The sequence below is a fragment of the Styela clava genome, chromosome 3, assembly GCF_964204865.1.
Source record: "Styela clava chromosome 3, kaStyClav1.hap1.2, whole genome shotgun sequence".
NCBI lineage: Eukaryota > Metazoa > Chordata > Ascidiacea > Stolidobranchia > Styelidae > Styela > Styela clava.
This window is the reverse complement of record NC_135252.1, coordinates 8,389,252-8,526,262: the sequence shown is the minus strand read 5'-3', so window position 1 is coordinate 8,526,262 and position 137,011 is coordinate 8,389,252. Positions and strand designations below refer to the sequence as shown.

General features: G+C 35.3%; 10 protein-coding genes across 14 annotated transcripts; 2 read left to right on the top strand and 8 right to left on the bottom strand.

The window, feature by feature from the left end:
* Positions 1-27,717: 27,717 nt before the first annotated feature.
* On the bottom strand, positions 27,718-35,818 carry LOC120343550 (dedicator of cytokinesis protein 7-like). The gene is made up of 2 exons (XM_039412757.2): positions 29,776-35,818; positions 27,718-29,326 (listed from the first exon to the last, which is right to left on the bottom strand). The coding sequence occupies exons 1-2, from the start codon at positions 35,731-35,733 to the stop codon at positions 29,006-29,008; spliced, it is 6,279 nt and encodes a 2,092-aa protein (XP_039268691.2). The 5' UTR covers positions 35,734-35,818; the 3' UTR covers positions 27,718-29,005.
* A 9,427-nt stretch (positions 35,819-45,245) lies between these two features.
* LOC120342330 (histone deacetylase complex subunit SAP30L-like) lies at positions 45,246-46,819 on the top strand. The gene is made up of 2 exons (XM_039411110.2): positions 45,246-45,398; positions 45,763-46,819. The coding sequence occupies exons 1-2, from the start codon at positions 45,283-45,285 to the stop codon at positions 45,998-46,000; spliced, it is 354 nt and encodes a 117-aa protein (XP_039267044.2). The 5' UTR covers positions 45,246-45,282; the 3' UTR covers positions 46,001-46,819.
* An 8,636-nt stretch (positions 46,820-55,455) lies between these two features.
* Positions 55,456-57,528, bottom strand: LOC120343249 (uncharacterized). The gene is made up of 5 exons (XM_039412384.2): positions 57,393-57,528; positions 57,092-57,151; positions 56,310-56,375; positions 56,095-56,240; positions 55,456-55,757 (listed from the first exon to the last, which is right to left on the bottom strand). The coding sequence occupies exons 2-5, from the start codon at positions 57,131-57,133 to the stop codon at positions 55,643-55,645; spliced, it is 369 nt and encodes a 122-aa protein (XP_039268318.1). The 5' UTR covers positions 57,134-57,151; positions 57,393-57,528; the 3' UTR covers positions 55,456-55,642.
* Positions 57,529-60,204: 2,676 nt separating this feature from the next.
* Positions 60,205-66,557, bottom strand: LOC120342415 (GDP-fucose protein O-fucosyltransferase 4-like). 3 transcript variants are annotated; one of them, XM_039411236.2, is made up of 11 exons: positions 66,448-66,557; positions 65,784-65,898; positions 64,787-64,947; positions 63,872-64,056; positions 63,221-63,323; positions 63,040-63,139; positions 62,424-62,576; positions 61,723-61,817; positions 61,334-61,450; positions 60,772-60,902; positions 60,205-60,594 (listed from the first exon to the last, which is right to left on the bottom strand). In XM_039411236.2, exons 2-11 carry the CDS (start codon positions 65,887-65,889, stop codon positions 60,447-60,449), a joined length of 1,299 nt encoding a protein of 432 aa, XP_039267170.2. In that variant the 5' UTR covers positions 65,890-65,898; positions 66,448-66,557; the 3' UTR covers positions 60,205-60,446. The 3 variants fall into 3 exon arrangements, with proteins under 3 accessions (XP_039267170.2, XP_039267169.2, XP_039267171.2); XM_039411235.2 differs by having other exon boundaries at positions 66,374-66,512; XM_039411237.2 differs by lacking the exons at positions 65,784-65,898; positions 66,448-66,557 and adding an exon at positions 65,618-65,766.
* Positions 66,558-66,720: 163 nt separating this feature from the next.
* On the bottom strand, positions 66,721-68,320 carry LOC120341811 (uncharacterized). Its single transcript, XM_078110854.1, has one exon. The coding sequence runs from the start codon at positions 68,122-68,124 to the stop codon at positions 67,813-67,815; it is 312 nt and encodes a 103-aa protein (XP_077966980.1). The 5' UTR covers positions 68,125-68,320; the 3' UTR covers positions 66,721-67,812.
* Positions 68,321-70,333: 2,013 nt separating this feature from the next.
* Positions 70,334-88,250, bottom strand: LOC120342971 (uncharacterized). 2 transcript variants are annotated; one of them, XM_039412032.2, is made up of 19 exons: positions 86,222-88,250; positions 81,211-84,815; positions 80,846-80,969; positions 78,570-80,003; positions 78,023-78,167; positions 77,809-77,950; positions 77,612-77,716; positions 77,444-77,535; positions 76,593-76,658; positions 76,351-76,498; positions 75,822-75,972; positions 75,107-75,197; positions 74,942-75,019; positions 74,268-74,484; positions 73,537-73,726; positions 72,765-72,882; positions 72,195-72,370; positions 71,478-72,093; positions 70,334-71,292 (listed from the first exon to the last, which is right to left on the bottom strand). In XM_039412032.2, exons 2-19 carry the CDS (start codon positions 81,331-81,333, stop codon positions 71,019-71,021), a joined length of 4,290 nt encoding a protein of 1,429 aa, XP_039267966.2. In that variant the 5' UTR covers positions 81,334-84,815; positions 86,222-88,250; the 3' UTR covers positions 70,334-71,018. The 2 variants fall into 2 exon arrangements, with proteins under 2 accessions (XP_039267966.2, XP_039267965.2); XM_039412031.2 differs by having other exon boundaries at positions 74,942-75,022; positions 86,222-88,248.
* A 287-nt stretch (positions 88,251-88,537) lies between these two features.
* On the bottom strand, positions 88,538-103,228 carry LOC120341812 (fas apoptotic inhibitory molecule 1-like). The gene is made up of 6 exons (XM_078111105.1): positions 103,150-103,228; positions 92,327-92,497; positions 90,943-91,018; positions 90,394-90,546; positions 89,696-89,745; positions 88,538-89,215 (listed from the first exon to the last, which is right to left on the bottom strand). Exons 2-6 carry the CDS (start codon positions 92,453-92,455, stop codon positions 89,075-89,077), a joined length of 549 nt encoding a protein of 182 aa, XP_077967231.1. The 5' UTR covers positions 92,456-92,497; positions 103,150-103,228; the 3' UTR covers positions 88,538-89,074.
* Positions 103,229-104,879: 1,651 nt separating this feature from the next.
* LOC120341814 (uncharacterized) lies at positions 104,880-117,022 on the bottom strand. The gene is made up of 14 exons (XM_039410374.2): positions 116,817-117,022; positions 116,428-116,600; positions 115,141-115,247; positions 114,065-114,180; positions 113,363-113,517; positions 112,132-112,219; positions 111,653-111,697; positions 109,580-109,756; positions 109,164-109,342; positions 108,880-108,983; positions 108,682-108,803; positions 107,486-107,640; positions 107,113-107,200; positions 104,880-106,847 (listed from the first exon to the last, which is right to left on the bottom strand). The coding sequence occupies exons 1-14, from the start codon at positions 116,976-116,978 to the stop codon at positions 106,800-106,802; spliced, it is 1,719 nt and encodes a 572-aa protein (XP_039266308.2). The 5' UTR covers positions 116,979-117,022; the 3' UTR covers positions 104,880-106,799.
* Positions 117,023-118,621: 1,599 nt separating this feature from the next.
* LOC120342216 (beta-1,3-N-acetylglucosaminyltransferase lunatic fringe-like) lies at positions 118,622-124,400 on the bottom strand. Its single transcript, XM_039410959.2, has 7 exons — positions 123,563-124,400; positions 123,068-123,111; positions 122,436-122,552; positions 121,989-122,146; positions 121,572-121,733; positions 120,729-121,040; positions 118,622-120,248 (listed from the first exon to the last, which is right to left on the bottom strand). The coding sequence occupies exons 1-7, from the start codon at positions 123,811-123,813 to the stop codon at positions 119,979-119,981; spliced, it is 1,314 nt and encodes a 437-aa protein (XP_039266893.2). The 5' UTR covers positions 123,814-124,400; the 3' UTR covers positions 118,622-119,978.
* Positions 124,401-127,069: 2,669 nt separating this feature from the next.
* LOC120342217 (uncharacterized) lies at positions 127,070-136,666 on the top strand. Of its 2 annotated transcripts, XM_039410961.2 has the most exons (10): positions 127,070-127,152; positions 127,774-127,909; positions 129,478-129,622; positions 130,989-131,116; positions 132,253-132,328; positions 132,604-132,660; positions 133,186-133,316; positions 133,818-133,971; positions 134,181-134,330; positions 135,911-136,666. In XM_039410961.2, exons 2-10 carry the CDS (start codon positions 127,860-127,862, stop codon positions 136,031-136,033), a joined length of 1,014 nt encoding a protein of 337 aa, XP_039266895.2. In that variant the 5' UTR covers positions 127,070-127,152; positions 127,774-127,859; the 3' UTR covers positions 136,034-136,666. The 2 variants fall into 2 exon arrangements, with proteins under 2 accessions (XP_039266895.2, XP_039266897.2); XM_039410963.2 differs by lacking the exons at positions 127,070-127,152; positions 127,774-127,909 and adding an exon at positions 127,966-128,061.
* Positions 136,667-137,011: the final 345 nt, after the last annotated feature.

Here is a 137,011-nt window from a genome sequence, read left to right as displayed (position 1 = left end):
CTGTATCCATACTTGCCTATCTTATTTGTCATAATTATTATTTTCTCTTCTATTTTTGAGATATTTCAACTGGAAACGAGTGACACCGATAAAAGAAGAAAAGTATTAACAGGGCTCGCCATGGCTTTTTTGTTTCTTTTAATATTTTATTTGTTATAGATAGATTAGTCCCATTCCCACCATTAGGAATAATAGGGTTTTTTAATAGGCTTAGATATTTTTAATGTTTTTGTAGCTTCTCAGGCACACAACTATGAAGACACTGGAAAAATCAGGAAAAGACGGATAGAAGAAAAATCTACAAATTACATGTAAATATTTTTCAAATTTTATGAGGATTAGATATTTTTGAATGTATTCTAGCTTCTCAGGCACAGAATTATGAAGGAGTAAAAAAATACTGATACAAGGAAACAATGAAGAAATTAGGAAAAGACTGGAACAAAGAAAATCTACAAATTGAATGTAAATATTTTTACAAATTTCATTTCTTAGCTTCTCAGGCACAGAATTTTGAAGACACCGAAGAAATTGAAAGAAGACGGAACCAGAGACGAATCTAAAATACCGGTAAATATGTTACATTTGTTTCATTAGGCAGGCTTACTTTTTCCCATTTAGTGTTCATATTGATTTTAATTCGATATATTCTTTTTCTGATTATATTATTACTGATACAATAATGAACCAAGTATTATATTTATTGCTGGCTTTTAATATGTATCCTTGTTTTTTGGGCATTAGTGCGCTTGTGTTTGTTTATTATGTATGCATGTTTGAATATATTTTTTAAAAAAACTGTTTTATTAAAGCTTTTTTTAGTAATATGCTGTATCCATACTTGCCTAACTTATTTGTCATAATCATTATTTTCTTTTCTATTTTTGAGAAATTTTCAACTTGAAACGATATCGTGACACCGACAAAAGAAGAAAAGTATTAACAGGGCTCGCCATGGCTTATTTGTTTTTATTATTTTATTTGTTATAGATAGATTAGTCCCATTCCCGCCATTAGGAATAATAGGGTTTTTAATAGGCTTAGATATTTTTAATGTTTTTGTAGCTTCTCAGGCACACAACTATGGAGACACTGGAAAAATCAAGAAAAGACGGATAGAGGGAAAATCTACAAATTACATGTAAATATTTTTCGAATTTTATGAGGCTAAGATATTTTTAATTGTATTCTAGCTTCTCAGGCACAGAATTATGAGAAAGTGGGGAAAATACTGATACAAGGAAACAATGAAGAAATTAGGAAAAGACTGGAACAAGGAAAATCTACAAATTGAATGTAAATATTTTTACAAATTTTATTAGGCTTAGATATTGGTAATATTAATTTATCTTCTCAGACACAGAATTTTGAAGGCACCGAAGAAATTGAAAGAAAACGGAACCAGAGACGAATCTAAAATACCGGTAAATATGTTACATTTGTTTCATTAGGCAGGCTTACTTTTTCCATTTAGTGTTCATTTTGATTTTAATTCGATATAATCTTTTTCTGCTCATATTATTACTGATACAATAATGCACCAAGTATTATGTTTATTGCTGGCATTTAATATTTATTAATAAAGCTTTTTTTAGTAATATGCTGTATTCATATTTGCCTAACTTATTTGTCCTAATCATTATTTTCTTTTCTATTTTTGAGATATTTTCAACTGGAAACGATATCGTGACACCGACAGAAGAAGAAAAGTATTAACAGGGCTCGCCATGGCTTATTTGTTTTTATTATTTTATTTGTTATAGATAGATTAGTCCCATTCCCGCCATTAGGAATAATAGGGTTTTTAATAGACCTAGATATTTTTAATGTTTTTGTAGCTTCTCAGGCACACAACTATGGAGACACTGGAAAAATCAAGAAAAGACGGATAGAAGTAAAATCTACAAATTACATGTAAATATTTTTCAAATTTTATGAGGCTTAGATATTTTTAATTGTATTTTACCTTCTCAGGCACAGAATTATGAAGAAGTAAGAAAAATACTGATACAAGGAAACAATGAAGAAATTAGGAAAAGACTGGAACAAGGAAAATCTACAAATTGAATGTAAATATTTATACAAATTTCATTAGGCTTAGATATTGTTAATACTATTTTAGCTTCTCAGGCACAGAATTTTGAAGGCGCTGAGGAACGTGAAAAAGGACGGAACCAGAGACAAATCTTAAATACCGGTAAATAGGTTACATTTGTTTCATTGGGCAGGCTTACTTTTCCCATTTAAGGTTCATTTTGATTTTAATTCGATATAATATTTTTCTGATTATAATATTACTGATACAATAATGTACCAAGTATTATGTTTATTGCTGGCATTCAATATTTGTTAATGAAGCTTTTTTTAGTTATATGCTGTATCCATACTTGCCTATCTTATTTGTAATAATTAATATTTTCTTTTCTATTTTTGAGATATTTTCAACTGGAAACGAGTGACACCGACAAAAGAAGAAAAATATTAACAGGGCTCTCCATGGCTTTTTTGTTTCTTTTAATATTTTATTTGTTATAGATAGATTAGTCCCATTCCCGCCATTAGGAATAATAGGGTTTTTAATAGGCTAAGATATTTTTAATGTTTTCGTAGCTTCTCAGGCACACAACTATGGAGACACTGAAAAAATCAAAAAAAGACGGATAGAAGGAAAATCTACAAATTAACTGTAAATATTTTTTGAATTTTATGAGGCTTAGATATTTTTAATTGTATTCTAGCTTCTCAGGCACAGAATTATGAAGAAGTAAGAAAAATACTGATACAAGGAAACAATGAAGAAATTAGGAAAAGACTGGAACAAGGAAAATCTACAAATTGAATGTAAATATTTTTACAAATTTTATTAGGCTTAGATATTGGTTATACTATTTTAGCTTCTCAGGCACAGAGTTTTGAAGGCACCGAAGAAATTGAAAGAAAACGGAACCAGAGACGAATCTAAAATACCGGTAAATACGTTACAATTGTTTCATTAGTCAGGCTTACTTTTTCCATTTAGTGTTCATTTTGATTTTAATTCGATATAATATTTTTTTGATTATATTATTACCGATGCAATAATGCACCAAGTATTATGTTTATTGCTGGCATTTAATATTTATTATTAAAGCTTTTTTTAGTAATATGCTGTATTCCTATTTGCCGAACTTATTTGTCATATTCATTATTTTCTTTTCTATTTTTGAGATATTTTCAACTGGAAACGATATCGTGACACCGACAAAAGAAGAAAAGCATTAACAGGGCTCGCCATGGCTTTTTTTTTGTTATTTCATTTGTTATAGATAGATTTAGATTCATTCCCCCCATTAGAAATACCCGCCATTAGGAACAATAGGGTTTTTATTAGGCTTGGATATTTTTAATGTTATTCTAGCTTCTCAGGCACACAACTATGAAGACACTGGAAAAATCAAGAAAAGACGGATAGAAGGAAAATCTACAAATTACATGTAAATATTTTTCGAATTTTATGAGGCTTAGATATTTTTAATTGTATTCTAGCTTCTCAGACACAGAATTATGAAGAAGTAAGAAAAATACTGATACAAGGAATCAATGAAGAAATTAGGAAAAGACTGGAACAAGCAAAATCTACAAATTGAATGTAAATATTTTTACAAATTTTATTAGGCTTAGATATTGGTAATATTATTTTAGCTTCTCAGGCACAGAATTTTGAAGGCACCGAAGAAATTGAAAGAAAACGGAACCAGAGACGAATCTAAAATACCGGTAATTATGTTACATTTGTTTCATTAGGCAGGCTTATTTTTTCCATTTAGTGTTCATTTTGAATTTAATTCGATATAATCTTTTTCTGATTATATCATTAATGATACAATAATGCACCAAGTATTATGTTTATTGCTGGCATTTAATATTTGTTAATAAAGCTTTTTTTAGTTTTTTTAGTTATATGCTGTATCCATACTTGCCTATCTTATTTGTAATAATTAATATTTTCTCTTCTATATTTGAGATATTTTCAACTGGAAACGAGTGACACCGACAAAAGAAGAAAAATATTAACAGGGCTCTCCATGGCTTTTTTGTTTCTTTTAATATTTTATTTGTTATAGATAGATTAGTCCCATTCCCGCCATTAGGAATAATAGGGTTTTTAATAGGCTAAGATATTTTTAATGTTTTTGTAGCTTCTCAGGCACACAACTATGGAGACACTGAAAAAATCAAAAAAAGACGGATAGAAGGAAAATCTACAAATTAACTGTAAATATTTTTCGAATTTTATGAGGCTTAGATATTTTTAATGATATTCTAGCTTCTCAGGCACAGAATTATGAAGACGTAAGAAAAAGACTGATACAGAAAAACATTGAAGAAATCAGGAAAAAACTGAAACAAGAAAATCTACAAATTGATTGTAAATATTCTTACAAATTTTATTAGGCTTTGATAACGTTAATATTATCTTAGCTTCTCAGGCACAGAACTTTGAAGGCACTGAAGAAATTGAAAGATGACGGAACCAGAGACAAATCTAAATTACCGGTAAATATGTCACATTTGTTTTATTAGTGTTCATTTTGATGTAAATTCGATATAATATTTTTCTGATTATATTAATACTGATACAATAATCCACGAAGTATTATGTTTTTTGCTGATATTGAATATTTATTAATAAAGCTTTTTTTGTAATATGATGTATCCATATTTGCCTATCTTATTTGTCTTAATCATCATTTTCTCTTCTATTTTTGAGATATGTTCAATAGGAAACAGGATATCGTGACACCGACAAAAGAAGAAAAGTATTAACAAAGCTTGCCATAGATAGATTTAGACCCATTCCCGCCATTAGGATTAATACTGTTTTTATTAGGCTCAGATATTTTTAATGTTATTCTAGCTTTTCAGGCACAAAACTTTGAAGGTACCGAAGAAATTAAGAAAAGACGGATACGAGGAAAATCTACGCACATGTAAATAATTTTACGAATTTTATTAGGCTTAGAAATTTTTAATGATAAGAAGTTCAATTAAAAGAATTTCATTAATAAGTTTAATTCTATTGAATATTTTTATTAATAGGTATTTGTTTTCAGAAGATAACTTACCGAGAAATAGAAGAAGCCGAACATTATTTTTGAAGACAATCACGATAAGGTATAATATTATACATTGATGACTATGTTTTTATAATTTTGACAAGCCACTATTTGTGGGAGTCAACGTTTTGAGTGTCCATTGTGGTTTTATTGGTATAGTCCTGTTTCCCAAATGGCCCAAAATAGTTACCTAATTTGTTTGGCATTTAAATATGGGCATAGGGCGTTTCAGATTTTTCTGGAGCGCGATAGGACCCCATCAACAAGTCCTAACGAGTGGGAAAATCGACACCTCTTGGGTCCACATGGAAGCTCGGTTTTATATTTTGCCAATTTATAAAATACTTTTTTAATAAAAAATGCAATGTTACCATATGCAATGAATATAAATTACCTACAAGTCTATTTGGATTATTTAATTAAACATGTGGTTACTCCACTTACTTTGCAATATGTTTTGGTTGTATTTTGCATACATTTAATAAACGTCTGTACGATAAAATAAATTTATTTGCTATGTTCGATTTTGACAGTATTGTTCTATTCCGTATCTAAATGGCATATCTAGTCAGGCTAATAAATTATATAATTCTACCCAGCAGAATCGTCTGTATTATACAGTTATATTTATTAGTTGGACGCTTGAACCATAAGAACCAGATTCAGATATTAATTTTGTCGGCATGAAATATTATAACACAATTAGACAAACAGATAAACAATGCTCGCAATTAATTGACAGGGTTCTAGAAAGACTACCAAAATACTTTTAATAGTTTTACTTTGTAACTTCATGCATGAGTCAGCGTAGTCAGTTTTACTTAGTTTGTAACGTTTTGAGTCTGTTTTACTTCGTAACGTCATGCATGGGTGAGCGTAGTCAGTTTTACCTTGTAACTTCATGCATGGGTGAGCGTAGTCAGTTTTACTTTGTAACCTCGTGCATGGGTGAGCGTAGCCAGTTATATTTTGTAACGTCAGGCGTGAGTGAGCGTAGTCAGATTTATTTTGTAACGTCATGCTTGAGTGAGAGCGTAGTCAATTTTCTTTTGTAAAGTCATGCGTGAGTGAATTTTAGCAGTTTTACTTTGCAACGTCATGCATGAGTGAGCGTAGTCAGTTTTACTTTGTAATTTCATGCAAGAGTCAGCATAGTCAGTCTTACTTTGTAACGTCAGGCGTGAGTGAGTTTGTAACGTCATGTATGAGTGAATTCTAGTCTGTTTTATCCTGTAACGTCATGCATGGGTGAGCGTAGTCAGTTTTACTTTGTAACTTCATGCATGAGTGAGCGTAGTCAGTTTTACTTTGTAACGTCATGCATGTGTGAGCGTAGTCAGTTTTACCTTGTAACTTCATGCATGAGTGAGCGTAGTCAGTTTTACTTTGTAACTTCATGCATGGGTGAGGTTAGTCAGTTTTACTTTGTGTAACGTCATGCATGAGTGAGCGTAGTCAGTTTTACTTTGTAACTTCATGCATGAGTCAGCGTAGTCAGTTTTACTTAGTTTGTAACGTTTTGAGTCTGTTTTACTTTGTAACGTCATGCATTGGTGAGCGTAGTCAGTTTTACCTTGCAACTTCATGTATGGGTGAGCGTAGTCAGTTTTACTTTGTAACTTCGTGCATGGGTGAGCGTAGTCAGTTATATTTTGTAACGTCATGCGTGAGTGAGCATAGTCAGTTTTACTTTATAACGTCAGGCGTGAGTGAGCGTAGTCAGATTTATTTTGTAACGTCATGCTTGAGTGAGCGCGTAGTCAATTTTCTTTTGTAATGTCATGCGTGAGTGAGCGTAGTCAGTTTTACTTTGTAATTTCATGCAAGAGTCAGCGTAGTAAGTTTTACTTTGTAACTTCATGCATGGGTGAGCGTAGTCAGTTTTATCTTGTAACTACATGCATGGGTGAGCGTAGTCAGTTTTACTTTGTAACGTCATGCATGAGTGAACGTAGTCAGTTTTACTTTGTAACTTCATGCATGGGTGAATCGTCAGTTTTACTTCGTAATGTCATGCATGAGTGAGAGTAGTCAGTTTTACTTTGTAACGTCATGCATGAGTGAGCGTAGTCAATTTTACTTCGTAACTTCATGCTAGGGTGAATCGTCAGTTTTACGTTGTAATGTCATGCATGAGTGAGAGTAGTCAGTTTTACTTTGTAACGTCATGCATGGGTGAGCGCAGTCAATTTTACTTTGATGTATAACCTGCCAGGTTTTTCAATAATTAACAACCCCACCACTTTGAATATGCTTGAAATATATTGCAGTCGACGAAATACCAGTCTACATGCACAAGTGCAATATAGACGAGTTATTGTGCTGAATGAAACGACGAAATTGTGTGGTGATAAAAACAAATGATTGATACCAGTATGGTAGAGATAGACGTGTAAATAATTCTTGCAATGTAGAGGTCCAAATAAATTGATATAGTAATATTGAAGGTTGCTTCAGTTTACGACCAACCCAACAGGCAGGGTTAATAACATATTCAATTAAAATATGCAAACAATAGCAACATAAAATTATGCAAAATAAATCAAACCATATCATTTAACTTAAAGACAAGCGAAAGTAAATTAGCACTCCTCAATGGCAAACTCCTATCACTAAATGAATTGTAAACAGCCGACTGGCAATGATTCGAAATAATAAATAAACAAGAAAAAGTAAAGACCGATAAAAGGTTTTGTTCAAGCCGATATGCCTATGCCTGCCCACGAACAGATAGTAAAATTGCTTTAAAAAGGAAGTAATTTATGAGCAGCAATTGCCGATATTTCTTGAAATAAACCCGGTCAAATATATACAAAATAAAACAAAGAAACTTTATCTGTAAGATGTTACGTCGAGAGGTATTTAAATGATATAAGTTTCTGCTTAAGATAGTTATTTAACCAGATGTCAGGCATCCAAAGCTTGCACAAGGTTTTAAAATTAAACGCCAAATCCCATATAGAGGGCTCCAGAAGTGTGTACAAATATGGAGGTAACTAATTTTGTTCGCCCACTTTACATCAAGGACTGAAACTTATGGTAAGGGGTATATTCACCTGGCCAAGACAGGCAGTCCCCAATTTCAAAATATATATAACTAAAATAAGAAAAATCTGAATAAAGTTATGGCTTAACCCTCCTAACCCAGTTCACATACTACGGTAATATATACCCTATAAACTTATGGCATTGTGTAAAAAAAATATGAACCAGCTTGCATTTTTATTCACAATTAACAGAATAATAATGAACGTGAAAGACTTCTAAACATTTTCCACCCATGTTTGTTTTTCGCCTATACATAGGTATTTGTCACAATATTTAAACATTGCCTTGTATAGGTTAAGCAAGTATTTGCCTGAAGCAGCGGGCTAAGATTTTTTGCAATCTTGTAATTTTCATGATATACGACGCATCTGTTATTGAAGCTGACGTTTTCTATCTGTACCCAAATCGTGCGGTACTTTCAGTTGATTAATTTTTTGCTGGCATAGTTTCGGAAGAATCACAAAGTTGCAGAATAATCGCAATAACGTTTGTAAATTAGATTGTAGTCTATTATTTTTAGGGCCAGAGCAGTTGAATAAAACGCAATGAAGACTTGGATGATGCTGTCAGACATGACTAAACATAGATAGTCCAGTACAGACGGGCTGGGGCTGCTAGGTTGGGAACCACTGCATTAAGCAATATAACCAGGTGCTTGTGGCAATAATAAAAATGGGCACCACAGAAGTTTCCGCACTTCAGTAATTCACACAGACGATTTTTCAATGGTCTCAGTGTTTATTAGACTAATTCGCAGATTGAATCGGTCAAACGACATATACCTCGATATTGGCCGGTTAAAATAAAATACTCAAATATTAAGTTAAATCTGTTGGTGAAGTTTGAAAAAGCTGAACGTAAGAAAATTGGTTCGCGGATTCACTTCTACAATTATCTTACGCATCTTATCGCAATTACACATTTTTATTGAAAAAACTAAAATGATCAACAACTAAAAATGAGATATAATTTTATTTTCACGAATAAAGCAAACGCAAACGATAGTTTCAGATGAACGACTTCCATTCAGCTATAAATACACTTGATTCCAAATAATTCAGTATGTGTATTGTAATTTTTGGGAGGTAATTCGCATCGTCGTGGGAACCCGTTCTTCATCAGTTGCGGTAGCGCAGGAGGTACGTAGCAACTTTAGATTGAACCTTATACGGCAGGTATCAAGGAGGGTATCAGGAGTTCGAACCGGGGTACGTAGCGACTTCAGATTAAACATTAGGGCAGGGGTTCTCAAACTTTTGGTGTTGCGGAGCCCCTGAAAAGGTTGACCATTATTCGCGGAGCCCCAAAAGAAATGTTAAAATTGTAGCTTTCCGATAAATATTCCTGAGTAAGTTAAAAGTACTTAACTTAATTTAAAGGCTAAACCTTTTTTTAATGGGGTTAATGCAAGTCATAAATAAATCAAAATTTCAAAGATAAATTATATATACTCTTACTAAAGCTGTAAATTTGACACTTGACAAACATATTAATAAACTAGGGGTCGAATCTTTTCCCTTTTGACATTTTCGGAAGACTTAAAACTAAAAGGCTGCTAATAACGTGAGCGATTGCATTTTGTTACAATCACCGATAGTTTTCGTCAGCATGGCATGTTAAACATCTTTACGCCAGTGTTTATTCTCCCTAAATCAAAAATTTTCTTCGGCTTATACACGTATTGTTCCACAATGACGACGATGATTGCTTTTTTGTTCTCGTGGGGAATTATGAGTTCAATGTGAAAAACATGTTACCATATATAGTCATCGGCGACGAAATGCTAAAAATAATAATTAATAATAAAGAGGTAAATCCGCAACTCAAATTTCTTGATTGAAAAACGGCATTCCAAAATATTAAATTTCAAAATAAAAGATCACACTATAAGTTTGGTTTTAGCAGACTCACGTCAGATTAAAAACGCTTTTATAGGCATTGTAAATCACAAAATTTGGTGTAATGTTAGGTTTTCTTTGGTTATTCGTAGTACAGTAACTGAGATATCGAAACACAGTCAATTGTGTGCGCGATTTACCTTTTTTTTATTCTGAAACTACCGACGGAGCCGCATGCATTAAAATAAATTTCAATCGTATTTTGCCCAGATCTTGTGATTTTTTAACGGCGATATCTTGCTTAATAATAATCTTGAGTGCAAAAGAACAAATCAAGTTTGACAAATTCCAAGATCGCAAAAATACGACTCCAATTTATTCATAGGTGGCAGTTTATCACGTATTTTATGTTATTTTAGAATAGTATTCCTTCATTTTAGTAATCCTAATAGTAATCTCGAATGAAACTTGAGTAACTATGAGTACAATTGAATTATTACGACGAGACACTTTGAATGCTCGCATCGGCCATACATTGAATATTTTACGCAACAGAAATCTCGTGTTGCGCGGAAATTTCCGATTCAAATCCCCACCTCTTGAGAATCCTGGCTGCGCTCCAGCTTATAAATAATGTCATTTTTCGATTCCGCCTCTTTGCCATATTTCGAGGCTATAATGTTGTCAAATTTTATCAAAGCTGTTATTGTTTCTTTGAACAGTTACAAAACTAGTCATTATTTTAAAAAGTAATCGGATAGCTCACGGAGCCCCTAGGTTTCTCTCGCGGAGCCCTGAGGCTCCGTACGGAGCACTTTGAGAACCTATGCATTAGGCCACGTATTAGGAGTTCCAACACCACCGAGTTGTAGGGCAGGATCAGCACACAGTCGTGCTGAAAAGAAAGCCGATGGCAGGACAGCAGGCCCAGGAAAATAAAAATGGTTAAGGTGGCGGTAGAAACACGTGGCAGACAGCTGCAGGCAAGCCGCCAAGGAAAAATGATGGGCTATCGTCTGGACACAATACAGATGGCAGAGACAAAATAGAAGCCGATGACAGGGTAGCAGCCCAGGAAAATTAAAATGATGAAGATGGATGGTAGTGGACAAGTGGGTAGAGACAGCAACAGGCAAGCCGCCAAGAAATGATGATAGGTAGATAGACCAGTGGGGTTCCGAGGAAATAAAAGAGTGTTGAGTGCGAGTACTGTCCCAGGGTGGAAAATAATAAAAACGAGAAAGCAGTCAGTCGATAAATAATATACAATACAAGCAAAATGGAATATAGCAAACTCGGCGACCAGGCGAGTCCAGCTGGCAATCTGCAGAATTGCATCCCCGTAATTTTTAAATCATGTACATTTGCACCCCCGTAATTTTGCAACCTCGTATACATTTGCATCGGCGTAAAATTGTAACCGAGTACATTTATAACCGCGTACATTTGCACCCGTGTACTTTTGCGCTCATGAACATTTGAACCCACGTACATTTGCACTGGACATTTTTATCATATACACCCTCAAACTTTCATGGGTTGAAAACTTACACTTAGGAATCTTCCTACCCATGAATATACCCACTTATAACCATGGCATTCCTAATTATATACAGGCAAGACATAAAACTATTTTAAATATAGTCTGTTGTTGAAGATGAATTGAAGGAAGTAAAGTAATTACATCAGTGTAATATGACGAAGAGAAAAGAAAGTATTTGCGTGGTGCAATATCAAATTATATCAATTAACGCAAAGGGGTAGAATGATGCGAATCACTAGCGTTCGCACAAAAGATATAACTACGTATTTGACTTCGGTACTCCCGAAATATGTGAACCAATATGGCGGACACCGGGACGAAGTTTGTGTACCAGGTTAGCGTTAGGCCATAATTTATTTTACAATTTTTCTCATTTTGTGTTAGTACGAGTTCGGGGACTAGGCAAGTGACTCCCGTAGTATTTGTACCTGAAATTATGGCATAACCTTAACGTGGTAAATATACTAAGGTCCGGTGTCGCCATCTTGGTACGCATACTTAAGGAGCACCGGCCACCATTATCACAGAGTGAAATCAAATCTAAAAACACATTTATTTATAGGAGTTTAACATTCCTCAAATTCTCCTCTTTGTTCATGTGTCGCAATTCGAGAAATATTCTTTTCCTTTGATATGTCTGAATAGCTGATTCAATTACCTGGCCAAGTTTAATTTAAGTCGTCAATCCGAATCAATATTAAAAAGATAGTTCCAAGTTATTCGTTCCTAATGCGAAGACTTGAATAATTAGAATAATTAAGCCATAAGCAACTAGAGCAGTGATTACCAAACTTTTAATATCGTAATGCCCATAGTCTGTATGGAGAAGTATTATTATAGTGTTATGAAGTGTTATGATATCCAAAACCATATTAACCATATTACCAGGCTAATTGACTAGATGCGAGCATTGATTTTCCAGCTTTTTCGCGGAATATTATAACCAAAGGCTTTCTCAATTCATTTCTTACACAATTTAGCCGAATCCTTTGTGCCGAAAACTCCTGTGTTTTTGCTTTTACGAGACGAATAAACATACATACATACATACGTATCGCATGTAAACCAATACTAATTAGTCTAAATTCAAATTATTTGTACCGGTACCGTTAACGTCAATTCCTTTTTATTTTTCGAACTGTACCCGATATTTGTACAGAGAATATGCGCATAAAATTTCGATAACAATATGGTAAATAAAGACAGCCGGGTCAGTTTTAAATGTAGGAATGTAGTAAAATAGGAAAATGTGAAGTTACAAAATCACAGCTAATTGGTAGTTGTCTTTTGAGATGTCCCGGATTGAAGTCACAAAAATATGGTAATCCTAACTATAACAGATATTATTAAAGTTGTAAGAGCAATTTACAAGGTAAGAAAAATATTCCATTTGGGATATTGTCGTTGAATAGCCATTAATTTGACTTGATAAACTCATAAAAAAAAAATTTTTTTGATATTATTTGCTATACAATATCAATCACATCTATTTTGAATCATATTTAGTTTTATTTGAGATTCAATTTGAAAAACAATCAAAAACAAAAAAAAAATGAAAATTTCCCCTTTTTCAGAATATAATCATCTATTACATGCAACGGGTCAGTAAAACAGTTAAAAACTCCGGTCTGTGTTGTATTGTATTCGAGCATTTTCTAGAAAATGGCGAATGCTGCTTAATCTACGTTGTAATTGTTTGCACTAAAAATGTTCAGGAAAGAAATATTGTTGGTGGTGAAAATCTTCCATCAAATTCGTTTTCAATAATTTCCAAAATTATATAAAGCTGTCAGCGTTAATCAACCATTTTAAAGATGCTAATGACGTTATTTTCCAGAATTCGTATGATCCACCCGATGAGGAATATATCATAATTGAATTCCTTCGGCGGTTAAAACTTTCTTGCCGTCCCCGCCCCTACCCATTTTGCATGGGTATTTTTAAAATTATTATTTTTTGTCAACCATTAAGACCTAAATCTTCACTCATAGCTTTTTAAAAGCGTGTGCTAGAGTTCTATTCAGAAATATATCTTTAAAACACACTCCTCTAATAATATTCTTCTTATGCGACAAAATTTCTAATAAAAAATGACCTTGAGAGATTCTGTGTACAGTAGAGGATTAATTATTAATTCTTTATTATTTAATTTTTATTTAAGCGTTTTCTTAAAGTTTTTCTCAACAGAACAATACCAAAACGACTATTATAGCAAGAATGGTTACTCTGTAACCCACAATTGTATTTACAGAATTTTCATGTTCAAGGCTTTCATTGACAATTTTGATGACGTCACAGCTCTAATTATTATATTAATTTTACGTTTTTTTCACGTTTAAAAATCACAACGCCAGGTATGGTATGTATGACTGAAAATACATGCTAAACTAATAATAAGTCATTATAAAGGAGTTAATGTTATTGATTTCCTGTCTGAGTCTTTTCTTATATTCGGATCAGGATGGCATTACCGGATCCAGCCCAATGCCTTCATGCCCAGTAATGCCATCGGAAGTATTAGACTCATTCTCCTTTGATAAAGGGATTTTATTTACCAAACTTACATCATATCAGCAATTTAGGATGGTATTTCTTATTTTTTTTTTTTTAAAAAACCGCCAAATTCCGAAATGGATATAGTCAAACTTCGATACTATGCCACCGAGAGAAAGTGGCATAGTAGCGAGGGTGACATGGTAACAAGGGTTTGTAAAAACAGCTTTGTGACGTAACAATGTAATGCTACGGTGTGTTGTACGATTATAATTGACATGTATTACAGTATGAAGTACAGTAAAGTGCAGTAGTTTCCAATTATAAAGTTTGTTTCAGATTCAGAAATTGGCCCAGAATGTCAATTCAAAAGCGCAAGCGAACCGACTTTACGTTGAAGGAGAAGAAGGAGATCATTGATTCCGCGAAAAAGGAACCGAATCAGTCCAAGCTGGCCAGGGAAATGAGCAAGGAATGGGGCATCGAAGTTAAGAGAACCCCAGTGAAGGGAATCATCAGCAGGAAGGATGCAATTGAGGCAGTTATCAAAGCTGGAGTTCCATCAAAATGCATGAAGCTGGAGCCGTCTCACCACTCAAAGCTTGATGACGGGGTGCTCATGTGGCTAAAACAAGCAAAAGGACAGAACCTGCCTGTCAGCGGCGATCTGATAAAGGAGAAGGCTTTGAAACTGGCCGATCTGATGCTCATTCCAAACTTCATGGCGAGCAACGGTTGGCTGGACAATTTTAAAAAGCGCCACGGAATCACGTTCAAAACAGTGCAGGGCGAAGCTGGAGCGGTGGATTCGCAATCCCTTCTTGAGTGGCAACAACAGGTTCTCCAGCACTTACTCGGTCAGTTCTCCGCAGACGACGTATTCTACCTGGACGAGACTGGACTCTTCTGGCGTTTGCTTCCGAACAAGACCATGAGTTTCATGGGAGAACGGTACACTAGAAGAAAGAAAAGCAAGCAAAGGATCACTCTTCTGGTGGAGGCAAATATGAGCGGCAGTGAGAAGTTCCCTCTTCTGGCGATCGGCAGTTCCCAGAAACCTCGTGCCTTCAAGAACAAGGAGATTCCTGTTAAGTACAAGGCAAACTCGAAAGCATGGATGACGGTGAAGCTTTTCGAAGAGGTGTTGCGTGAGTGGAACAGACGACTTGGCCAGTAGGGAGGCAGAGTGCTGCTCTGCCTTGATAACTTTTCTGGCCATCCAGAGATCCAGCAGGAAAACATTAAACTGGTCTTCTTCCCACCCAACACGACAGAAAATTCTCAACCAATGGATCAGGGAATCATAGAGAACCTCAAGCGCCCCTACAAGAAGATCCTGCTGCGTCGTCGACTCGAGGCCATGGACGAAGGAAAGGAGTTCGAGTTCACATTGCTCGACGCTGAATAACGTTTGGCGTGCTTGGGAGCAGGTCAGCGAGTCGACGATCAGAAACTGCTTCGTGAAGGCCAAGTTTATCGAAGAGGAAATCCAATTTGAGCTTGTTGATGTTGATCTGCTTGAGATCTTCGAAGCGCTGCCTGCCGAGGAAAAGATGCAAGAGAACGAGGAGATCGAGCTGTCTGAATTTCTTGAAGCTGATGAGCGCATCGAGACTGGTGTTTTTTGCAGACTGGATGAGATTGCGGAGGAGATGTTGCGCAGCGAGGAGCCGCTTAAATGCGAAGATGATGAGACACATGTTGAGGAGGAAATCGTTTCGTTCGAGGAAGCCCAGCAGGCATGGGGCACTGTCCGAAAGTTCATGTAGCAGAGGAGCGGGAAGCCCAGTGTGATGCAAGCATACGATCGGCTAGACGACGAGGTGCATGAAATCCGCAGAAAGAACATGTGTCAACTGACTCAGAGACTCTGACACCCTTTCCTCAGAGTTTTGTGCTTAGCTACAGTAGATAACTTGAGAGAACACATTACAAGCACATACATATACTTTTGCCGTTTCACAGCCTTTTAATCGTTTCGTTCGTTGCGTTTATTGTTTCGTTAAAACAGCAGTACTGTACCTCAATGTAGCATATTAGCGAGGGTAAGGAGTGGCATAGTAATTATATTTTATATTGAATTCAGTTGGTGACGATCAAGAGTGGTATACTAGCGAAGGCGGCATAGTAGCGAAGTGGCATGGTATCGAAGTTTGACTGACAAATTTGAATCGTACATTAATAGTTATAGGAACCATTCGATGACCAGAAAGCGATTTGCGCCGGCCAGGCACAAATTTCTTAGACAGTACTAGGTTGATATTCATCTACCATTTGTGGTGAATGATGAGTACGTTTCTTGTCACGCTTTCTGCATTTCGATCATATAATGTCACACAATCTGTATCTCATCCGTCAGCACCTTTTCCCACTGTCTGGATAGATCGTACATATCTGTCGAACCATGTTGATGTTTGACTACATAGATCCAGTTTTTGAATTTCCGGTAGACAGTTCCGATTGTTAAAGATATATCGTTCTGGCTCTCATATATATCTGTTTTCTCTATCCAAGTTATATTTGAGTGTGATGGTTTCCAATTTGAGAACACTGTACATTTTTGGAATTGTCAAATTGTTTTCGCCTGCATAGGAGTTGTCGAAGATTGATTGTGGGGGAACGTTTAGTTTTTTTCCGCAGATTTTTTCCAGAGTAAGCCTAATTCCTTCGTGTATTTCCAGGTATTTTGGGTATTCAAGGAATATGTGTATTGTTGTGTCTTCCTGATTAGCACAGAGTGTACAATTCAGCTTCATTTGACGATTATGTGCATCCCGACGAACATTTCCATATCGCCACTTTCTATGGCTAAACAAAAAGCCATCCACGGCTTCGAGGTAAGCACATTGACGTTCGATATTCGTGAAATGTTTTTTCAGTGTGCGGTGCAAGAGATGTATGGACTGCAAATCACGTGTTAGATGTAATTTTGGTGGTGGGTCACACGTTTTTAATTTGAATCTCTCATATATGGACTTTAAAGTTGTAGTAGTCCATTCATTCGGTGTGAAATCTAATACATGAACAAGATTAATTATATGCTGCCAGTGAAGGTTGACTTTTATTGAGTGGGGCACCGAAGTGAAGTACGGAGATTTGTTTAGTGGAATTATTTTAGATCCCAGAGTATTGAGTGGGGCATCGAATTGAAGTACCGAGATTTGTTTAGTCGAATTATTTTGGATCCCAGAGAAAAAAGAGCCTCAGGGTGCCAGAGTTCAGTCGGGGAAATTAGCGAACATAGCTGATTGATTTTAATTGCGCTTTCAACTTGACGTCGAGCATATTAATGTCCCCGTTTGAAAGATGTTGTTGTAAAGTTTTCCTGGTTCGATTACAGTTGGTGAATAAATGACATTGGGATACTGTGTACTCTAGCGCTGTAGATTATCGGGGAAAGAGCAAGAGAATTTAATACTGTGATTCTGCCTCTCCAGGATAACATTCTTGGTTTAGTTCGATTAAGGATTAGCCTAATTTTTGTGCATTTTTCTGTCCATGTAAATTTGGTAGACTCGCGGCCAAAGTAGACTTCAAGTATTTTTATTCTGTTTCTTCCAAATCTTCTATATGGTGTTGACTGCAATAGGGTTTCGGCTGATTTTGTGGTACATAAAATCTCTGTTTTTTTCTAATTCACTTTCTGTCCCGTAGCTTTTGAGTATCTATCCAGTTCTGTAAAAAATGTGCTCTATTGAGAATGGGGAACGAATTATAAACGTGGCATCATCAGCGTATTGCTCTAATTTCTCCTCCATTTTACCCAGCCTAACACCTTCTATACGTTCATTTGCAAGAAGTCTTGCGAGTGGTTCTGCGTTCAACGTATAGTAAGTAGCATGCTGAGGGAGCAGCCCTGCCTAATCCCACACAAGATTTGAATGTCCTCCGTAAATGCGCCATTCACATCCACTATGTTGACAATGTTGGTATACATGCCTTTGATCAGGTAGTTGTTTTATCGGGCACACCCACCGTTTCCAAGATGGTAAAGAAAAATTGGTGATCGATGTCAAAGGCTTTAAGTTGGTCTACCGTCATGACAAATGTCGAGAGGTTCTTTTCCCGAGAATGACCTATCACACTGTTCAGGTTGTTGTGAATGTCTTGGATAGATTTTCCGTCAGGGTCGATTTTTAGGTCCTTGTGATAACACCATCCAGTACGTTTTTAGGGCGGGTTGATATAATTTTTGCCAAGATCTTGTAGTCATCGTTCTAGTTTGCAATAGGTCGCTAATTTTTCAACATCGTTTTCTCTCCTTTTTTGTGAACAAGAATGACTGTTGCGTGACACCAGCTATCAGGGTGTTATTGAAATATCAAGACGTTGTTTATTAATTGGGTGAACTGTAATTTAATTGAGGGCCAAAATGTAATTTATAATTTTTTTTCAAGACCGTCCATACCTGGTGATTTATGATTTTCCATCTGTTTGATAGTGTTCTATATTACTCCTTCCGTTGAAAAGGGGTCCAAACTTTCAGCTTCATCAGGTAGAATTTTTGGTGAGGTCATAAGGTCAAGTAGATGTCGCTTTTGCTTTATGTCTATCCTTGATTTGGTTCCCCACAGGGCGCTATAAAATTCATGAGTTGTTTTTAAAATTAATTCTTTATCGTTTGTAGTTGAATTGTCCGGAAGGATAAGTTTTTGGATAGTGCACTGATTTTTTCTATAACGGATTCGGTCATAGAAAAAACGGGAGAGGTTTTCTTCTTCCTCAGTGGCCTCACTGTGAGTTATTATTATCATGGAGTCGTTTTTTGTTTCTGTATTACCTGAAGTTTTGATTTTAACTCATGAATTCCATTATCCAAATCATTTTCATTTCTAATTAGTTCCGCTAGTTTCTTTTCAATCTGAATTTGCTGGTCTTTATTCCATTGTGCCTGATTTATCGAGAAGTTGATTGTTTCTTTTTTTATTTATACCTTAAAAAAGTCCCACCATTCGATCATTGGGTTCAGGTTTCTTGAATGGTGAATTCGGTCGATACGCCTAGATTGCTTGTGGATTGTCACGGTGGATACTCTTTTATCCGGGTATTGATATCTGAAGGGGTCAATGATGTCATGCTCAAGTAGGAAGGCTTTGAAGATTTTTTCGGCCTGTGATAAGATAAATACTCTCGCTAATAAAGCATCCTTCTCATCCAAGATTGAATTAAAGTCACCGCATATTACAAGTTGATCGCTATATTGTAGTTTTTAATCCAGTTTATCTACCAAGGCCCGAAAAAGGTGGTGTGAGCGCTTTGTCTTACTGATGGGGCATAAACTTTTACGATGTATAAAGACATGTCATCGAGTAATATAGAGAGTAGATCAACCCTATTCTCGATGATGATTTCGTAGTTAGTGCCCATGTTCGCAATTCTTTCGTGCACAAGAATGCTAGTTCCTGATTTAAAACATTTAATGTCCGACCTTTGGTGAGATAACGTGTTGAAATAAAATTTATATTGGATATTTTTGTCTCAAGACTCTAATTGAAACATGTTAATTTTGTGCATCTCTTGAATGAGGGAAATCGCCGGCTTATATTTGTTGATAAGATTTCCTATTTTAATTCGATGTATACTGACCCCGTTAACGTTTATGGAGCAGATCCGCATTCAAGTTAAGATTTATTCTTTATTTCTTGTCTTGTTTTGTCGTTTTTAGCTGGTTAGGTTTTTTCCTCCCGTAAAAGTCCGGGTTTTTGGGACTGGTGTTCGGTCTTTGGTGATTCTGGCATCACTCTCGGTGCGCTATAACGCTGTGGGCGGTTAAGAGCGCCTACCAAGTATGGATCTGGCCGTTTTAGCGAAACTTTATCTTTGCTTGCAGGAGTTCTGCTACAAGCATCCCTCTGTGGTTTTGGAGCGAATAAGTCTGCCATTGGGCCAAATCCATTCTCTTTGGCTTCGAAAACATTATTGATGTTATGGTAAGACCCCATTGTATAGGGTCAATTAATTCAGTCTTTAGATCGGAATCAGAATATGACATAATCGTGTCATTTGTTAGACTTTTTTTAAAATTCAGCCAGGCACTTCCACATTCATCACTCCTGAGGGAATCAGAATTTTTTTTTGTCAAATCCCTCAGTGACTTCACATGGATAGCTAAATCTTGAGAGATATTGTGCCATGGCTAACAAAGACTTCACTTGTGATCTGTATCTGTAGGTCTCGAAGCTTCTTTGATTTGGTGTTTTCTTTGATTGAACTTTACATACATGTTTCCCTCGTATGACCACAAAGAAAACCGAAAATAAAGCTCCCTTCCTCTCGAACTCAACGGAATGAATAATATTGAGTATAGACACGAATAAAAACACCAGACAGCTTCTAATGTTTAGGTTCGTGAACGAACATGGCATGAACAGGAATAATTCTCACGGCGTAGCAAATGTTGCTTCGACATTTTTGAATTTTTTGAAATGTGAATCGGGAGATTAATGGACTTCGTGATCTTCAGCTCTGATATTTAAGGGTCTAAGAAGTATTATATTCTGTGACCTCATGATTAAACCACTTGAGTAAAAACACGTTCAGCGCTTTTTATCAGCATATATCACAAAATAAGGCCCGAATAACAATGAAAATATATCGCTAACATTACCGTGAAAATATAGCTACAATTATAAGAGTATCACCGACTTGAGCTAATATGAATGTCTTGCAATAAACGGAATTCTGAAATTTCATTTTGATATAAAATTATGTTTTGCTCGATATAATATGTTTAGTGAAGTAAATTATCCTCTGTCTACTTTATTTTAGTAAAATATTTAATCTGCTGTATTGGACATTCCTATTTCAAGCAACGATGACGCAAGGTCAAAGTTTGACAATTTGATATGATGAGATATAAAATCATCGCCTCTGAATTGAGCCTTCAATTTGTGAAGGAATGCATGTTAGGCAGATGGTATTACAAGACGTTAAAGCAAGTTTGAGTCACACGTAAAGATGTGAGTTCAAGAATTTTGAATCAACTTCAATTGGAATCCAATTGAAACAATTTTAAGGTAATGTTCGTTATTTTGATTCAAACGACGTAATTATCTCAATGACAGCAAATCGACACGCCATGCGCACAATGGTGGAATTAACTAATTAATTGATTCAAATCAATCTGTCCTATGGATATGATTTGGTTTAGCAGCGCAAGATTTTTGAACCTCCTTTATCACAATGTATTCAAATTACAATTAATAAAATTTTAAACTCTTTTCAAGCCCCTGAGACATCTCCAGCAAACCCAGGGTACTAATTTTTGTTTTGTTCTTTATTAATTCTGAAAAAAAATCTTGTGTAATGTAAGTAAAAATTCTTGCTTGTACCTACACCAAATTCATGAAATTTTAACAGGAATGTTTATCGGAGATATCAGAGAGACGTTTTGTGCAAGAAAAACCATGAAACATATCTCACGAGCCTACTACAATCCAAAAGTAATTGGATCAAAGAAGCCTTCGACAACGAGTGTGAAAAATATTCTTAGGTCGGCAACCTGCGGATTTAGTTAGACGATAAGACGCACTAGCCTAAGCTATGCTTATTATAATACCTCTCTGATACAATGACGTCACAACTGATCTGTTAAAACGTCATAATAGGGATTTCGAGTTTATTTATTAGCACTTTTTCCATGCAAATTAAGGCATTATTACGGTTAATACTGTTCGGTTAATTTAAATTCCATACTTTGTTTTAAGGGATAGAGTTTTTTAAAGTTATACAAACTCATTTATCTAACCGTATTTCCATTTTCGCCAGGTGATTCACAGGACGGTTTCGTCGCAGGGTGGTTTACAAATGGCTTATCGGTTGCGTCTTTCTGCGCCAACCACGTTTGCGGACGCATTGAACTACAGCCTGAGAAGGCGTATATGGGCAAGCCATCGATATTTGTGGCATTTCGAAGAGTTTATTGCGAATATGAAGTGCTTGGCATGTTTTGAAATCCATTTTTTTTAACATATTTTTTACAAAAAAAAAAAACTCGATTTAAAACATTTCTCTTTGAACAAATCGCCAGTACTAATCAACGAATCGGTATAAATGTATTTAATTCTTCGGAGAAATGAAAATAATAATCTTTCTAACCTAACCCTCTAGTCACATGCAAAATCTTTTTCATAGTCGAGTAGTCGTGTCATATTATTAAGACAATTGTGGCGTGTTGTAAGCTGACTGGTGTAAACATCATAAACTGCGTGAACGACTTGTTGAGTATATTCTTATAAAACAATAGTTTTGTAGTCAACGGCTTGTTGCTGGGCACGGTATGTAGGAACTTGTAATGTTCTTTGTCATGTTAGTCAGCAATGCAGTGTATTTTAATTGAGCCATATTTTTATATAATTTATTTTTGAGCCTTGCTCTCTTGTTACGAAGTCTCTCTTCGATCCATAAAAAGGTGAACTGGATAAAATGAAAAATTATGGGGCGATATCGTTAATAAATACTGATTACAAAATCGTAACGAAGAAACTAGCAAATAGTTTGAAATACCTTTTACGAAATATAATATATATATATATATAAATTGCATATTTGCCATTTTACAACCGACCGTTATAAATATATTCAATGGATGCATTAGCTTTAATATAATTTTGGTAATTTAGAATACTGAGCCACCACGTACTATTTTTGCCAGTCGGTTTTGGCGTGCTCGTTTCAAACTAATTTCATAAGAAGAGAAGGCTGAAGTATTAATTCCAGTGCACATGAATTCTCTCAGGATCGCAATATTAGTAGCATAAGATACTATTTACCTCTGGAAAGAGGAATTCTAATAACAATGATTAACGTATTGCGAACCATGTCGAGTCAATCAGTACATTTGTGATCATGACCATTCCAATATATTGTATTCGAAATTCAAGTAATTTGAAAATTGTGGTAAAGTGTACGAATTATATCAAGAAAGGCTAAAACATCATCAATTTACAACTCTATTCGAAGAATATAAACCAGCACGTAGACATATTTTTTTTATTCAGTTGGTGAACTTGGGGATAATACGGGACTTGGCATTCAGTTTCCGAGATGAATGTAGCGAGGAGTCTATGTTACGTCTGTTAATCGTGAAAGCTCATAAAATTATTAAGGTGCTCACCGCACATGAAGTTTGCGCATTTCTTCCATATGCAGTCAGAGCAAAGAGTGTGTGTTTGTAGAGGCAAATTTACTGAAAGCAAGGTTACGCGCATTACTCAAAAATATAGAACAATAATCTCTGAGCAAAGGTACAGGGGACAAATTAAGTTGAGAGAACTATACTGATACCTTAAATAATCATGGCGTAAAAATAAGAATTGTTATTCGTAGGACTGCAACACGAAATAAAAACTTCATTACAAAACTTAGATTTTGAAATGTTTGTTTGTTGAATACAAAATTTATCACGAATGTAAAATTCGAATTATTCGTTTGCTGAATATGAAAATATTTACAAAACTTCGAATTCTAAAACTTTGTTTACCGAATATGAGATATAATCTTCACAGCTATTTGCAAATTTACAAAATGTTTCGTTTCTGCTTTCGTTTCAGTCCTATACATCAGGGGTGCACGACACGGGGCACGCGTGCCAAATTTGGCACGCCATACGCTCAAATGTGGCACGCGAACGGTGTTGAAAAAAAAAAAATTATTTATGATATACATTAAAATATCACGTTTATATCAAAATCAGCAGTTTTCGGGACATTGATTGTTTCAATAAATAGATATCCGTTATTATGTATTATTATTGAAATTTGTTTGTTTTGCGGGAGGTAATTTACAATACCACAATTGTGCGTGGCACGCGACAAGAATATTTTGAAAAATTTGGCACGTATCCTCATTTGAGTTGTGCAACCCTGCTATACATCGTTCAAAAGAATATGAGACAGAATAACCATATGGTTTGCCTTGGAAGTGGTGGGAGTGACGGTGCCGTAGAAATTGTGTTCATCAGACAGTGGAAAAAAGTTACTAACCGAGTACGCTGTGAAAAATCAAATGAAGATAAACAAGAGATCTATGTTCAAATATGTGGGCACGTAGCGCCACATAGTGGCAAAATGTGATGACGTCATATCACACAAAGAAACGAATCCCATACAGCTCGGGTGGATTTGAAATATATAAACGTAATTGCTTTTTAGCGAAAAATTTAGTCTTTGAGCACAGACAATTTCAAAGCGATTGATCCAGTAATCAAAGAGAAAGACGATTTTTTCTGTTACAAAGAACAAGAACAACAACATAATAACAAAACGATCGTTATGTCCACTAACGTGTCCAATAATACAGAATGCAGCCATGCACAATGGATACGACGGCAAAATGAATGACAAGAAAAAGTAAACACTCAAGTTTGATATCAAGCCCTAACGGTCTAGATCAGTGTTCTTCAATTTTTTACAAATTTGTAAGAACTTTGTATACTTTTCAAATAACAAAGTTGATTTAAAACTTCAATAAACGTTAAGTTTTAAGCACAGATTTAAAAAAAATTAAAACTGCCATACTGCAATGTCACTATGAAATCTAATAGGCTACTGTCCGCAAGTTCTAAACGGTGTACATTAGACTGACGGCCCGAGCATCAACGGGAATACTGTTCAACGTAAATCAATCAAAAAAGAAGTCGGTGATTAAACAACAACTTTGATCTTTAAGTTTACCGCAGACAATACTTTCCACTAAAGTTACATTTGAATTACTCATTGTATTTGTAGATGTGATAACAACTAATTCATTTTATCATTTTCACCCATTTTTTCTGAATGTGTGATAATTATGATAGAAATACATTCGGTTATTATCGTTTGTTTGTGCAAAAATTTATTTCATCTCAAAAGTATTCTAAGATATTGGGAGAAAGTAAAAATCAACCACGAAGGGTTAATTCATACCTTAGAAAGGACATAATATGCACTATTTTTTACGGCGATGAACGAGATCCGTCAAAGATTTTAGGCTAGAGCGAAATGTTATCAGGAAAACATGTTTCTTCCTGGGCCCGAACCAATTTATGGGGACCGTTTGCAAACGCGATGACCACTACACTACGGAAAGACATCAGGGTCGGTTTCAAGCCGATTCGACGAACCACGGATGTATGCGTTTCCCATATGTAGAGGTCATCACGTTCGCCTAACACGCGAAAGATTGTTGTTAAGTCTCCCAAGAGTATTATTGTTCAATATAATATGACCCACCGGGGTATGCGTTTCTGTAGTGGAGTAGTCATCACGTTCGCATTACACGCAAACGATCCGCATCGTTTTAAAATTAGTATTTATCTAGTTAGTGTTAGGAATGATTTGAAAATTGGAATTTTTTCTTTCTTTTCAATCTTTTTTTTTTTAATTTTGAGCGGTAGCGAGGGTGTTTATTTTTTGCCCCTTCTTTAGGAAAGATCCGAAATTTTGGAACGAACGATTTCATGGCATTTAAAGTAAGATACAAAATGATAAGGGCGTCGTTTTCAACACTATTTTGCTCTATTCAAGAGCTATTCACTGATAATTAACCGTTTTGGGGCTTACTATCAATTAATACTCCAAATTAATAATCCGATTTGGAAAAAAGGCGCGTTATATAGCCTGGAGAACTCGGCGGTGAAGTAAGTCTATAAAGGGGATTTTAGCCTAACATTAGATTCAAATGGCTGCTTATATCTTGCCTTGTTCGCAGCGAAATCGGGCTAATAAGCATCCGTAATACGTCATATCAAAAAATAAATAAAAATTGGGTTGCCAAATTTTGAGCTGGCTACGCCCTTACCGATGTAAATAAAGAAGTCGATTATTACGGAAACATCAATTCTTATCGATACTTGGAAATATAAGATTGGGATTTCAAATTTGGGGATAAAAATGGAAAAAGTTCACACATTTATTTATTGTAGAAACTAAGCATAAACAACAGACAGGCTATAAAAGGGATGTTTTGTACAAAGCTTCAACCAACGCTTAAAATGAGAAAATTAGTAATTATCCAGTTAAGAATGCATATTGTGCCGAACATGACAATATTTATTCATTCCGAACCAACTGGATAATTATTAATTTTTTATTTAAAACATGGCAGGATTGTTTCTATCAAATCTTACATTTTGTGTACTAGTGGTGGAGGCTTTGTACAAAAGATCCAATGAGAGTTTCCATAAGATTTGAAAGCACGATCATGAATATTTTGCTAGCTCCGTAAAGTGAGATCTTTTGAACTACGTGAGAAGTGAAACGAAAAAATAGCTTACATACGTTGGTAGAGAAAAATATCAGTCTTCGACATATAAATGCGAAATGTATATTGTATTCCAGGCGGAGAAATTGTTTGCAATCGGTGCCTTTTTATTTATAAAATTGCATTCTTACCAATCCCGGGGATCGGTGAAGAATTTTAATCTGACGGGCACAGCAACAGAGCAACCCGTCTACCCTGAATACAATTTAAGTTGTTAACATGTCCGGACTTTTTTTTAGCAATAAAATTGCATTCTTACTAATTCCGGGGATCGGTGAAGAATCAGCCACAAGGCAAACCTACAATTTAATATTTATATGTTCTGACTTCTTCAATTCACTTATTTTTATACCCTGGTGACTCCCCTCTGTCTTATTTCTGCCACTGACCCCGACTGGATGCCGTCCTTGCAGGTTATAATTACCTGTGGTATCCGACTTCCTTCTTGTGTGTTGCCGGCGCTCTGTCTGATTTGTGCCACTGACCCCGTCCTGCCAACTTCAGTTCAGTAACTTCAGTTACTGGCTTCTTGATTTCCTTATAGTGTTTTGGGGTACTCACTCTGCTTTCTGCCGCTGACCCGAACCTTCCACTTTTGGATTTTCTCCGATTTGAGGACGCTAGACCTTCAACCTAGCAACCTTGAACCACACTGAGGTAGTTCACTAGGTACCGGTAAAATTTCAAACTACAGTTGTGACTTATATCGTTTGGTATTTCGATCCACGTTGAGACTGAAGGCAGCAATTTTTATTTTTACAGTACATCAGGATTAAAGCTCAACCGATATATTGGCCCGTTATTGGGTGTTTGCCAATATATCATATCGGCAGTAAACGGCCGATATTTATATCGGCTATATATAACAGTTAAAAAACCTTAAAATGTTCGTAAAAATCGTTTTATTTACTGTTGGTTGTAATTATTTCTAATGGATAATAAATTATGTGGTTTATTGTTTTTTATAATTAAATTACACATAAGGGGGCACCAAAGTCTTCAGCGCTTAGGGCACCAAAGGGGGCCTTAGGGCCCCTGAACCTTGTTCGTGACTACCTGCCTGTGTTTTGGACACTTGGTGACCCTGGCTTGCTCTACATGGTCTACAACTTCCTTTGTGTGTTTCGGCCACTATGTCTGCGTTCTGCCACTGTCCACCACACTACTTGAACTCTGACTTCCTTCCTGTGTCATGCCCATTCTGTTTGCTTTCGGCCACTAACCCTATCACACTAACACCTACCTGGATTCGAACCGATAGACTTACGCTCACACCAAGTCGCTACGGCTCTGACGAGGACACCACCGTCAAAATATCACTTATCATCTTCTATCTATGGTATCTGGTTCATGCTGACCAGATGGCAGGCATGTCATCTGCACTATTTTTCATTTCACTGGTCCTATATTTTAAACTTGGCACTCACTATACCTATTTTTTCTAATAGATAGAAGCTAAACGAATAAAAAATTCTCTTTATTTCATTGCACAATATATTCCGTTTAACAATTTTCTGATTTATAATAGATCCAGAATAACATGATATCAATGAAAGGCTTTGTCAGACAAACAGCAGGACACAGCCTAGAGCAGTTTACGTGAATATGAAAAAATAAGTAAATAACACATCAAATTTAAAACATACAATAACACAAAAAAATTATCATTCAATATAAATCATGGGCATCTCATTTGTATACAATAGTGTCATGAAGACAACATGGCAACTACAGAGTATACTTGTAGTTGTAATATAATACCACCAATTGATTTAATGTAAATTCTAAATTAATATGTTTGCTCTTATTATTAACATAGAGGTTAGCTAAACTGTGAGTATTGACAAAGCTTGGCAAATGCTAACCCATTGTGGCACAACTCATGGCATTGAAATTTAGTGTACGTTCTAACTGTGTGGTGACTTTGGTGACAGTTCAAAGAAGAAAACAAAATGTTGACATGAAAGCATGATTGTTTTTAGAAAAAAAAAAATAATAAAGCTGGGAACTTAAACGCATACAATGCTCACCTTCAGTCGAGAAATGAATTAAAAATCACACAAGCAGGAAAATGAATGGAACTTGGGAAAGAATAAAAACTTGAGAATAAAAAAAGAATGCGTATGACTATTGTGGCAGGAAAATGTCATCATGTCAACAGAATAAAAAAATACACTTAATTCCTAAAATGTTTAACATTGTGCAAAAACTTTTTCTGCTTGAAATTATTAACATTTATGCTGGATAATTAAATGTGTACACAATAATACAGTTTCTAACCATCAAGAAAAAAAACAATAAAAAAAATGATTGCTTGAATCTAATTACATGACATATAAGCTCCAAATAGTAATAACATGGTATAGAAAGTAGCATAAAACATTATTTAACATGTCAAAGAAACATAATATTCCTATCAACACTGGTTTTCAAGATTTAAATCATCATCAAATATACAGAAATCCAAACTATGAAAAGCTCGCATTGTTTCAAAATTGATAAGCCGATTCCATAAACATTTCAGAATATAAAGAAAACCTTGCATTTCTATTTAAAAAAAAACTGAAATGGTAATAATTTCTAAACATAATAAGATATATAGGGGTGACAGAGATCTGGAGTAATATGTTATCTGGCAAAACATGGCATAAATTCTGTAAAACATGAGACTGATAGTTGGATAGCAGCTTTAACATCGAGACACATTGTTATAACAATTCATCTAGTTAATGAATTATCTTCTTTTTTTACAAGTCAAGTTGCTCCGGAGTAGCATCTCTAATGAGCTGCATAACTCTAAGATTGTTAATCATTGGCTTCAGTTCGTCTGTCATGCGATTGTAATTTCGTTCGAGTTCTCGTTGATATTCTTTTTGATCAGGACCAATCAACTGCTTGTTTTTCTTGAGTGCGACTGAACAAGCATAAAGAAACTTCCTAAATGCAAGCCTGAGTCGGTTATAGGGCACCCACATTTTGGAATCCTCTGGTATGCTGGTTAAGAATGTTTGAGCTACTTCCATCGGTCCTTGATTCACAGTGGTCAACAATGAACCTTGAAGATTTACCTGTAAAATACAAAGAGCTCATGAGAATCAGGGAAACTTGCAGTATTGAACAGTTTAGAATTGAACATTTTACATGCTCAAAAATGAACAATTCCACAACAAGTAGCTCGAATTGAAGTCATAATTTTTTATCAAAAAGGTTAACGAGTGACAAGACATATTTTTTATCATTTGTTCAAGATATTTAATATAAGATAGATTGATTATTACTTGGAATTCAATTAATTAATGTAATGACCTAAGTCTAATATTCTTCTCTAATTTATTTTGATAAATATCTCATCCTTAGTTTAGCACAGGAAGAATCTGCAACAATATAGTAATTAATGTAATCATGGCATTAATTCTGTTGATTAATTAGATTTGAATGAAACCAGCATGATTAAATTTAACAACCACAATTCCCTATTGTAACACTTCAGTATCAACGAATCACATATTTGCGTTACCTGCAACATCCTGACGTCAGTTTCCTGTTGCTCAGCAGCGAGTAGTAATTGTGTGGTTTTTCTTTGTACATCTTCACATGCTGTCTCTAGTGGAGTTAATACAGTCTCCCATTTTTTCACAACGCTCAGTCTTGTCCGCACATATGGAAATGTTTGAGACACTTGCAAAAATACTTTCCTTTTATATTGATCTTTAATAGACCCATGTGCTTTGCCATCCAGAGTGTATGGTGTAGCATAAACGAATGTGTTGATATTAAAATTCCTTTCAAAATATGTCGTTCTTCTGCTCTCCTCCCATTTGTGAAAGAAGGGATCAACATATGTGATTTGTATATATGCTTTACTTGGGTCTAATTTAGAAGTTTCCACCTGATTTGAATCTTTCAAAACTTCCACATTGCTTGGTCCAAAGCATTGGCCATAAAATGTCTCCAATCTATAAGATATTTCTGGCAGCTTTGTGATTGACGGCTCTTTATAAATGAACTGTTCTCCATTAAGATCGCCAAATAACGAACCATAAAATCCTACGCGAAAGTATGTCCCAAACATTCGTTTTCCAACTTGGCTGCTGATTTTTGTAAAACAGTTACTCAATTTTGTGTGTATATCTGACAACTTTTTATATTCGTGGAACTCTTCATAAACAGGGATTAGCAGCTTGTAAAGCTTGTTTGTAACTTCATACAATCCTGCTAGATCAAATGCATATGCTGCTTGCTCTAGCAGCCCAACAAGACCAAGTGTCGAAAAGTATTTTTCAGTGCAGACTTCATCTTCATGGGGTGATACAACATCATCGGAAACAGCACTTTCTTCCAGAATATTAATTGAAATATGTTGAAAATCGACACAGCCAATTGGCAAATACGATGTTTCTTCTATCATGCCAATGTATTCAGCAACAAGGGCAGCACTGTGTAGAATACACATGCCAGATTCAGCATGATTTTTTCTCTCAGAATGCTGCTTCGCCATGTTCTGTAACCATGTCATCCGTAAATCTGGACTATTTTGATATCCCTTAGCAATTCTATACATCAAATCTATTAACATCTCAGGATCCTCTTTATGTTCTTTCATCTTGACTGTATCTGATAAAATCATGTGGAAATTGAAAATCATGTCTTGAACTTGCTCAGGGAAAGATGTTGATTTCATGTCCTTGTCCGTTTTTGCATAAGTTAAAACAGTTTGTAGAGATCGTCGGAGGTATTCTTCATCAAAATTTTCAAGGGCTGACATTCCTACCAGTGAAGAGAGTGACGTGGTGATTTGCATCTTGACACGAGCAAATGAATTACCAATCGAAAAATTATGGCGCATTAGAAGATATAGAGAGGCAGCAGCTTGTGATCGAATAGAAGAAACACTGCTACTACACCTCTGCAATAAGCAAAGACAAAGGTCTGGTAATTGTTCCACCTCTTCTTCAAATACAAGTTCAGGAAACTTTGCAACAATTGATCTCTGTGTGGCAAATATGTTATCATATACTTTTGTACTCTGGTTCGTACCAACGCAGTGCAATAGAGTACGCAGGCATGATGAAAGTATGGCCGGCACACTTCCCATTTCCGATGCAGTTTCTAATATCATTTCAAGAGTATCAAGAACGATTAAAGTGGATTCAGCAGCAAAATTTGCATTCGCAACAGCATTATCTTCACTATTTTTATCGCCTAATCCTTTATCCTGTTTCCACTCAGTGCGGTCCTTGTGCCATCTAAGTCCTCGTTCAAAATCTCTAGGCATTGAAGTCGATCCACCTTTTTCATTGCGACGCCGCATCAACATTTCACGTCTTGCTGAAGCTGCACCCCCAAGAATAGCATCTTCAAGTCGAGACATCTTGTCTTTTTTCCTAGAAACTGAAGAACGAGACGAATCACTGCGAGTTAATCGAGAAGATCTGGGTACTTTATATTCAAAACAAGATATTGATAAATATAACAGATCCAGGAGACTGTTTGTATGCAATGTAGATAGTCCTGAAAACAGATGCCTGATGGTCTGTTTTGATATGTTTTTAATAAGCCAAGAAACACAAAGAAGTAAGTTTCTTGTGCATTCTGCACTCAGTATTCCAGAATTCAAAGGTACATGTTGAGACGTAGTCCTAGAAAGAACCATTGGTGAAGCAGTTGCAATTGCATTTGCCACACTTTGACTGATAATACCAGGATCTCCGGAATCCCCTGATGCATCTGAGCTAAACTGGTACAAATATGGCAAAGCCTTGATTGCAATCAACATCAAAGGCATGTACAATGCTGCTATTTTCTCTTTCACCACTGGGTTTTCCTTAAGCCTGGGATCCATATCATGACTGATCATCAAATTTCTCAAAGTAGTCACAGCATAAAGTTGTGAACCAGTGACTGATGCTGTTTCAATCATATCAATTGTAGTTTGAATATCGGACAGAATGATTCCAGCAAGGTAATGTCGCTGAATAAATGCATCAGATAACTCGTATTGTGAGCTGATATGGGTTGTTCCACTTGAAATTATAGATGATGTTGTAGAAGCGACACTTGGAGTGGGAGAAGATGGACTGGGAGCCATTGCAAAAGGCAAATTCAATGTAATATAATGCTCATGACTTGCAACAACCCGTATCAAAGTAAGGCGAAGGTTCAACAGAGAAGCTGGACTTTGCAAACTGTAGATTCTCATGCCCATTTGCTGAGCGTAAGTTTGAAGCAAGCTGAATACAAAGCCTCTATCCATTATTGATAGCAAATCATTGAAAAAAAATGCAAGGCTCAAATTGAGCCTTTCTGCGAAATCATAATCCTTACTATAGCTATTGATTATCTCCGTTGTGACCATGTGAATAAGTCTGGTTAAATCATCCACATATCTTGCTGGAAATCTCATAGAACGAGTCATTTCAAATCCATCTGTAAGCTTCAAATTTTGGACCATTGATTTTGTCATCAAATCAAAAAAAAACCAAGGATGCTTGAAAGATTTTTCTCTGATATGTGCTGTGGATACAACCCAAAGCAATGCCAGTTCTTCATGAAATACTTTGCGAGTTATAGAGCGCACACCCGTGCTTTCAAGATTTTTAGTAGTTGATGGTTGTTCCATAAGAGATGCACGAGAGCTGGAGAATCTTAAAAATCGAGCAGGATCATCTGGAGGTGGCTCATCTGGTGTTGCCGGTGGAGTTGTGAGATCTGGATTACTGCTGCTTAAATGAAATGTTGCAGGACTCATTGCAGGGCGTGTTCTCTGTACTGGACGAGTCATAGTGGCATAATGACTGCCACCTAATGCTCCCAATGTTTCAGTACCTTCAGATTCTGTTTGAGACAGCAAAGTATTGGGATTGAAAACATAACTGGCATAAGAATGAAGCAAATTGCTTTGGCCATGTTCATTCACATCAAATTCCAGTGATTGATGAAGTCTGACTGATAGCAAAGCTAAAGACTCGAAACATGTTGTTCCAAGGTTTATGACGTGGCCATTGATGACGGGAGGCCTGACCAGTAACTGAACAAACTTATTCAAGATAACATGAAGGAAGTGAACGAGCGGTTCAAGTTTAGCATCCTTAGCAACATCCCGCATGCAATTCGCCAAGCGCTTTTCAACATCCTCTGTTCTACCGATTGCACCTTTGTCTATGACATTGCAAACAGTGAAAAAACTATCCAAATGGCGATCCATGGTATGAACTGTAGAAATGCATTTCACAGATAGACTGAACACTGGTTTTCGTCCATCTACCCATTTGACTCCTGGGATGTTAGACTCTGGTGAAAGAAGAGTATAATTGGAAGGTAACTTGTCCATTGACACTGGCAATGACAAATCTCCAACATGAAGGTGACCATTATGAAGTAATGGCATCCAAGTGTGGCCAACAATTGTCTCAATGGGTGTGAGATCCTGCTTTTTCTGACAACTGATGTGATAAAAAGTAAACAGAAGGTGATGTTTTTCTGTTATTTTTGCAGGGAGTTTAATTTTGATTTCTTCATAATAATCCGGATTTTTGATGTGATAAGTAATGGCAGTATATGCTTCAGTGGTAAAGTCTGCACAGTTGGACTTTCCAAAAATTGCTGGCAATACGCTGTTAGCTTCTTCCCCACACAGTAGTTGAACCTTCACAGCAATATTTCGAACATGACCTTGTCTATTAGTGAAGTTAACATTTAGTGGGTATACATACATAAGATTGCAGTATGTCAGATTGGGAACATAAACCTCTTTTGGAGAAAACTCCTTAATTTCTCTACTGGGACGACCTCGTTGATCAGGGTATGGTTTTAATCTGTGCAAGTCTGGGGTGATACAGTATGGAAAATTTGGTGGGCAAGGAGATACATCTAACTTAAGTAAAGCTGGAATCAGCTTCAATTTTTTTAGCATACTTGAAGGCCTTTTCAAATCAACCAGGAACTTGAACAAATCTTCATCTTTCAGTTTATCACTTTCTTGTTTAAACACACTTGAAACGGTCAAAGTAACTGGTTTGAAAGTTGTGAGCATTTGCTGTTGCGTTTCTGACAAATCTTGCTGTCCAGAAACTGTGTGTTTCAGTGATCTTTTCTGCATATTAGAGTCAAGAGATCCACTAGATTTTCCTTCTTCTGCGTTTTGGCCAGAAAATGCACTCGAAGTTGTTTCTTGCATCGGTTTCAAGTTTGTCGCACTACCCACAATGTTCATAAGATGTATTGCAGTCCACGCAAAAGGCATTCTGTATTTTCCCAAACGTTCGCAAAACCATTTTGATGATTGCTTCGCCTTTTCACGCACTTTATCAGTTGCATCTTTCATATACGGCTCCGCACAGTTCACAATCTCTCCCTGTTGCAAAACTTTTTCAAGACGAATAACAATAAAAACATCCTTGGATGGGCTGGTCAATGAAAATATTGCTGATCGAGCCAATGTAGGGATGGACGGTGGTACGCCATCATTCTTGATCAATTTGTTCATTGCTTCAGAATTTAGATCGAAGTAAAAATTCTCCGAAATCTTTTTCTTGTATTTGGTGTCATATAATGCAACACAAGCAAATATAGGCTCAATCTCCACATCCATTTCAAGATTGAGGCATTTTACAAGCAAACGATATCCTAAATGCTCCTCTGGTGCTGGGGGTACATGTCGTTTTTCAATAGGGAAATCACTGTCATCTCCTGGGCCACCTACTGCTGATTGTTGAATTGATGTGGTTGATTGTGTAGGTGGGTGATACAAAGCAAAAAGACTAGGCAACCGGTCTTTGTTTCTTCTTTCACGATTTAAACTATCTACTTCTTCTTGTGGATTGCCTTCCAAAACAGACTCTAACATTGGATCGGACTGAGAATTTTTCATATCTTGATTACTTGACCAACTACCTCTTGCTCCCCCTTCTGGATCTGCTCCAGGAGATACTTCATTCGTCTCTTCCACAAATTCACCTTCATATAATTGCTTTGGTAATGCCTTGATGCTTACAGAAGATTTTTCTTCATTATATGCTAGAGTACCTGAACCAAGGTGTGCATACTTACGAGTATAAACAGACCAATCGTCAGTAAATGAATTGAAACAATTAATAACATGAGAGTCAACATTTTCCTCTTCTAGTTTGACAGAGTTTACAGTACGGCATTCTCTTTGTACTTCCTTAACTTCTACATCATCAATAGGAAACTCTGATAAGTTTCTTATTAATTCAGGTGCATCTGCAGTAGTATCTTGCTGGCCTACAATCTGGCGTTCAAAATCACTGATTTCCACAGTGTCATACCACATAGTTGGCATAGAAATCGCATTGGTACTGTCAGATAACGAACCAACAGAAGATGCAGGTTCAAAAAACTGAGAAACAATTTGCTTTCGATCATCTTTGAGCAGTCTTCCTGCATGGTGCCTGGGTTGGAACACAAGTTCAGTGTTCTCCACCCACGATTTCGGTCTGCGATCCCCGGCTTGCATTTTTTGCTAATACAGTAATAAATAACAATGTAAAGATCATATATTTTCTAGCATCATTATAGTTCTGTGATAAAGAGAGTATGAAGTCAATTTATATTAAATTTACTTCGATACTCCTTTTTTGTCAGCTCTGTTTTATTTTAAACATCAATACTAGTACTAAATTCCCCAGTCTTGAAAGTTAAAATGTATGCAATGTATTACGTATAAGAGTTTAAATGATATTAATTAGTCTGCTTTGTTATCAAAGAAACGCATCAAAAATCTATATCTCATTCTGTCATTCACACTACAGGAAGTTTGGATTTTTACCTTTCAAAATAGGTATAATATTCGAGAAAGGCAATATTTTGATACATTAGAGTCAATCTATAACTCTGTAACTGTATAATGCCTGAATGTGAAAACATCTGCTTTCGATTTTATCGTTTAAATATATATAGCTTCTCTCGTTTTGCATGTGTATGTATGTGTACATGAATGTGAATTTATTTTATATTTTTAGATGAATGAACACATACGGTACCTACCTTTAGAACATCATCTAATTTAAATTCTGCACATTTCAAACCTTACTCAAGGTTTTTGCTCTCATGATTCTGACTGATAGACTATTAATATATATCAAAGCATAGAATTAGGAGTTTCTCGATAGAATACCACAGATACAATAGCTCTTATATCATTGGTTACCGGTACCACATATATTACCGGTACAGTAGGCATATTTACTGCAACTACAGAACTAGAACCATCTTAACGCAATAGTAATTTTCCTAATGCAACTGGTACCGGTACCGTAATCTGAAATCATGTCTCATAGATACAATGCTCTGATAAGTTTGGGCTCTATAAATTTGTTCATGAATGAGCCTAAATAAAATAATAATGAAAATAATTACACTCGCGAGGCCGGAAGGTGTCTCAGTCAATGTGTCTTCACCATTTGAGGGCACTACCGAGCTGAGTATATCGCCAAATTCTAGAGAAATTAATATCCAAGGACAAAACGGCATCAGCTGAAATAAAGATACTGGATTTAAAATTTCGGAATCGGGATTTTCATTTGCTTTTTTTAATTCATGCGTTCAACGTTCACCCCCCCCCCTCCAAAAAAAAAAAAACCATAGTTCTTATATCGTTAAAATAGCAAAGACTCGCGCGGTGTGGCTCATCGTGCTGAGTGCGGAGGCGTAGCCAGCATATTTTGCGCCCGGGGCAAACTATAAAATTGGCGACCCGACATCCACGTTTAATCATATTTTCTATGGACCTTTCCCCGAGCACGACTTCCTTGTTTACTTCGTGACATTGGCCAATCAGCAAGATGCAAATGGTGACGTAACAATGCTCCTTTTTCACATCCGCTCAGACACTTTTCTCCCTCAGACAGATTTTCAAGCGTGGTCGTAAACATTACCTCGTTCTCGCGTTTTTGAACTCTATCCGTTAGTTTTCAGTTGTGTTTCAGAAACATAAATGTAAATCAGATAATTCAATGAGCACTCTGTCTTCCTAGGAGTTTTAATTTAATTGCAGTAATAAAAATGAGTGTAGAAATAGCTGTGATAGACTAGGCTAAAATTCTTTACCAGTATTTTTAAAAAACAGATTGTTGTATGCGATGAATCATAATGATGGCTTGGAACACATCGCAAAAACACTCTTAAAATAGCCCCGGAAATTTTGCCATGTTAAAGTATAGGAAGAATATTTCAGGGGTCAAAGGTTAAGGAAAGGTCCATTACATTTAATTGTATATGTAAAAACAAATTATATATGTAAATTTATATGTATTTATATATTTTATTAATTAATCAAAAATATATGTATATGTGTATTCAAATTTCAATGGAACATTATATTTAAAAAAAAAAGCAAAGCTATACAAAATACAGCATATGTCCATAATGTTCTACTGAGTTACTGTCAAAGATGATTTACATAGTCTACAATAAATTTATTTGATTTCACTGTCGCAAACTGGTTAACACGTCATCAAAATCTTTTTTTTTTCAATGTTTCTCTTTCAACACTTAGAAGTGCAAGATGACTGAGACGATCCTGTCCCATTGATGCACGAGAATACGACGAAATAAGTTTCAATTGGCTGAAAGACCGTTCACAGCTTGCAATTAAAACTGGTATTGTTAACAAAATTTGTAGAGAAGTTCGCAGATTGGGTAAAACGTCGTCTCCAAAAGACACAATAAAACCAAGAAAAGTCAAAAGAGTTTCTGGTTGACCTTCATTTCTGTTACTGAGCAGCATTCTGCAATCTCCAATTTCGGTGAAAAGTTCGTGGCCATTGATGTCCGTGTCGTAAAAATTTGCGAAATCTGTGCAATCTCGACGAATTGTCGAAAACGTCATTGGGGTCTTTTAGCACAGTATAATATATTTTATGTAACTCTGCCGCACTTTGACAACCACGAAATACAAAACCACGTATTACTCAAAACATGTATTAACATCATTCAACCAAATTCCGTTGTCATTTGTCTCCAGCACAGAACTAATATCAACTTACATCGGAGTGCGCAGGCAAGAACTCAACGATACATAACCACGTAATTAACCCGGTGCATTTTGTTACCTAACGTTACCAAATCAAATTTTGCTTTGTTTCCCGGCCAGATTTTTTGACCATGTAATTGCGATGGAAATCTGACCGTGCGCGAGCTACGTAAGTGGTCTGACCAAGTGTGCAGTTTGCCATGTACTAAGACTAGATGTCTGCCGCCGGTGCGATCTTGCTTGTGACCTTTTTTTACCCTTGTTGTGAAATTTTTGCCATCCCCATTTTAGCGCCTCTGTACTGTGATAACTTGGAAATGCAACTCAATATATCTATTTGTTTATACAGCTGCAGTCAAGCGATGATTGCTGTGGCGTTTTAAATCAGACACCAATCATTGCTCTGCTGTAGATGTAGTGTGTTAATTCTTTCAACTTTATTCATTTAACTATTGAGCCGCTTACTGTTAGCATCAGCAATTCGATACGTATTTGTTTTCTTGTTTAATAACATTTGCTTGTGTTATATTATTTTAGATTCATTCTAAGAGTGCTTTAAATTTAAGTTGAATAAAGCCTTATATCAAGGCACTATATTTCTCATTCATTACAATTTATTCAACTTAAATCATTTCACAAGAGTATTCTGGTACAAGCATGGACAAGGTTCTGAGACCAGAGAGACTGGAGGTAGATCCTAACTCTAGTGAAGCATCCTGTGAGTGGCTGCACTGGAAGAAGACTTTCGATAATTTTCTAAACGCCTTGCCGTCTGAAGGCCTTGATAAACTTGGTGTACTGGTGAATTTCATATCTCCTCGTATATTCCAAAACATTGAGGAGGCAGAATCGTACGATACTGCGATTGAGATTCTGAAAACAATGTTTGTCAAACCTCTCAATGAAGTTTATTCTCGGCATGTTCTGGCAACCAGGAACCAACAAGCATCTGAAAATGTAGACGAATACATGCAAGCATTGAAATCGTTAAGCAAACATTGTAATTTCAAAGCTGTATCTGCTGTTCAAAACCGAGATGCTTATGTCCGAGACGCTTTTATCCGGGGGTTAAACTCCACATGGATACGACAGCGTTTGTTGGAAAACAAACACCTTGATCTTAATACGACATACGATCAAGCCAGAAGCTTAGAAGTAGCAATTAAGAATGCTGAAGCTTATCGAGTATCCGATCCTTCTACTGTGTCTGCGGCTGCTCAAAACAGTGAAACTCAAAACGATGAGACATCGTGTGATATCGAGAAAATATCTGCTACTGCAAATTTCGCGTGCTTTTTCTGTGGCGGAAAGAAACATCCTCGTTCAAAATGTCCAGCGCGAAGTGTGTTTTGTTTCAAGTGTCATAAAAAAGGACATTTCATAAAAGTCTGCAGAGGAACCGTTTTCAACCCACAAAATCCTGACGAAGTCACTGCATGTTCTAACTCGTATATATTAGGAATGGCTTTTGACAATACCCCGAAATCATTGAGAGGGTCGTCGTCTGTGATTCATATTGAAGGACACAAAGTACGCGCACTTTTTGATAGTTGCAGTAGTCAGAGTTTCATACACCCTCGTCTCATAGAAAGGTGTAACCTCCCAATCAAAAGGGACACAGTTAAGGACAAGGTAGCAATGGCTTCTCTGGCGTGTTCCATGCCTATAAAAGGTTGCACAGCAGCTGATATTGAATATCAGGGCCGACACTATCAAAAATTCATATTGAGAGTAATGGATGATCTATGTTGTGACATTTTACTTGGAATAGACTTTCAAGGACAACATCAAAATGTAACTTATAATTACGGCGGCGATCGACCTCCAATGTCTGTATGTGGCTTTTCAACTTTCAAAAGTTTGCCACCAGAACCATTCAAAAATTTGACTACTGACTGCCATCCTATTGCTACAAAGTCTCGTTGGTATTCCAAAGATGACAGAAAGTTTATTGAAATGGAGGTCAACCGTTTGTTACAGGAAGGAATTGTAACGCCTAGCAGATCTCCGTGGAGAGCTCAAGTTGTCGTCGTAAAGGGTGAAAATGGGAACCGAAGGTTTGTAATCGATTATTCACAGACCATCAATAAATTTACTCAGTTAGACGCGTTTCCTTTACCTAATATGAGCGATATAATCAACGAAATTGCTCATTATCGTGTGTATAGCACAGTGGATTTAAAAAGTGCATACCATCAGGTTCCACTTGAAAAGGAGGACCAGAAATATACTGCTTTCGAAGCTGCGGGTGCTCTGTTCCAGTTCACTCGTTTACCGTTTGGAGTCACAAATGGTGTGGCCTGCTTCCAGAGGGCAATGATGAACCTGGTAAAAGAAGAGAACCTTACCGGTGTTTTCGCGTATCTCGATAACATTACCATTTGTGGGCATACTCAACAAGACCATGATATCAACTTGCAGAAGTTTCTAGAAGCCGCTAAACGACGAAATCTAAAATTGAACGAAAACAAAAGCATATTTTCGACCAGAAAACTTCAGATTCTAGGTTACGAGATTGAGGAAGGCCAAATACGTCCGGATCCTGGGAGACTAGAACCTTTACGGCGTTTGCCGATTCCTACCTCAGTTTCCGCTTTAAAGCGTTGTCTTGGGTTTTTCTCGTACTACTCAAAGTGGATACCGAAGTTTTCTGATACTATCAGACCACTAGCATCTGCGAAAACTTTCCCTCTCGACGACCAGGCAATTCATGCGTTTCACGAATTGAAGCGACTCGTAGAATCTGCTGTCGTTATAGCTGTGAATGAAACTTTACCTTTTGAAGTAGAAACAGATGCCTCTAATGTAGCATTGGCTGCAACCCTAAACCAAGGTGGGAGACCAGTGGCTTTTTTCTCTCGCATGCTACAAGGTCCAGAACTCAAACACCCTTCAATAGAAAAGGAAGCAAAGGCCATCATTGAGGCTGTTCGTCATTGGCGTCACTATCTCACTTGTAAACATTTCACTCTTATAACAGATCAGAGATCCGTATCATTTATGTTCAATCGAAATCACAGAACAAAGATTAAAAATGATAAAATCATGCGATGGCGACTAGAACTCTGCTGCTATAGTTTTGACATTCGTTATCGTCCTGGGCAAGAAAATATTTCCTCTGATGCACTTTCAAGAATATCGTGCGCAACTGTACAAGATCCCGAAAATCATCTTTTGTATAAACTTCATGACGCTCTGTGTCATCCAGGGATTACGAGAATGTCTCACTTTATTCGAGTCAGGAATTTGCCATATTCGATGGATGACATTCGAAAAGTTATTTCAACATGTCCTGTTTGTTGTGAATGCAAGCCGCGATTTCATAAACCTGACACCGGGCACCTTATCAAAGCTACACAGGCATTTGAACGTCTCAATATAGACTTTAAAGGACCTCTACCGTCAAACAATAATAATCGATACTTTCTGTGCGTAGTCGATGAATTTTCGAGATTTCCGTTTGCATTCCCATGTCCAGATGTTTCCACAGCAAGTGTCATTAAATGTCTCACGCAACTATTCACTACATTTGGAATGCCTGCTTTTATACATTCAGACAGAGGTTCTGCTTTCATGAGTCGAGAACTTCGCTCTTTTCTCAATGACAAAGGTATTGCAACAAGTCGCACCACACCATATAATCCTGCAGGAAATGGACAGGTTGAACGTTTTAATGGCACGATATGGAATGGGGTGAAGTTGGCGCTGAAATCGAAACGTCTTCCTGTTCAATTGTGGCAAGAGGTTTTGCCTGATGTTTTGCATTCCATACGGTCGTTATTGTGTACAGCCACCAATGAGACTCCTCATGAGCGAGTTTTCAAATTCTCCAGAAGATCTACGTCTGGATGTTCTATTCCATCCTGGATGTCAACGCCGGGACCAGTGCTTTTGAAAAGATATGTGAGGAAGTCGAAAACCGAACCTTTAGTAGATGAAGTCGAGCTTCTGGAAGCAAATCCACAATATGCTCATGTTCGATTTCCAGATGGCAGAGAAACAACTGTAGCCTCAAAACATCTGGCCCCTGTCGGTTACGAAATTTCGATGAATAGGCAAGGGACAGACAATATCAACCATGAAACACCATTGCACGTTAGAGACGAGTCTTCGATTCAACCTATGTCTCCATCTATCAATCAAGGAAACAAAAAAACTCAAACGCAAGAAGATATTGTTGAAAATAATATTGTCTCTAGATCTCCATCGCCTCCAGTTCTAAGGAGATCAACCAGGGAACGCCGAACCGTAGACAGACTAAATCTCTAAAGTGGCGGTGAATGTGATAACTTGGAAATGCAACTCAATATATCTATTTGTTTATACAGCTGCAGTCAAGCGATGATTGCTGTGGCGTTTTAAATCAGACACCAATCATTGCTCTGCTGTAGATGTAGTGTGTTAATTCTTTCAACTTTATTCATTTAACTATTGAGCCGCTTACTGTTAGCATCAGCAATTCGATACGTATTTGTTTTCTTGTTTAATAACATTTGCTTGTGTTATATTATTTTAGATTCATTCTAAGAGTGCTTTAAATTTAAGTTGAATAAAGCCTTATATCAAGGCACTATATTTCTCATTCATTACATGTACCTTGGCGCCCGGGGGCATATGTACCCCCATTGCGAGGGGATTGCTGGACACCACGCCGCCGTAGGGTGGTTTACGTAATCGCTGGTCGGTTACAGCTTCCTCCACCATCAAGTCCATGTTTCCGAAAACAAATACCTAACTCATCCCCTACCCGACATGGAATGGTGACGAGAATGGTGAATGAACCGGGCGAGAGGCCGGGGTTCGCCATATGGTTAAGTCGTCTTATCGACTTTTCTCTCCCCCAGGATAAATATGTAAATCTTATCCTAACCAAAGCAAATAAATGATAGTGGCAGGTAACATCAAAAAATGAAAAATGTGTTATTCTCATTCACTTATTTTGATATTCCAAGCAAATAATAGTCTGTCGAAAACAATGTTGTGTTCGAAAATTTGAAGCCTGGTTTTTGAAATTTTAAATGACTCCAGACAGTACCTTCTTTGCTGATTTTGTTTACTGCCAATCGTTTGTAACTAACCGCTAAACTCTGAAACTTGTATTTGTCGCCGGGTGCCGATGCGTTTTGTGTCGGCTTCGTAATCGACTGTAAAACGCTCGTTCGTTTTGATGTATGGCTGTTTTGGGAACAGTTATCAGTATCTAATGTCGCTTCAGATCAGCATCATTAGATTGGATAATACAAGTAAATGGGAGGCGCAGTTCTTACCACTTCATGGCAGCTCCTGCCACGAACGAACCGCGGCAGCTCTTGCCATGGTTTTATAGCGCTATTCTGTATTCAGTAATCAGTATTAACGGTATATTCACAAACTAATGTACCAAATTCTAATTGATCATGCGGAATTATATCTACTTAAACCCTAACCCCAAATCCATCAAGACTGTATCCATAAGAAAAACGTTCCAACTTACCCAATATTTGTCATCATAAGGGACAGCCCTGTCCTTACGGCCCACCTGCCGCAGTTACGGCAGCAAAATTTTACTTGCCATTGGTTTTCAATTTGCTGCCGCGGTAACGGCAGCCTGATATTGGTTTGTGGCAGCTAAAAAGTCAGTCGCCATAGGTTTGGCCGTAGCGGCCATGGTATGGAAATACCGCCATGGTTTTGCGGCAGCTGCAGACGCCATGGAATACTTAAAACTGCACTTGGTAAATGGAGTGATCTAGCCAACCCTTTTCTCATGCATTCAACTCCAATACAATTTATTTTGGCATTCTGGGAACACAATAACTCTTGTGTCAATTTTTGGTTGGGCTGCCAGCCCACACTCGTGTGACGCTAGCCCACACTCGTGAGACGCTAGCCCACACTCGTTTTTGACAGGCCATACTGGGGGTAACTGGGCCGTGCTTGGTATTGCATTTGCGCTGTGTATATCACATATGGTCTCTATATTGTCATAGCCACCAAGTTTTTATGTATTAACTTTATAAAGTGGTAAAATAGTTGGGTAACCCCTTGACGTCATGCTGAGTGTGGGCTGAGCGAGTGTGGGCTGGGGTAACTTTGGTGGGCAATTCAGCCTCAATAGACCCCAGCATTACTCAGCTTAGTACCATAATACGTGGGGTCTAGTATAGTTTAGTACCACAAGTACTTGCAGTGGGCGTAGCATAACGAATTTTGTATATGTTATTCCTAATCCCCACCTGACTATGCCATCCAAAAATTACGTCACGTCATATGGCTTGCCAAAGTATAATTACGATCGCCCGAAATGGCATCTGCACCGCCGATAACGAACTCGCTAAAGCCGGCGATCTCTCTCCTATCGTGATCTTTGTGACGCGAAAACGAGAGAAATAGCTTGCTCGATTTCGGATGATCGTCTGCGCGTTTTGGACAACCATCCGCATACTTTGGTGGGCCTTATTACGCCACTGTGACGTCGGAATGACGTAATTTTTCGGTGACGTAGTTGGGTGGGGGTTAGGATTGACATATGCAAAAGTTGTTGAGGCAGGCCAACTAGAAGTACATGTGGTACTAAACTATACCAGACCCAATATGTGTTCTTGAGTATATTGTAAAAGGACCTTGTGTCTTTGATTGCCCAGTCTGGGAGGCGCAGTTCTTACCACTTCATGGCAGCTCCTGCCACGAACAAACCGCGGCAGCTCTTGCCATGGTTTTATAGCGCTTTTCAGTAATCAGTATTAGCGGTATATTCACAAATTATTGTACCAGATTTTAATTGATCATGCGGAATCTACTTAAACCCTAAATCCATCAAAACTGTATCCATAAGAAACACCAAAAATCCAAAAAAAAAGTCATTGTTGAAATTTACTTTCTGTGATGGGTCATATTCGAATGTTTCATCACGCTTATACAATGATGAATGTTACAATGAATACAATGTTTATATTTTACTTGAACCTTGGTGAATCGAGTGGATTGCTAAATTGAAACTCTTACTTTCTCTCCAGGCTGTTGTATATTGTCCAGATTCTAAGTTAACTGAGAATGACTCTAGATCACCATCATGGCAGTGGTAAGAAACGAAAAAGACGAGAAAGTGGTGATACTGTCCCTGATACTCCGCAAGTGGGATTGATAAATTTACAAATGAATACATTAAGGTAGATATATTAGCATAAGTATATATTTTTTATCATATTTCGCATTATTTTTCCTCTGGTCTGGTAAAGAGAATAGATAAAGTTGGGATGGCACCAGGTATTGTGATAATATTTGCTGAATTTATAGGTCTTATTTTCAACACTGAACTAAACTTTTTTGAAATCTCCTTGGCCACTGGTTCACAGAGATGATGATGTGTTGAAAGTTTGCAGATGTTATTCTACATTAACTTTTCATGGTCTTTATTCTATAATTTTCATTGTACAAGACGTGTGACAGCTCCTCAGCATAGTTTCATATTATGACAAGAATATAGTTTTTTTTTCATATTTAAATGATCAGAAATTACTTCATTATTTGCAGGAGATACAAACGTCATTTCAAACTTCAGACACGGCCAGGTATGAACAAGGCACAGTTGGCTGAAACAGTTCAAAGACATTTCTCCAGTTTTCCAGTAGTTGAGAAAGAAGCACTTGCATATTTTATATACATGGTCAAGATGAAAAAGAATAGAATTGATCTGAAGGAAAGTGGAAACTCTAATGAAAATAACAATAACAACAGCACTCACACTAGCGAAAAGAAAGAGTCAAAATAATTGAGGGTTTATACCAGTAAATAATGATTGTGATTATTCATTTTTCAAGATATTCGATGCATAATATACAGAGTGTCCAAAAAGCTTCGCCCAATTTCATAGCATTACCAATTGCAAATTTGAATAAATTCGGTGTATGATAAATGGGGACTACAACATTTAACACTTATAACATCCAATTAGAAACAGGTTGACTATAAATCTTTTTTATATAAAAAAAAAATAACATTTGATTGTAGAGACTTTATAATCGGGCAAAACTTTTTGGACACCCCGTATTTGTGTCTGGTTGTCCTATACAAAGTTTGTCATCTATAACTGATGAACAATGTTCCCTCTAATTTTTTGTAGTATGTGTGCGCAGAAATTTTGGTGTGTGCACACTTTTTTGGAAATGTCTAATATTTGCGCAAAACCAATGAAGAAATTTTTGCGTTCTAACCGGGTAATAAGTGGGCCAACAACAAACTTTCTCAACCTGCCAACCGAGCACATTGTTACATTACATCGAAATACGTCTGTGCGCAGTAAATCTATGCGTGTGCGCAGCTGTGTGCGCGCGCACACCTTAGAGGGAACACTGCTGGTGAATACCATTTTAACCATCTTTAAACCAGAAAACAAGATTTGATGATAAACAGATATATATGATATCTCCGAAGCACACATAATGTGATTGATATCTGACAGTTTTTTAGCATGGAGATCATTTTTACTTGAATGCTGCCCATTGCCATAGCCTATATTCTCAATAATCGTAATATATTCCTGTGGTTAACTTGGGCCTAAGAAAAAAAAATATAGCAATGTTTGACACTTTGTCAGTCTGTGTAAACGCGTTTTATGCCGCTCATTTCATTAGTGGTGGTAGCCTAAAAGTCTCATTGCGCGCAGCGCATTACGCACAGTGAGGCCGCATTAGGAGCAGCGCATTGGGCACAGTGAAGCCGCATTAGGCGCAGCGCGTTGGGCACAATGCGAGATCGTATTAGGAGCAGCGCATTGGGCACAGTGAAGCCGCATTAGGCGCAGCGCATTGGGCACAATGCGAGATCGCATTAGGAGCAGCGCATTGGGCACAATGCGAGATCGCTTTAGGAGCAGCGCATTGGGCACAATGCGTGGTGGCATTAGGAGCAGCGCATTGCGCACAGGATTGACAATTCATCCATCCATTTTATCATTGTTTATGGAATCTATAATGACAAGCTAGACACGACTTTTAAAAATTAGCAACAGTAATTCGACTTGAATTGGTACTCGAATTTGCTGGAACTCGGCTGATGATACGTTACTGTAATTTGCTCGTTGCGAGCAGCGCATTGGGCACAGTGAGGCCGCATCAGGAGCAGCGCATTGGGCACAGTGAGGCCGCATTAGGTGCAGCGCATTGGACACAATACGTGGTCGCATTGAGAGCAGCGCATTGGGCACATTGAGGCCGCATTAAGAACAGCGCATTGAGCACAGTGAGGACGTATTAGGAGCAGCGCATTGGACACAATACGTGGTCGCATTAAGAGCAGCGCATTAGGCACAGTGAGGCCGTATTAGCAGCAGCGCATTACGCACAGTCAGGATTTAGCATTATTTATGGAATCTGCAATCGAATTTGCTGGGACTCGGACCGGTGATATCTAGCCCCAATTTTATGGGGTATTCCATACATCCCATTCAACAAGGCTTTGAATAAGAAATTACTAATACATCTGCTATGCATTTCAGAAAAAAGTTATGAGTGTTCCCATAAATATGTGCGATTAATTCACATGATGATATCAACTTTCCTTCATCCTGAATTGAATGCAATTATATCGTTCTTAACCTCGATGTTTATGCGAAATAAAAACAACAGCAGTGGGAAATGATATTATGTTTAATTATACCACACACATAACATAAAGGAAAGAGATTTGAACTGTTATTTATTAATATTTTTTTCTAATCACTTATAGTCATAACATATTTTAATTCTTTGCTTATATTATTGAAGTTTATCCTCAGATGTCTCAGCTCTGGAAGGAGTTTCTTCTGATGATATTTTAATTGTTTGACCATACGGCGGGTTCTTTTTTGAAATTTAGGTCCATGTTCACTTCCACCTTCATGCATCAAAACCCCAGCTGCGTGAACCATTTCGTGTATTATTATTCCCAACCTTTTCTCCCTAGATTTGATAAAAACGATTGAGAAGTCGAAACCTATTTATCCGTTTCCTCTGGCTCATTTTTTGACGACTTCATAAAAATGTTTCGTAAAGTATCCTGTATGTATGTATCCCTGTGGATTCACAGTCGTCGCAAGTTCATTTCGAATCTTCTTCGTGGTTTACTTCAGGAGGTTCTCTTTGACATTTTCTGTGAAACTAAGTTCCGCATGCCACGCATTTATGCATTTTTCACCGTCGTCAGGCATACGGCAACCGCAAAACATGTCACAAAACCATGTAAATGTTGGGTTTTCAAATCCAATCCTCGATTCACAGCAATGTTGAAATAAAGCCTCCATCTAATGATTCTTGAAGCAATTAAGTGGAACATGGTGTATGTTTTGTTGAGTAATCTGCCTTCCAGCGGGGTCTACTTCGTGACTCAAAATTACGGACAATGAATTTATACAATAAAACTGAGAATACATAACAAGTGAAACTGATTGCACAAAGTGATTATATCTGAGATACCTAGCCGACAATCCAACCTGAAGTAGCCATCATAGCCGTTTAGGCATAAACAATCAAAATTGTATAAGGCTTTGGGTACTCGTGAAGTATGTGCACCAAGATGTCGCACAACCTGAACCCTAACCTTGTGCACAACCTGAGTTCAGATTGTGCGCCATCTTGATGCGCATACTTCAGGTCGTCCAGGCTTTGTTTAATAAAAGTTCCATAGATTGCCTTTTACCCCATTGAAACAACTCGAACAATTTAAGCTACATGTTTTGTGTTTCTAGCTATTTTATCGGTGTACATCACCCACACATGAATATGCATTTAATGCTACATACCGTCAATATGATGATAAATATCACTATGATAAATACAGGAAAATCACAAAAACAACATATAAAATGATTTAATTTTAAAATAAACATTGCCGCAATCAGAAAATGGTTTGTTTTTAATTTTCTATAAGATTTGCGCTTGACCTATTGAGTTTAAAAAAGTATTCAGACATAAACTGGTACTTTCATGAACAGTTTACCAGTTACATTTCCTTTATAATTTACATTGAATAATCAAAATCTAATAAATACTGCCTCACTTCTGAAAATATACTCACAAATATGTTGAATCTTGTAGCGCATTATCGCTTTTATATTTCTCTATGTTAATGTTATTTCCACGATTTAAATTAATTTTGAACTCAATCTATATCTTCAATGATTATTCTGAACTGAATTATATGTGATTCGGAATCACGGGGCAAATTTAAGTCATATGTGCTTTTCTAACGTTTCGTTGGAGCATAGCAAGAATTCTTTGAACAAACATACTCCTGATAAAAAAGCAACCGCAAGTAAACATACACAGTGAGAATCGCGCCTGGTATGTTGAAGAATCAATGAAACTTTTGAATGCATCATTAACAGTGGGGAACTTGGATGATAAAGCTGATTGAAAAATATCAAGCGGTTTTATATTGAGTAATTTATGTCAATATGTATGGCATTATCTTTTTTCACGAAATAACAAGTATATATATTTGTAAGCTTTCGTTAGATCATAGTCTAACTCTTTTAGACAAACAAGCTATAACTGCAGATATGAATGTTTTTTGATCCTGATGTCCAAAATAGTTTGCAGTCGTCTATAAATCTTCGGTATGTCATAATAATCATTTTATTCTCATCGAATTTTTCTGGCACAATAAGACAAATATATTTTCCTATTGTTTCGTCTGACCAATTTCAGACATACATGATTCTACTGTCACAACAAAAGGCAAAGCTGTTAAGTTACAGCTGTTAAATTACAGTAACGTGTCACCAACCTAGTTCTATCAAATTCGAGTACCAAGTCAAGTCGAATCACTGTTGCGACTATCTAAAAGTCGGGTCTGGCCTGTCTTTATAGATTCCTCAAACAATGATAAAATGGATGAATGAATAGTCAATCCTGACTGTGCACAATGCGCTGCTCCTAATGCGACCTCGCATTGTGACCAATGCGCTGCTTTAATGCGATCTCGCATTGTGCCCAATGCGCTGCGCCTAATGCGGCTTCACTGTGCCCAATGCGCTGCTCCTAATGTGATCTCGCATTGTGCCCAATGCGCCGCGCCTAATGCGGCTTCACTGTGCCCAATGCGCTGCTCCTAATGCGGCCTCACTGTGCGTAATGCGCTGCTCCTAATGCGCTGCGCGCAATGAGACTTTTAGGCTACCAACCCCTCTCGCTCATTTTGATTAGGTTGTTACTTTTTTGGTGTACATGTACATACTTTAAGAGCATCATTTTTTTGTTGTGGAGGGTTAATTTTGAATATATTCTATATCATTCGTCCATTATAGCTTTATACGCTGCAAATATTCTAGAGACTCGTTGCCTACCTTTTTTAACAACCACATATGAGACAGAGATTTCTCCTAACCCGATCATGAACAGGCTCTTCTTAGTAAGGTTTGCAGAAAATTCTAGGTGTGACCGCCAAATCTGATTATACTGAGTGGCTTTGCAGATTCTTGGTAGTTCCAATTATCCCTGTAAACAGGACTTATTTTTTTCTGCCAACAAATCTTCACCCTCAGCTTTAGCACCCACATGCATAGTCTCGCGGTTGTCTGCATTGCGATAATGTTTTTATGGTGTATGGTGGCGATTTCCCAGGTCGTTGACGGGACTTAATGACTTTTGATTGGATCTGTGAGAAAATTCCTATACATGCGGAATATCGGCTCCACGCGTGAAAGCCACAAAAGCCCGTGTTCTGTGGAATTTCGCGAGAGATGCAAATGACGTTTCTTCGTTTGCAATAGTCCAGACGTTGTCACTAAGGGGCTTAGTGGGTTATATCCGGTGGACGGTTGCTACGCTACCTGCGAGGGAAATCATAAGGAAAAGTATTTGGACATGGTAAAAAGCTGACGCTCGTTTGATGTAGGATGGATGCATGAGGGTCGTTGCGCCGGACGAATTGCGGTAATTCGTCCGGCGCGTTGCCCCGACTACTTTAGTCCTTCAGGAAAATTAAATACCACGTCATAAACTGATCACGCCCAACGGGAGATGATTTTTGGCAATTTTAAAGTCCGTGATGGCAAAGAAATGCTTTGTCAAACTCCAGTGGATTTAGTCCGGCAGAATCGGGCCTTTACATTGTTTTGGGACATAAAGTTTTTTTTATTGTTTAGATATATTGTCGATGACATAAATAATGATACCCAGGTGGGTGTGGAGTATATAATGTTGAGCAATTTTTTTTAAATGGATTTCAAGTATTTGTACTAAGATGACGCACAACCTGAATCCTAACCTGGTACACATGCAATGTTCAGGTTGTGCGCCATCTTGGTACGAATACTTCAGGAGCACCTTTTCGTTAAAAACAATTATTTCATAACTACATGGGTTAGTTTTGAATACATAGTAACGTTGCATCTTCTTACAATGTCAGAAATTCAATTTTAATAGAAAAAATGGTAGTTTATTTCACTAATATAAGCCAAGATCCATCGACGGCATCTAGCCACTTTCTTTTGCGCTCGTCAAACTACATTTGTGTTGCTGCGGGCATTTCGTTTTCCTGCTTAAAGCTTAGAGACTTGGGAAATATTTTATTAGTTGAAATGGATTGGAATATTCGACCTCGTCTTTCACTCCGAACAAGGCCATGTAAAAACTTCCACTGGTATCTAACGATGTGTAACGTGTTTTATTTTGGAAGAACCGGAACCTTTCAGGTGCAGCATTGACTTTGGCCAAATTAATATATCCTTGTGGAGATAGAAGGTATGCCTATGCGAAACCGAAATGTGCACCTGTTATGCCAACATGGTTGAGTCAAACATTTTGATCACTAGTACATCACACACATTTTCCTGCTTGCTTCGGTTGTACGTAGTAACGCGCACATTTTTGCGAACATGCATCAAACTCCACTTGTTTATTGAGCTATAGGTTTTTGACGAGCTTTTGTGTATGATTTCATTTCATAGAATTTGTATGCTGTTTTAAAGAATACTAGTTTCAGCTTTTTTATTCATTCAAACCGCGTGTTGGTTTTCAAATGGTTTATTTATATCCATCACTTGACATCCTTAAATCGGCGATGCCAGTAAATCTTTAATACAAAAAAATCAGTATCATCTGCAATAAAAACAGCAGTACCTACTCAAATGACAGCTGGGGGATGGATACTCATATTATCTGCTCAATCGCTCGCCTCTTACTAGTTTTCATTGAGTGCTAATTGGTATCTAAGATCAGCCAGAGACAAAAAGTTTCGGACTGCGTTTGGCGTGACGAAATGTTTTAAAATATGTAGTCCACAATAAGATTATTTGATGCATATTACTGAAAGTCACGCCTTATATGTCATTTCTCATTGCACTATTTTTTTTACTGATATTCAATAATATGACGCTCATCTGACATAGTTTTTCAAGTGTGTAGATAGGTATAATCTTTTCCACGCTGTTCAGATGGGAATGCGCGAATATATCTGAGAATCGCTAACATTGGTTTGCAATGCAATGAAATCCCATCTTGGCATATCTGCCTCTCGCAATTGCTGCGTATATTTATTGGGGAAGTTCTGTGGCGTGGTTATTAAATGAAGAACACATGGGAGTATTTTTTCCACTTCTCTACTACTCTCAAACCTTGACATTTTGTCAAACCTTTTTTCCATTCAACCTATTTTTTGAAACATCCCCAACAACCACAATTAATTCTGTAATCAAACTTCCGAAACAAACAGATAAAATCATCAACAGATGCATATCACCAAGTCCTAAGTAGATATTGCTAAGTTGATCTTTATTTTACCATTTTCATGTAATGCTTTTTGGTAAACCTGTTATCTATCGTAAATACAGCGCATTTGGCTATGTTGTAGTGTAACTTTTTTGGCCTCACATTTTTGATATTTGTATTCAGATCTCTTGGCCTTGGGGCTCTGTCAAACAAAGTTACATATAAAATATTGGTTGTCAATTGCAAAACATGATCATGTTGTTGGAATAACTCGGCATTTTTACCACCCGTATATATATCATTCATCGTCGAGAATAATAATGAAATCATAAAATCTAAAACCCGTTTTCGTGAATTTTTTGTTGTAGCTGAATTCGAGGGACAGCATGACAACAGGCAAGAGAAGCACGGTGGCCTCTCATAGTTTTTGACAGGGTTTCCTAAAAGGGGACCCCGGCCTCCTTGGAGGCCACTGATCGGTTATCTGGGAGCACGAACAAACAGCTGGAAATGCGAATATATAATAACAATGTATTTTTATAGAAGAGAAGAAGCAAAAGTGTTGAAAGTTTTTGGTAGTTTGAAAAGCATTGGAATGGAACATAAGAATGAACTACATTCTTTCCCAGGGATATACTATAAAATGTAGCAATTTTCTCATTCTTGTTCACGTGATATCATTATCTTTCACTGCATCGTCGTGATCATCCCGCTGCATAAGAATCCTTTCCTTGCTAACAAATAATTGACTGTTCTCCACCGGGTGAATATCCACTTGAACCACTGCCGACTGCATTAGCAGGCTTGTATTGTTAATTGCAACAAAAGCGGGTATTTTGAAATAGTACTCTTTAGTTTACGCGTATTTCAACAGTATTTCCATATATATGGGTCGCGACCCAAAGCTGGGTTCAAAGAATGCCTACAAGTTATTGATTTTTATTTCCTAGTAAATTTGGTGCTTTCGTAGTTTGTGTACCAAGATGGCGCACAACCAGAACATAGTATTGTAACAGGTTAGGTTTCAGGTTGTGCGCCATTATGGTGCACAGATTTGATGAAAAACACTAATACAAATATCTAGCCGTAAAAGTTGCTCAAGGCAGCAAACTCCACACCCATGTAGAAATGATGGGCAATAACCCCAAGATGAATAATCACAAATAAAAAAAACTTTGTCTGAAAACAAGGTTGGGCCCAAAAAGGCCCCTTATCTGCCGGACTAATTCACACGCAAATGGCATCGCCGTATATGAGAAACGCTCGGTTAATATTTTTTATTAAAACTTTTCAAAAAATAAATCATTCGAATTTCTTACGATCTGACATTCACCTTCCGCTATACTTCACAACCTATATTATAAGTATGGTACATTACGTATGGCTAAGAGAATGTGAGTGAACGATTTACCAGTTGTTTCACATCGCTAGATTTTCCAGCGAAAATTAATTTAAATCTATTTTGTAAAACGCACTATAATAATTTTACGTTTTGTTCATTATGCTTTAGTTTGTCTTCGCAATTCGACTGGTTTATCCACATGGTATATATAATGAGTATTTATGGGCACACACACGCAAATACGACTATGTGGAATGCATTGATGCACGTATCTAAATCAAAATATACTTATAGTTAGAATACGTCACAGGCTGTTTCAAAAATCTCCGGTTCTAAATTTTTTTTTGCGACTTTCGGTTGACCTTTGCTGCACGAAGCAAACTCATATCAGAAATGTCACCACTTTATTCGATATTACGTCAACTTGACCGCAGTTTCTACGGCCTGGTCGATAAAAGAGTAAGTCCTGGAAAGTTTAGTTTCGAACGAACGAATTGCGACACGATCGTACATGCACGAATTATTGAAATATAGTCACCAATGTAGAGAGCCACGCATATGCGAATGTTGGCGCGAAAGACCATCGACGGAAAATTAAATGTGTCCAGATTAGTTTTACACCGAAGTCCGATTTGATTTACTACAAATGTCCTTCCAACGAGTAATAATTCCTAGATGACTTTAATCGGTCTTGCACACCGACCCGCACAAAGCAATAATCAATTACTGTGGAATATTTTCGTTATTGTATTATGTTTATATTAGTGTTGATTTTGTTTTTGTGGCAATAAATCTCTCTCTCCCAAAACGCAGGTATTCAAACAAATCAAGAAGTTCTTCAAATTATGGCATATTTTTTTTGCGAGCAGCGGCATTCTTTTCCCACCGACCAGGCACAGTCATGTTTCCCGAAAGCTATTTGGACAGCAGCTGCTAACAGTCTGCAAAGAAATCAGTATTGGATGTGGATAGTTTCTCGCCGATGATTTATTTTCAGCTTCCTTAAACCCCTCTCACGACTGCTAAACGCTTGAGCACAGCTGATTATCTTTCCAAAACCTTACAATAATAAATCTACTACTAAACGAGCAGTCACATCCAACGCGAAACTTAGGGGAAGTCTGACCCTACAACTATGGCTTCAACAAGAGCTGCTATTGATGACAGACACCTACATGAACGCCACGAAAAGGCATGTCGACAATCAACTGATATATTTGCGAACAGACAAAATCATTCACATCTGATAGATCGCTCCATGCCAAGGAAAATGTAGGTTTGGTCTTAAATAGGAAGATTAAAACCGAAGAACTTTAGGAAATGACAGTAAAAGTAATTTTGGATAACATTTAATTCATATATCAACATTAAACTCGGAACGGTCCTAAAGAGCAAACAAAATCAGGAAAGCAATCATAAGACAAAATAGACCCATGGCCTCTGACAAGGCAAATCCTAGAATAGTGTATGAAAACATCTGTTGTTTCAGTGACGGATTCCTGAAAAAGGACAAATGTTAAAGTAATATAAGGAAGAATAGTACACTACTATCCGGTTAAATGATAAATTCGGTGGTTGTGAAGCGAGGAACTACACTAAAGGAAAACTTAAAATCAGCAATAATATTTTTAGAAGCTGCCCTTGTTTGGAAATATGGATTGATACAAAATCACAGATATAGTTTTAAAAATGCTAATATTTAATTAAAGTAATGTGATACATGTCAAAGACAAAAAAATGGCCCTACTTTTATACTACTAATGTGGATCGGGATATTAACCATAGAAATACATGTCACTAATCCTTGACTTCAACACCAATTTTTCAACAAGTTACCTTGCATAACCAATAATGAAACTTCCAAAAACTGTTCCAATTCCAGCTCCCGATCCAGCGACACCGACTGTTGCAGCACCCGCTCCAATGAAACGGGCAGCTGAGTCAATGTCTCTTTGAACCGCTGATGTCTGGAAGTTTCTGGCCTAAATAGAATAATTATTGAACATTGAGACAGAGAATTATTATTTCCATAGCCTAATAAAATAACTTACCACAATGCCATTTTGTGATGTAACTGTGCAGCTAGCTGGCATGAAGTTGCGCAGCGCAGATCGGAGCTAAAAAAAAAAGAAAAAACTTTTATATTCAACAAGTCATAAACAAGGAATGAGCCAATTATGCCTAAAAAGTTTCATCAACATCCTACAGCTATTAACCATTATCAACCAGGTTTAAATGAGGCCATTCATGTTTGGTTTGCCAGTTAAATCAATAAAGAATTCAGATGGTATTTATTCCTGGCCTTCATTCTCACTAGCATGAAGTGACGTTTGAAGAGTATGCCTGCAGACAATGTGATGTTAACGACCAGACAAATGACAAAATTTGTAACACAAAACATTGGATGGGAGAATAGGCTGCACTTTCCTAATTGCTAGCAAAGCATAGCAGCATCCAGGAATAGGTTAATAAACTAACCAATTTTGAGTGCTGCAGTGCTTAGGTGCTAGAAGAGTAAGATATTTAAAACTTATCAAATGTTCCAATACGCGAATCCTGAAATTATCAATAGTTGGGATTGTTCAAAATTGCTTTTATTGTAGTCTCACACTTCTGCACCTGCACAAATACCCTAGTTCAGTAGTTTGTTACTTATTCTAGCTAGTATTTAGGTCCATAATTTAATCTTAGTCTTTAAGCTTCCGAGTATATTTGTACTTCTTTACTGGTTAAGTTAGTATTATGATTGAATTTTTTCAATGGCAAATCATAATTCCCTGTTGGTAGCTAGGCTGAAAATCGTTGGATATAAAACATAAAAGTGACAACTTACAGCCATCTGTGAAACTGGGACAATCTTGTTGCAGTAAGCCATTGTATCTTTAAAATTTCTCTGTAAGTTAACAAACAACTGTTTTAATGTGCAATCGACGCGAGAGTTTTATATCGATGAACAAAACGGAACGTTGACATATTATTTGAAGTGCTAAAAATAGATCAGTGTCGCAACATCCAGATTTACAAGGTCAAAAAAATAACGGAAATTTCAGCTATTCAGGGTTCCCTTACAGTTAAAGTACTTAAATAACTTAACAAAGTCCATAGGTACATCTCGAAAGCAAGAGAATACTTACCGATGACCTTCCAACAGAACGATAAATGAAGAATGAGAAAAGACGCCGAAATCTTCCAGACAGCAAAAAAGTCCTCAACGGTTGACGGGCAGCCAAGGAGACGAGCTAATGCGCATGCGCAGCGACGTCATAGAACAATTTGTGTGCTGGGGCGCAACGGAGTAAATTGACGTCATATCGACCTCGATTTCTGATATTACGTGATCATTACGTAAGTAGTACGTCATCTAAATATCATTTCGCAACAATTGTGCAAATAGGAGAAATATTTCGCGTTAAACATGATTACGTTAATATATGTTTATAGCGCTCGGTGATTTTGTAGACGTAGTTGCATGAGCCGAACGATATTAATTTCGACCGTTAAGAATTGATTAAAAATATTATTAGAGATGCAAATGTTGAAATACTGGGAAATAGTCGACGAAGTATTACGCAACACATATTGATGACGTCAGTAACGAAAAAATCATGTCAACACGGATATGGGAAAAGGAAAGACAAAACTACGGCTCAATAGTATGATGAACATGGTAGTCTATCGCAGTTTCTTTTTATAAAATCACTTTTATAGGTTTAAATATATATGAAAAGAACTCTAACGCCATAATAAACAATCTTATATAGCTAATAATCATTAGTCTGTCGAGGAAGTGCGTGTTTAAATATAATTTCTAGAAAGTCCGGACCCAAATATTTTTGAAGTTATGTATGTGGATCTTCAGTAAAAATAGTTGAGTAGCCCTGGTCTATTGAATTAATAATAAACTAAAAACATATTAGTGGACATGTCAGTGGACATAAGGATCGTTTCAATATTATGTTGTTGTTCTTGTTTTTCTTCTCTTTCGTCATGATAAAATCGCTTTTCTCTTCGAATACTGGACCAATTGCTATGAAATTTTCAGTGATTAATGTAGTGTGTGATAGTGATAGTAGTGATGTTTGAACCAAACATGGCATGTTTTCGTCATCATTTAGATTTTAGACGAATAGAAATTCTACAAATTCAAACTTTGGTCAGTTTGGCGTTCTGCGACCACCACATCAAAAGTGCGAGAAACGAGTCTAAGTGAAGAAATTTTCTTGACGACAACGACGAAAAAATGTTGAAATCCAATATTGGCACCATTAGCATCATCGTTTAATAATCGAAACAGTTCCATGTAGCCTACACTAAAAATGAAATGAAAAAGGTTGTGCGCCATCTTGGTGTGCATACTTCAGGAGGTCCAGAGTTCAGGTTGTGCGTCATCTTGGTGCGCATACTTCAAGAGGTCCAGAGTTCAGGTTGTGCGCCATCTTGGTGCACATACTTCAGGAGGTCCGAAATGCTATAAATATTATCACTATTTTAGATAGTGTGAATCGAAATAAATTTACGTACTGCTTATTCGCTAACGAAAACGACAACACAGCTTCTATTCACTGGAGATGAAAGTTTAGGTAGGAGGGAGGAGGGATGCTCACCCGCTATAGCCTATAAGGGTTGTAGGTAACTCACGGATTTGGATCATGATGAAAAAAAAACATTATGTCCTCAATCAATTTTCTATTCTATTGAAATACATTTTCTGAATTGAAGATAAAATAAAAGCGTTATCTAAAGTACCTACTCGGGTTTTCACCTTAGAATACAATTGTTATTACATTTTAGAGGTCAGATCAGAGCCATTATATAATGGCTCTGGTCAGATTACCGACCGTGGTTTTGCATTTTCGCAACAAAAAATATCTTTCCCCTTCAACGAGTAAATTTCGACAACGCGTGGCAATGAAGAAACAATGATGTAATATAACAGATTAAAGCTTCATAAAATGTGCACGAAAAAAATAGAAATGCTACGCGATGAAGGAAAAAAATCGCAAGCAAAAGAGTTAATTACATGAGCATTCTTTATTTGAACTGGATATTTTTAAGCGAAGTATGGCGGGCTGGATTAAAGTGTGGTATGGATTCAAGCGTTGTTTGGTGATCCCTGCCGTAAATGAATGAACATACCGGTATATTCATTCCACCATGTATAGTAGCCGGTTTGCTATGAGTTTTCTAATCGTGCACACTGTCATGCTATAATATATATGCTTAACGGTGCTTTTTTCGTGCTCATTTTATGACGCTTTAATCTGTTACATTACATCATTGTTTCTTCATTGCCACGCGTTGTCGAAATTCACTTGTTGAAAGGAGAAAGATATTTTTTGTTGCGAAAATACAAAACCATGGTCGGTAATCTGACCTCTGAAACGAAATAACAATTGTATTCAAGGTGAACGCGCGAGTACTTTATTCGATAACGCCTTTATTTTATCTTTAATCCAGGAAATGTATTTCAATAGAATAGAAAATTGATCGAGGATATATTGTTTTTTTTTCATTATGATCCAAATCCGTGAGTTCCCTACAACCCTTATAGGCTATAGCGGGTGAGCACCCCTCCTCCCTAAACCTTCATCTTCAGTGAGCAGGCGCTGTGGTGTCGTTTCCGTTAGCGAATAACCATTACGCATATTTATTTCGATTCACACTATGTAAAATAGTGATAATATATATAACATTATTTTATCTGTCGCTGAACTCCTAAACCAAAACTTCTTATGCCTTTTTCGTTTCATTTTTAGTGTAGACTACGCAATATTGTTTCGATTATTAAACGATGATGCTAATGGTGCCAAACTGGGATTTCAACATTTTTTCGTCGTCAAGAAAATCCCTCCACTTGGACTAGTTTCTTGTACTTTTGATGTGGTGGTCGCAGAACGCCAAACTGACGTAAACGCGTATCTGTATTTTCAAACCACAACAATATAATACGTTTCTTAAAATTGTTTATTTACTTCAGTTTCATAATAATAATAAAAAGAATGAAAGGTATCAAAAGTGAGAACCATGAAATAACGGTCTCAGTTTCATAAAAAGACAAATGTACCAGTTCCTAATACTTGATGACCAAATGTATGATCATGGTGCATCATTCTTGGTTCTGGAAGCATTTAAACCTGCATATCGAGCATGCTGGCATCCTTGCCATTTAGTAACACCAAATCGTGCATTCATAGTTCTGTATGGGAAGCAATTTCCATGAATTCAGCCACGAGTTCCCAAAAATCACTTAAATCATTCTTCCCTTTCCTAATGAGATCAACAAGAACCTTGGCATGGATAGCAGTTTGTTGGTAATAATTCAGTGTTTCATGGAAGCTGCAGAGCGAACATTTGAAATAATTGGAAATATGCATAAAACACTGGTAATTAGAATAATAAATAAGAACATATTTAGAGGGACTGAGAGCAATTACTTGGAAGGATATTTTGAATCTTAGTCATTGCATGATTCTACATAATAATTTCCTAAAATTATTAAAAACAACATCATACGTATCGTCTTTCTTCAAAGTTTTGACAGTACCAACTGAAGGTTGTGGTAAAGTACAGTTTAAATGAGATTCATCTAATACTCTTGATGTAAGTATTTCACCATCTTTCAATGTATCTCGCATTTTATACATCTAGGTAATAATAATAATAAGATTCATTATCAGAATATTTCAGTGTGCTAACACCACAACCATAGTGATCTTTCGAGACAATAATAGAATTATGATATCACTTGAAATAAATAGAGAGTAATGGTAATGTTAAAACTGTAACTTCCTTAGACAAAAAGCACTGTAAAATATATTCTACACTAATTGATTGGCAAATTAAAATTATGCTCATCGTCCTCGCAAATGGTAGTTGATACAGTGATAATAAAATAAATAGTACATTATAAAAGGGAGAAAAAAGGGTCATGTTTTGTTGAAGGTTTCTGAATCTTTCCACTCAAAGAGCATTTTAGAATATTTTATAGTTTCTCAATCTTGTGTAAAATTCCGAAATATCCTGTTCTGCTATTGCTAAAAATTATAAAAAATTGAAAGAATGCAATAAATCTCACCTCTTTGCAAACATAGCATTCAAATCCATTTAAAAAATGTTGAGAGCCCAAATCACTAGTTGACCAGTCACGATTCTTGATTGCGGCTTTCAAGTTTTCAGGAATACTTTTCTCACTCTATAAAATATAAACACATCACAAATCGAATGGGGAGAAATAATAGAATGAAACCCAAATGAAGAGATATTTAGACATAAATAAAAATCACCGGTACTCCTGAAGTATGTGAACCAAGATGGCAGACACCGCAACGTAGTATGTGTACCAGGTTAGGGTTAGGCCATAATTTTATTCCAATTTTCCTTATTTTAGTTTTATTACGAGTACGGGAACTAGCCAAGTGACTCCCGTAGTATTTGTACTTGAAATTATGGTCTAACCCTCATTACCTTTTTAAATTCCAAATAATTGAGATAAGAATCATCATCCATGTCCAATGAATTGAGTAGAACAGCCAATGCTTTTGGTGAACGAAAGTCTTTCACTGAAAAACACAACAAATACATGTCAAAAATATTGCTTTGAATACACAAAGTCAACTTTAAAACAAGATCTTTCTGCCGATCCCCGTAAACAGGATGTAACAACATGGGCGATACAGATCCGGAAATATTCTAATTCATATATTTTTATTGGTACTCCCATAGTATGTGTACCAAGTTAGGATATAATTTTATTCCGATTTTCTTTATTTTAGTTCTATTACGAGTTCGGCACTGTCTGTGTTAACCAGTGAATAGACCCCATGCCCATAGGTTTCAATCCATTTACACAATTTGATGTAAAGTAAGCCTAAAATTAGTTACCTCCATATTGGTACACAAACTTCTGGAGCGCCTTTTTATTAGTTGCTCATGAAGAGCCTTTTTTGGAGAAAAGAAGAGTAATACTGACATATAGAATTAAAGTATCTGTCGATACGTAAATGATTTATACCGTCAGATTATTCCAAGACATCTACAAACAATTCCAATACTCAAATGTTTTGTTTTTTGATAGCAAAACTAGGCTAATGATTCCCATTTGCATATTATTCAATCATCACATGTAATTATGTTTCTAATTTTTAAACAATTTACTAACAAGTTACCTGAAATATATGATCCATTAGGAACCCAATCCTGAACATTGCTAGCCCCCATATATATTGGGACAGATCCAACATGAAGAGCTCTATAAATTTTTTCTGTTATGTAGTCATCACATAATGCATTTTCAAATGTGATATGGAACTTATATTGGCCTGAAAATGAACATAATTATGAAGAACAACTAGTTCTCAAGTTTAAAACAGGGCTAAGCTTCAAGCTTGATTGTGCAAAGATGTCATTTTTTCCATAGGTTAATGAAACCTCAGTTAAGACAATTTGATTATATGGTTAACAAATGTTCTCCTCTAATATATAGAGGTATGGTGTAAAATTATGGATAAAATTTAAAGTATGCTAATTTTTATTCATAACAAGAAAAGAGAACATAACAAAGTTTATTAAAGAAGAGAAGACGTCACTATCCCAAGCAAAGTTGTAATTTTACATTTGAACAACGTCAAAAGCATGTAATGAAACTGATAGCCTATTACTTAGTAGAGAAAAAAAAATTTCTTGCTTGCCAACTTCAACAACTCAAGGAACTTTACCCCATGGGGTAAATTCAACCACATGCTAGCTACATCAGGAAGGATATGGCAAGCAAAAATAACATACCTATCAATTCATATAATTCTTCACTATTCATTGACTGTATTCCTACCAGATCATCATGATCAAATTCTATATTATTCAAACATTCTCCATAACTGTCCACCTTCAAAAAAACATTTTTTAAATTAAATTTGTTACTAAATAAAACCCAAAGTAAACAGGTGATAGGCACCTTCACACAAACCTGTATATGTTTCATGAGTTCGCTGACATATCTACCTCGATCTGACGGGACATCACAATGAGATTGTAAGTATAAGACAGGAGCAAGACCATTTTGCCGAAGCCTAAAATGAAAGCAATGCTGGAAGCATTAGAAAAGCACAAATTCCTATGGAGGCGATAGCATTGAATATAGTAGTGGGTTGCAAGGGGAAATATCGATAAGGATTGGTTTGATAACATCCTAATGTTTAGCCTAGGGGATGGCAAACTGCAAGTTGTTTGTGGCCCCAAACGACCCCATTTTCAATGCATAAAAACAAAAATAGCCCATAAATTTATTATCTGTGGATGCATGCTGTAAAAATGGTTGTTTTACAGCTAACACAAGAACAGGAGTTGCAAGTGCATCATATTTGTTTAATGTGCCGATTCTTATGCATGTTACCGTCAATGTGCATAATTGGCCCAGTAGTACATAAAGTTTGCTGACCACCAGTTTAGCCAATTAATGTAGACGTAATGGCTATATTTCCTACCTGATAACATACAGGGTTGATAATATCACCAAAGAAACTGGGATTTTAAAAAGAGAGAGATAACCAGTATTACATATCAGCCCTAATTTTTCTCAACTGAGGAGGACATCGAGAATAAAAAAAATTAGACTCACTCATTTTTTTCCAATATTGATATTGGTTCTCTATCCAAAATATATTCAATGCTTTGTATATGTTGAGTAGTCAAGGGATAATCTGAATGTTGCTTGAAGGTTGATGAAAAGTTGAATAATTTTAGAACGTCCTTGTGACAGAGAATAAAATTGTTTTGTGGTGATTCCTCGTGTAACAATGCCCACTGAAATAAAATAAAAAAAAATTATATAATATAGGCAAGTAATCGCTGATTTAGTAATGATAAAAATGTCTTACTTATTTTTTAGACAATGAGCTAGCAATGAATTGCATTAAGAATATAGTCATTAGTCATTCAGAAAATATATCAAAAAATTAGTTACTTATGCCATTAGTTCACGCAGAACGCAACCTCTCATTGCGTTTAATAACTTATTTTTGAGTACTCGAAGATAATAAAACCACTGCATGGTAATGAGACAATAGTAGACATGACTTCGATTACTGATAGGTATGTACTCCTGCGAAGTTGTCAAAATGATAAAGCCAACTAGTTTTGGGCGCTGCGATAGTTATTTCCAACTCGGTCATTTTAAAAGCAGGTATGAATAAACCCGATTCCAAATGTTTACTGCCGCAGGATTCCGTTATTGATAAGTCACATTCAATAAATTTTGACACAACTAGTACGCTATTTAGAATCAGTATGGCGAAGACCAATTAATAAACAAAGAATACCGTCATATCAAACTGGGTAGATTGTGATCATAAAAATAAAATAATCCCTAATTTTTAGCTTTTGCCAATAGAAATATATTCAATTGTGAAACCTAAAACTTTGAAATGGCAATTCAAAAACTAACTATGATAACTATACTATAACTCAAAATTAAATAGGTCAGAACTTATTAGTAATAATATGATAAAAAAAATGACACCGAATCATACCTCACCATATGATTATTTTTCTTTGGAAGTGGCAAATCTGTTGGTTCAAAATCACTGCCATAAAATAGAATAGTTTGCAATGTATCTTGCTCTATCATATCACGGTGATGTGTTGAATGACATTTGACTTCACCACAATCAATTTCCTGAACTGAACCTCCGTTATCTGAATCATTTTGAATATAAGCGTCAGAAATGAAAAAACATGAAAGAAGAGATAACACAACTAAAAATAGTTGGCGCAACACGAATCTAATATTCGGGTATTGTTATGTTTTTCTGCTAAACTATCTTGCTGATACTGTAAAGCAACATGCTAGCATACCCATATTTGTCAGTGGGACAATAAGATCAAGTTCAAAAGGCAATTTGGAGATCAGAGATTTGATATCTGATTAGGCCGATCCATAATGTGATAAACCACGTAGATCAGGGTTTCCCAAACTTTTTAGGTTGCGTACCCCCGTTTGTGAATCCTATTTTTGACAGACCCCCATCCCATGCCGTATCAATTTCTGTGCCTAACTAATGAGGAAGGATAACGTTTCCTTTGATGTAATAAAACTCATGAAAGTCTGAATCAATATATTCTGAGTTAAATACTGGTAGGCTGACGGCAATTTGATAAGATTGTGATCTATTTGCATATATGTTTCAGACTCTTTTCAAATCGTTACGGAACCCTTGTGCAGAACCCTTTGGGAAACCCTGACATAGATGATGATATAGTTTCTGATTTTAAATACAAAATCATTTTTAAAATGGCCAGTGGATCAATCTATACTAATCTTGGAATGGTAGGTTAAATATTTCAGATATGAGTAAGAATAACCAACCATCTGCCTCCTAATACCTCTTCACAATTCTTTGGAAGCCAGTGGTTTTTCAGAACAATTCCATGTAGTGTAATCTTACACATATGTAACTTAAACTGTTGGACAAAAACCTCACAAAAATATTGCATATGTTACCTATTTTTAAAATAAATATAAAAAATCTCACCAACATGAGGAAATATTGTGTCATACCACCACACAATTAATGGCCATTCATTAATATTAACATCAGACGTTTGAAGAGAATTCATGGCCACAGCAGTGGTTAACATGACAAGTATCTGGAAAATAAATACCGATAAAAATCATGAAATTGCAAATAAATTGACTGCTCAGAGAGATGGGGCTTCTCAACCCTGCCTGATTCATATTCTTTAGGCATGAGTCTACCAAATATTGATTTCAGAAACAGGACAAATTAAATACACCATGTTCTGGAATAAGGATATTCTTAAGATTTTTAAAATTAGATTGATAGGAGTAAATTTTAAGAAAACCCAACCAATTTACAGTGATTTAGTATGAATTTGAAGTTACACACGATGGTGGTAAATTATTTAAATTTTGCCATCCACGATTACATGTATTTAACATAGTATGAATACCAGTGGTAGCTTGTCCTGAGACTTATTCGAAGTAACCGTTGGGAAACACAAGATAACAAAGGAAGATTTTAGATCAAATGTGTAAATGGAAATATACACTCGCAAATTACACTAACCATAATGAAATTACTGAGAAAAAATATCAGCTTACTTTATATATAAAGTTTTGCATTGTGTTCACAATGAAAAGTTAAATCAATCTTTCTTGATAATAAATAACAATACCTAACTATGCAACTTGATGCAATTCATTTTTATTCAAACATCCTAGAAAATATCACAAATTCAATATATTTACTGTACATATGATTTGATGATAAGTAATGTCATCTGAAAAATTTGGACTATAAATTAGTAGCTTATAGAGAGAGAGAGAGATTTATCATTTGTCAACCAGAAAAAAACATAAATACAATGATAATAATAAATATAAAGCAATTGGAATAACATTTCTTCGGTATGGAATGGAGGAAGCGAAACGACCATGCGGTCATCAGAGTCAGCTGCCACCATGTTCGCACCAATTAAAATAAGTTCACAGTAAAAGTATTTATTATAATAAAGCGGTTATAAATTCTAGAATTCTGCATCTTGAGAAAAAAAGGAATCTCGACCAAGAGTTTAGCCTGTTCTTAAATGAAAATGTTTATTTAGAATTTGAATACAAACAAAAGTTGACAATATTAGATTTTCTGGGCATCCCTCAATGCCACATTTGGACTATAGTTTGCATAGCCAGGTGACAATGATATATAGTCTTCAATTTAATAATTAACAAAGTCTACCAGTGAGAGGATTTGCATTACACTGCATTGGCCAACTTAGAAATAGATGTTTTTTATTTCAATATAAACGACAAGAATAAGGTCTAGCGAAGTAAGTGCAGTAATTTTTATGATTTAAAATAGTCTGTTTTTGACAGACTTGTTTAGTTGAAATTAAATCTATTCAATTCCAACTAAGCAAGTACGTCCCATGCCAAATAGAGTACAGCGTTCCGCTTCCGCGCAGGCCAGACTTTTATTTAAAAAGAAAAACATATTTAGCCGCCACTCTCACATCACAATTTTGTTTGATGTTACATAAGAAAGTTTGGCGTTAACTTCGCTAGACCCCAAAAAATAAATTACAAGTAGATAATAGTTGATCAATAAAAGCAAAGCAAGATATGAGAAACAACAAATGAATTGAAAAAGTTATTGCTCGATCTTGTACACATATTGTATTTATCTCACTCTATAACCAAATAGCCTAGTAGTAGGTTTATATATAAGTTGAGCTGAATTAAGATACGACGAAGATTCATCATATGTACATACAATATATTTTACATTATGACCTTCTTTACTCCAATTCCTGGTAGCCAGATGGACCAGACAGTAAGAGGTAGACATTTAAAATTAAAATACAAGTACAAATGAGAAATAATCCTGAAAGATGGTAAATATTACCAAACTTTGGCAAGTAACTTCACTCTGAGACTTTCAAGAATATTTTTGAATATTAGTCAGAAAACCAGATTTTAGGTCAGCAATGTAATAAAGAAATCTAACTTCTGAACTTAGTTAAAATTTCAATCAAGCGAAAATGCTATAGATTTGACAACAACTTTTGTAATTTTCCAGTTTCATGAAGTTTTTCAACTTCAGTACCTCCACCTACAAACTCTTTATTGATAAATACTTGAGGCACAGTTGATTCACCAGTTAAAACTGTGAGTTCGTTCTGTATAAGATGGCCGTCATCTCGCTCATCCAACTCGATAACTGCTTTTCCTGATGCTCCAGCTTGATTTAAAACATTTTTTGCAAGTTTACAATACGGACAATATGATTTAGAAAACACAGCTACTTTGTTGCTCCCAATTAATGACTGGATCAGTTTGGCTGAGGCATTCGCCATATTTGTCGCAGACTTTAATAATGAATAAATTTATTTAATTTTCTGAAAATATTGAACCCGAGAAATATTACAGTATTAAGAAAGTGTACAACGGTACCTACTGATATTGCACGATAGCACGAGGCTATGATAAATGTCTTTCTTTTATTTTTATTGAACAGCGAATCCTACATGTTTTTTTTTTTCGATTGATCAAATTAAAATTTGATTAGTTCCCATCCAAATTTGATGATTAGATCCCATTTCAAGAAAATAAACATTTGCATAGAAAAAATAGGAAAACAAAATTTTATAGATCCACGATAAAAAGAACATAATTATACAAACAAAAACATATTACCCAACCCCCATTTTGAATCATTAGTCCAATTGATTGATTGATTTTGATATTCCAGTTCAATTTTGATATTCCAAGTCAAATTGTCCATTTCGATTTTCCATGTTGGTATTTGTAATATACCGTTTAATTAAAGATTAGATTTATTTTAGTTTATGGATTAGGCATGTAAACAAAACATTTTAAAATTAATACACATAATACTCTACTCATATAGTTTACCGCATGCAAACAAATGCCAATGCGCTGATACATGACAGCATGAAGTAGGCTATATCTGTATACAGGTATATACACCTGAATAGAAACATTTTCCAGCATATCTGAGTTTTCAACAATAAGGTTTATTGAATATGAAATCAAGAGATCTGCAATACAGTATTCTATATGTTCGATTTGTTACAATTATAGCATAACAGATTTATGTATCATATCATCCATGTGTTCAAAGAAAAGTAATTCCTCTCTTTGAGCACTGGTCATCTGGTTCAAAGTCCCAATTAATTTGCACTTGAACAGTATTCTCATACTTCTTTTGAATATGTCACTTTCATCATATTTGACAGAATTTCTATATGTCCAAATAGCATATTTACCAATGTCTCCTCGCTGACGCTATGCACTAACGGCCGTCGACCAACTTGCCTACTAAAGGACTTTGGTTGAACAAGTTCATGGACGCCATCTTGTGCCATATTTGAGAAACGCGAAACAATGGAGTCTTATGGGAAATTTTCGTCGTGTTGTTGACTTGTTGTACCGAATCGAATAAGACAGCTGTTATGAGGGCTAGAATGAAGCCGGAGGGTGGATTTTGAACATCAAGCTATATGCTACCTATATATAACGCAATTAAGAATATGTATACGCTTGTATATATAGTATGCGTACACAAGAAAGCACGCACCTTCGCCGCTGCGTCTCTTATCTCGCTTGGATACATCCTGAATGGATAAAATTCAGTCTTATCGGCAAGGGGTGCTCAGATTGCGCGGGCCATGGGAAATCTTATATAGAACGGAGAGAAAAAACGAGAAACGGGCTTAATCATATCGTGCTTGACCACAATTAACCAGTTATTAGTTTGGGAAGCGTGGACTTGTTGGCGGAAGAAGCTTTAACAGTCCGACGTGACCACCACCCATCGACCGCGAGGACTGTCACTACACTTTCAGAGGTGCATTGGCGTTTTGGCAAAGGTCTTCCGGACTCTGGGCACGATTCGCCCAACCCGAACAGTCAGCCATCACAAAAATGCGTTTCAGTACAAAGTATATAAACGTTTTGAACGTCGGAATATTAATGTATCTTCAATTTCATTGATAACATATCCAGCGTCTGTGGAATATCACAACCGGTATTTTTGATCTCTCAAAAGATAATTGGAAGAAAGTCCAAAATTTATTTCCCCCAGACTTATTTTTTAAATACTCCTATACGCCATATTTTGCACGATGCTTTCCTCCGCGATCGATCAGACTGTAATGGCGAGCTGCTCAAGTTATTCTCTGGTGCACTATCACCATCCTAGGGACTCGAACACCACACCAGCACGAAAGGTGATCCGATGTGTCATGCCTACTGAATCGGGAGAAATTTTATCCACCACAAGCCTTACAATTTATTAGATAAGTAGAACGGCATAACCACAATATACACATCGTCCATGAGCTTGTCAGCTTGTTCCTGCCTCCATGATAAAAAGGTTTATTAAGTTTAGGCGACTGGCTATCCCCTGCTCCACTGACTGAATAGCAAGTTCACTTGCAAATTAACGTAAAAATTTCATTGAGACTGTCATGTTGTAAATCTGAAAAGATAACTCAACTCGTGCCAAAATTCCTGGTAGTCCATAAATTTCACTTCAACATACCGAGCAATACAAAGGATTGTAATGTGAATGGAACAAAAATATCACATTTGTGAATAGAAGAAAAGATTCCATGCCAAAACAACAGAATAAAGTTTTTGTACAGCCAAGGAGAATAAAATCCTGAAAGAAATTTACCAGCGAACCTGCCAAAGAGTATGATGATATATACATATATGTGAAACACTACTAAATTTGGCAGATAATTTTTTTTAAAAAAGCTTTCAACATTTAAAATTTATGAACGTTTCAAGACTTACTAACTAATGGGGCAGATGACAAATGGGCAAAAATAATTTGAAACTGTGACATTAGTTAACCATGAAATCTACATGTAGAAGACAGTGAAAAATTGTATTCAGAAAGTTGCAGCAACACATTCAATCCACAACAAACATTATCTTTTAAAATTGCGCCAAAAGATTCTTAATTGTATGGACATCCAACCCAACGGGTTAGTTTGATCAGACTAACACATCACACATTTGTAAAAAGAAATGGAAAAAACAAGAAAACTAACAAAAGATGGCTAAACTGTGGCACTTAATATTGATGCATCCCAGAAGTTTCCAAGCTGTACAATAACCAACATTCTAAAAACGGTGGTCAGACAGAAAATTTCAAAAGAATGCACATATAACAACATGGAACATATCATCCAGCTATTATCGCTAATTGGAAACTGAATCACCGGCGATCTCTTTGCCTGGGGTTAAATTCCCACTCTGGGTCAGCATAATCATCAACAAGATGTCCAGCGTCATCATATGAAGTTAACGTGTCATCAGAAGAGGGAGAGTCAGTGTCAGAATCTGAAGATGAATCATCAGTTTCTGAGAGTCTGGTATGTATGTAATTGTGTTTAGCTTTCAGAGTTCTTGATGACACAGCTGTTCGTCGTAAACCATTTTCATTTCGTTGTGATGACGTGTGATTTCGGCTACGATGTCCAGTCTTTCGGCTGTAAAAATAATCAGAATTAGCAAACAGGTCCAAATGTAAGCTGTTCATGATTTCAAATATATTCCTTTACTTGTAAATTAGATTGTAAGCAAGTAACAAGTCTCAGACTAACAAGACTTAGATTTTGTAACATCACGAAAGAGGCATCTCTTAGTGAAACACTAGAGTAATTCACGAACTCACCGCCGAGCAGTCGATGAAGCAGAAGCTGTTGAAGCATCACTATGCCTCGCTCCATCATCAACATCATGAGATGCAAGAGAAGAAGCTCGAGAATCAGTTCTTCTTCGTTTCATTGACTTGTGATTGTGATCCCGAACAGCCTCGTGTGACAATGTTGTGTGATCAAATGTTGACGACTGGTGAGCTTTATCACTACTGCTGTGCCTGGTGATGAGTTGTCGTTTATCGTTTTCCTGACAAGAAACTACATTGGAATGACCTGCATCACCATTCCAACCTTCGCTTTGAAGTTTCTGCAGAGCAAAGTCTATATCACTCAGCATTCTAATATCTTCCTCTATAAGAGGAAATGGTCTTTTCTCCCATGCCTGGGCACCCTCGGACAGAAGCTTAGAGTTGGCTCCTTCAGATAGAGTTCGGTTTACTGACAATGCATGTTCATGAGAGTTCCTGCGAGGCCCAAAACCATCTTGCCAGCCAGACAGAATGGGAGAGGAATAACTATGACTGAGTGAGGTATCATTGTTCCCTTGTGTTGTCAAGACGGTGCTCGACAGCGGGGTGGATGGTCGACTTGGATTGTGATCAGTTGACATTCTTCTGGTAGTAACTCCGACTAAAGGTAAAAAATTAATAAAAAAAAACAGTTTGCAAATATCCTGAAAAAAAATAATGCAAATGGTATTCAAAAATAACTTATTCTAAAGAAAAACATACCTGGCTTAGCTGAGGGACTGAGCGGATTAGCAGGCGATGGAAGATATGCCGAACCTGTCACATTTGAAGAAAATTGCTCAGAAGAAAAAGACATTGGACCTGCATCCTGACCTGCAGATGTAGGAGAGTTTGGTTCATCCTCACCAGGTCCACGAATGTTACTCATTCTTGATCCTCTGTAGAGGAAAAAGTTTAGGATGTCTGCATTAAAAAAACTTGAATGCTGGAAGAAGGGTTAGAAATAGAATATTTTAAATAGATATTAGGCTTTTTCCTTATAGATAGGATCCTTTCCTAGATAACTTGAATAAGCAGATAAATTGGACTTCCAATGATTAGCAATAATTTGCTATGAATGCAGTTATGACAAAATTGACAAGCAAAAACAGGATTCAACATATTATGATGATAAACTCATTTCGAGACAGCAACAGTTTCAACATTGTAAGATGAGCCAATGGTGCTGATTTCATTCAATTTTGAATCATAAAAACAAAAACACGGAATCACTTTGTTTTGTGTGATGAACATAAAAAAATTGTTACCAATCACAAAATGTAGTGAACCCACCTTCCCTTCCTTGAAATACTCCATTCCATGTATGCCATGTACTTCTTCTTCTCAACTATCTCGTGATTGTCATGTCTTCGTTGGAATGCCGAATGAGATATATCTTCATATTCTTCATCTGGGTAAAGTAGAAAATATCAAATAAAGATAAGTTGTCGTTTGAAGTTTCTCTCATGGCTCCAGAAAGATTATTTGGCGCTCCAAAATTGTGTGTACCAATATGATGGTAACTAATTTTGGTCACCTACTTTACATCAAGTTCTGTGAAGGGACTGAAGCCTAAGGGCAGGGGGTATATTCACTTGGCTAACACACAGTCCCCGAACTCTTAATATAACTAAAATCAGAATTTTTGGCGCTCCAAAATTGTGTGTACCAATATGGTGGTAACTAATTTTGGTCACCTACTTTACATCAAGTTCTGTGAAGGGACTGAAGCCTAAGGGCAGGGGGTATATTCACTTGGCTAACACACAGTCCCCGAACTCTTAATATAACTAAAATAAGAATTTTTGGCGCTCCAAAATTGTGTGTACCAATATGGTGGTAACTAATTTTGGTCACCTACTTTACATCAAGTTCTGTGAAGGGACTGAAGCCTGAGGGCAGGGGGTATATTCACTTGGCTAACACACAGTCCCCGAACTCTTAATATAACTAAAATAAGAATGAAATCGAATTAAAATATGACCTAACCCTAACCTGGTTCCCAACTACGGTAGTACCGATCATTTTATACATACATAAAAAATAAATAGACAAATTTCTATACCATGATTCATTGACAAATTGACTCCAACTTCTTGCTCCAAGGGACTGAATTCCAGAACTTTCCAGCTTGGTGTTTGAATTTCTTTATAAGCTAATTTTTCAATCCTCGCTGAGTTCAAACCGTGAGGAATAACAATATTATTTATATCAAATGCTTGTTCTGAAGATTTCTTTTTCTTCCAGTATGTATTCTGAAGACAACATATTAATACATTATGGAATGTGTTTACTAACAAATATGCAGGCAATAGGGGTGGGTTAAAGGTTATTTAGAATAATAAATTACCAAATATTCTTTTGAATGAGAATATCAATATACAAAAATCAATCATATGTCGAATTATTCAATATTAGCATTATAATTAATTTACCAAAAAGAAAATTATCAATTACCATGAATACATATTTGTGCAATACGGTAACAAAACCTTTTCAGAGTTGAAATTTATTTTATTTCAATATTTGAAAATGAGCGCAATGCTCAAATATATGCACACAAAGGTCTAATGACTGATGTGACCACATGAATGTCAGCAAAATTACAGCTTAAAGGTTAAAAGAATTGTACTTGATGTCATATGTACTGCTAAAAGACTTGCACCAATAAAATAAACAGCAAGATGTGGAAAATCAATGTTTTTTCCCAACAACAAAAACTTTGCAAAACAATTAACTCACAGCCACACTTCGTGTCAAATATTAACATACTCTTAAAACCTGGCGTTAACTCACATGGCTTGGTCCAAAGTCTGTTGGGGTGGCAGCACCACTACTTGATCTGGATGGCTGATGTGTATTGAATCCACCAATAACAACAGGTGATTCCATATCAGAGTCAAACGATTGCCCCCTCATTCGTTTTTTACTTGTGTCTGACATGTGACTGAGCTTCCTTCTTTTCACATCAGATGAATCATCCAAATGATTGGGGGGCAGCATAGAATTAGATCTGTAAAAGAAAGGATAATTTGTAACTTCTACATTGCTTACTGAATTAATTTTTCTCAAATCTATAGTAATCTAATAGGCATACCAACTTGGAAAAGATTGTCAATTTAATAATTTTAATATGATATAACAAACATACAAAACTTAAAATTGTTGTATTGAGTGGTTCATAAACAATAACTGGTATTTTTTGGAAGCCAAGCCTGCCATTAGATGTCCTTGAGTTTTGCTACAATAATGACGCAGTCAGTGCACACCGATACAAAGAAAAATTGTGCGGCCAGGGAAAGTGCATTTTTGTATTTCATTTTGGCCCCCCTGTATTAAAGGTTGCACACCCCTGCCCTAGCACATAGGCAGAGAGAAAGGAGCATTAGTTGTGAACACACTACTCGATCTTATATGCTTAGAATCATGACTAATATTTTTAAAAAATGGTTTCAAAACCAGGAGTTAACCTTTCTCGTTTCTTTGCAGATTTGTGTTTCAACTTTTTGTTACGTTTTTTCTGTTTCTTTGATTCCTTTCTTTCAGCTCTTCTAAAAATAACAACAAAAAACACTTAAAATCAATATATTTGCAGCAAAATTAAAAGAAAATCTTAGAAGATGCATGAAACTTACAGTGATGCAGATCTACTGTATGATCCAGACTTTTTGCACCATTTACGTTTCGACTTCATAACCGCAAGCATTGATATGGAAAGTGGAATATCTGGGAAATATAACACTGATTATAAAAACTAGAATATCAAATACTAATATTATAAATTATGCTTAACTAAATGCAAGGACTTGAGCATGTTAAATAGTTTCTAATCTGAACAAGTTTCTAAGAAATGGAGCATGAAATAAGTTTTAGTACCATGTCCATATGAAAGATTATTTATATCCAACTGCATTCTGATTAGGAAAACAATTCACGTTTGCTTACTGAGATATTGGTAATATAAATTTGACATAAATCAAGACTTCACTAAATAATGGCAAAATAACTACTTGGAAAACTATGATCAAAAACTGGGATATAACTGAAACAGCATTATATGGTCATGACCATTCTATGTTTATATGATTAAGTAAAAAAGGATATAATTCTGAACTTTCTAATTTTGGGTTTCACACTCATTTGGCTATATTTTTTTGACTGTACATTAGACACGTAATTCATATTACCGGTAGGTGTCTAATGTACAGTCAGAAAATATAGCTAAAATGAAAGTTCAGAAATACTAAACTCAGAAATACTAAACATTTCTATTGCTGTCAATTGCATAGGTTTTATAAATTCCCACGTTCCCTAGTTTTGCAACAATGGTATATTATCAACCAAACACACCTTTCACAGATGATATGACCGTGTGATATGAATGATCATGTTGTGCTGCTTTTAGAATAATTGATCCAAAGTCTTCCTTTCTTTGCCCAGATGTGTCTCCAGCAATGCACATTATGGAACTGTCGTTTGGAACAGTTTTTGGTTTTAAAGGCTAAAAATATTATATGGTTCAGTAATATTAAATAGACCTGTGGTTCTCAATCTCTTTCAATAAATTCCTCGCTATTTTCGGACTCTCAATTCTTTCCTCACTTTGTATAAAAAACTGTTTCCGTTATTGATTTAATATTTAGAAGATCCTTAGTTATTGATACACAAGACCGTCGTTTGTGCAATTTAAATGGTTTATAATGTGTTAGAAAATATTTATCACAATCCTACTAATTAATTAAATAATATTAGTAAAACTACACCAAATACAAAGTAATATTTTCTCCCCCAAACCTGAAGAGTAATTCGCCCTCGGTTGGGAAACTGCTGGAGTAGACATTGATATCAAAATAATACATGCAAAAAGCAATTTTCATACCTTATTAGAAACTAGGCATGCTGGAGACAGTTTTATCAATTTCCTGTTCTTGAAAGCCGTCAGACAGAGCTGCCTTGTGCGAGCTGAGGAATTGAGGAAGTCTTCATAGCGAGAAGCAACGTTTGATTTCTGATCATCTGTTTCTGAACTGTTGAAACAAATATAACACAAATGAATTGCAAAATAAAAGTTAATGATAGATGCAAATGTTTGAACCATGTAGTACACAGTAACATACTCACATTTTTATTGCCGTTTGATTTGGAGATGGTGATCCCCCAGACAATGGTGACAAGTTGTCAAGCAATCTGAAACAAATGATAACATGCTAGTTAATCATTACATTTTAGGACAAATGGTGATGGTATGTGATATCCATGATTGGTGTTGAATTAGTTATAGTATATACCAGGGTTATATATTTAAAAAGTTAAACAGGTCATTTCATATAATGTATTTGGCGCTCCAGAAGTAGGTGTACCAATATGGAGCCAACTAATATACCAACTAATTTTGTTCGCCTATTTTACATCAAGTTGGGTAAAGAAACTGAAACATATGAGCAAGGGGATATTCACTTGGCTAACATGGACGGTTCCGGCACTCATAATAAAACTAAAATAAGAAAAATCGTAATAAAATTATGGGTCAAACCTAACCTGGTACACATCCTACAGGAGTACCATGTATTTAATGCAAATTCTTGCTCTGAACCAGATTAAAACTGAATTGCATTCGCATTTAATAGACCACCAGTTAACGGTTCAAACCTAGCATTATTACTCATTTCACTTCCATTGTACCAAACAACTTCCAATCCAATTAACCAACCAATAAATGTAAATTTGATAACAAAAACAGGAGTCTCACATCATTATCGTTAATTGAGTAACATACACAAAAACCAAATCCAATTTACCAAAATAAACCAAGCAAAAGTTACCAAGCAACTTCCAATCCAATTAACCAACCAATAAATGTAAATTTGATAACAAAAACAGGAGTCTCACATCATTATCGTTAATTGAGTAACATACACGAAACCAAATCCAATTTACCAAAATAAATTTCACAATCAGAAAAGATTTCATACCTAGTTGACTGCTGAACATTGTTTAGCAACTGGTTGACACTGCAAGGTGGTGTGAAATCCGGCATTATTCTATCATCAGACCTTTGTTTATTCTGTGATAGGAAAAGTCCAGTCAGCAAATATGCTCGATAATGGAAATTATTGTCATTGGAAAATATAAAAAATTACCATCATATTAACTGGCGGTGTTTGACCCAAAATTGTACCGGAATGTATTCCAGTAGAGTAAACGTTGAAAACAGGTGGGGGAGGTAATTCTAGCTGCACAAGCCCCTGTAACATGAAATTCATTGATGATAAACAGTTTTTAAGATAAAAATATTATTTCCAAAGGTATTTTAAGAATTCACATATAATGGACAAACCTTCGCGTCCCTAAGCTGTGTATATAAATCTCCTTGTTGGCGAATGCTGAATTCCAAAGAAGATATTCGTGACTGCAGCCAAGTCCACCTTCGTGATATTTCAGCCCTTTCAGCTACCCACTTGCAGAATGATTTCCGAACCCTAAAAAACAAAAACCATTTTCATTTTTGTATACTAGTCTATAACCCGAAAAACAAACCATCATTAACTTACTTTTTGGTTTGCTTGAAACCTTCCTTGGATTCTTGTTTCGTTTTCTTATATTGTGAAGCTTCGTATACATCCTCATCAGAGCTACTATCAGTTACATCAGGATCGACGTGTGATCGAATATATTTCAACTCTTTCCGCAAAATCCCTGAAATCAAGAACAATTGAGATTATTGATGGAACTTGGTAGGAAGTTGGTTTGAACTAAACTTACATATGTTTGGATATTTTATATAAAGTTTACAATTAAATATCAAAGAAAACATTGCTCAAAATCTTATAATAAGTCAGAGCAACTCACCTGACAATAATTGTAATGATATATTATGAGAATATACTGAATACTAATTACTGCAATTTTATATATATTAAAAGCAGGAATCAGGTTAAATTTGGGCATGAATATTTCTGCTTTTCCATACTAATTTCAAAAATGAAATAATGAATGGATTTATAAAACATAAAAGTGTATTATGTATAATCGCAAAGAAAAAACCTAGTCAAACAAAGTGTGCCATAAGCAGTTTAGAAAAGATAATCAGATTCTTACCGGAACCAGCCTTAGCTTGCTTGATATTTTCAATCTTTTTGTTCATGTCAGATACAGTTTGTTCCACTCTTGTTAGTTGTACAATAGGATCCAAATCCATCGCACAAATATCTGGCACAACTTTCTGTTCGTCCGTATTTAGCTCCTTTTTTACAGAAGAACCAGAAATCCTTCTTACACTTTCACAAAGTTTTGCAGTGCCTTTTGTTTCAATATTCGACTGGCTTTTTCCAAGTAATTTATTCCAAAAGTTTAAACCAGACTCAGTAGACTCCGTTAAAACAGTGTGAATATAACCCGTTGTGCTTACGGTATCACAAGACCTGGATGATGTTTGTATGTGCAATGATATATTACCTAAGTCTTTCTTGATATGAGAAGTTACATCTTGCAATCGAAGACAATCAATTTTATTTTTCAGGCAGTGGAGTTTTTTATCTAAATTTAAACTGTTTTCAACAGCAGTTTTTATTTTGACTTGGATACGAGCTTCTTGCTCTTTTGCTGCCATTGCTTTCTCATTCGGTGTAATTGTTTCATTCGTTGAGAAATCCAGGCTTTTAACAGATCGGTGCAATGGTTCCTGAAAATTAGAAGTCACAGTGTGGGTAATATCGGATTCCATTTTTTCTACACCTGTATCTGCTTGTAGCTGCATACTAGTTCCTTTTAGCGATGCAGCTAATTCTTGCAAAGTATGTGCGAGTTTTTGTGACATGTTAATTTTAGATAAGTCACTGTTCAACAAATCTGTGTATTTTAATTCCTGTGTTAACTGAGGCATAGAGTCTGTAGTGGCCTGATTACTCTCCTGTGACACAAGTGTTGGTGATTTGCTAACTTCTGCCATCAGAATGTTAGTATCTGCTTCAACATTTTTTGCCAGTTTTTCAGGCATATTTGTACAGTTTTCTGTATCGTTCGTATTCATGCTGTCTTCATATTTTGTATAAAAGTCACTAGAGGTTGAAGATGTATTTGTAATTGGTGCTACTGTGCTATAAGTAACCATGGTTGCAACTGGTGAAATAAGTGGTGGTATAGTTGCAAGCTTAGACTGTAGCACCGAGTTTTGTGGTAGCAATAAATTGTGATTCATTTGAGCTGTTTTTATTTTACCATTTGGGTGGTTTTCACTTTCATCTCCACTTGTATGGTTATTAATATTATCACCTAATGCCACTAAACTTTCATCATGGGTAGTTTTATTAGTTTTGTGTGTTTTATCTCCCATTTCATGATTATTGCAGGAAACATTGTTTTCTTGTAAGATACCTCCAGCACGCTTCTTGCAATCCCCCCAACCATTATGATTGATACTGTTCACGAGCACTCCATCTCCCTGTCCAAGATGCACAGAAGACAAAGATACTACAGGGAGAGAATCCTTAAGTCCAGTTAAAATGCAGGGTTCAGTTACAATCATATCGGAACCTGTGTGTAAACAAAAGACAAAAATAAATTACTCAATGATGAGTCTTCTGGGTAACGTATAATTCAAAATTTGTATGAAACTATGCTATTTCCATATTGTATAATACTTGGAAGCAAAACCAACTAAGATATGAAGGTACAGAATGGCATTAAAATAGTGTATATACAGGTAAGATATTACAGGATGAACACAGGCCCAAAGATGCGGATCTCATTCAAGTCAAAGTAGAAGAACTTTTTTAAATCATGTATTTTAATTGTCAATCAATAAACATCTGAATGTTGTTTATCAGAATTAGTTCCTATACAATTACCTTGTTTTGATAATACAGATTGTGTAAAAATTCTACAGATGGAGATAACTATGTTGTAACAACTTCATCATTTTTTAAATAAACTTTGTCATTAATCATTTTACAGTGATTTTTTACTCCTTTATGGAGAATAGATATGATTATTTGACAGGATATTGGCAACAAGTTGTATTATAGAGATGGGTGAGTAGATGATTCAACTAAACCAGCATCTGTGTATTCACTATATATTTGCAGCACATTTAAAATATCTTTATTGTATAAGGTACTCAAAATAATCTTCACAAACATTAACATTTGATTGAAGTATTAACAACATAGCTGGTTTTAATTAAAACTACATTCAAAAAAGACTGTGACAATTGAAACAATTCAAGAAGACAATAATAACAACTTTTTCAATTTTGAAGATTTTATTTGAGAATGCTTTACCACACATTTCCTGGTGTTGCAAGGGATAACGGTGGCTGCTGGTTACAATGTCCTAAATCTATTTTCATGCTACTAATAAGACCATATAACCCATACCTTCTACAATTGCTTTGCTGATTGTGGAGTCCTCACATGCATCTGCCAATAAATGAGGTTCTTCTGGACACTTCAAAGGATTCTCGATTCTTGCAGGGATTTTATTAAAAGCAGTCCCGTTAACCTTCAGTACATGACAATAAAGACAGGATAAGTGAGCGTATTAGATTGTGTTAATATGTATACGGTCATTTAAAATCTGAAAATGGTCATGTTCTAACTGGTGATAACATACAAACGAATCCACAAAAATTATTAACATTTTGACCATCCACTATTGCAGGAGGAATCATATAACTACACTACACCCCGATTCACTTGCATTCAATCCAAACAAAAATTTAGATTTAGCTGCTGCAATTTACCTTTTCATGAGTTTTCACTTCTTGAACAACAGTTGTCTCTTGCTCATGATCAAGATAGTCAGTTGAGTGATGATTGCTAGACTGAAGGGCCGGGGCCATTCCACCACTAGCAGATCTGTCCATCCGTCATCCTCCAAATACAAACGGATTCGAACAACAAGCCTTACAATCAGTAAATTACTTTTTTCATATGTAACATAATTATTACTAACAATACTGCAAAACAACAATAAAATGTGGACCATTACAAAATGCAAAAATTTGCAACCCACTAAAAGAGTAGTCTTTAAACACTGTTACAATACTGCAGGAAGACTACCCAAAATAAAAGGGTTTTATATCTATATCTTGGGTTATATATCCATATATTGCTGGCATAGCTCAGTCATGTGTCATCTTGTCTAAATTGCATAAATTGCAACAAGTACCGACATGATGGATGGATGGCGCTTCACAGCAAAAGATAAAAAAAAATCGCCGTCTTTGTATCAGCAATTAAATAATTTATCGTCTATCAGGCGATGGGAGTAAGTGCTTTTTAGTTGAAAAACGCACACTCCAAACTCCCTGTGTGACACTTCCGCAGTGCAAAACTCCCTAAAATCCAAGGCATATTAAAACCGGAAACATTTTAGATAATGCGGCAAGCCAGACAACATCTGAAGTCGAATACCGTCGCTATACCACGTCACGCAACAGAAGCGGATGCCACCGAAAAATAGAAACTAAAAATAACCTTATGTGCACGTACGTATTTGTGTATGTTGCCGTTCAAAATTGTAGCTGAAAGCGTTGTTAATATACATGAAAAAATATGAGCAGCCAAGCTCGATATCGCAACTAAATATGACCGATTGTAAAATTTATGCAATGTTTTTTTAACAATATTACAAACTACGCAACACGTCGGAAATGGAACGAAATTAAAACTAAAACGTTGCGGCAACGATAAACACGAGGGAACAAAAGCGTGGTAGAATAAATTACGCGGCGGTGATGCAACAAAAATATGCCGCCGATCGAACACACTTTCCCGTAGTACGTCGCCGCAAGGGTTGTGATACCTTGATAAAAACAAACATCGGCCAAAACGTGCAGTTAAAGCCGCCGTACCAAGATTATTGGTAAAAATCATTTACTAATAAGAATACAATTATATTTTGAATTTATATTCCCGCCCAAGACCGGGATTAATTATTCAGACATGAGATTTCCGACGGGGAACACTGTGACAGCAGCCGACCTTCAAGCGTCATTGGAAATGCTTCAATATAACCCAAACAACTATCAATACATATTAATTATATGCATGGTCCACACATAATTTAACAGCTTCTGGGGCAGAAAAATAGCCGCTAATAACACTTAATAGAAACACAAAAAATAAGGAGAAAGGCTTTTCTGTTTGGTCAAAAATAACACATTGATTTTTCAACAAAGTGGAACAGAAAAGTAGATATTTAAATTACTTTTATTTGTTACTATTATTGTGGCAAAAATTGTGCAGCACCCATTTCCCACAATTAGGGAAATGCAGTTACTTTGGTCACAAAATAAGAAACATCTACAAAAAAATGTAATGTATTTACCATCCGACCTAAAAATAATATGTGAATGCGTCACAAAATTCTATTTTTTTTATTTACTATATTCATTCTTTGCTAACTCGATAACTAAAACAGGGAATTAGGGAGATTCTCATCCCCAATGAAGTGAAGTCTGCAGTGACAGAGAAATTGATAGTAACAATTTGGCCAGGGCAGATGAATAAGATGTCAAACAAAAGATTTGTGAAGCATGCTTTTGTGTAAGATATCTCTGCTAATCTCTCTGTTTTATGAATTCTCTTATTATTGATTATATGAATACCTGAATACTACTCTAAATCTAGACCACATTGGAAATAATTATACTGTAAGACATAAGAAATGCATATTACCTTTACGTTCTAAATGCGCCAAGATGTAATGATATGACTAGTAACTGCAGAAAATTATTGAATTTGGGATATCCACATGTTCATGCCATATTCAAGTATGAGTAATTAGCATTACTTCAAACTGAAAGTTGTTTTTAACTGTTTAGTTGATGTTGAAAGTTTCGCTCTATATGTAGATAATGATGTAATAATTATTGAGTAAACACACAGCAAACAACTTTCTGTATGTACAATTGAAGTATTCCAATGAGTGCCATACAGAAAAAAAGTGTTGCCAAATTTGACAAGTTCATTACTAATGATTTTCAATCAAGCATACTCAAGTAGGACCAAACTACTAGATTAGATTAATGCCTCTCAAGGAAATTTTTCCTTTTTGAGGAATTCGGCTATGTATTTGATGTTGTTTTACTAATATTCCTTAGTTGTTTATTATCACTATAATACTTATTTATGCAAACATTGTAAACTATTATACTACTAACTGTAAAAAGTGGTTCCGACTTGACCGTTAACTAAGAATACATTGAAGATTGAATAAATGAGTTACTGAAGTTTTTGTGAATAGGCTATGGGAGAGATTCAATGTTGGGAAATGGATTAAAGCACGGATGGGAAATGAAGGAGACTATGACTAAAACCAATGGTGCAGCATATGAACATACACAATACATTGTAGTCATTGTATTATTATTTTGTAACATTTGTGATTTATACTGATAAAAATAGTATGAGAGTGAAAAGTATTTTGATTTAGTCCAATATTGGTTGAGAAAAACCAAGATAGCCTATATAGTTTCCAGAAAAAAATTGGATCTCCAACCGCAAAAAAACAAAAATGATAAAAATAGCTTATTAAACATTTAGCCAATATGATATTTTATATGAATGAGGTATATATTCACTGATACACACAATAGAAAATAATTAAATAGCCTAACCACAAAACCCTATTAAACAAATATTTTGAATTCGGTTATTCAAAATAGGATTTTGTGGATTCAAAAGACCACAAGTTTACAGTAAACACTATGTGATGGAATTTGTCAAACGGTTAGGCTATAACTGCATGTAAACAGATAAGAAACATCTGATATTACTCGATATAAAAACAGCGAACAGTTGAAGAGATGTGAATATAATTTACACAAACAACATGCTTTAAAAGTCAACAGCAAATAAAGTGCTGTAAATATGATCGACCAACATTCAAATTTTAATTACCTATGGCCCGAAACTAAGTAAATAAACATAACCAAAATACAATGTGAAACAACATATTGGGTAATAGCATATTTTTAATCAATTGCCCTAATTATGACAAAATACACTAATACATTCAGCACAACATACAAAAACCAATAAACTATATCCGCACTTCTTAAAATAGCTCACAATTATATTCACCATGAAATGGTCATCAGTCAAGGGAAGGCATAATGATTAGAACTATTACATACACAAAAAACAATCAATAGTTTAGTCATACACACACACACTTATGATAAATAACTGGTTTTGATGTAAGTTAATCTTCAGGATTATGCTCAAAGCACATTTCGCACAACCAGCCAAATTAGCCCAATTCAATAGTATCATTTGCAGTTAGCAATTCTTCTCAACTATTCTAAGATTCTGGCCTTTCAGTCGATGTCATTTTCATTTACTGGAGTGAGAAAAAGTAAGGAAGTAGTTAAACAAAGACAATAACCCCGGGCAATCCAGTTGCCATCGAGTACAGGACCGTATTACAGTACGACACACTATACAGATCGAGCGACATTGTCTCGTTTCAGAGAAACCCATTTTACAGATGATCAGACATCTCTCCTTTGAGACACGTCTGGACATTGTTGTCCCTCAATATTGGTAAAAATACAGTAAAATGAAGTTGCGCAAAATACTACAAAGAAGCGCAATCTAAAAACGTCATCTTGGAATTTGGATAGTGTGCTGTACTGTAATAATATTATATCTATGTCATAAAGTTCCAGCACATCATTTCTCAAATAAATTTGAACATCTACCAATACAGAAGCTAGGGGGTTGTTCAAATGTAAAAACCATAACAACTTCAAACATGTCAATTTATGCTATAATTCCATTCTACAAAGTTAGGATGAGATTTATATATTTATCCCCTGGGAGAGAAAGGTGATAAGAATGCTTAATCGTATGGCGAACCATGGCCTCTCGTCCGTTGACCAGTCTAAGACAGGTATGGGATTAGTTGGATTACATGAACAACCCTAAGCAATCCTGCCACACATAATTATCCCTCACATGTTTCGAACTTGCGAACCCACGCAAGGTAACCAGAAGTGCAGTGGCAAGCGAATTCCTAACACTTAAGCTTGTGTTACACCAAGCCCTACGAAAATAAACAATTTCTTCACAATAGCCCACTCCAAGCTAAACAATCTTAACGTGAACAATCTTACAGAAAGCAAATAACAGTTAATAATTTCAATCTTCGGCAAACAATGATGCTTTAAATAAACCTGACACCTTATTATCTATTTCAATGAAGTAAGTTTATACAATTACTGTAAAGTTACTGTATAAATATGTATAACTGTATAAACTAAAACATGCATAAACACATGAAGGCAATAGTGAAAAGTTCTGGTAACAGATTACCAGAATTGCAGAGCGCTATGACACGGTTATCCGCTCTGTAGTACGGTATATAAGTAAAGTAAGCAAAGCGGGATCATCGGGAATTGGAACCAAAACAATGCAAGCATGTGCACGATGATTCGCTAAACAGTGTTCCCATTGCACCAATACGAAAGTTTAGGTCAATTGATACAACATAATGCTCAAAACAGAAATAAAATTTATGTAAGTTAGCCACTATAATATAAAACAATATGAAAATAAAAATACAACACAAAAATATATCGCTAACATTCAAGAAAATATTATAACTGAAAATTCAAGGGAGCCCACGTTCATTGAACAATGAAGAAACAACATATCACGTGATGACATACGAGAGAGCGGCCACGTCTTGAACCGTAATGGCGGCCGACAACACCCATTTATCAATGTTAGTCACGTATTACTTACCCTTTTAGGGGGTTCCGTTTTAGCTGCGAGTGCGAAACTTTGCCTGTGTGTCAACTAGATGCAATACATCCCGTGTACGAAATATCGAAAGAATATCTCACACCACTCCTTGGAAATTTCACCGAAAACAGAATGCTGTCAGCAAAAAGTCGAGGCCGTTCATTATACATCGACTCGAAGCAGAATTCTGGCGGTCGCGGAACGCGGTATATTGCCTCCTCGTGATGAGCCTGTTTCGCTCTTCTGATTGGCTGATGCTGCGTGCTGATACAATACGTCAACTACCCTCCCTCCGCAAATTGATTATTTCTCAGTGTTTGTTCTATAGAAAGCTTTGCATTGGGTTTCAATCTGTATCATCTAAAATACTTGATAAACATTGAAACAGTGTCATCATTTCAATTCACAAGCTTGCAGTATAACACCCCTATAATATATTCAATTCCGGGACAAGAAGGGAGTGAAATATTTTTTTAATTTACAGCTCAGTTGTGCACTGTTGCACAGGTTTCTTTCAAGCTTCCACACAGTTTTCTGATCAAATTTCTCATTAGCACCTCACTCTAAATTAAAGCAATATTTATAAAAGTTGTATAGCATCAAATTATTAATTTATGAAAAATATTAGTAAGGCATTAGCTCATCAAAGGCATTTCATTGATTGAAAATGATTTTCATTTATTGAATTATTCAAATATATAAAGAGCATGGATAAGGGATAACAGACAATAATAAAATTTGAATAATTTCCAACTTTTACAGAGCACTCCGGCATATATATTTATTCTCCCTATTTGTTCCTGTATGAAAATGATATCAAATTAGTTATATACCTCAACTTCATTTATATGATCAGTTGAATGACTGAAACTGGCGAATGTTTACCAAGCTAAATATTTTAATATTAGCTATGTTAATATAAAGTCAAACTGAAATTCGGTATTCATGAAATAAATAAATCGTCTATTGAAATTTAGTCATTTTTGATGCGCTTCTAAATGAAATTAAAGATTTGCATTCATAATTGCTGTTTGTCATAGTTTAAACCAGCACCATACATGTTTTAATCTCACAAATGAGGTTGTGAACGATTATTCCTCAAAAAAAGCTTGTTTCCCTTCGATTTATTTACAAGAACCAGCACCACACACATATTCAATAAAGTTTTACAAAGAAAAATATTGTTCAAAAACTTTTTATGAGAAATATTTGTACATAGTCCACACAGAACCAAATGTCAGAGACTCGTGCATGCGCTTATTTGCACAAGACTCGTGCTGTACTTTTGTACAATAATAGTATTATGCCAAGCACTCAATTACAAACTGTTTTCATTTGTGCTCCAGAACAAATTAATGAAGTCATATACATTAAAATTTTATTAAAACTGTCCTTCACATTTTTATTGGATAAATCACATGAATATTTGAGAACTTGTGTGTGTTTAGCATGCTAACATTATTTATTTCAAGCCATGTTACTATAAAATTAAACTTATAAAAATTTAATTTATGAATATCCCTATATGAATTGCCATTCTTGACTTGACAATGAATTTTGATACTGTGTATTAAAGCTGCATTGATGATGTCTTGAGTACATATTTAGAACCATTGCGTTGATTTTGTGTCATTATCTATTTATTCTTTACCGTATTAATCATATGGGGGGGATTTTAAATTATTTGATATTTCATTACAAACCATATTCTATTAGAAAATGCTTTACAAATTTAATATAATCATGATACTTCTCACCTCTAAATTAGTCAAAGTGGTATTCACTATAACATGTCCAAAAGTGACTTCAGTTATAATTTATCAAATCTTTTTATTTATGATATGATCTTCACAAAGTTTTGTAATGGTGCATATACGAATCATAATGTTGTTGTATAAAAAGTTACCGTTCTTAGATGCATTTGGGAAATCAATACATCCATCCCATCAGCAATTGTTTTCCATAGAGCACGGTCATGGTTGATATTGAGTAATATACGGTGCCTTGATGTTTTTATACTGGGTTGGAATTTCTCCCATCAATATTTAATGGCATGTATGTTAGAAATTAAATCTATTTATTGAGTATTGACTTATCAGTGTGTGCTTGTAAATTGTACCTTATCTACATTTGGTTGATGTCTCATAATCAGTTTGCGCATTCCTACATAAACAAAGAAACAGTGTATCATCAAAAATATTTCTCGAATATCATAAGCTTCCTTATGTGGGGCTACGCAGGGCCGAAAGTAAGGACTCGCAATTGACCATATACTCTCAACCTTACAATTACCACTCCATCCACATTCACTGAAACTTCATTCTTGCACATTTTATTTCAAAAAATAAAGACGGTGGACAGTGCAAAATATTAATAATCACAATACAAATGTTATATCAAAAATATTTAAATAAACATATATACTTTTAAAATTTCATTTAAAGACACTAGCACCTTGTGAAGACTCATAATATCCAACCATTTATTCTATTGAGCCTGGTGACACCACAACAATTCAAAGTTCAAATAAATTGTTCTACAGTAAATACAGTATACAAGATAATAGCATGAATCAGATCATCATTTAGGCAGCTATACTTCATGGAGATGCTGGTCCTATCACTGGCTTGGAGGAATGCAGAAATAATATAGTTCTAGTAGAAATTTGCTATAATACAGAATAAAATAGTGACACCAAACAAATAGAGAAAATTCGTGGACACAACAGCCTTTACTGTACAGATTTATATAACTTTATTGTGGATTTCGTACCACATACATATCTCAAGTTGTACTAATATCAAAATTTAGGTAAAGACCAGTAGTTGTTCAAGGATGTGGAGTTCATCAAAATTAATCAGGAATTATCCTATTGTCTACATATAATGAATGTACTATTCCTTCTCTTCTTTTTCCACTTGTCACTGCCTGAATAAAGCATGCATGTTTGTCAACTTCAAAATGTGTTTCAGTGCCATCATCTGTAAATTCTCCCTGCAAGATGGGTTTTAGTTTTAAAATCAGACAATCAAATTTATAATTATACTGCAGAATATTATCATATATGTATCAAAGTCTAGAAACAAGCTAGTCACACGGAATTTATGAGCTTGGTCGAGTGCAAATCAACTACCCATCACAGAGAACAGACATAGAATACTATAGTATACTTTGTTGTGCATCAACAACTTCAGAAAACAGATTGTTCATATTTCGAAGTGTATATATGAGGCGAATTCAAAAATACATACATTCCAGAATTCATAGTCTGCACTGAAGCATACAATTCAGAGAATACAATCAACAAGACATGTTTATTTCATGTTAAGCAAATGGATTGCATAGAATTTTCCAAATTGATGTACCCTTAAAATTCTCGCTCAACTGATTTTTCGCAAATACAAATATACTTTATAATAATAAAACTGATTTCCATGTTTATATACACATTCAGGTATAAACAAGTATGCTCACTGCTGTTTCCATCTTCTCTCCATTTACCCACACATCCAATGTGTCTTTTTCTGAAGAAAAAAATAATTCAATTGAAAATATCAGAGCGAAAGCTGAAGCAAGATGATGAATCGGCTTGTTATTAACTAAAATGTGTAGTTGGGTTCAGTTAAGCAGTATTGGTATAAGTATAACAGTTATGCATTTTGATGGAAACAATGTTACTTTATAAGCTCAACAATATGCTAAGAAGATGTCCATTTGTAACGCATGTGATGATAGTAGGTTTTCAATAGTTTACTTCAGTATACGGTAAGTGTATTGTATTGCAGATTTTGCCAGAGATCAGAAGTCTGAGTTTGCCATGTTTTTATTGATATTAAAGCCAGAGTTATACTTCAAACTCAAGTTTTTTATACAGAGTTAAGTGGAGGGCTACATAGGACTGACCTGTATGTTTCTTAACGATGTCCCGGCCAGGCTGAATTTACTTAGAAAACTTATAGTAAGCAAAATTTTGAATTCCCCAAATCTGGTTTTCCTTATAAAATCTGCTTATAAATAAATTCTCCTAAATTCTTGTTCAAAATAAATTTATATATTCAATGTTGGACAAATTAGACCATATTTCACAGGTTCTCAATTTGATTGTCTTTAAATTATGCTTTATATTGGATGAGACCAGAACACCTAACTGCTTCTCTGGTTTCATAGCATACCAAAAACTATTCTTGTTTCCACACCACCAACATGCAGTGCCCATGCTTTACTGGTCTTGCTCTTGTTTTCCAGAAATTTCTTTAAGCTCTTTCCTTCAATAGTTAAAGTATATTCATAAGCAAATCCACTGCAAGCATCAATGCTAATTCTGCCTGAAAGTTAAAATGATGGAATTATACAAATGCGACATTCAAGTGTGATCAAAGACTGTGTTGAATAATTACTTTCGTTGCAAATGCAATGAATTACTGATAAGCAATTTAATTGATTGAAGTGACTGTTATGCTGGTTCAATATTCAACAGCTAGGGATAGAAAGTAGAAGTATTTCTTACGCGAAATAGAAATTATCATCCATAAGTAAATTGTCACTTTCTATTCAAACATGTTTTTGTGTAGCTGCTAGAACATAACCGAATACTTATAACCTGAATTATGTTCAAGATTCCTGGCTCTTAAACAAAAACTCAACATTTGAGATCACTAGAAAAAAAAATGCAACAGGTCCGTATGGATGAACATGATACTAAAATAAACACCAAATTTTACCTTTAATTTTTTGTTTCCCAACCACAAAATCTTGGAATCCAACAAGCTTGAACATCCATTCTTTTCTATAAACTTCCTATAAAATAGTTAATTGTTATTGTGACTGTGAATGCAAAAATGGATTTCATGACACTGGTAAATCAGAAAATTATTTGCTCTGGCAAACATACCATTGTTCCACAAGATGATTCATATTGCAGTAGACAGATTGGTTGCTCATGGTCTATTATTAAATTTACGGATTTCATAGTCATAGGGTGGTGTAGCCAGTCTGCGGACGATTTCATTCAAACCGCTATAAAACAAAAACCAATATTTCTAACCCGTTAATTTTTTCACCGTAGGTGCATTGGCATTTATTCTACACGCTGAACTTCGAATTAACTTTCTACGACCAGGGGTTAAAGCTATACAAACCACCAAAGTACGACACTCTGAAGACGTATTTGCGACCGAACGACCGGTGTGCGACCACGGATTTCAAGCCTTGAACATCGTTTCTGCTGCGTCGAGACTAGAGCATACGCAGCCATGCGTGAAAAAATGGGCTTCTAATTGCATTTCTGACCGTCATATATTTTAAGAACACGGGTATTTCGAACAAAATTCTTCAAATTATAAACAAAGCACCGCATCACAGCAATCAAACAGACAAAAACACGGTGGTCGCAAATTAGTTGACAAAGATATTATTGACGTATTGGAAATGCGCACCCCCCTACTCCCCCTCCTTTGAAGGTAGAAACGCGAAACTTTGAAGATGGTTAAAAGAAACAGAACTCTACCCACCTGCCAAGTTTCATCTTTTTATCTCTTATATTTGTATGGATTTTCAACCTTTTATGAAGGAACAATGGGTAGTTGGCGACATGGTAAAATGGTCCGTTTTTTTTCTTCGGTCAGGTTTTCGGTCGTAACTTTTTTATTTGTGGCCGCATTTTAGTGTAATTTCGTAGAGCTAAGGGGGATAAGTGGACGATAACGCGTGAGAAATATTGGCGCGGTTCGTTAATTTTTTCGGCATTAATTTAATCGATGAAGTTGATGGTCGCAGATAGGTCATGGCCGCAAAGTGGGTAAGCCACCCTAGTTTAAGGAAATTAGAATGTTTATTAACATCAGTAATCAGTACTTCACCATACTGAAAATAGGCACAAACATACAAATTGCAATAAATTCTTAATACTGACAAAATGATTCCAAGTGCAGAAGTGTACAATCACAAACATACATTTCCCAGTAAAACAAAATAGTAAAATGCAAAAAGGTGCCCATCAGCTGATTAGGCACTGTACCATGATCTATTAGATACCTAAATACGGTTGGGCCTATCACAGTATCAGACTGTGGGTATATGTAATAGGCTAGTAAGCTTAAAACTTACTTTTCCATCAATATAAACCACTCTTTTACCCGATGTCGTTCCATGTTCAAACTCAATCTTATGAACACCATCACTCAATGCCACTTCCCAGTGAGCCACCAAGTCTCCCAAGTTTTTACGAGGCGGCATGGTAATGCTGTAATGAACCAACACCGGTACCGTACAAAAACTACCACTGTGAAGCTAGTAGCAATTTGACCTTTGTGTGCGGCGAAGCGGAAAGGTTAATATTTATGGCAGAAATGGAGGCGTGTCAGAATCTACACCCGAAAAAATGAAGATAAACGAAATTAGCATACTATTATGGGAAATATGTTTATAATTTAGGAAAAATAACAATTATATAGCAAAAAATAAATAATAAAAGCTTGAAAAGGAATGAAAAAACAAAAAAAAGGGGAAACGAATTTTATTTAACTTCCTTCGAAAAAGCAGATAAGCCAGATAATTTCAAATCCAAGCAAAAATCCCTTCCGCGGGAGAGGCATTCTATTTCATTATTTATTAATAAAGAGGTTTATGTTAATTTTTTCCCACAACTAGAACCTAAGTCTTTTTTTTTATTTTAGAATCTACGTTTTTCTCATAGCGAATATGGCCTTGTTTGAAAAAAATACGTATATCGACAAAATATAATTTAGTCAATTTTCAAAGCCCAGCTGCACACCCTTCCCCACAAGAGGCATTCGGTTTGATTATTTTCCATTAAAGAAGATTACCAGAAGTTTTTCACACAACTAGAACCTAAGCCTTTTTTCATTTTCAAATCAAGGGTATTCTCATAGCGAAAATGGCCTTATTTGGAAAAATTAGGTATAGCGAAAAAAGCTAATGTAGTCCATTTTCAAAGCCTAGCAGCACACTCTTCCGCACAAGAGGCATTCGATTTGATTCTTTCACGTTAAAGAGGTTTATCTGAAGTTTTTCACACAACTAGAACCTAAGCCTTTTTTATTTTAGAATCTACGTTATTCTTATGGCGAAAATGGCCTTATTTTGAAAAATTACGTATAGCGAAAAAAGCTAATTTAGTCAATTTTCAAAGCCTAGCAGCACACCCTTCCGCACAAGAGGCATTCGATTTGATTATTTCATGTTAAAGAGGTTTACCTGAAGTTTTTCACACAACTAGAACCTAAGCCTTTTTTATTTTAGAATCTACGTTATTCTTATGGCGAAAATGGCCTTATTTTGAAAAATTACGTATAGCGAAAAAAGCTAATTTAGTCAATTTTGAAAGCCTAGCAGCACACCCTTCCGCACAAGAAGCATTCGATTTGATTATTTCCCATTAAAGAAGATTACCTGAAGTTTTCCACACAACTAGAACCTAAGCCTTTTTTGTTTCAGAATCTACGTTATTCTTACGGCGAAAATGGCCTTATTTTGAAAAATTACGTATAGCGAAAAAAGCTAATTTAGTCAATTTTCAAAGCCTAGAAGCACACCCTTCCGCACAAGACGCATTCGATTTGATTATTTCATGTTAAAGAGGTTTACCTGAAGTTTGCCACACAACTAAAAGCTAAGCCTTTTTTATTTTAGAATCTGGGGTATTCTCATAGCGAAAATGGCCTTATTTGGAAAAATAACATATAGCGAAATAAGCTTATTTAGTCAATTTTCAAAGCCTAGCAGCACACCCTTCCGCACAAGAGGCATTTGATTTGATTATTTCATGTTAAAAGAGTTTACCTGAAGTTTGCCACACAAATAAAAGCTAAGCCTTTTTCATTTTAGAATCTACGTTATTCTTATGGCGAAAATGGCCTTATTTTGAAAAATTACGTATAGCGAAAAAAGCTAATTTAGTCAATTTTCAAAGCCTAGCAGCACACCCTTCCGCACAAGAGGCATTCGATTTGATTATTTCATGTTAAAGAGGTTTACCTGAAGTTTGCCACACAACTAGAACCTAAGCCTTTTTTATTTTAGAATCTGGGGTATTCTCATAGCGAAAATGGCCTTATTTGGAAAAATAACACATAGCGAAATAAGCTTATTTAGTCAATTTTCAAAGCCTAGCAGCACACCCTTCCGCACAAGAGGCATTCGATTTGATTATTTCATGTTAAAGAGGTTTACCTGAAATTTTCCACACAACTAGAACCTAAGCCTTTTTTATTTTAGAATCTACGTTTTTCTCATGGCGAAAATGGCCCTAATTAGAAAAATTACGCATAGCGAAAAAAGCTAATTTAGTCAATTTTGAAAGCCTAGCAGCACACACTTCCGCACAAGAGGCATTCGATTTGATTATTTCATGTTAAAGAGGTTTACCTGAAGTTTGCCACACAACTAGAAGCTAAGCCTTTTTTATTTTAGAATCTGGGGTATTCTCATAGCGAAAATGACCTTAATTGGAAAAATAACATATAGCGAAATAAGCTTATTTAGTCAATTTTCAAAGCCTAGCAGCACACCCTTCCGCACAAGAGGCATTCGATTTGATTATTTCATGTTAAAGAGGTTTACCTGAAGTTTGCCACACAACTAGAAGCTAAGCCTTTTTCATTTTAGAATCTGGGGTATTCTCATAGCGAAAATGGCCTTATTTGGAAAAATAACATATAGCGAAATATGCTTATTTAGTCAATTTTCAAAGCCTAGCAGCACACCCTTCCGCACAAGAGGCATTCGATTTGTTTATTTCATCTTAAAGAGGTTTACCTGAAGTTTGCCACACAACTAGAAGCTAAGCCTTTTTTATTTTAGAATCTACGTTTTTCTCATGGCAAAAATGGCCCTAATTGAAAAAATTACGCATAGCGAAAAAAGCTAATTTAGTCAATTTTGAATGCCTAGCAGCACACCCTTCCGCACAAGAGGCATTCGATTTGATTATTTCATGGTAAAGTGGTTTACCTGAAGTTTGCCACACGAATAAAACCTAAGCCTTTTTTATTTTAGAATCTGGGGTATTCTCATAGCGAAAATGACCTTATTTGGAAAAATAACATATAGCGAAATAAGCTTATTTAGTCAATTTTCAAAGCCTAGCAGCACACCCTTCCGCACAAGAGGCATTCGATTTGATTATTTCATGTTAAAGAGGTTTACCTGAAGTTTGCCACACAACTAAAAGCTAAGCCTTTTTCATTTTAGAATCTGGGGTATTCTCATAGCGAAAATGGCCTTATTTGGAAAAATAACATATAGCGAAATATGCTTATTTAGTCAATTTTCAAAGCCTAGCAGCACACCCTTCCGCACAAGAGGCATTCGATTTGTTTATTTCATCTTAAAGAGGTTTACCTGAAGTTTGCCACACAACTAGAAGCTAAGCCTTTTTTATTTTAGAATCTACGTTTTTCTCATGGCGAAAATGGCCCTAATTAGAAAAATTACGCATAGCGAAAAAAGCTAATTAAGTCAATTTTGAAAGCCTAGCAGCACACCCTTCCGCACAAGAGGTATTCGATTTGATTATTTCCCATTAAAGAAGATTACCTGAAGATTTCCACACAACTAGAACCTAAGCCTTTTTTGTTTCAGAATCTACGTTATTCTCACGGCGAAAATGGCCTTATTTCGAAAAATTACGTATAGCGAAAAAAGCTAATTTAGTCAATTTTCAAAGCCTAGCAGCACACCCTTCCGCACAAGACGCATTCGATTTGATTATTTCATGTTAAAGAGGTTTACCTGAAGTTTGCCACACAACTAGAAGCTAAGCCTTTTTTATTTTAGAATCTGGGGTATTCTCATAGCGAAAATGGCCTTATTTGGAAAAATAACATATAGCGAAATAAGCTTATTTAGTCAATTTTCAAAGCCTAGCAGCACACCCTTCCGCACAAGAGGCATTTGATTTGATTATTTCATGTTAAAAAGGTTTACCTGAAGTTTGCCACACAACTAGAAGCTAAGCCTTTTTTATTTTAGAATCTGGGGTATTCTCATAGCGAAAATGGCCTTATTTGGAAAAATAACATATAGCGAAATAAGCTTATTTAGTCAATTTTCAAAGCCTAGCAGCACACCCTTCCGCACAAGAGGCATTTGATTTGATTATTTCATGTTAAAAAGGTTTACCTGAAGTTTGCCACACAACTAGAAGCTAAGCCCTTTTTATTTTAGAATCTACGTTTTTCTCATGGCAAAAATGGCCCTAATTGAAAAAATTACGCATAGCGAAAAAAGCTAATTTAGTCAATTTTGAAAGCCTAGCAGCACACCCTTCCGCACAAGAGGCATTCGATTTGATTATTTCATGTTAAAGTGGTTTACCTGAAGTTTGCCACACAAATAAAACCTAAGCCTTTTTTATTTCAGAATCTGGGGTATTCTCATAGCGAAAATGGCCTTATTTGGAAAAATAACATATAGCGAAATAAGCTTATTTAGTCAATTTTCAAAGCCTAGCAGCACACCCTTCCGCACAAGAGGCATTCGATTTGATTTTTTCATGTTAAAGAGGTTTACCTGAAGTTTTCCACACAACTAGAACCTAAGCCTTTTTTGTTTTAGAATCTACGTTTTTCTCATGGCGAAAATGGCCCTAATTAGAAAAATTACGCATAGCGAAAAAAGCTAATTTAGTCAATTTTGAAAGCCTAGCAGCACACCCTTCCGCACAAGAGGCATTCGATTTGATTATTTCCCATTAAAGAAGATTACCTGAAGTGTTCCACACAACTAGAAGCTAAGCCTTTTTATTTTAGAATCTGGGTTATTCTCATAGCGAAAATGACCTTATTTGGATAAATAACATATAGCGAAATAAGCTTATTTAGGCAATTTTCAAAGCCTAGCAGCACACCCTTCCGCACAAGAGGCATTCGATTTGATTATTTCATGTTGAAGAGGTTTACCTGAAGTTTTCCACACAACTAGAACCTAAGCCTTTTTTATTTTAGAATCTACTTTTTTCTCATGGCGAAAATGGCCCTAATTAGAAAAATTACGCATAGCGAAAAAAGCAAATTAAGTCAATTTTGAAAGCCTAGCAGCACACCCTTCCGCACAAGAGGTATTCGATTTGATTATTTCCCATTAAAGACGATTACCTGAAGTTTTCCACACAACTAGAACCTAAGCCTTTTTTGTTTCAGAATCTACGTTATTCTTACGGCGAAAATGGCCTTATTTCGAAAAATTACGTACAGCGAAAAAAGCTAATTTAGTCAATTTTCAAAGCCTAGCAGCACACCCTTCCGCACAAGACGCATTCGATTTGATTATTTCATGTTAAAGAGGTTTACCTGAAGTTTGCCACACAACTAGAAGCTAAGTCTTTTTTATTTTAGAATCTGGGGTATTCTCATAGCGAAAATGGCCTTATTTGGAAAAATAACATATAGCGAAATAAGCTTATTCAGTCAATTTTCAAAGCCTAGCAGCACACCCTTCCGCACAAGAGGCATTTGATTTGATTATTTCATGTTAAAAAGGTTTACCTTAAGTTTGCCACACAAATAAAACCTAAGCCTTTTTTATTTTAGAATCTACGTTATTCTTATGGCGAAAATGGCCCTAATTAGAAAAATTACGCATAGCGAAAAAAGCTAATTTAGTCAATTTTGAAAGCCTAGCAGCACTCCCTTCCGCACAAGACGCGTTCGATTTGATTATTTCATGTTAAAGTGGTTTACCTGAAGTTTGCCACACAACTAGAAGCTAAGCCTTTTTTATTTTAGAATCTGGGGTATTCTCATAGCGAAAATGGCCTTATTTGGAAAAATAACATATAGCATAACATATAGGAAATTGACTAAATTAGCTTTTTTCGCTATACGTAATTTTTCAAAATAAGGCCATTTTCGCCATAAGAATAACGTCGATTCTAAAATAAAAAAGGCTTAGGTTCTAGTTGTAGGAAAAACTTCAGGTAAACTTCTTTAACGTGAAATAATCAAATCGAATGCCTCTTGTGCGGAAGGGTGTGCTGCTAGGCTTTGAAAATTGACTAAATAAGCTTATTTCGTTATATGTAATTTTTCCAAATAAGGCCATTTTCGCTATGAGAATACCCCAGATTCTAAAATAAAAAAGGCTTAGCTTCTAGTTGTGTGGCAAACTTCAGGTAAACCTCTTTAACATGAAATAATCAAATCGAATGCGTCTTGTGCGGAAGGGTGTGCTGCTAGGCTTTGGAAATTGACTAAATTAGCTCTTTTCGCTATACGTAATTTTTCAAAATAAGGCCATTTTCGCCAAAAGAATAACGTAGATTCTAAAATAAAAAAGGCTTAGGTTCTAGTTGTAGGAAAAACTTCAGGTAAACCTCTTTAACGTGAAATAATCAAATCGAATGCCTCTTGTGCGGAAGGATGTGCTGCTAGGCTTTGAAAATTGACTAAATAAGCTTATTTCGCTATACGTAATTTTTCAAAATAAGGCCATTTTCGCCATAAGAATAACGTAGATTCTAAAATGAAAAAGGCTTAGGTTCTAGTTGTAGGAAAAACTTCAGGTAAACCTCTTTAACGTGAAATAATCAAATCAAATGCTTCTTGTGCGGAAGGGTGTGCTGCTAGGCTTTGAAAATTAACTAAATAAGCTTATTTCGCTATATGTAATTTTTCCAAATAAGGCCATTTTCGCTATGAGAATACCCCAGATTCTAAAATAAAAAAGGCTTAGCTTCTAGTTGTGTGGCAAACTTCAGGTAAACCTCTTTAACATGAAATAATCAAATCGAATGCGTCTTGTGCGGAAGGGTGTGCTGCTAGGCTTTGGAAATTGACTAAATTTGCTTTTTTCGCTATATGTAATTTTTCAAAATAAGGCCATTTTCGGCATAAGAATAACGTGGATTCTAAAATAAAAAAGGCTTAGCTTCTAGTTGTGTGGCAAACTTCAGGTGAACCTCTTTAACATGAAATAATCAAATCGAATGCGTCTTGTGCGGAAGGGTGTGCTGCTAGGCTTTGGAAATTGACTAAATTTGCTTTTTTCGCTATATGTAATTTTTCAAAATAAGGCCATTTTCGGCATAAGAATAACGTGGATTCTAAAATAAAAAAGGCTTAGATTCTAGTTGTAGGGAAAACTTCAGGTAAACCTCTTTAACGTGAAATAATCAAATCGAATGCCTCTTGTGCGGAAGGATGTGCTGCTAGGCTTTGAAAATAGACTAAATAAGCTTATTTCGCTATACGTAATTTTTCAAAATAAGGCAATTTTCGCCAAAAGAATAACGTAGATTCTAAAATGAAAAAGGCTTAGGTTCTAGTTGTAGGAAAAACTTCAGGTAAACCTCTTTAACGTGAAATAATCAAATCGAATGCCTCTTGTGCGGAAGGATGTGCTGCTAGGCTTTGAAAATTGACTAAATAAGCTTATTTCGCTATACGTAATTTTTCAAAATAAGGCCATTTTCGCCATAAGAATAACGTAGATTCTAAAATGAAAAAGGCTTAGGTTCTAGTTGTAGGAAAAACTTCAGGTAAACTTCTTTAACGTGAAATAATCAAATCGAATGCCTCTTGTGCGGAAGGGTGTGCTGCTAGGCTTTGAAAATTGACTAAATAAGCTTATTTCGTTATATGTAATTTTTCCAAATAAGGCCATTTTCGCTATGAGAATACCCCAGATTCTAAAATAAAAAAGGCTTAGCTTCTAGTTGTGTGGCAAACTTCAGGTAAACCTCTTTAACATGAAATAATCAAATCGAATGCGTCTTGTGCGGAAGGGTGTGCTGCTAGGCTTTGGAAATTGACTAAATTAGCTCTTTTCGCTATACGTAATTTTTCAAAATAAGGCCATTTTCGCCAAAAGAATAACGTAGATTCTAAAATAAAAAAGGCTTAGGTTCTAGTTGTAGGAAAAACTTCAGGTAAACCTCTTTAACGTGAAATAATCAAATCGAATGCCTCTTGTGCGGAAGGATGTGCTGCTAGGCTTTGAAAATTGACTAAATAAGCTTATTTCGCTATACGTAATTTTTCAAAATAAGGCCATTTTCGCCATAAGAATAACGTAGATTCTAAAATGAAAAAGGCTTAGGTTCTAGTTGTAGGAAAAACTTCAGGTAAACTTCTTTAACGTAAAATAATCAAATCGAATGCCTCTTGTGCGGAAGGGTGTGCTGCTAGGCTTTGAAAATTACCTAAATAAGCTTATTTCGCTATACGTAATTTTTCAAAATAAGGCCATTTTCGCCAAGAGAATAACGTAGATTCTAAAATAAAAAAGGCTTAGGTTCTAGTTGTAGGAAAAACTTCAGGTAAACCTCTTTAACGTGAAATAATCAAATCGAATGCCTCTTGTGCGGAAGGGTGTGCTGCTAGGCTTTGAAAATTAACTAAATAAGCTTATTTCGCTATATGTAATTTTTCCAAATAAGGCCATTTTCGCTATGAGAATACCCCAGATTCTAAAATAAAAAAGGCTTAGCTTCTAGTTGTGTGGCAAACTTCAGGTAAACCTCTTTAACATCAAATAATCAAATCGAATGCGTCTTGTGCGGAAGGGTGTGCTGCTGGGCTTTGGAAATTGACTAAATTAGCTATTTTCGCTATACGTAATTTTTCAAAATAAGGCCATTTTCGCCATAAGAATAACGTAGATTCTAAAATAAAAAAGGCTTAGGTTCTAGTTGTAGGAAAAACTTCAGGTAAACCTCTTTAACGTGAAATAATCAAATCGAATGCCTCTTGTGCGGAAGGGTGTGCTGCTAGGCTTTGAAAATTGACTAAATAAGCTTATTTCGCTATACGTAATTTTTCAAAATAAGGCCATTTTCGCTACGAGAATACCCCAGATTCTAAAATAAAAAAAGGCTTAGGTTCTAGTTGTGTGGCAAACTTCAGGTAAACTTCTTTAACATAAAAGAATCGAATCGAATGCGTCTTGTGCGGGAGGGGTGTGCTGCTATGCTTTGAAAATTGACTAAATTAGCTTTTTTCGCTATACGTAATTTTTCCAAATAAGGCCATTTTCGCTACGAGAATACCCAAGATTCTAAAATAAAAAAGGCTTAGGTTCTAGTTGTGTGGGAAACTTCAGGTTAACTTCTTTAACATAAAAGAATCAAATCGAATGCCTCTCGTGCGGAAGGGTGTGCTGCTAGGCTTTGAAAATTGACTAAATTAGCTTTTTCCGCTATACGTAATTTTCCAAATAAGGTCATTTTCGCTATGAGAATACCCCAGATTCTAAAATAAAAAAGGCTTAGGTTGTAGTTGTGTGGCAAACATCAGGTAAACCTCTTTAACATGAAATAATCAAATCGAATGCGTCTTGTGCAGAAGGGTTTGATGCTAGGCTTTGAAAATTGACTAAATTAGCTTTTTTCGCTATACGTAATTTTTCAAAATAAGGCCATTTTCGCCATAAGAATAACGTAGATTCTAAAATAAAAAAGGCTTAGCTTCTAGTTGTGTGGCAAACTTCAGGTAAACTTCTTTAACATAAAAGAATCAAATCGAATGCGTCTTGTGCGGAAGGGTGTGCTGCTAGGCTTTGAAATTTGACTAAATTAGCTTTTTTCGCTATACGTAATTTTCCCAAATAAGGCCATTTTCGCTATGAGAATACCCCAGATTCTAAAATAAAATAGGCTTAGCTTCTAGTTGTGTGGCAAACTTCAGATAAACTTCTTTAACATAAAATAATCAAATCGAATGCCTCTTGTGCGGAGAGTGTGCTGCAGGGATTTGAAAGTTGCCAAAATTAGCTTTTTTGACTTTTGTAAATTGCATAATTTTGTTTGTACCATTTTTATAAAATTATCGTGTATTAATGACACGATTGCACATAATTCTGGAAATTTGTCATCTCTTGAATAAAAAATTAATATTTCGCGCCACCAATATAGAAGAGACGTTATGCTGATCTTCAAAATATCCAAATTACGATATAACGATAATGTACTACATATAATAACCTGACTTCTGATTTCAGCGCCAGTGAGACATATTGAAACAAAACAATTTTTACGTTCTGTTTATTGCATGTGTTGAAGAATTTGCTATATACTACAAAATGCATGTGAAACTTCTTAAATTACTGAGACATATTATAATGAAGTTTAACGTTTGTTACGTAATACAATACACAGTTTGAAACGAAGTAAAGCACTTTTACGGCTACGAAATGTTGTAATTTAGTAGGCTGGTTTTGAAATATTTTTAAAGTTATACAAAAATGCTCGGGGCTCTTGGTTGAATTAACACTTTAGCAAAATAAGCAGCGCGCATAAAGCATCACGGAATGGGCACCATATAAATTTTTATCGGTATCACAGTGTTTAATATTGTAAATCGAGTTGGTCAGACGATTTGGACCTCAACTCAATGGCTCGGTTGATATTGCTTATTTCTCTTAGTTCGCGTACCATCTTGCACTTCTGTATAAATGTTTGCAGGCATGAGAAGTATTTCCAAAAATGTCACATAAATTGAACATAACTTAGCTTTTAATTAGCAGTTATTACCGAAACCTATGCAGGTGACATGGAACACTCGTTTCGTTATATTTTCAAGCTTATATTAATACGTAATCTAACATTTTTTGTCAAAATATTTGTCCTGATCAATTTTATCAGCCGAGTATATTTAATTTCGACAACGTACTATGACAAATGAAACTGCATAGGCGATCAAACCGCCGGGATGCTCTCCACTCTGTATCCTAAGTTGCCGTCAAATATATTTGAATTTACTGCTTATCGTGATGTATTTCTTCCACAGCCTGTCTACAAACTTAATCATTGTTCTCTGTGTGGAATTTAGGACTCGCCCATGTTTTACGCCATCACCCTTCAATAAGCACAAAACTGTCATATCACCCTTCAATGAGCACAAAAACGAGATTATACGCACCGCTGCGCAAAATTAGAAGAAGGTTTGCTACTAGCTTCACAGTGGTCAAAAACTGGGGTCACGGAGATTGCGCTGTCCTAGTAGACTACCGTACCGTACTGTAGTACTCAAGCTAATGCTTGACGATCAATAAACAAATCGGGGCTGTCACTGCACAATGCCCCCTAGTGGAATTAGTTTCGTGAGAGAAAGAGAGATTTTAGTTTCACTAAAAACAATGTTAATCAAATAAAAGAACAGACAATATTACAGATTCGAAATACAGTGCAGTGAATAATTTAATCATTGAGTTATGTAGGTCTGTATGCAAGATCTTTGCAATACCTTCATCTAATGTTTGCATATCTAATAATAAAAAAACAACAATGTTTTAGCTATTTATATTCCTCAACTACATTTGGCTTATGAAACTTGTGATTATATAACGGTGTTTTCCCCCCAAATTGAATGAAATTGGATTTCTGATCAGAGACTTTTTTTTGACTAGTTTTTTCTTCTTTTCCTGACTCTTGAATGTCTTGGCCTATTAGGAATTTTTTTACGGGTCGGTCGACATAGTTGACTTTGTAGTCTTGCCCGCCCCTCCCGATTATATTTTATGATTTATTTTAGTATCCATTGCAATCTGTACATTTTTGATATATTCGGAAATTGAAATATTATCTCTCTTGCAGGTCATCGAGGCTCCTGACCATTTTGTTCACACTGTGATTGAGCTTTGTTCGCGTCAATTGAAATAAGTTCACAGTAAAAATATTTATTATTATAAAGTGGTTATAAATTCTAGAATTTTGTATCTTGAAAAAAAAAGCAATCTCGGCCAAGAACGAGTTTAGGCTGTTTTTAAATGAGAAAAGTTTATTTTGGAGTACAAAAGTTGACAATTTTTGCCTAAATTTAATAAATTTGGGTGTTATTAAGTTAAAATTTATAAAGGGAAGTAGCAAGCCATTATTAGAATATATTTTAAAAATATTTGGTCCTATCACGAGATTACACTAAATCCTAAACAGCTGATGTACCCATGTACCATAAGGTGGAAATTGTGCCTCTTTATCAGATAATCAGATTTTCTAGGCACCTCTCAATGCCACATTTGGAATACTGTTTGCATAGCCAAGTGACACTAGCAATAAATTATAGTAGTATTAAATTCAAAAAACAATTAAGCTCATGAATTAGCTAAGCACAGGTTTGAAATACTTATTTACTGGGAATGAATAGTCACTTAATTTAGTTGGAGACGGTCACATTTGTTTTCTATAGGAATAAGGAAAAAATGAGTATTCCAATCATTTTCATACTATAAATTCAGATACATATTAAATGATAGGATAGTATTTAAGCACTGAGTGCAATTAAGCTATACTTAATAAGCATCAGTTAAAAAACTGCAGATTCAATCCTTCTTCAATCCTCTTTTAGAGAGATTTTCTTCAAATTGTTGATTGTTCTGGCACTCTCCCAATCTTATTTATTTCTCTCTATCGTAAACAGACCAAGCATTTGATACCATGATTTATGTGCATGCCATTGCGTTTCTTGCCACAGTTGTAAAATGCTTGTCTGAAGAAGTCTGACCTCGGTCAGACGAAACGTTACAGAAATACATTTGTGTTAGTGTGCAGCAAGACTCTTAAATTGAATTGAATATTGTAAGTTGTGTTTAGACCAAATTTTTCTACATTCGTATATTTGGATTTGATACAACATTCTAGCACTCATAGTATAATCGTGTTTTTCCCTAGAAATCTTTCTCTTGCACTTATATTTATGTACAACTCATCTTGTCAGTGGTTCCATTTATATTCATATTATATGTTAATGAAAATACTAGACTGGCAAACTTCATCTTTGCAAAGTATTTTTGCTGGGACAAATACTCACTATTACACAATATATACTAATGATAATATTACTAATATAAATATTACATACTATACTAATACATACTATTATATTCGTTGTTTACTTGTATTAAATTGTACTTCTACATTCCTCTGCAAACCAAAATTTTTCATCATTATAATTATAAAATTATGCTGAAATAATGCTTTTTATATCTGCAAAGTGTATCTGAGCCACAAAATGATCCATTTCTGCTAATTAATCATATATATATATATATATGCAGTATAAATTACTTGGATTCGTTGACTGTAACTATCATTTTTAAATTTTGAAAACTCACTCCACATGACGCAAATAAAAGCGATTTACTTTAGTATCCCCTTCCCCAATTTTATTCTATCATTTTGTGAATACAGTTGTAAATTCTACCGAAAATGTAGAATGTAGTGTATCTTCTACCTTAATATTTAGTCATCTGAAATTGTGACTCTTAAACATAACAGAGAGAAGAGGGTGTGTTACTTTAATTGCCGTCTGGTCGTATCAATCCCTCCTGTCGAAGCCAACTAATTTATTACATGTTATTATTATTTTATTATTATGACTGTTCCAATATTTTGGTTGACAAAAAATAAAATCCCTTTCTCTCTATCTCTGTTTTTAAAGAACTAACAAGGCGATGCATATTGAGATTCACGAAGTGTACATTCCAAGTAGGCAGGCATGGGTAGGGCTGGGAATTTCAGGGCAAACACTTTAACCGTTAACCGGGCAAAGCAAATTCGCATGATCTTCCCCAGGTATCGCTCAAAATTATTCACGAATCGAGATAGTTTCATGATCTCTTTGCTGCAAGAGATATGCAGCGTGGTTAGAACATATGGAAATATTTTACTAAAACCGGAATCCGTTATTAAATGTCATTTATGTGACAAATTTTCAGTGTTCGACGTGCAAATTCTACTTTGAGATATCATAAGGAAAAACAGCATCAACTGCGCACTTGTTGGATGACATTGAATATTTCGACCGAAAACTGGTTCCGAATTTATCACTGTCAAATTTTCATAATTAGCAATCTTGGTACTTTAATTATTTTTCACATTTATTGGGTCTTTACCAATACAGTTAGTGACATTTGTTGAATTAACGCCACAGGAGATAAATTTGCGATGACCTAATCGTTTTGAAAAGATTGTGCATTATAAATATGATTTGTATCTGAGATGTCAGTTAGCGGTTAAAATAAATCGTAAACGTTAATTAACCGATTAACCATTCCCAGCCCTATCCATGGGACATATTTCTCTGTCCCATCTCAAAGTAATTTATGCCTCTACCATCCTATGGGACGTTTGCCATGGGAATCCCATTCAAGTGGACAAGCATGCAAGTAAAAGTTATTTTCATCATACGTTGACGCAAGCATATAATGCTAAATACAATATAAAAAGTATATTCGCACTGGAAGGTTGCGATTGGCGATTATAGATTGCAAAAATAACTCTAGAGAATAAAAATTATTTTGATAAAGTATTTCTTCAGCTTAGACATTAAAAAATGATTAAAAAGAAAATCAGACAAGACACTGTATTGGGCTAAAAATATACGCACATCATCTCATTGGTAATATTGGTACAGAAATTAAAATTACTCAAAACAGAAATCATGAAATGCCACACTTTGATGATGGACGATGATATAGCCTGTTTATAAAAGAATTCACCCTATGTAATAGAATTTGCTCAAAGCAAAGCCACCTAGCGTGGTATGTAACAATAGGTAAAAAAAAGTTCGTTGAATGTTGAATTTGAGTATATATGAAGTTGACGCTGATGAGATAACATTAATTATTAGATGATGGTAAATTCAACAGGGTAGTGATCGCTGACTTCGAGGGCCTGAAAGTTAAAAACAAATAAATATCAAATTCTATCAACTGATTCGGTGTTTTCAGTAAAATACATTGGTTTATAGATTCATACCCGTTAGTTAAATTGTTATATATAGTAGTAAAACGGTAGTCATCGATTAGAAGGTGAACTGAAGCCGGTACATACTTATACAATATTGACACATATATCTTTGCAGTGATGAATACTATGATGCACTGTGATAATATAGGAACTGTAGCACGACACATTTGCAGACTACGACTAAACTCACTTGATCTTGTGACAATCCGAAATGAGAGTCGAATGGAAAAACTTTTCCACCGAAGGCTCTTGATACCATTCTACCAGTCAGAATTATCCTTCAAACCAATATTTCGTAATTATTATTATTATGTAATATAGACAACATCGCAATACGTTGTGTTCGTAAGTACTGTAATCAATGATGGTCGAACTTTTCCTCATTCTGCATTTTGTTCTCCAGTGGCATATTCAAGATTTATTCATGAAGAAATGTTACAAAAATGATAATTACGATCACTCACGTATCAAATACCACATACTAATCATTTGATGTGGCTATCAGTAGTTAACCAATACCACAGGTGAACACTTTAACGTAACCTAACGTTATTCTTAAATACCTGTCATAAGAACAGTTTGTGTTTTGAGTTGTTGTATCTACGTCGTCTCCAATAAGCCAATGGTATGTGGGATTGTTTCTCAACCTAATTTGATTCCAACATTTTTTACATATGACGGCACAATCCGCATTCAAGTCGCCTGCTATGACGGAATCCTGAGAAAAGTCAATTTTCACATTTGGCGTTTGTTGAAAATTGTAAACATCAGACAGCCACAGAATAGATTCGTTTAACTCCTGAGTTACAATGAAAAAGATTATATCCAGATCCAAATATGGGATAACAAAAATTTGAAACAATTGTAACTAATAAAGACCCGCGAATACTCGTGTTTCTAGTTACAATTTTGTTATTCCGGAGTCGGGTGTTGAAGTTTTTGGCACAGAGTCGGGATCAAAATATTTGTCAGCCTGTATTTGAAGTTAAGCTGCTTGTTAAATAGCTCACAGTCGTTTGTAACGTTTGCCAAATCCACAGCCGTTTCATTATGCATTTATTGTGCACGTTGGTTGGTGGGATTAGGGTTTTCAAATTTATCTTCGGGATAAGAAAGCTCCAAAATTCTAATCACGGAGTGAACCACGTCAGAACACGTCCTGGTGAAATACTCGATTACATTCGACTAATGGGTAACAAACCAACATCCCACGCCATCCATAAAATGGGTACGAAATCTGATAGTGGACTCTATGTTTGATAATAATGAGGGCCGGTAGAGACTGAAAATTCATAAAGGCGTTGACATTTAGACTATCTTTCATAGTTAATTCGCTCATAAAATTTTAAAGGCGTGTTCCATAATTTAACTAATTCGAAACTGAAATTTGTTCTATTTTTTAATCAGTTCTATAACTCGTGTTCCAAATATTCCCCGTTCAATATATATGTTAAAAATTTAAATGCAGTCGAATAGATGAATTTAGCAAAATTCCACAAAAACTTTACCGTTTCAGCCTTGAATAAAATTTATAATAATTTAATTTGATTAGACAGTTCCTACCCTAATATTTCCATTATTGTTTGAAAAGGGGGAAAAAGAGCTCGAAAAATAACAATTTTAATATTCAGTGATTGGGCCATGCCCCAATCGCCAGATTGTGGGGTGCGGAATAACATATACGGTATTTACAAAATTAAACGGAAATTGCAGGCCTTGCTTTCCGTAACATATATTTAGTGGATCTACTGTTACTCACCCCTGTTAATGTTCGAATTATCGAGTCTCCGTAAACTAACTCCAAACCATTCATTTCATTGATAGCAGATTGTCTTGACGGTTTAGCGTGAAGTGGAATAAAGTTGAAGCTTTTTTGAACACCTGGAAGTTGACATGAAATTCGAAATAAGAGTGCGGTATTTATTCAAATATATATATCTATATAGAGAGAATTTACCTGTAGTAGTAGTGCGTCGAAAGTTCACCACAAAAGGTGGCCTTTCAAACGTTCCTCTTACGTCGGTATATCTGTAATTCATTGTCGGTCCAAGTCTATCAGTCCTAAAATGCGAATATTTTTAATAAATATAATGAAGATTTATTAGTTTTAAACGGCCCGTATGATATTCGGGACTACCAAAAACTAAGATATCGGCGCTATCAACCCACGTCACCAAGACACCAAATATATTAGTGGTAAAATAAAATATATATTAGTTTTTATGGAATCTTTTAATTTACCGGTATATAAAGCCATATTGCTCTTTGCTGGATGTCCTTCCTTCTCTTTCGCCTATTAACATGTCGTATTGAACTCCTGGTGGAGCTGCTTCATTTACCTTTTGCACCAATGCTGGAAATGCAGTTCCTGTTATGTCTCGTATTTCTTGTATTAGAATGAGATCGTATCGAAGAACTATCTGCGAGGAAACACTGAGTTTGAATGCAATATTTGGAAATACGATTTACATCAATTAAAGAATATTAAAATCAATGCGTTGCGTAATCTGCTCGGAACATATACGAGTCGAACTTAATTTATATAAGAGCAAAGGTATTTGTTATATATATACATAATATACTTTTACATTACCAAACATTTCAATTATTATAGAACTGAACATATAAGTGATAGAAAATTGCGTTTTTGATCTTACCTGCACTAAAATTTTGACGACATTCCGCTTTCCCATTTTTGTTTTTCCGAATATTCGAACGTTGAATGCCGCAACAAGCAAAGGGTCTGCTACAGAGTTTTCTTCTGGACAGACTGCGTACGTGAATATCCACAGAGAAATAAACGAAGCAAGTAGCAGGATATGCCTCATCATTGACTAATAGTTTGGGTATGCCCTGTTAGATTTTGGCAGAGCCGATACAATATAAATGCTATATATATGTCTCGTCTTTTTTACGATATCCTTAATATACAGATTTACAATTGCTTGCGTTATCCGAAACACGTGTAAACTGCAAATCGCTAACTCCCTTTACATGGAAGGTTAATCTGCTATTCATAACCTCAAGTCGAAGTTGCTCTACCACTTATCTTAAACTAAGACCGAAATCTACTAATACAGCGACTTTCAATCTGTATGACTGGCTATCAGACTCTTTAGACAAGCGACTGAAATATGTACACATGGGAACAGCGGCCACAAAATTATGAGAAATTGCTCATATCACCACCATCACTTTCTTATCATCACACTGCATTTTATTAGCATTAGATTATGTGGGCCATTCAGATTTGCGCCAAAGGAGGTTGAAGTCATATTCGTCACCGCGTAATAAAATTGCTTAGACACATTCTAGATATGAATAGTGCTATTCATTTATATTTGAAACAATAAAATGATCTGATCATCTCTAACACTAATCACATTCCTGCAGAAGTATTCGTCACCGCGTAATAAAATTGCTTAGACACATTCTAGATATGAATAGTGCTATTCATTTATATTTGAAACAATAAAATGATCTGATCATCTCTAACACTAATCACATTCCTGCAGAAGTTAAATGGACGTTTTTGCGTCGCTATTATGATTTCACCTGTTATTACTACATGGTTGCATTATTCATATTATGCTTTGTCTTGTGGCATTTCTTCATAATAGCAAGATTATTGCTGAAAGTTATCCGCTAAATTTTCAAATACTTTTTCTGGGACTTTCTTGCTTCATTATGATAACACAACAAAATTCATTTTGCCACCTTATCAACTATCCTAAATCGGATAATATTTGAAAAAAAAAATAGTCGTCTTCATCAAATGAATATCCGCCGGTAATTACCACTTGTAATATTATACCTTCGGTACTACAAGTCCTGAATTCATATGTGCAGAGAACCGTCTGATAATCGGACGCAAATGGAAATTGTGTATATTTGCCATTGTCTACTGACAAAGATTATCTGTCATATACGCTCCATTTCTGCTAGCCTATAATCACTCGTATATTCTTTCCTAAGTCGACTGCGTGTCGTAATGTGAAAATGTCAAAACAAAAACGGCGTAAGATCACGGTTGACGTGCTCTTCAGAATTCTTGTAAAATGTCAAATTTCGGGAGAACTTATAGCTTGAAGTTATATTAAAACCAAATCAAACTCAGCCGCAATGCTCACTGTTAAAAAAGTCAGTAATGTTAACGTAGAGATCATGCAATCGGTAGTGTTTGTACAAATTATAATTGAACAACCAACCGCATGCATTAAAGGAGTCTGCCCATTTGTGCGGATGCACATGAAATTGATGAGTCGTGCACGACAAATATCCGATACCGATTTTTATGAAATAAAGGCCCGATCTTGACTATTTCAACTGCCGATCTATTAAATTTCTCCGCGCGCGCTACACTGCCTTGATTGTGTACAATGTTGTCTCTCGTTGATATTCACCATTATTCTTATGAAACTCACATTTTCAACCATAGGAAGGAGAAATTGCCAAATTATGAATTTTTTCAAATATTATTCCTTTGGACTGATGGTAATTGAAAATTCAAAAACGGACTTAATCGGCTTGGTTTTCGCGTTCGCGATCCTTTTAGAGATGATCCTTAGAAGTGATCGAAATAACATGTCAACAATAAAATTGTAAGCCTCTGGCAAAACTATTCAAATTTTAAGATTGAATCTTTATTTATTTATTTTGTTATATCAATTACAGTAAACTTAGGTTATATAAGTGAATTATTGCGTCAACGTCGACCTTTCATTTAATTAGTAAATGTAGAACTCAACTGGATAGTGGTCACTCACATCTTTAGCCTGTAAAAAACAATCATTGATTTTATTGCATAGACTTTTTCAAATAAAACTCCCAGTCGATAGAGGATTATATCGAGTACTCGATTGTATGAAATTAATGTGCGACTGAATTACCGAAAAGCCGTCATAATGTTCATCAAAGCATGGCTTTAGAAGAGTTTGTAAGCGAATTACACTCTGAGGGCATTACATATTTTCGATCGGCTTGCAGCCACATTAAGGTCACAGCAATATAACTTGTGGTTTGTTATTTCAGATCTTTGTAGTTTGTTCAAGTCTATAAAATTTTGTTTTTCAAACGGCATTGTTTTCCGAACGGCAAAGGACCAGATTACAAATGCAGGTCAGAATATATGCGTGAATTTTTTTCATCACTAATTCATAATTACTGATTTATTGCAGTAAATTAGGCTTATATTAAATACAATGCTCACCTCTTCGTATGACAGCCCGTACGCGTTATCGTAGTAGAATATACCTGCTCCGAAAGCGTTGTTTGTGACTTGTCCCGTCGTTATAATCCTGTTCGAACAGAACAATAATTAGTGTTGCATGGACTCCAGTATCTGCAGTGGGAAATTCGACTGTAAGGAGTAGCTACTAATAGTAACATAACATGTTATATATAGCCTATATATGATTTTCTAAATATCGTTTATAACGATATGTTTTATAACATAAAACATCACCAAAGTTCATTTCTGTTTTATTGATATAATCCCTGCTCCATAGCAAAATGATTAAATTTTAAATGTACTTGGACAATCAAGTTACAGAAAATTTTGACTACAATGTTGTTGTCTTCAGATAGTTGAAGATAGCTGAAGAAGTCTGATCTTGGTCAGACGAAATGTTACAGAAATATATTTATGTTAGTGTGCAGCAAGACTCTTGAATCACTTATCACTTAGGATAGTTATCTTTCCTCTTGCTACAGCATCCTTGCAGTATATGCATACGGATCCGCCGGCACAGAAGTATAAAAGAAGGATAAGTAGTTAGTCTCGCAGAAACCAAATCATTAGCGAATGTTATTGTATTTAGGTTTCGGATTTAGAATGATTTTTATTCGGTTTCTTTCATGTGATCATGTGGGATTTCGCTTAACTCCTCATATATACCCCAAAATGAATAGAATTGAGTTTTAAAAAGTATAAAAAGCAGTCACCTAAATTACATAGCATTTTGGCAATTGATGCCTCATGAACGTATGCAAATTTTTATATATGATATATATTTGGTAGTCCATATGGTTGATGATTCAATCATTTTTTGACTTTCCACAATTTTTTCGTTAGGAATAATCTACTCTAGATCACGCATGAATTTGTGACGCCAGCATACATAATATCCCACATAACACCTACATACAATACGCCTATAAATGTTTTTCAAATATATAATTTACATAAGTCGATAAAGTGGCAAAAACGTAGTTCATGGTTGACGTAACAATGACTACGTGTGTTGTGTACTTTCAGGCAGAGACTTGAAATTATTTACGGTTCTCAATACTTGCAAAGCATGCTCTATCTATTCAACAACAGAATCTTGCCTATACTGAAATGTCTCAGAGCCTAAATAGCAATTACAAATGTTTTGATTACACCTTCCTAGTTTTTACGAGCTTCCTCCTATTGACCACTTATATGCAAAGAGTCTTACCTGTCATAAGCGCAATCTGTTGTACTAACAGTTGTATCATCTTCATTGGGAATCCACCATCTGAATGGAGGGTCGTCATCCAAGTGCACCCCACTCCAACACGAAGAGCAAACGTAACTGCAGTCTGCGTTCAAATCTCCTCCAATAATGGCATCCTATCACCGGGGCGAAGTAACGAAATTAACAGTGTAGTAATGTAATAGTAAAACTTCTTTGACAATTTGTTACTAATAGGATTATGTAAAAAATGATTTCGACAGGTGTAACGTTAACAAAATTTCATCTTACTTCATTAAATTTTATTCAATTTGTGGGTATGTTGTACATGCATAACAGAATAATTATAACAGAATAAGTCAATTAGTAATCGACATGGCATTTTATTTGTAAGAAATTTACAAGATGAAGTTACAGAAAATTCCAACGCGTTTTGGCAACATGGCTGTATAAGATACGCGACTGATGGATAGAACTTTAGCAAATTTAACAAATTTCTTAATTAACTTAAAATTCTCTTCAACTTTATGGGCGAAGCAGTGATAGCATTTCATAACTAACGATATCGAACAAAGAAGCAACTGGAAAACGTTATTTGTAAATTGTGTAATATTATGATAAGAACAAGAAACTATAATTGAATGATATTTGGCGAAGTAATTTTATACGATGATGTTTAGATAAAGCAGAGCAAATATGTCATACCACAAGTCCCGTCATTGTGATTGAGTCATCGTAGACATCAACCAACGCGTTCATCTCGTTAACCGCGTCATCTGGTTTGGCATGAAGTGGGATAACGTTGAATATATCTTGGTCTCCTAGAACAAAATAACCAAAAATTAGCTTCGCGAGGAGAGTCGCTAATGAAAAGCTGGCATAACGATTGTTCATGAAACCTAAAGTATTCATAAATTATTATTACAACACGTCATTAATACAGCCCTATGCTCATGAGACAATGCTCAAACGACACGTTGATTCATACCAAAACTTTGGGAGCCAGTTTTAAATGCCATGGTTATAATTAAATACTCTCAGTATTAAAAAGCCCGCCACACAAGTAAAATATTCTATGCAACTCATGTGAGAAACGTGAAAATGTTGATTGAATGATCCTCGGAGTTATGTAATTTACAAGCATTGTTATATTCCCAGACTTGTTCAAGCTGGGAAATATTTTTCTGTCCCATTCCAATCCCATCCCATAGCAATTATGCCTGTCCCATTCCATCCCATTGGAATAAAATTCAATAAAAAATTTTAAATTTAGGTTTAGCGTCTACTACATTGAACCATATGTACGAATGGACATGCAAAACAACATAATTTACGGACTTTGTTAACTTTATATTCATAACTATTATACATGTGTCCATCAGCCCCTTCACGAAGTATATTTTTTAATGCTGCATATATTTTGCTCTTTATAACTAACAAGAGAGCAATGTCCAATATATATATACATTTCCCCCAAAACCATACGGTTTTTGTGTCCCACGTGTCACATGGAAAATACAAAAGTGAGCTGTCCCATCCCACCCCATCCCATGGGACGTTTCCCATGGGAATCCCATCCCCACGGACAAGCCTGTATATTCTGTATCTCATACGAGTGGGAAAAAACTCCCATATTTCGTTAATTAATTAACGAAATGTAGGAATAGGAATTTAGTTAAAATGTATGATTTTTATGGGAAACACCCTATATAATATACACTGCATAATACGGATCATTTAGCAATGAAAGCATTAGTATTTGTTAAGTGAAAAAATCGGACCCGGGTATTGAGCGGTTCTTTGGAACATAACCACATATGGCTCTCTTTCGAAGACGTCTCGTCTATCATTGTACTCGTATTGCATAACCGGTTGCAGGCGTTCATGTCTGAAAAAAAAAATCTATATAACAAAATTGAGCATAAAAAGTGCAGAACAGGGCCGCAATAATTGTCTGTATACATAGGACCTCAATTTCACACATATATATTATATATATCTTGTGGCGGTGTGGTATCATATTTTTCTTCAAGTTACTGGACAATAAATGGAACTGTGGATTGCTTTGCTTAAGTTTTGTTGTTGTTGTCGCGATAACACTATTGCGATAGTCAAAAAGAGAACTTTCTCATGTATGTATGTATGTTTATTCGTCTCGTAAAAGCAATATAAAAGAGTAAGTACTTATAAATACTGAAGACGGGATGTATGCACAAGACCATATTGGCCTAAAACACAGATGTGCGCCATACACCCCTTTGATTTATATAAATTATAATAGGGTAAATCAAATATGTACAATATGGACCTTTATACAGGCAGTTGTGCGAGGAGGGTGGGTGGATGCGGTAACAGGGATATGGGTGGAGTGTACAAAACTGTTTGTACAAAGGAGTTTGTTAGACAAAACAACATCTATAAATAGAGACACAACACAACATGAAACACAATGCATATGAATATAGTAATAAAATTTTTTTTAAAAAAAAAAAAAAATTAAGAATTTGGATGAATGTACAATACCATTGAGTGATGATACCACATACTATAAAACGCGGGAATGGTCAAGTTTAAAGGGTGTGTACATATATGGTATGCACCACTCAAGGGCGACAGTGTTACAATTGGTCTATGGCTGTTCTGGCCAAAATGTGACCCTACAGGTTTTGGCGAAATATGATAAAAAAGGTATGTATCAAATGACTCACTATTATAAGGTTTTTTTTGAAATTCTGGATTCTATTCTCTATTCTGGATTCTATTCTGGAGTCTATAACTTCCACTGTTTTTAAATTTTTACTGGAAGGTATGGGGTCCATTGCATTAGCCCGAAATATTCTAATTTTGAATTATTCGTCTCCAATTGGGGTTTAGACGAGCTATTCCGACGAGGCAATCAAGAGTTATGAACGCACCACTTTCATATTTGCCTATTTTAGCATTAGACCATCGATGCTGTTGTATCGTTTGAAAGGCTAGTCTGTTGTCAATAATAATCAAGTCGGAAAGTTATTTCAAATGTACCAGACAGTTATACATCTGATTTATGAGATGGAAAGGCATGTTACTTGTAAATATATCCGTACTGCTCTTTACTGGATGTTCGTCCCACTCTGGTTCCAAGTATGGATGAGTACGCGCCATTTGATGCCGCATTAACGTCATCGACCAGCTGAGGAAATGCGATTTCATCAATGTCACGAATCTCTTGAATAACGATCAAGTCATATCGCTGAACAATCTTGAATTAGAATTATTTATTTCAAGTAAAAATGTTGTTTCGTACAATAATTCAATTGTGTTCTATATAACTGTCATGAAAACGTTTTTGCCTCTTCGACATAGTCAAAGTTTTGGAAGTCTTGGAGTCAGAACTTTTCTCAGCTCCACAGCCTCGAAATAACAGTAACTACACTTCATTGTAAAACAAAATATGCAGTAACACAATAGTACTTACGTCGACAAGAACTTTTACCACATCCGGTTTGCTCATTTTGCTTTTTCCAAAAACTTGGACGTTGAAGAACGATATGAAGAGCGGATTACTTGTTGCTTTCTCAACACTTGACCCATATGTGGCAAGAAATAGACCACAGAACAAAATAATTTTGGGAATCATTTTGATATTTACGGCTGTGCTGTAAATGTGACTAGAATTTTTAATTTGCTTGTACTTATGCTCAAGTTTCAAATTGCCTACATTTTACATGTTTTAAATATTGCCAATGGATTAATTTAGACACCGCCCATCTTAAAACGACCTTTATAACCGTTTTTTCATCAAGTGTGTGTGTCACCTTCCAAACTGACCTCGGGATATCCAACCACAAATACACAGAGAGTTCTATTATTGAAATGATCGAAATCTTACCGGTTATTATGGGAACTTCCCACTAAAATCTTTAAAAGTGAGGCTTGAACTCAATTCTTATTCAAGGGCATATCGACGTCAATTGATTGGGGAAATAATTTTCAGAAACATAATTCCTTTCCATAATTTATCTAATATCTAATCATTTCACAGGTAAATTTTCATTACAAAAAAAAATGACCATAGTACTGCAAAATGAAATATTATTTCATAGCAAGTCCTTCGAGTTCAGCGAAGCTTTTGCCTAACGTCAACAGAATTATAAAGTTACCATAAATATGTTGCATACGTGTTTAAATACCCTACCCGAAGTAAAACCTTGTTGACATCAAACCCACACTATGAAGCGACTTGTAAAATTATCATATTTTTGTAATTCTTGACATTCTGTCAATTTAATCTATCTACAGTACAGAGTAAAAACAAACGTGGGTGATGCCTAATGCATTGGATAATTGAACAACGCGACTATAACTAAATAAACTACATGATATAAATGACTGATAATATTTAAAAGTGAGAACCTTGGCAATTCAGCAGATGTTGTTCAGAAATAGAATCAATTTACGCAGAACTTGTTATTTATTTATCTCAAACGGGACACTGTAGGCGTGTTTGGCTGATGGTTTGCATCGCGTCATTATCTTTACTATATTTGTTACTCCTATTTGTGGCCTTTAGCTAAATCCTTCCCGCTTTCCTGTTCCACGACTTATTAAGTATTAGGGGTTGTTACTCTGATGACTAATACGTTCAGAGCAATTAAGTCATTGTTCAATAACTAACTCAGGTGGAGTTAAACGGGTTGAGTCAAGCTATCTTATAACCAGTAATCTGGTGAATTTCTATATTGTTATTAACAATTTTGTAAAATCCATTCAAACGAATAGTACGTTGTCTAATGTCTGGTATTATTAGCACTTTCTTTGCATTCTTCATGCTGTTGCTTCTGCTCAAACACTAATTTTCTTACAAAAGTTTTTAAGATGCTACCCTTCACACGAGAAGAGAGGAGAACTGAAAGAAAATAAATTTATAATCAATTTAGAAACGATAGCATGCATAAACTTCAATATTCTTGTCAACATTTAGTAGAAAAATGTAGTTTAGTTTAATTTCGTCATATGTGCTCGTTGTCGATAAATTTCTCACAGTCTTCGTTCAAAAATTAATATGCAAATAGTTTACGAAAATATTTTCTATATCGGTATAGTTGCGTAAAAACATGAGAAGCTTCGTGACAACTCAATATTTAAATTGTGACGCGTAAATATTTTCGCTTTAGTTTGTATGTGTGTTGAATTGTTAAGCGAGACTAGATAGTGAGAACGTTCCAACGCGTTTCCCGGAATATAAGCCATCCCTTAATAAGACCTAGTCGATAGCGATAAATTTCTTACAGTCTTCGTTCAAAAATTAATATGCAAATAGTTTACGAAAATATTTTCTATATCGGTATAGTTGCGTAAAAACATGAGAAGCTTCGTGACAACTCAATATTTAAATTGTGACGCGTAAATATTTTCGCTTTAGTTTGTATGTGTGTTGAATTGTTAAGCGAGACTAGATAGTGAGAACGTTCCAACGCGTTTCCCGGAATATAAGCCATCCCTTAATAAGACCTAGTCGATAGCAAGAAATCTGTTCTACGCGTTTTAAATGATTAATCTAAAACGTACAGAAGAGGAAAAGGTTTAATTACCTGAGATAACGTGAAGATCTCGCCACGATTCATATTGTGTATATTTGAAAATCACGTGATTCTCTATTTTGTAATTTTGTTTTTGATAAATGAAAAAGACATTCCCCCAAAATAAGCCCTAGTATTATTTTTTGAAAGAAAATTTAAGTAAGACCCTGTCTCATATTCGGGGAAACATGGTATTGATTGCACAATTGCCCATTACGCAATTATTACCCTTATACTTGATGTATTCCGATTTGGCGAAGCTCATGGTCGGATTCTCATACATAATCGTTGGTGTAAACCAGGGGTGGCCAACCTGCTTTCGACTAAAATCTTCAAAATAGATCGCGATCGACTGATCGGTAGTAAGGTCTTACACAAACACGAATGGGCACTGAATGTGCAGATAACCTCACACGCCCATACAAAAAAGTCCACCGCTGCCAATAAGAGGGCTTTGAGGGCACATTATTATTAAAATCGACTCAAAATTTGTATTTTTTGTGTTCCATTTAGGTTGTTGATTTGAATATTTAATTGTACCCGGAGTAAATGCTTCATTATTTATTTATTTAAATCATACAATTCAGGTAAAGGGCTTTTATTCGTAAGCGTTGAAAATTCTTCAAGAAACCTTGCCAAGTATTATCCAAATAGCGAAAAATAAATATTGAATGAATGTTACATGACTGCGCAAACTTCAGTAGCCTATCTAATTTACAATTTTCTCCAAACGCGATTCTTTGCTTGCTTAGAATTAGAACAAAATTAGGCATTTTGATGCCACTGCTAACATTGCGACTAAAATTTATCACACTACTCTTGGAGTGAGGCAATGACTTTCGCTTACTGCGGAAGTTATTGTAGGATCGTTTGTCAGTCGAGAGATAGACACGCGATTTTCGGCATTTCCTTTTAGAACCTTGGCAGCGGAAAAACTTGCATTTGTCACGTATATACTGTATGTGTATATTGCGCATGTAAAGTATTGTATTCTTTCTGTTGGAAAACACACAACTGGTTCGAGGCAATATTTGGTGGTATTTCAACAAAACTCAACATCAGACGCGATCGACGTGTTGGACACCCCTGATGTAAACTAATTGGTGCAAGTTATAAAATCTAGTTGGATCATATTTTGCGGGAAAATATTTGTTTAAATTGACCACGTTTGGTTTAGTCAGATTCGGCTTGATGACATTGCTATCTGATAAATTTCGATGAAAAAATACAGAGTTTTCAGCGTTTTCAACTACATTTTTCTTCGTATCGCGTATATTTTCCATCTCGGAGTGCCTGGTTTCTTCTGGTAGCGAGTAGCTTAACGTCACCTGTCCAAGACAAGAGAATAACGCATTTCTCAAAAAATATTTCCAGCATAGCATTGAGCAAAATGAAACGGAAGAGGGTGCATGTTAAGATTGTCGTTCAAAACCGACTTGGAATACCTATATATATATATATATTCAATGGCGAATTCAAGTGCTCGACAAGGAAAGAGAAAAAGGTGCTGTTATAATGCAAAACCTAATTAATTAACAGAATAGTACAAAATGTAGCGTAATATTAAATTTTGGCCACGAGAGAGGGCACGAGTTAAGAAATTTTCCCCCGACCCTTGGACCCAGAAAAATTATTCATATCATAGAAAAATTATTATGTTCACTCAGAGAGTATTTTCGCGAAAACGAGCTTCAGTTGTTACGTCACTGTTAGAATTTTATTAATTGGCCTATGTGACGAAATGAAAGTATACTCAGAAAACCTCCAAATTTCTCTCTCGCCATGTTTATCATGCATTTTACACTTACTTGTTGCTGTAATGAAGATTTCGGAATCAAAGTCAAATTCTCCATATGAGTGTGCACGAGATTCGTAGTTATAAGAGACACATTAAGTTGGTGTGTTATAATGTAGCCGAATACACAGTCGTCGGGTAAATTAATGGATGCAGCCATGTGCATGAGCCGTGATCCGAGAGCATATTCTTTCATGTCGACAGCAAGTTGGCGAGATATGCAAAAACCTGCACCGCCCAATGCATAATGAAATGCTACTCGCTGAAATGTTGATTGTGGCATAACCCACGTTGTCTCATTTGTCGTTTCGTTAAAACCGAAGCTCTGAAAAATATTTCCCAATGCAATTATTTTGAAAAATCGCTAATCGCGTTATAAAGCTATAACGCGGACTGGGATTAGGACCTTTGGTATTTTATTTATGCCTCGAAGGGGCGAAGTAAAAATCGCAACAGGACCTATATCATTAATTGGTACCATAACTGTACGGGAAGACAAAATGAATCTTTCTACGAACAACCGTTTCTGCAAGCAGTCAGGTACAAGTTATTTGGCGTCGTCATAAACCTACAAAATGTGTTACCTCACTGAATACTGATGAGGTGGAGGACAGGAGCTGACTGCTGACTAACCAAAGAGTCGAACCAAGAATTTACAGTATGCTGTACCAACATATTTGACCATCACCAAGTCTATGTGACTGGCGTACTCGATGACACAAAGTGATGGTTTGCACGCGATTGACGCGAAGAAGAAACGAGGTAACTTGCTATATTAACACCATGTTGAGACGATAACTCGGAAAAATTGGTGACATTTTTGTCCTAACAGTTTGCTTTTATAAGAATCTCTTACTTCTGGCTCCACATTTTCCGTGTCGTATGCCATTGCCGTAATTGGAGTTTTTGATGGAGTTCGTCCAATATACACGACATCATCTTCTGAATGAGAACTCAACAAGTTTGTAAGCATTCCAATGTTAACAAAACTATCATCATCAAAGTGACAAAACCATGACTGCAATAAAAATTATATTAATCGTTCGTAGGACTACTATAAGTTGTCTGTTTCAAGACCATGCCAAAATCCAAGACTTCTAAATTATCAAGTCATATGTGGATTATCAGACGTCTGTGACCTGAAATGTTCATATAAAGTTTAAACAAATAAATAGGTTAATTTGAATCTAAGTTTCCTAACACAGAATTAGCATCTGGAATGGGAGCCAAAAATTTCTCGTATCCATGATCAAGAGTAGACAGACACACTTACCTTGTTTGAAGACAGAAAAGTCCGATATTCCCAGTGTAACTTACACAAAAGTGCCCATTTGTGTTCTGAAGTTGTCGGGCAATGAGTATTTAATATATGAGGTTTTGCATTTTTGAAGTGATCTCTGATATATTGCACCAACCATCCATCTTCTTCGTCTGTGTGTTTAAATTGACATAAAATTTAACGAAATATTTCGAGTCAACGGGAAGGTGAGTTAAATATCTTTGCTGGGTATATATCAGAATACATGCAAATATATTACAATATTGCCATTTTAATTTTGCTAAAGTCCACTCAGGATAAACACTATTCCTGATAGCACAACTTTTTCTGTATATAGCAAGTGAAGTTGTAATTGATGTCATTCATCACTATGACAAGTAAAACTTTGTTATCATTTAACCTTCGAAGTGTTTGAATCTCATTCAGCAACTGAAAATTTACCTGTAATAATCCAAGTATTTTCTGGAACTTCTGAAATCCATGTATCCAATAGGATTTTTAATCTGCTTTTGTGATATTTATTTGTTGTTCGAACGCTCATAAATATTCCGTTTTTTACTAAGTAAAATAGCAAAGTTAAAAATCGTTAATAATCAAAGTTTACAATATAGTCAGTCGTCGTATGTACCTGACGGAGATCACGGAACAGAACAGAAATCATTGCGCATTGCGTTAAATGTGCCTTTTTCATAAAAATTAATTTGTCGATGTAATTAACTAAGCACTGAGCACAGTATATGTATAATGCAATCGGTATTGGTGGTTAGAAATAGGTTGAACAAAAATATCGAGCTTTTGGTCATCAAGGAAACAGTAGATCCCGAACTGCTGGCGTAAAAATACTCCTTTTTCAAACTTTTGCAAACGATACGCAAATTTGTTTAGCTATGTGAAGCTCTCTAGAGAAGGTTCGATAGAATTAGGTACCGGTAATTGGTTAAATTGCGGTAGATTTCTGCTTATTGTGGGTAGAGCTTCCCTTTTTGGGTTCAACTTCCTTTTTTACCAAATCAGTATACGTATATATATATATAACATATATTGTAAATCTAAAAAATAAGTTGCTCACTCACTTGTTTCGAACTTGTGATTATCATGATGATTTTTACGACTTACTCTGAAAAACAGCAAGGATAAAAAATTTATGTATAATAATCTAATTGGGTGAGGTACAAATAAAGTGAAAGATTCCAAATAATAGTCGTATGAAAGCTGATTTTGATACTTATTTTTATACAAACAAGACATTCGAGTGAATTTATTGAAAATAAATAAATTGAGTAAAATTTAAATAGACATAAATTGCACAAATTCAAATTATCATTTGAATCCTAAACAATTGATGATGATAAATTTTATATTCGAATCGATTGTGAAATTTTTCGGATATCTGGCAAGTGAAACAATTTGTTGTTCAAATTTATAAGTATAATGTAACCGAACTCGTCCTAAATATAGCAGACGGAGGGGGAGACTTCATGCTCGGTCTATCTGCAATAATAGTTTATCAAAAAGTAGTTAGCTTAGGCACGTGGCAAGCACGGAGGATTAACAAATAAGAACGCTACCTTGTGAAAACTTCTTCTGGTTTCAAAATAATCAATGGTGCACCTGGGATAACATCGATACTAAGTTTCTCGTCACGATATCTTCCAAATTCCATAGGTTGGTCCATATCATAGTTTTCTTCCACATCCGTTACATTAAAAAACGACAAGATCGTAAAGAGCAGATTTAGTATGGTTAAAGCGGAAATCATCTGTACTACACCAAGCACAGATATTTTCGATCTAACATTTTGTTTGGGTATAGATAGCATTATGTGAATTCCTATTATATATACATATATGAAAAATATAGTGGATTTTATTTTCTACTAAACCCTTTTCGATGGTAGTAAAACTAGCATTTGATTGTAAACCAGTCGAAGGGGAGCTATGCACAAATCGAAAATATGAATGCATTTTTAACAAAGGGACAATGCTCAAATGTATGGACACGAAAATCAATTGACTAATCTGGGTATCGCAATGTCATCAAAATGTTTAAAAATTGTACAGAATGTATGAAATGTTGAGAGAATTGTCCGTGAGTTATGAAAAAATTAAAATTGTGTGTGGAATATCGGCCCCGTATAGCACTTCGAAAATTTTTTTTAAAAAAATAAAAATAACCAACAACCTCAACATGGCCAACAACCACAGTTTTGACCCCCAAAACATTTGGGTCACTTCGTATTCAAATTTAAGTTATCCTTCCTCATTCTGAAAATAGCTGACAGGAATATTCTATTAGTAGTGATAAATCGTTAAGTTGGCAAAAACATAAACTCACCAATGGTCTCGATCTGACAATCACGTATTTATAAATATATAGATTTAGTATCAAAAACTTTAGATTTAGATAATAGATCCTGTGTTTCCATAGCATTTCTATTCATGCTATTTACTATATTTTCTCAACTCTTCCTACCTGACTAATACGACTCAGGCTAAATTTGACAAGCAAAATGAACCCGCGGGCGATGTCTTCTAAATGCTACAACTCGTGTATATTTTAGTATGCGAGGAACATTTCAACAGCGACACCTTGAACTAATTCTGCCAGGGATGTGTTATGTATAGTGTATACTACGAATGTGCGCAATTGATCTTTACTGTGACATTTTGGTATATTTGCTCAACCGTTTGTCATGGAATGTGCAAAAAACATATGTTTAGTTTGAATCGGATAAAAATAAAATATTAATTCAGCTTTCAAAATTGAAAAAATTCATTTACTAGTAATTGTTTGTTGATTTCGTAAAAACATCATGGATTTCAACTTCATTTTAGAAAATGGTTGAAGTTATTATTGATCAATTCACTAATGAATTTTATTGAAAAAAGTTTCCGCTATTTGCTTGAATAACATTTTATTACCATGCCATTCAGCTTCCGAATTTTTGAAATAATCTATATTAACTCTGCTGACATGGCGAAATATCTCACGAATCAAAAACATTAAAATACTGGTGAATAATTTTCTTGAAAAAGACATCAAATACTATCCCACAAGCAGAGACCTTTGGTAACATGGGCATTGCTACAATAAAAGCTTCACAGCTTCCAACTGTGAGAGAACTATATTGGTAACTTTAAAAATTCTAATATTTTACGTATTTTTTTTTTCTTATTATGCACGCAATATCACAATTTCAATTGTACTCGCCTTAATTTTTTAACTCGTACTCATTTTTTAACTTCTAAGCTTTTTTATTGTCATTTCTTTTAAACATCGTTGTAATAAATGAACTGAGATGACATTTCAAGGTTTACTGAAATTGCACATTACTTTCGAGGATCGAAAAATTCAATCACATTGAAGCGTTGACTTAATAGCCAACATCCCGACTGTTCACTTACCGACTTCTTGAATATTAATGATGTAAGTGCTCAAGCATAAATGCGAGCGTCCAACCACAAGATCGATGTAAAGCGACACGCGATTCGAATAAATATTGTACAAAACCCTTCAGCAACAATACCCACAAGTTTGTCTAGCAATTTTTTGCTATTTTTTCTACAAAAAATGTTTATGACCTTTACTTGGTGTATATTACGTCTTGTTTAATATTTTCTATGGAACAGTTAATTAAATCCTATCAGAATTTAAAAAATATATGTGAAAAATATATTGATATTTGAGTTGGCACAGAAATGAGATCTTGAAATATTGTACCGAATGTATGAAATGCTGAGAGAATTGTCGTGAATTATAAAAAAGTAAAATTTTGTGTGGAATATCGGCACCGTATAGCACTCCCAAGAAAAATTTTGAAAAAATAAAAATAACCGACAAGAATAATATTTCATGGTAAATAATATCAGCTGAAATGTTAGAAAAGTCCAAGTTATAAGGTGGTTTGACTCCAGAACTATTCTGTTTATACTTTAGCATTGCAAAATATTTAATACTTATTTTGAGACAATCTTTTTTGCACGAGTTGACGTTTACAAATTTTATTTCCATGGTCATAACTATATCATATGCTGGATTCAAATATTTTATCAAAAGCAAAAGTACTGCAAAACTACTGACAGCTAATTTTAGCCTAGACTTCGACAGCTTTACAGGGGCTAATTTTTGAAAACTACAACTAAACTAGATTCCTTGAAAGGAAATATGAACATTCCTTAGTTTGATTTATACCTACGGCTATAGAAAACACAACTAAAAATTGACAAATAGCTAACAAAACTACAAAAAAGAGATAATTTTTATCATCATATACCTGAAAATCTGTCTGAGTGAAAAAAATTGTATGAGCGCAGCAAAAATTTCAACTGTTACGTCACTGTTGACATCTTCATTATAGCCATTTTTACAGAAGTAAACCAAGAAATTGATGCTTAAGGAAACATCTATTTATTGTCGACAAACGAGTAATTTCTTACGCTAAAAAATAAAAGGTTGTATTTCCAAAAATTATAACGTTTTGACAAAATTATAGAGTTCAAGGTAACATGATTTTTAAAAAAATGATTCACTTAATAATACAAATACGTAGTGAATACGCTTCTTGCGATTTATATATTTAACAAACTCGCTTATGCTCGACTTCTCCAATCGATGTAAGCTTTCATCGTGTTTTGGTACTATGATTATTTCTATATTCTATACAAAACAAAGGTTTGGAATACCGAAGTGTTTTTTGAAGTGAGTGTTCCCAAATTGTAAAGAAAATCGAACACACTTTGTTTTCGAAAATTTCCGAACTGATTACAAGTCACGTAGAAGATTATCGGTATTATAATTCCAACGCATTGCTTAAATATCATCTCATCAAATTATATAAATTAATGATGAAAGACATACTTGCAACAAATTTATGAGATGCAATCTTTAGTTTTCAATAATTCCCAGCTGATTGTAGTTAACAAAGGTTTTTATTAATATTATTCATGACTTACTGTTCAACAGAAGCGTTACCGTAAGGAGATGTTATTATCGCGTTAAATAAATGTACTGTATCGATCGTTGATATGATGTGACAGCGACATTTTTTTATAACTTTGAAAATATAGAGCTGGTAACACACAGAAAAATCGATGCTTGTATGTAGTAATACATCGTCACAAATTTCATGATCGTTCCGAATGAGTTGGTGATTTATATGGTAAGTGTTTATTCTATTATCTTCTTATATTATTAGGAAAAGTATAATCGTCTTTTATATAATATCTATAATCAAATATTACGCAGTTATACACTCATTAATTTTTTACAGAAGATCGACAGAGATTTACCCGTTGAGTGTACAATAACTTCTCAATACTATTTTGTCATAACCCAATTCACTGAAATTGATTATTTATATTTAGTCACTACAAAATGCATATAATTTGTTGCGTTTTGGTAGCTTGTCAACATAACCCCATTTCAGATTGGAACTGTATCCAAATGGGTTTTTTCAATTAACTGCCCTTTTTCTGAGTAATATTGAAAGTGAAATAAGTACTCATGTTGTTATCTCGTTCATCACGAATTTACTTAACTTAAAGGAAAGTGCACACGCCAGTATATGAATAAAACATTAGCTAACGAGGGTTTTAAAAACCTTTTCGCGGATGCTCTTTTAAATAATGAATTAAAACAACGGGTATTCCTTTTCTTGTCATCACTTGTTTTGCCTCGAGAAATAAGGAGGATAATTTTCGCTGTTGATATAATGAACTCGTCCAAAAGGGAAATTTTAAATTAAAATTACGTTTATTTACTCTTATTTTATATCTTAAAGCGCATAATAGTTCATCAAGGCAATATCGAACCTAATCCGGGATAATATCATTTTAATATCAAGTGGTTGAATTATTAAAAACGAAGATGATGGGAGCGGTGAGAATGGGCTCGCCCACAAATGGTCCTATGTTCAGGTAAGATGTCACGTGAGATTGTTGATGATAACACCCGTACTTCCGATGTCAAAGTGAATAGCTCTAATCGCAAGGTAACCTTTATAAGACGACTAGAAAATTTATTGTGTCAGGAGGATTATTGTCGTAGAAACAGGACGACATTTCGATAGGTCAGTTTAAGTTTGGATTTTAAGTAAATTATTTTGCCTGGTACGGATAGACGAAAACAGGTATATATATTCTTTAACAGTGTGCAACGTGATAGAGAGTGAACAGTAAAGAACGTCGAAAGGATATATAAATATATATATATATATATATATTTGATTAGGTTATTATATTACGATTTTATTTTTATACGATTTTGAGTAGTAAGTGGAAATCATACAAAATGCGATCAATATAAATTCTGAATTTAATATTTACCTTCACCATTAAAATCGACGCTATCGTTTTTGAATGTTCATACTGGTAAAAAAAATTGGACCTCCTGAAGTATGCGCACAACCTGAACTCAGGTTGTGTACCCGGTTAGGGTTCAGGTTGTGCGACATCTTGGTGCGCATACTTCAGGAGTACCAAAAAATCAGTATTTGGTTAGGTGATGAGACTTACTCGACATTGCATATTAAATAAACAAGAGAGAAAGCATATTATGATTATCTGAATAGCCGAGGATGGTACTTATAAAGAACGAATACGTATAGGCGTACGATGCCATTGAAAAATGTTTTCGAGACGTTTTACATTTGGGAAGCATATGTGGGAATTTATGTAATCCGGTGGCGGAATTAAAACAATCCAACTAAAATCGATGCTTAAATGCGTCAAGTCGGCGAGAACAAGCCATTAACAAAGCCGTAAAATCTCCATGAAATCAGCGAACCTCTTCACATTAAAATCATTATTTCACAAGCATCATTTATAAACTAAAAATCAATGATGCCCAGGATTAAGGAACACGATAGATATTTGCCTTTCATGAAAAATAATTCGTCAGAATTCAGAGAATATCATACTGTATGTAGCTTCTATCAGAAGTCGGATAGATATGTGATTTTTCTAGAAATCAGGCAGAACTTATTATCTATAAATTTATTTTACACTGATGTTGAAAGACAAATGCGTTTCGGAAAATTTTTAGTTTTAAAAAAGGAATTCTTACGATTATGGCTGGAATCACTACTATGTCTCTACAAATTTATCTAAGCACAAAAAACATAAAATTAAAAATTATTTAGGAAAATTAGTTTTTTTTGTCAATTTTTTTGCTTGACAGTATTTAGAATGGATCAGAAATAGCAGTAACTTATTTTACATTGAATATATATTTCAACTGTCTAGCTATAGGAAACATCGAAAGCGTTGAAGTTAATTATTTACAATTCATGCTTTAATGCTATATAATGGTAATCCAATTAAGCAGTCAGTATAATTAATGTATTGATGACCTGATTTTTTTTTTTGCATTTCATTCCTGCTTTCCCGATCATTTATCTGTTCCATTTTAAAATAAAAGTCACGCTTGGAAGTTTACCATTATTTACAAATTTTGTTCATTGTTCTTGTTTTAAATCATTATTTAGAACTGACGTGCTGGGAACAAAATCAGGGGCATTTACAAAGATGAGATATCTTCCAAACAGAGTTCCAGATGAAACAAAACATCTCGTTGATTCGGTGCTTGATCTGGATACAAGTAAAGTACTGAACACTCTTGGAATATTCAAGGTGAAACAAGATATAGATTGTAATTGTATAAGAAAAAACATTTTGTTGCCAGACCCTATGACCACCATATCCCATGCCGAGGACAACGGTATAGGCTATAAAAGACAAAAGGGAACAATAATCCTACGTATTGGTGATTGTCTTTTCAGAAAATTGTTAGGAGTGGGATAAAAAGGCGCATAACAATGACAATGAAATGGCCGCAAACAGGATGATGACAAAAACAATACATATAGTTGTAAATTGAGCCAGGTTATTCGGTTCAGGTCAAGACAAACGAACCATATTTTTCAGATCATTTCGTCTCAAAGTCTCTGTATCCATTTAAATTATTGTGATACACTTTTGTTCTGGAAATCAGGCCAAAACTTGATTTGCAACACTTGAATTGCCTATATATATTTATAGCTTTTATATCTTATTAGTATAGTTCAGGGGTTCTCAACCCGCGGCCCACCGATGCGTATTCTGCGGCCCCCCAAAGATCTTTGATGAACCCAAACATATATCATAATATCTGACGTAACGAATATAAACGATTTTTAAATTCGGTATCAATCTTCTCAACCCTTACAGTGCATGATAAGATTGTGGATTGTGTCATCACAGCAAATAGATTAATTACGTATTGTTACGTAAAAATTGAGTTACTTAGCTCGCTCATTGCACCCTCTATCTAACTTCGGAAATGCGCTTCACAACGGTATTGCACTGCGTCCAGCTTGAAGGCAGTAAGTCATGGCGACAACGAAGAAGAAAGTAAACGACGGAAACAGGGTTTTTAACTCTGCGTGGAACAATAAATTTGCTTTTGCAGAGATAAATGGAAAACCCTTGTGTCTCATTTGTCAACGAAGCAAATAAACTGCATATCCATCTGGTTGTGATCTTATGAAAAAGATTTTAAAGCACTTGTGAACAGAATGCAGACTCAGAACTCTTATTAAGAATAAAACAATTGTAAAACGTCTTTGTAATTGAAAAATAATTGTTGCTGTGAGATATAATCATATTTTTCCTATGTTGTAAAATTCTGTCATAGTTCTCGTTAGGGGAGAAATTGCAATTGCGAACTTACGAATGCTATCCATTACCTATGTTTTTAAATGCATAAAAAGGAAAACAAAAAGCATATTATACATCAGTATCGGACTAATAAATGAATAAATACATGGTAATAATATTCTGTGGCCCGTCGCATCGTTTGTGGTCAAAATGCGGCCCTTTTACCTGGGGGGTTGAGAACCCCTGGTATAGTTAGTAGTATAGTTTTATATAACGCGTACAGTTGTATAATTTAGTTATGGAACAGTTATGTGAGACATGTGTTTGGTTTTGCATTGGAATTTTTTTTTTATAATTTCAGCTCTTCTTGGTTGTTCCAATGCTCATCCTCGGGATAATATTAATCAGCATTAACAGCGCGGAAATTCAACAAAATGAAATAGAAGATTCTATTGTAGCTCGTCGTAACTTGACACATGTTATTTTACTGTAAGTTAATAAAATAATTTGTGCCGTTCGATTTTCACAACCCGGGCAGCAACAATATATATGGAGAAATCACAGACTTCTCGGAGTCGCCAGTGAAAACCTTAACTGACCTAAACTCCGTAACATTTTCGACCTAAGCAACACCGTGATTGCCCAATCGGATATTTTTTATAGTCGGAGTCAAAACTTTCATCGATCCGGATCAGTCGGATTTCTGAATGACCCAAAGTTTAGATTTGAAAGGAAAATATTTCCTATATGGTTTGAATACGGTTACCACGATGCATTATTGCAATAGAAAGGTTACTCTTCAAGCTCTGATTTGGGTGTTTTGCTGTAACACCAACCCTTGCGCTAATAAACTTCATTGAGAATACATAACAATTGCATAAAATTGTAAATATTCTTAGAATATCTCCACTGCCGGATGTTTCTTGACAACAAAGCATTTATGGACATTTGTTCAATTATGTATGTTGTTTATCAATCCTCGTTTATGCCACCCGGTTGGCTCACGTTGCAGTATTTTCGCTTGTACTGAAGTACATGTAGCCTATCAGAAACAAACGAAGTACATTATCTAATATTTCCTTTTTGACGAAAATGTGATTTTAAATAGATTTCTCAAATTATATGAGTGAGGTGATTTAGGCTTGCCAGGAGATATTTGAGTAAAGTAATAAAGAGTAAAGATGAATTATTAGCTTTTAGCTTTTTCCTTACTATCGAATAATTTGCGTGAAAAAGGTCACACTTCAAAAATTTTGTTGATATAAAAACCTAACTGAAGAAAAGAATTATCTATTTTGAAAGAGCGCGCGTTTCAGTATTCAAATATATTTGTATTTTGATATATTTTGCCAGATTTTACGCACCCTTACCAGCAATTGTATGAATAAATAAATGATGTCATATGGCAGGATCATTTTCCGAAAAACATCGTACGTTGTTACATGTCGATGACTTTCAGCCCGTAATGTGTATGCAAATTGAGCCATCGTGTGCAAAACATAACAAGTGAGGAATATTTGCCGAAGAGTGCAGTGATTTAATTATGCTACGATAAAAGATGTATCATTGCACGATTCGTAATTCCCTTTAACTATTCTGCATTTGTACTATATGTTTTCCTCCAGGGAAGATGAACCGGAGGAATTGAGACCTACACGAATTGGGAACGAAAGTTTAGCGCCTGTGTGGACAGGAATCATGGTGAGAATAACCAAATTTAAATATTTTATCCAATCTCCTCGGTTAGCTTTTATGGCGAAGTTTTTTTTCATTCAGTCAACGCGACCTCCGTAGTCAAGGTACATAAAGGCATGTCGAAATAGAGAACTATTATTTCTATTCGATTATCTTTTCAACTTGCAAATATAAAGGACAAAATTTACCTTAAAAAAGTCTACGGATAGTCATGTTGAAATACTAACTTCTCTATGTATACAAATTTTCACTTTTTTGACCTGTCTATCTTGTATTTACAGTTGGCGGCATCAGCTGCAACGGATTTCATCGCCGTTTGGAGGCGTCGCGGTTCAACGGTACACGAAGCTTAATTTTCTTTGTGTTTTCCTGTACTTTAGATGAATCTATTTTTGAATTTATTTAATGGCGAGGTTTTTGTGGTTTTCAAAACTTATAATTATTCAAGATTATCTCAAAATGAAAAGAATATCTTAATTTAATCATCATTTATAATTAACTTTCTGTACCAGTGAGAGACTACCGTACCAGAAAAACTGTGAAAAGGATAAATACGCTTCGTCTTCCGACAAAATTACAAACTTATCTTTGGGAAATTGGATATAATACAATAATTGCCAGAAAAGATTTCAGAAAGTCTTGGAAGCCCATTAGCCCATTTAACATGACGTCATAATATTCTTGGAACAGTTCAAATTTTATTTTTTTTAAATTTTTTACTCGGGGCATGAATGGATATTGTTACCTTGTACAAAAAATATTATACTTTGTATACAATCATCAGAACACTGTATACAATTTATTCGTTTTTTAACTGATACGTTTATAACTATATAACATTTACTCATTATTTTGTAATTCAGATCATTCTTTACATGTTGACGTCAACGGTTACTTTCGTGGCTTCGATTCTTTGCATCGAATATGATAGATTGCAGATGACATTCATATTGAAAAACAAACAACACGAAGGACATTTATTTAAATACAGAATGTATGTACTTTGGTATGGTTTGACAGTCAATCTGCGATAATGAAATTTCTAGTCACACATCACTCACCATGGTTGCTTGACTGATTCGAATTCTAGACCACAGATTGCATTTCCTACTTGCTCTACTGAACATCTATTTAGCAGTACGCACAGGAGGGTGTAATTTACCAAGATCTCCTTTAATTACTGTCAAATGTACTTATAATGTCTTGCTTTCGTACAGTATACAGCTGGGTTAGGTCTGAATCAGGAGGGCTGTGCACACCTGAAAAAATAGACAACTACTACTTATATATGTGGGAATTAGTATCAGAATCCATCCAGTTCCATATAATCTGTTCCATTCATTCCACCCTCTTTGATGTATACTGGTTTGTACCAGTGATCTCATAACCTAAAATAAATGCAACGCCAAAATAAACAATACATTCACACAAATTAATTCGGATATGCAATATTTAACTCGGTATTTTTTTAAACAAAGTTGCTCCACAATTTCAGATATCTTGCATGCGTTGTTCTGGCTTCAATCGCCGTTTCGGTGAGCGTACTTTCAATATACGTAGGGTCAAGGATGGGTGCATTAGAAGAATCACGCCTTTACATGGAGAGAGAGGGAAAGAACGCAGTTTTGAAAAAGAAAGATAAAATGGCGGTATGCATTTTCCTATTCATGCATTGTTAACATAACATAATAACTGTACCTAGAAATATAAAAGGCTATATTAAGAACGTGTAAGCGTATATAGAGGTAACACCGCGATTTTTTCTATTTATAATAATCTAATATGACTGCAAATTCTTCAGTGTGATACCATCACACCGCAAACAGTTCACCAATATTTATATATTTTTCGATTTCAGTGGTCTGCCGGAGTGTTGTGGCTTGCAAATACAATCATTCGAAAAAACCGCCCGGCAACAAATGGTCGAGAAAACATGCGCGGCGAATTTGTTTCGGAAGAAAACATTTCAGAGACAAGTGGAGAATCCATGTGGAACGAAGGAAAATCGGTATGTTGTTTTCAAAGTACATGGGCAAAATAAAATATTTCTGACAACGACTCATCTTGCCATAACTTCAACAAATGTCAATTCGGCTGAAAAATATTACAGAATTTGATACTAAAGCGATACGCGAAAAAAACATTGTTATAATCGAAAAGAAACAAGTATCTTGTCAAACGTCGAGTCGTGATAATGATCTTGCTGCTGTTATTTACGCTTTTAGGTAATACAGCCACAAATAGTGCCAGTCGGTTCCTGTCGCTGTCGTATATAAGGGCGTATCATATCCTTTTGAAATGATAGTTTCAGCGTATCACTGAACTCAAATAGCTGATTTGTAAAATATGTTTTAATTTTGGAATATGCAATACCCCGCGGCAATATTAACATTGAACAAGCATGGCGCTTGATTACTTGATCCAATCTCAAAAATACGATTAAGATTTCAATTGCAAGTCATTGGTGTAAATTGTCAATACCGCGCATATTTCAAACCTCAACAAAATTTTTACACTGTCACAAAACATGTTATTTTAATAAAATTTACCAGTAAATGAATTAAGTCTTAGTTGCGTTAAGATGCATTTCTTCAGCGGTTAATGTACACAAGATTAAGAAATTAAAACGAAAAAAAATATTTACAAGCAACACAAAAATTCGTTTACAAAACGGAACAGACAGCAAATAATTATGTTGAAATTTAACGTGTAATTTGTAATTGAAAAATGCAGAATATATGAAAATACTATTCTCCCGTATTTCTTCAGGGCATATTCTGTTCCTCAGAAATACTTAAGATATGACTTGATCGCATAATAACCCTAAAATATCGGATTTGTACAAAACCTTTTACCTCGGGCAATGTAGAATAGTCCATCATAGTTTCATTGAACATGTAATTACTCGTAAGCAAGACATGCTAGGATTCCAGCAGTGAACGAAACCAAACAAGAAAGAGCATGCTGCCATAACAAAGAATTAGCATCAATGTTTGATCAAATTCACCTTCTTGATTAACTTCCATCGATTCATCACTATTGTGACTTTAAATGAAATATTAAACGTATAGATTATTACATTTCGTCTAAAATATAATTATTGATTTCGTTGAAAAATAGGTTTTTGAAAGCACTAATTTCCAATAACTTCCACGAAAACAACTTATAGAATTAAACAAAATTATAACTCATTGTGCTCTTGAAATACGTTATTTTCCCCATAAATGGCCAATATTGCAGTAGCTATTTACCGGTGTGTAACAGGTTAACAGCAAACCATAATCTTCGACAGGTAAACAAATAAATATTTTTTCATCTGGGAACGAAAGCGCAAAAAATGTTAAGATGAATCGGCAAAAGGACCAAAATTTGGATGAGCCCGTAATATTGTTATTGGATGGAATCTCTTGTTGAAAATGTTACAAATCTTTTATTCGAGGAATTCGTGGGTTGATGTCTTTTGTGAAAACTGCAATATGTTCGAATCCGTACTTTGTTAGTTCAGGGAAAGCGGCATTAAGTTGAGCAATTATTAATAATACTTTATAACTTATCACTTACTACCAATACTATATTATTTTGGTCTAGCCATCACACCTCGTTCTGGCTCCACAAAATTTATATCGTCAAGGAGAAGTAACGACAAAGTCGGAACAAACAAGGATGCTTCGAAAATCGGAAAATACAACATTGACTCGGGTGACAGATTGAACAGATATCAAACGAATGATTCAAAAAGATCGCGTTTACGGCGAATGGAAAAGCTGAACGAGCAACATCTACGATGGCAAAAGATACGACAATGATAACCAATCATTACTAATTCTACGTCGCACATGGACACGCATTCTACAACATACATTCAACAAGACAGCTATACTCAAATATATGGACACATAGAGCCACATAATTTTGATGACGTCATAGCGAAAAAAAAGTAATTGCCTTCTGGAGAAAAATTCTATCTTCAACCACTGAAAATTTCAAAGCAATTGGTCCAGTAATCGAAGAGAAAAACGATTTCTTCAAAACGTGTCAATGAACAAGAACAACATAACAACAAAAGAATCGTTATGTCCACTACGTGTCCAATACCAACAAAACGATCGCTATGTCCACTACGTGTCCAATAACGAATGTGACTGAAGTAATTTGGACAAAATGTATCCAATGGTTAGAAGGAAAGTTTGTAATCATGAGGAATCTCCGTATCATTTGCGATTTAAAAACACCAAGCGATATGAATAGTGAATAAATCATCCAACAAGATCATGGTAGAGCCATATTCTGCAAACTTCAAAAAACAATTTGACACGCTAACATTTGGAATGCGCTTGTTGTCTGCTGTCTGGAATCACTCTACGATACCCTGTATCTTCCTCATTTAAAAATATTCAAGAGGATCATTATATTCAGCTTTCGTGTTTATGGCTATCATTATTGGTTATGGTTATTGAAGTGCCTATTGCCTATTTCGTTTTAGTAAAAAGAAAAGCTCGATTGCAAGGCTCAATCGATTTGCAAGAGAATGAAGTAAATCTGATCAAAGTTAAATTTTTTCCAAAACGTAATAAATTCTGATTTTTACTACACGAATACCCTAATTTTTCGCTAAACTCATCTGCTAGTAAGTAGTTCGTTGAAGTATCATTATTTGGGGTTGATAGCAATGGGTGAATTATCAGACAT

Excerpts from the sequence above, each read along its gene's own strand:
- LOC120343550 (XM_039412757.2), bottom strand. The coding sequence starts at position 35,733 with ATGCAAGCCGGGGATCGCAGACCGAAATCGTGGGTGGAGAACACTGAA. Across the intron at positions 29,327-29,775 it reads CTGACGTCAGGATGTTGCAG|GTAAATCTTCAAGGTTCATT; the intron begins GTAACGCAAATA and ends TGTATTTTACAG.
- LOC120342330 (XM_039411110.2), top strand. The coding sequence starts at position 45,283 with ATGACTCTAGATCACCATCATGGCAGTGGTAAGAAACGAAAAAGACGA. Across the intron at positions 45,399-45,762 it reads TTACAAATGAATACATTAAG|GAGATACAAACGTCATTTCA; the intron begins GTAGATATATTA and ends CATTATTTGCAG.
- LOC120343249 (XM_039412384.2), bottom strand. The coding sequence starts at position 57,133 with ATGGCTTACTGCAACAAGATTGTCCCAGTTTCACAGATGGCT. Across the intron at positions 56,241-56,309 it reads CATCACAAAATGGCATTGTG|GCCAGAAACTTCCAGACATC; the intron begins GTAAGTTATTTT and ends TATTCTATTTAG. Across the intron at positions 55,758-56,094 it reads TTCATTATTGGTTATGCAAG|GAATCCGTCACTGAAACAAC; the intron begins GTAACTTGTTGA and ends GTCCTTTTTCAG.
- LOC120342415 (XM_039411235.2), bottom strand. The coding sequence starts at position 66,394 with ATGCAAAACTTTATATATAAA. Across the intron at positions 64,057-64,786 it reads CAAAGAAAAATAATCATATG|TGGGCATTGTTACACGAGGA; the intron begins GTGAGGTATGAT and ends ATTTTATTTCAG. Across the intron at positions 61,818-62,423 it reads TAATGGATCATATATTTCAG|TGAAAGACTTTCGTTCACCA; the intron begins GTAACTTGTTAG and ends TGTGTTTTTCAG.
- LOC120341811 (XM_078110854.1), bottom strand. The coding sequence starts at position 68,124 with ATGGCGAATGCCTCAGCCAAACTGATCCAGTCATTAATTGGGAGCAAC.
- LOC120342971 (XM_039412031.2), bottom strand. The coding sequence starts at position 81,333 with ATGGACAGATCTGCTAGTGGTGGAATGGCCCCGGCCCTTCAGTCTAGC. Across the intron at positions 80,004-80,845 it reads CAGCAAAGCAATTGTAGAAG|GTTCCGATATGATTGTAACT; the intron begins GTATGGGTTATA and ends GTTTACACACAG. Across the intron at positions 75,198-75,821 it reads GGTCATATCATCTGTGAAAG|ATATTCCACTTTCCATATCA; the intron begins GTGTGTTTGGTT and ends TATATTTCCCAG.
- LOC120341812 (XM_078111105.1), bottom strand. The coding sequence starts at position 92,455 with ATGCCGCCTCGTAAAAACTTGGGAGACTTGGTGGCTCACTGGGAAGTG. Across the intron at positions 91,019-92,326 it reads TGGTTTATATTGATGGAAAA|GAAGTTTATAGAAAAGAATG; the intron begins GTAAGTTTTAAG and ends ACTATTTTATAG. Across the intron at positions 89,746-90,393 it reads GGAAACAAGAATAGTTTTTG|AAAAAGACACATTGGATGTG; the intron begins GTATGCTATGAA and ends TTTTTTCTTCAG.
- LOC120341814 (XM_039410374.2), bottom strand. The coding sequence starts at position 116,978 with ATGATTCCCAAAATTATTTTGTTCTGTGGTCTATTTCTTGCCACATAT. Across the intron at positions 107,201-107,485 it reads ACAAACTGTTCTTATGACAG|GATAATTCTGACTGGTAGAA; the intron begins GTATTTAAGAAT and ends ATTGGTTTGAAG. Across the intron at positions 106,848-107,112 it reads TCGGATTGTCACAAGATCAA|GCCCTCGAAGTCAGCGATCA; the intron begins GTGAGTTTAGTC and ends TTTAACTTTCAG.
- LOC120342216 (XM_039410959.2), bottom strand. The coding sequence starts at position 123,813 with ATGCTATCTATACCCAAACAAAATGTTAGATCGAAAATATCTGTGCTT. Across the intron at positions 122,553-123,067 it reads TAATCACAAGTTCGAAACAA|TAAAAAACGGAATATTTATG; the intron begins GTGAGTGAGCAA and ends TATTTTACTTAG. Across the intron at positions 121,734-121,988 it reads CTTTTCTGTCTTCAAACAAG|TCATGGTTTTGTCACTTTGA; the intron begins GTAAGTGTGTCT and ends TTTTTATTGCAG.
- LOC120342217 (XM_039410961.2), top strand. The coding sequence starts at position 127,860 with ATGATGGGAGCGGTGAGAATGGGCTCGCCCACAAATGGTCCTATGTTC. Across the intron at positions 131,117-132,252 it reads TTGACACATGTTATTTTACT|GGAAGATGAACCGGAGGAAT; the intron begins GTAAGTTAATAA and ends GTTTTCCTCCAG. Across the intron at positions 132,661-133,185 it reads GGAGGCGTCGCGGTTCAACG|ATCATTCTTTACATGTTGAC; the intron begins GTACACGAAGCT and ends TTTGTAATTCAG.